The sequence below is a fragment of the Pelecanus crispus genome, chromosome 1 (genome assembly GCF_030463565.1).
Source record: "Pelecanus crispus isolate bPelCri1 chromosome 1, bPelCri1.pri, whole genome shotgun sequence".
Classification (NCBI taxonomy): domain Eukaryota; kingdom Metazoa; phylum Chordata; class Aves; order Pelecaniformes; family Pelecanidae; genus Pelecanus; species Pelecanus crispus.
Window position 1 is genome coordinate 34466777 of NC_134643.1, and position 129801 is coordinate 34596577.

The 129801-nt window shown below is 38.2% G+C and overlaps 1 protein-coding gene across 1 annotated transcript; it reads right to left on the reverse strand.

Annotated features, from left to right (window-relative positions):
* Positions 1–8043: 8043 nt before the first annotated feature.
* ADAMTS20 (ADAM metallopeptidase with thrombospondin type 1 motif 20) lies at positions 8044–111742 on the reverse strand. Its single transcript, XM_075704757.1, has 39 exons — positions 111652–111742; positions 111061–111407; positions 98128–98287; positions 94029–94288; positions 80085–80168; positions 79144–79268; positions 78195–78235; positions 77774–77879; positions 76506–76652; positions 75723–75864; positions 74267–74371; positions 62416–62561; positions 60840–61021; positions 60607–60743; positions 59350–59467; positions 56334–56429; positions 54901–55067; positions 54661–54790; positions 53443–53569; positions 52578–52788; positions 51877–52041; positions 51004–51168; positions 48679–48801; positions 47224–47331; positions 45867–46031; positions 45359–45649; positions 44870–45031; positions 43237–43413; positions 19936–20103; positions 18480–18653; positions 15355–15525; positions 14516–14716; positions 14245–14374; positions 13993–14087; positions 13800–13894; positions 13268–13401; positions 12333–12424; positions 8795–8899; positions 8044–8133 (listed from the first exon to the last, which is right to left on the reverse strand). The coding sequence occupies exons 1-39, from the start codon at positions 111740–111742 to the stop codon at positions 8044–8046; spliced, it is 5733 nt and encodes a 1910-aa protein (XP_075560872.1).
* Between the last annotated feature and the right edge of the window lie 18059 nt (positions 111743–129801).

Sequence of the window (129801 nt, forward strand, 5' to 3'; positions counted from 1 at the left end):
CATCTTTCATATTTGATTTGTCTTACTATTTCCAATAGGCTGAAATACAGGTGGGACATGAGCAGCGAGGGAGGAGTGCTACGGCAGCTCTGTGAATGGGGCCTGTTGTGACAGGACAAGGAATAATGGATTTAAACTAAAGAAGAATACATTTAGACTAGACATAAGAAAGAATTTTTTTACAATGAGGGTGGTGAAGCACTGGAACAGGTTGCCCAGAGAGGTGGTGGAGGCCCCATCCCTGGCAACATTCCAGGTCAGGTTGGACAGGGCTCTGAGCAACCTGATCTGGTTAAAGCTGTCCCTGCTCACTGCAAGGACCTAGGCTCCTTGATGGCACCTGCGGAAAAAAAAGGGCTCGGTATGAGATTGACAGAAGGCATTTCTGGGGAACCAGCTACCCTCATTGCCTCCAGGAGATGCTAAGGCATGAGCTCTACGCTGACCACTGAAGTCCAAGCTGGAGGGAAGCAGGTCCCTCCATCGCGGCTCACGAATGAGCCCTTTCCTGATGACAAAGGATCGGCACACTATCACTGGAGCAAGGACTGGGTCAGCCAGGTGAGTGAGGAAAATTAAATCACTCCCCAGATGAACAAGCAGGGGTTTTATATATGCAAGGGAGATTCTTTGACATGCTCTGTAATTCAGCAATTAGGAGCATGCTCTTTCTAGGAAGACTGTCTAGGTTTCAGACTATCATCTGCTAATTGCTGCTATGTAGGGATGATAACCTGTCTCCTGCATGCCAAGAGATAATTTTAATGTCCTCATATCTAATATTCTGATATTTTTAGCTCATACTTGGCATGGCACTGATCACATCCTTTAGCTTTGGCTCTTATGGTAAAGACAGTGTGAATTAGCAGCGCAGTATACAACTAGACAGACCTTTAAAGCAAAATATGCCCCCAGATTTGCATGAAATTTCTGCTTTCAGAGTAGTGGTTCTTGTGTAGCTATGGGGAATTTAACTGGAAACATTTCTAATAGGACAGCGATTTTGAATAGCAACTCCTGATTAAAAAAAAAATAAACAAAACAGAAGAGTTACTGTGTTACACCATTTCTCCTGTATTCCTACTAGTAATAGTGTATTTTGAAAAACAACCACATGCTTTGTCCTGGACAAAATGCTACAGGAAGACACATGGCCAGGAACAAATGTCCAAAAAACCCCACAGCCTGCGGTCTCAAGCATGGGGAACTGGATCCCCACTCTAGATCCGTGCACCGGCGCAGAATTACATGCGCATCATTGGGATTCAGTGAAGGGCAAGAAATACACCCTGGTATGGTGACTTGTGGGATCAGAGCCAGAAGTCTTTCATTGTACTGAACACTGGTCACACCAATTCACAAAAATTTTTTTTGTAATGTACCACATTACAAAAAAAACAAAAAAAAAGTTGCCAAGTTGCTTCTTATGCTTGTGTCAACTTTGGCCTTCTGCCATGGAAAATGCCACTGGCTTGACGAGGAGTGTGTATGTGGGGGGCGGGTAGAAATATTTAAATACATGCTTGTTTGAATGTGTGTTTCTAGGGAAATAACATTAAAATATGATACCTCATTCACTCAGTGAATGAAGCAGAAAGAAAAAAATTTTGAAGAACTAATTTCTCCAGAAGAAGGTTGTTTTCGTTAGAAAAGTAAGGCTCATCCAAAAGATATGAAACAATGTTTGTGGTGCATGGAACAAAACACACAGAGGAAAAAGACACTGCACAGCACAGAATCACCTGTAGATACATTTTTTATTAAAATTTTATGATTCTTAGAGCTTATATATAATTTATTATGGCAGTAACAACATAGTGCTGATAATAATGGTGGGCTTTTGTTTGGTTATGGGCTAGGTAAGCTTTTCAGGTAGCCAGAAGCTTGTTTCCATTTTAGACATAAAGCCCTTCCTGTCCTTCTGCTTAGACAGGGGTGTGAGTTACTGCTGGAAACAGTGCTCCAGAGTTCACTTCCTTCGCTGCTTTGAAAATATTCTGAACATTGAATTTCACATGAAGCAATGCTGTCGACAGCTGGCCAGGCAAACACATTGCAGGATGGTGTACTTCCAGTCCAAAGAAAATCTCCCTCTTTTATGCTTGCCTATCTGCATCCTCCATAAATCCATCTCTGAGTAAATGTTTGGCAGCATAATACCAAAAATACACCCAGCCACATAAGGAAGAGCAGCAATGAATCTCTAGTCTCGGCATGGAAGAGACAACTCTAGAGGTAACAAAATTTTTTTTACTGTGCACTTTCTAGTACTGCCTTTATGTTAGCACACAGGTTGTGTGTTTTCCGTTTGAGGTAACAACTGCAAATTTACTCCTGTCTTTCCTTCCTCTCTCAGATGTTGGAAGCAGGAATTTAGTTAAGGAACTGAGGACAGTGTTACTTTTCTGGCAAAGGTAGTAATAAACCTGAGACAGAAAACAATAAGTGCAGGGGAAAAGAATTTTTAGCTAAATACCTTGTAAACCCTGATGAAAGGGGCTACTGGTGGCAGCTTTCTTCACCCTGACTTGCAGATCTTCCAGGAACACAAATACTAGCAGGGCTGCTGTTTTCTTTACTGAGGTGTTAAATAAATGTTTTTACAACAAGCCTTTCTGCAAGACATTTAAAATACAAAGCACTAAAAAGAAACTTTCTGCCCCCTGATTTTACAAGCACAAATTTCAATTTGTTTTCTGTGCAACCACATTTTTAATTATTCTAGCTTCCAGAGGAACATCGAAAAACTCATGGAGAATGATGAACTGACCATGAATGTCATTACCATGATCAGTGAATGACTTCCAGAGACAACTAAAGTGCTAAAAAGGATTTCATCCCACCAGGCGTAAATATATGCTGCTGCTATGAATCACTCCAGCCTTTTGCATATAGGAAATTCATGAGCTCTCCTTGAATGTTCCTTGCTTCTGTAAATCAGACTGTAAAATAAGACCATACAGTGATTTCAAAAAGAGTCTTTCAGTATTCATAAATGCAGGGTTTTGCTTTCCAAAACAAAATAGTAATGGTGGGCAAGACAGAAATAGCTTGTTTTATTTCAGCTACTCTGACAGAATAGTTCTCTACTCACTTACAGCGCAGGTTATCCCTGTTGCATGCTTTGTTTAATTATACAAATAAGATTTGAAAAACACATGTGGACAAGAAAATTGTGTTGCAGGAACAGAGATAAAACACACACACAGATTAAAGAAGGAAACATTTGTTTATTAAAAAGGAAAAGGTTCTGGATGGCAGCACTGAGTCAGACATGAGACAGATGAATGTATGCACAGCTGTTCATGTTTAAAGGCAGAATATAGACATAAATACAGTTAGATCTTTGCTCTGCTCTGCTGCTACAGTATTTTTATACAGTCAATTCAAAGGAATATCTGTCATAACTGAACACAAGGAGAAATTTATCAGAAACAGAGCACAGATTGCTTCTCTAAAGCCAGGATAAACAAAGCCCAGAAACGCCTCTCAAGTTATGGTATTGCAAAATAAACTTAATTGTGCAAAAGAAAACCACCTTCTGTGGATGAGAAGATTAAATGTCAGATTCAACTCCAAGTCAGATAGCTTGTTCTTCTGTTTGAAAAAAATGCAGGTAATTTTCCCCTGTTATCATCACTGTTACTGCTCCGTCTGAAGGAAAGCCAGTGTTATGAAGCAGGAATGCACTTTTAAAGCAATACCTCACTTTTATTATGATCTATTCAGCCTATTTCCAAAGCACACCAGAGAGAGAGAGGGATGGAGGAAGGGAGGGAGGGAGGGAGGGAGGGAGGCTGATGAGGTCCCCCTCCAAGTTTTTAATGCATAGATATAGATTCCACCTTGGAATCTATAGATTCCACCTTGGAAAATCAGAAAGGCTCAGGAAAAGGTGGCCAAGTACTGCAGGAGAGCAAAGCAGGCCTTACAAGAGAGGCCATGAGCTGGTCCATAGGATACGAACGCTTCCCCAGCGTCGCCACTCTCTAGCCTGGAGGACATTATCTCCTATTGGTTCTGCCAAGCTGACCACCAGTCCTACTTCTACCTGCATTAAGTGAGTGAGATACCATGTAACTGTTCAATACATGAGTGAGTGAAAAGGCATTTAAGTGCAGCCTTTGGCATTTACAAAAGTAGAAATATGGAAGTCTATTGTGTCATGAAAGTTAATTTTTGGAAAAAGGTTCTGGTGGGCTTCTTTGGAGTGCAATTGGAAATTGTTTAAATTTTTCAGTAATGCCAACATAGATTTACTGCCAACATGGATTACTATGAAATCTCAACTGCAATGTTTATATATAAATGCTCGTTTTAATATTAATTTCCTATTTAAATATTCAATTATCTTACTTCAAAACTATTTTTGTACATATTTTTTTCCTGTTCTTTATTTTTTTAAGTTAAGGTTAACATATTACAGCATATTTCTGTTCCACTTCTAATTCAAATTCAGTTTTGATAGCCACAGAACACCAATTTTCAGGAATCATAGAATCATAGCATCATAAATCATTTAGGCTGGAAAAGACCTTTAAGATGCAACCATTAACCTAACATTACCAAGTCCACCACTAAACCAGTTAAGGGTAGAGTCATAATTCCGTGTTTCCCGGCTTGGTGGCTGGATTATTTTTAACAAAAGTAAAACTAGGAATCATTAAGATTGGAAAGGATCTCTAAGATCATCAGTCCAACCATCAACCCAACACCACCATGTCCACTAAACCATGTCCCAAGTGCCACGTCTACCCGTTTTTTGAACACTTCCAGGCTGTGTGGCACAACAGACCACACCAGGATGAATTCAGCCAGGATGGAAACCTGTTAGTGGACCCACAGCCAGGGTTTCCAGCTCCTCTGCTACCTCCCCAGTACCACCTTAGGGGAAATGCAGGTAAAAGACACCTAGATGATGCCTTCATCAAGAGATGTCACAGGCACTGCCACATGGCAGTACAGCATTTCATAGCATGCTGAGTGACATTTTGTTAGATAAATGTGAGCAACAAGGTTTTCTACATCTAGTCCATCTTCGGCATTCAATATTCAGATGAGCACTATATGTGTGTGTGCATACACACAAGCAAGTAAGTGCAGTTGCGTCACCTAATATTTGATGCTATCATTGATGGCATTGAAAGTGTCCCAGAAGACATCTGACAGACTATTGTTACAATCAACTTCAACTATTACCATTCCTTAATTATTATTTTTTTCTGTATGGAATAGTGACAGGACAGTTGAGAGCCTCATTTCCTAACCGTTGACCAAAGCTGGAGAGCTGTGTGACTGTGACCAGCCGTGGGCAGCTTAGCACGTGCAGACCCATGAGGTGAAGCTCACAGCACTCTCATGAAGCACCCCGCTATCTGGCATGCATCTCAGCTGCCCAGTGCGATGGAAATCCACAGCGATGCCAATTAAAGGAGATGGAAACATAATACTGCAAGTTCAACCCATGATTCTCATTTTATTGCGTGGACATTCTAACATGTCAGCATCATCTGTCAGCATCATCACATCTCCAAAGTCCTCAGAGCCAATCATCAGGCTCAGGTTTTCCTTAAATTGCCCTCAGGATGAAAAGTTAGTAAGTTGAAATGGGGTGATTGATTAAGCCCTTCTTCTCAACAAAATTAAAACCCTAACACAAGGAATTCACAGAATGCCGGAACACACGAGTATTTTCTCCCTACACCAGGGCTGAAACTCCTAAGCAAGGATAAAAGAAAGAAAAGAAGCAAAAAGCTACAATGCAATATAGTGCTGTTTTGCTGTTTGAAAAGTTGACGTTGGGCCACAGGGTTTGCTCTAATTATAGAAAATACATTTTTACTCAAAAATCACTACTATTAGCCAATAAAAACATTCTGTGTTGGGTTAAAAGTCATTTTGTTGGGTAGTGGATTTTCAGATTGATTCTGTGACAGCAGAGCTGAGTGCTTCCTAGCCCTTAACTGGAGTTTCATCCTCCTGGGGATGGAGGCAGACTGCCGTTCCCCTTCTGCCAAAGCAGTCATTTAGGGACCGTGTTATAAATGAATTGATCCAACTTTAGCACAAGGAGGAGGAAGATTATTTTAGATTTGTACACTATTTCACTGAATGATTTAGAAGGCAACCCCCCAAGAAAGGCATAGGTGAACACAGGGGGACGACTGCAAAGAGCACACAGACACGGTGTTTGTACCTCTGAAGCAGGATTTGCTTCCATGGGAAATATTCCTATGACTATAACTGCTTGTGTTGCAGTTATTCCAGTATAAGTCTATGTATATTCTTGTGAAGAGGTATTAAGAATGTAGTTATTCTGTGCATAAGCAAGTTGAAATGTTTTTGGAACATTTTGTACTAAGTGTTCAATACCAAAAACCAAAAAACCAAAAGAACTCTGGTACCATTCACACAAGCATATTTATTATATAAATATTTTATATATTACAAGATTTTAATTATAAATGTAAACATTTCTAGGAAAATAATGTTTCATATTCTTATTAATGTTTACAACTAATATAAGGCACATAGTGCAAAAATACATTTCTGATGCAGAGATCACAAAATAATTACCTACATGTGTTACCTAAAAAGTAGCTGCTTACACTTCTGTGGTACAGTATTGTTTTTAATTAATACATACTACTAATTCATGGCTAACTCTTTGTGGGTAAAAATATGACATATAGCTGCCATTTGATCTACCAATTGTACTGGCATGCAAAACATATTTGGTTTACAGAACGCATATCGTTAGAAAAAGCATGTATAGTTATCTGGTACATAATGTATGCTATTACGCATGTAGAAATTTTTCTTCTGAATACCTGAGAGTTGGCCCTGAAACACATCATCTTTATATGCATATATTTCTACAGTTCTGGACTGTAAAGTAATACAAACCAACAAATCAAAGAGCTAGATTGTTTTTTAAATCTTGTAATTCTTTCATACACTTACTTTTCTGAAAGAGATAATTTTAACTAGCAGATGTTAGAACTGTATTTACAAACACTGAAAAATTAAACTGAGTCAAAGATGGACACCAAAACCATTGTGGGGCTTCATGCTACCTCTGCCCAGGGTTTTCACTAAGGTTATTGAAAATTATGTTGAATTGGAATATGAGGGACACACACTACAGCCTTTACTAATATGCCATTGGCCAGTATCAAGAAGTAAGGTGTATATGGAAAGTGTTTAAGTAAATACATATTCATACAATCACATACAAGATGCTATGGTAAACAGAATACACTGCTTTTACAGTATACTTGGATGAAAGGCAAGGATTTAAAATCAGATTTCCAAGCAATTTGTTTTCTTATTTTCTTTTCCTGTAACCACAGTAAAACTAAGCCTAGATGTTTAACATGTGCTATAGAGACTACAGAGGTTAAACCACACTTCTCAGGATTACTGCTAGTATTTGAGCACCACAAAGAATATAATGAAAGGGATGGGGAAAAATGCTTTTACTGACAGAGGAACACACAGATCTATAGAAACTATCTCAAGTATGTTGGTTATATACTTTTCTGCTGTAAGTTGTTGACAGATAATTCCTAAAAGGTTTCACAAAATTGCAAGTATTTGAAATTATTACCTGTCTTCTCTATACAGCAATAACTCTTTCCTTTCTATATTTTAATACAGTTGATCAAGAAAACCAGTAGAGTATAAAATGTACTGAATACTGCATAAAGAGTTGCACTGATTAGTTGCAGGAAAAATATTACAGTTATGGTATAATTTAGAGTGTTACCCATGGTAGTAACCTCAGTGCAATTTACTTGCTAATATATACTGTACATTGAATTAATGCCTCTCCATTAAAACCTGAAGGTTTATGATTGGGATTTATGCACTTGCTAGCCCACAAACAGATAATACATCCCTGAATAAACACTGAAGAAAACAGGAGCTCTTAGTAGTGAGCATTACAGAGATGAAAGAATTAAAATATATATACACAGCACCTACAATTTGCACCTAAATGGCAGATGTCCCTGCTTTGATGCTCTTACCACATCAGAGTTCTCACTGTATTTGAAGTTGGAGACCAATAATTGCGTTAGGAATACATTTTCCACAAAATCCTCCGCATCTTCCATATATTTTAGTACCATCCTGGGAATTAGAGAAAGAGAACAGTCAGTCAAGAAAAGGGATTGAAATCACAGTTATACAAAAAGCTCCTTGAGGTTTGCACACAGTAGACTTTTTAACAAATCATACCTACAAATACTAAATCAAGAGACAACATCAATTTAGCAAAACGGGCACAGAGTTCCTTTATCAGAATCACTGTATACCTTCTTTCCTGGTTTACCATCCAATGTTGTCTTAAACTGTGCATGCTCACTATTCTTGTGCAACTGGTCTTCTGGTTTCTCAAACAAATCAAGTTAGAGGCAAGCAATCTGTAAGGATCCTCTGTAGCAGGGTATCTTTAATAAAATGGGGTTTTGGGGTGTTGTGTTGGTTTTTTTTTTTTTAAAGTATTATTATGTATCTTCAAAACTTTTAATAAACCTGATTAATATAACAATAGGCTCTTAAAATTAGTAAGAGAAGGGTAGGCAGGCAGTGTTGATCTGGATTAAATTCTGGGTGGCGTGATTAAACATAGTTTTTGCATTACATCTGGAAGAAGACTTAGATGAGTCAGAGACCTTGAGCAGTATTTTTGATTCACAACTAGCTTTCACTAGAGAGTCATCACTTGCACTTCTGGGGGCATAATATTTCAAGCCGTAAGAGCAGGTAAAGGAAAACAACATTGACTTACGTGGGATTTGTGTATATCAGCAGTTGCATAGTTGCCCTGAGCAATCCACCTAACTGTACTGGACAATCTCAGACCTGTACCAGCCAAATTAATGCTGAACTGTCCCTAACAAAAAACAAAACGGAACAAAACAAAGGTAAAATACAGAGCGGATAAACAGAGTTTGAAACACTAAAACACTTGGCATTGGCATATCTGCACATATCACTTAGGGTATATCTAGACATCAAGTACTTAAAAGCGTGTACTTAACCCAGGTTAGTTACACTGCATTATACACTTTTTTTGGACACTCAGGACATAGACACATGAGCAAGTTATTCTGCAGTAAGTAGCACCTTGCATCAGCTGATCTGTAGCATCTGTCTGCAGAGCCTGAATACACAGCTAGCATCAGACAATTCAAATTATTTTAGCCTCCTTGCTACATATTAAATTTTAATTTACAAAAAGTATGGACTTGTAACATGCAAGAATGAGGCTGGATTTCTTGAAAGACTTTTTTTCTTAAAGTGCCTGAACTTTTTGGAAATAACATGGACCTACTGCTATCTGGAAATTACAGACTAATCACTTCTTAGCTATCTAATTCTCAAATATTTGCAAGCACACTGTTCAAGCATCATCATCTTATCTTCCATTTCTTTTTCAGTACACCAAACAACATAATTGAACATGAACATAAGTGGAGGTTAAAATAATTACATTTATGGCTAAGTGGAATGTTTTGCAATACAAACCATTCAAAACAGCTTATTGATTCTAAAATATTTGCCTATGCAAATAAATACTCTGAAAACTAGCTTTAAAACACAGTCAGTTCATATGAGAATAAGAAATATATTAAAAGCAACAAACTCCACCGCTTTGGTAAACAAACTGGGGTACGTAAAATTATTAAATTGCATTCACACAGAAGTGCAATATGTTGGAAGGAAGTACTACCTCCACAAAGAGCCTAATGGCAGTTTAGGCAGCATTACAATCAGAAAACTCCTGCACACCTCCATACAATTCACTGAAGGCCTGAATTTCTGTATTCAGACCTAGTTAAAATTCCCTAAGTCCTGAGATCAAAGCTTTAGGAAAGATAACATTTCTATTACATATGGTAGCTTCTGTATCTTATTGCTTAATATTGTCATAGTCAGATATATTTTTTATGTGTATATATAAATATTTGCGTGGACATATGTATGTGTGCATGTATAAAAATACAGCATTCAGCCTTTATTCTTGCGATTCACTGAAATTCCTTCATAGAAATTTGGTCTTATATTTTTTAGTATGGCGGATTTTTTTTGAGAGCACTGCTATGTAAAGTTGCTGTGTTGATAGCACTCATATACTCAGGATGAGCTAACATGGATAGGGTAGGTTGTTCTTCAAGTGCCCAAAAAGTGGAAGATTTCTATTTAATGAATAGAGCATCTGGAGGAAATTCATACAAATGGTGTGGAACGCATTCCAAAACTAGCAGGCCCAAAGTAACTTTACTCAGAGTGATATCATTTTGCAAAAATAAATGAGAAGTGCTATGTGCAATTGTAATGACAGCTTAACAGCTGTCTGTCATGTCATGCAGCATACTTAGGGTCAGAAACAGATTTCAAGGACTGAGAGCACAGGAACTGAGGCATTCTTACTGCATTAAAAATGTGAGTTTCAGTGCAGATCTTATAGACGGAAATGCATCAGTATAAAACCACATAAGCAGAATGACTTCCCAACAGAAGTTACAGATGGCAAATAGATGTGTATTGTACTAAGCCCAGAGAGCTTGCAGGTTGAACATACCCAGTTCTGTAATGAACTCCAACTGTATTCTTGTCAGGGGTTAAGTCTGCCTAACTCAGGTACTTCATTTGTACCTATATGGTACATAAATTGTCTCTAGCTGCCCTTGAATGCGTCCGCCCACATAGCCTGCCTTAAGTTTAAGCACCTAGGTTAGATGGACAACAGGGATTCACCTCCGTGCAAGTCTGAGCTAGTCGATCTTAACTCCCTTTATAATCAGTGAAAAGAAATACACACTTCCAGAGGATGGTTGACTTCATCCTAATGCGTCTAATAGGGTACAATTAGCTGAACCATTTTCTAGCAAATCTCATTTCTGCCAATGAACTCCAAACGCAGCCTAGGTTGACTAGTTCAGACTAGGGCTACGTCTGCATTAGCAAGAAGGACACTGCAGTATGAGCAGATCTGTAGAGTGAAAATGTTGGGCCCAAGAGCCCAATGTCTGTTTACAGTACACAGACTGGGGTTTTACTTTGGACTAACTCTCACCTAGTCCCATAGACTAGATCCTCATTAACAGTTGGAGTGCATTAAGACCCTTCTGGATCTCATTGTTTGATTTAGTTTTATCCAGAAGGCATCCTGTTCATGTCTTCCAAGATTGCTCTGTGATGTGAACCAACAAACAGTAAACTGTGACAATACAGAGATTCACTTAAAAAGCACCATCCAATTCAAATTAAAACACTAATGTAGACACACCAATGGATGTATAAATTTTAAATTATACTGCTAAACAGGATTGATTTCCTCTGGTAGTCTTCAAAGATATGAAGAGTCAGCAGAGAAAAGATAAAAATTCTGCAGGATTATGGAAAAAGAAAGTCACTAGAGGAGAACAAAGACTGAGAAGGGACTGGGAAAACAAAGGATACATTACATCCAGAGGGAGGGAGAGCAATACATGAAACACGTTGAAAGCTGACTATACATACATGGAGCCTAGAGGGAAAGTGTGGAGTAAACAATTTGAGGGAGAAACAGGAAAAAAATAATGGTGGAACAGGAGAGAAAGGAGTAAGAAGAAAGCTACTTATTAATTTCATAGTCTGGTGGCAGAACAGGAGATTGTTTTAGAACCTTACAGTTCTAAACTGGTGTCCTGGTTTCGGCTGGGATAGAGTTAATTTTCTTCCTAGTAGCAGGCATAGTGCTGTGTTTTGGGTTTAGTAGGAGAAGAATGCTGATAACACACTGATGTTTTAGCTGTTGCTAAGTACTGCTTATGCTAGTCAAGGACTTTTCAGCTTCCCATGCTCTGCCAGGTGCACAAGAAACTGGGAGGGGCACAGCCAGAATAGTTGATCCAAACTGACCAAAGGGCTATTCCATACCATATGACGTCATGCTCAGTATAGAAACTGGAGGGGGTTGGCCAGGGAGCAGCGATCGCTGCTCGGGAACTGTCTGGGTATCGGTCGGCGGGTGGTGAGCAATAGCATTGTGCATCATTTGCTTTGTATATTATTATTATTACCATCATTATTATATTGTTATTATTATCATTACTATTTTACTTTATTTCAATTATTAAACTGTTCTTATCTCAACCCAGGCGTGTTTCTCACTCTTACTCCTCCAATTCTCTCCCCCATCCCATCGGGGTAGGGGGAGCAAGCAAGTGGCTGCATGGTGCTTAGTTGCTGGCTGGGGCTAAACCACGATAACCAGTCACACAGATTTTTTTTTTTTTCTCTTACATGCACATTTCAAGGGGATAAGAAATCATAAATACCTGTGGACATCTGGCAGCACTGTAGCAATCTCCAGCTGTAGCAAATGGAACCGCCCTCCCAAGTATAGTCTGAGCAAAAAGAAAATCTGTGGCTAGAAAACAGAAAATTACTCAACACTGAAACTGCTGCATTAGGTCAGATGAAAACAGCGTGAAAAGGCATTACCATGGGAGTTTCTTGGTTCGTTTTGGGCGGGGTTTTTTTTGTTTGTTGTTTATTTGGGGGGGTTGGGGGGGGTGGTAGTCCATTTTGGTTAATGTGATATCAAACCAACCTATAAGCCCAGTTTCCTTTCTGAGATAGGAGGGGGTTAAGAAGAGAATAGATGTGCACTTGGATGTAGCTCCAAGCGAGCTGGTTATGGGCCACCTTGCCACCTTCAGGCAGGGGATTGAATGTGCTGCAAGATTCCCCATCCATTTAGTATGTCTATCAAGGTCTGAGACGGGACTATCTACAGCATAGAATCATAGAATTGTAGAATGCTTTGGGTTGGAAGGGACCTTTAGAGGTCATCTAGCCCAACCCCCCTGCAGCGAGCAGGGACAGCTTTAACCAGATCAGGTTGCTCAGAGCCCCGTCCAACCTGACCTTGAATAGGAAGACTTCATCTAGAAAAATATGCCAGGGACTAAAAGGAAACGGAATAATGGGAACAAAACCTTAGACACTGATGCTAGTTCACATGTAAAATACAAATCTGCAAGATTCGTGCCACTTGACCACTTGGGACAAGCTAACAACGGAAGTAGTGGTGGTTTCTCCATTTTTTTTTTCTTTAAATTCCCACTGAATTCCCAAAGGAAATAAGAATTTTGTTTGTCCAAAAATGGCATAATTGGATCTATAATTAGGTCAAATGATAATTTCATAACCACGACCAGTGCAATTTCAACAGAATGTTCACATTGGCTAAAACTACCAAAATGCTTACTTTTGACTTGCATGGAGGCTACATCAAATCTTATTTTGCTAAAAACCGTGAAACCAGCTGCAAGGTAATCATTTCGACAGGCACAGTCTTGCCTTCTGCTTCCATTAAAAGGACATTCATATGGATTCTGCAGCCTAGAGAATAGCAAAGGTTTAGTTTTCCTTTTGGCATTTTTCCATAACAGCATCATAATGAAAAATAATTGCATTGCACTTTGCTGCACAAAAAATATTCAATACTGAACAAGAAGCTCAGCTATTTATCTTGGCTCAACTGAAACACTAATTTATACACCATATCTACTAAATTCAAGATAGAAAATTTTTATAATCATTTAGTGCAATTAACACAATTTCAGCCTGGAAGTATCCATATTTCTGCATTTCTGTGTTCATGTACCTGTATATTCAAAACAGAAAATCAATGAGAAAAAATTTCTACTCATCTGTTCTCACAACAGTAAGTATTATTTTATTCTTTTATTTTGGAAGAAATAAGTGCACTTCATAAAGTTACAAACCCACTTTTGTACCTGAATCCATATACTTCAGAAAAGTTGTCTGTTTCACCTTTTACCAATGTCAAATATTCTTTGGGATTGTCTAAGTGCATGCCTGAGCAATAAATCTGCAAGAGAAAAGACAACCCTTTAGCAAAATCTTTATTAGAGAAATATTATTTCATAAAAATATGTGCTCATAAAAACTCATAAATATTAAGAGTACCTTTATCATCCTTCCCTTAATGTTAAGTAGGTATTCACCATCCTTTCTAATCCCTTTTTTAATCTGGATATCTTTGCAGGTGGTAAAAATTTCACCTTCAAAATGAATGATTAAATCATATTAATATTTCACAAATACAGCTTAGTTTTAGGACTTACTTTTGCATAATTGTGCTCCAAATAAATTTATAGCTTTTATATAAATAACCTGGGAAAACATGAAGTTTAGCTGAAAATTGCAGCTATCACTTACATTCTTCCTCATGGCAGATCTTTCTGGCATCTGGTTTTAAACGTGGCAGGCACAAGTCACTGGATAAGCCATTTTCAGTCATACATTCTACAGCTCTCTCCTTTACCCCCGCTCCGCAAGACACTGAGCACTAGACATGGAGAGCCATCAAGAGTTAGTTTAGAAGGTAGTAAATAATTAATAATTAATTAAATAATGTCAGCAAATTAGTCTTGGTACTCATTTGCGTTTGAGGCAGCTATCAAAAATGAGTTTGCGCATCTGTACTCGCCTTGGTCCACTTTCCCACTCTCCAGGTAGCTGCTTGTGAACATCCTTTGATATTACATTTATAAATGTATGGGGATGGCTCTACTGGGCATTCTCGGTACGCTACAGTTCGAAGGCCATCGGCGTGCTGATTTTGAACAGAATGGACTCCAACACAGTACGCGATCCTCTGCCGGTAACCAAACCCACAACTGGCTGAGCACTGAAATGAAATCCCCAAGCACAGGCATTATTTCTATGAAACTGAACCTTTCCGCAGCATTGTAATTACAGATAAGCCAGCTCTGATCCTCGCTTTGGCAAAAGCCTGCAATCCCATGCGTGCCACCTCGGGGCTGGTACATCAGTGTGCAGAAGCGAAGGTCTACGATAGCTACGCATGCTGCCCTTTTCTCAGAGCTCACAGAGGTTCCAGAGCAGCTCCCTTTCAGCTGCGGTGCACACGCAGACATGCACCGGTAGGTAGTGCAGGTGTGCAAGGGAAACAAGGCACTGATCCATCACTTCACTGAAATCAAGGAAAAGATTTTTGTTTACTTCAGTGAGATCAGCTTGCAAGAGAGTTTCCTGGGAACCAGCAAAGGAATCCTGTGGTAGGGGCAGCTGCGCTCTAGCTGGTGTTCATAGGTCCTGGGGGGTGGGGGCTACCAGAAGACTGATAACAGTCACTACAATAAATCATGGCTGATTGGAAGGTTCAATGTGGAGAAAGTTTAGTCACCCATGTTCAGATGAAAATATACCTTTTTTGTTTTTTTTTTTTCTCCGCACACTACAGCAATATAACATTCTTAAATGTAAAGTTATAGAAAACATGTGTGAGCAGTAGGATTAGCTGACCTGTGATAGTTCTCCTGTAAGCACAACGTATTTAGAGGGAGCTATCCTGCAGTTTTTGGTTGATGGAGGCTTTGTGGCAGGATCACAAAAGCTTTCATCTACTTGGAGCTGGTTTTCATCCACACACTTAACCTTCCGGTATATCTCCTTTCTTCTGTATGATGTCGAGCACTGAGTGTGAGGAAAAATATCACAGTTTTTGTACTTAAACTAGCCGTTTACAGAACAAAGTCATTTGCCAATTGCCACACACCAGTAAAATCCAGACAGCAACAACTTTTATGGCATCTGTTATCAGTGTCAGACTGAATTACTCACTGAATCAAAACCCTTTACTTTGTTTTCAAAGTTTGGGTACCTCCACTCAGCTTAAAAGCCTATTGTGTATAATGACATGACACCCGAACTGCTGGGTGAGACTGAGGAGAAAATGAAAATGTCAGGCCAAGATGATAGGTTGGGTGAAAAAGCTCTTCTGTATGAAAAGGAACAAGCCAAAAAAGGATTTAAGTGAAATACGAAAGAATTAAGTTGGTCTTCAAAACAAAACAAAAAGAATGCCTGGAAGTATGTATGTGATATTATACTGATAAAACAAAAGAAAACAAAACTGCTTATTAAAGAAGCCAGTGGCAGCTTTGGGCAGCAGTGTCTGTTGAACCTGTGCCTTTGCCCTCGGTGTCCTCAGACCTCCCCTCGTGGCAAGTTGGTGGGATGGAAAGTCATCGCAGTTCTGCCAGGACAGGGTAAGACACTTGCTGCTACCAGAATCCAGAAAAGTGGAGGTACAGGCTAAGTAATATACGTCAACAGCACGTCCCCAGCTACGGGTACTTAAACTAACTTGTTTGAATTTGCTGTGCTGAAGGAGGAAGGCTCAAATACACAAACTCCAGTCTCAGCAGAGGCAATAATCAATAACACCACCCACTACAGTCAGACTTGAACCTGACTTAATACTAATTTGGACCCAACAACAGTCAATTAGAAGACTCATCAAGGTCTGATATGCAGATCAAGACTATTGTTCAAATTTTATGATTATTGACTCAAAGAGGCAACTTGAAGTGCAAAAACCAGATGCTGTATGATAAAACAGCTCTGCTAGAGGAAACCTATAACTTCATCAAGTCAGGTCTTGAAAATCTCAAAAGGATGGAGACTGTACAAATTCCCCGGGCAGCCCATTCAACTGCCTGAATTGTCCTCATGGAGAAACAGTTTTTCATAATATCCAGATTGAACCTCTCTGGCTTCACCTTACTCCCATAGCCTCTTGCCTTCCCACCATGCAACACTGTGGAGAGCCTGGCTCCGTTCTCTTGGTAACTTCCTTGCTATGGACTTGTATCAGGGGACAGAGTATGGATACAGTTGGCTTACAGAAACACCTGATCTTTTAATGGCATGGAGCAGCTCAGAATATTAGGCACATAAGGAATAACCAGTCGTGAGATAACGGGGACAGGCAGAAGAATCCTTTTCGTTATGCTTTATACATTACTCTTGTAGACATTCTTCTCTTTAGTATGAAAATGCGTATTTGGTAGGAGAATGTTGCTATCAGCCAGCCTCCCAGCTGGAGCAATGGTAGATCTGGACATTTTTCTGCTGTGCTGTGACTCGTGAGGTGAAGAAATGACACATGAGCACTCAGAGCTGAGACAGCTGGGCAAAACATTGTGAGTTTGGTGGAGAACGTACTGCACCAGGAGTGGAATACAGATGGATAAACGCTTGAACTACTATTAATACTAGATGTACAAGGCTATATATCAATCTGGTGAGAGAAGGGAACTGAACACAGGAATTTCAAGCAAACAGCAATATCCGTGTGGAAGAAGTTATAAACTAGCCGGAAGATGTAGTGAAACACAATGCATTTGCGGTGGAGAGCTCCAAGTATGCAGCTGGAATATACAAATGTTTGATGGGAAAGGAAAATTCACACTTATTCTCTGAAAGTGTATATTTGTGCTAAAAGGATATTCTGAGCCAATTCCTCTAATTCCTGTTTTTAACAGCTTCATATGAGGAGAGAACACTTGGAAGAAACATACACTGCCAGCTTTCCCTCAATATAGCTTAACAGAGGAATATATATGTTCAAACTGCATGAATATAATCCAGGTTTTGCAAAGCACCAAAAAATGATTTAGATACTAACAGTAGTCACTTCTACAGCATTGTGTCCCTGAGAATTTTGAGTCTTTGTATTCAAAGTTTCAGGGGGTTTGCCTCAGGAATTTTAACAGTGCAGATTATTAAGATGCCACAACCGCACAAACGGGGTTTTTGTTTAATGTTACAGTAGGAGATAGGCTCTTCTGTACACCATTTCAGGTCTTCTACATAATTTTTGGTTTTCTCTCTCCCTCTCTTTATATATGTTGTATGTTTGCATACATGGATACAAAAGTTATTAAATTTTTAGCATGTAGAAAATAGTCATCACATCTTTTAAAATGACAGCTCTCTCCTGAAGGTATCTTTAGATTTTCTTAAATATGAAAATGCATGTTTGGTAGGTCAATGTTGAGTTTTATTTTCTTATCTTGCTTCATATTTGGTAGGAGAATGCTGAGTTTTATTTTGCTTCTTAACTTTACTCATAAGTCTTCCATACAGATCTTCTTGAAAACACTGTTATCCAAAGGTTTTACCTCCGAGATTTTTGCTTCCAGCTGACATTTCATTTGTATTTCTGTTCTTAAAAAGTGGTTTTTTTAAATGATATTTCATAATGAGGTTTTATTAAACATTTTATACACTACATAAAGAACCTTATATTCAAATGACACAGTTCTATCAACAGGGACCTACTCAGAGCTCCACCAGAGCTTTTGTCTACAACAGTAGACAAGCAAATCCTGTGTAAGAGAGTAAGCAAAGCGTTTGACATTTTTTGTCACTCTTTTTAGTTTTACAAGCTTGACTTTCAAAATATCCAGTATGGTCATTTGTTATTCTGCAACATAACAACTATTACAAATGTATCCAAATATGTGGGGGGAAAAAAAAGAAAAATATGTGGGGGGAAAAAAAAGAAAAATATGTGGGGGAAAAAAAAAAGAAAACTTATGACATCGCTCCATTAATTCATACAAGTTGAAAGCCTTACTTACATCTTCCCATTCATCTGCCAACCACTGGTACTGCACGCAGGCAGGCAGCCAGCAATGCCTCTTGCTAGCAGGCCGAGTATCACGATTACACATTGCTTCACTCCCTTGAGCCTGGCCTTTCAGCTGGCAGGAGATATCCCTTTGCTGAATCCCCACTCCACAGGATACAGAACACTAAAATTGATCAAAATTAGTTATGTCAGTGTCAAATGAGACAGTCCCCAGAAGGGGGTACAGTTGCCATTATTACAAGTTCTTTGGATACGATTTAAAATATACTTCACAGCCCCCACCATACTACTGTTTCATTGTATCTGAAGAAATTTATGTTGAAAATGTAAAACTACAATTAAAATCAAAATTTGTAAGAAATAAGGAAAAATGCATGCATCCGAGTTACCTAGACTGATCTTTCTATTTATCTTAATTCACAGTAGGAACAATCACTACAGACATACACAAAGCAAAAGTTTACATTTTTGCAAGATCAAACAGTTTAAGTTCTGAGTTTACATAATTCCTTTTTTAGAGACTGACAGTCTTGTCTGTTGGTTTAAAATGCAAATATTAAAATGAAAGAAAAATAATTTCAGTATTTCAGGTTAGAAAAATTTTGCAAATGGTGCAGTATTTTGAGGCTATTTCTCTTTCTTTTGCATGTAGTGCTAAGGATTTTAAATCCTGGGGAGCTTAAGAAGGTTCAAATCCTTCCTGCCACATACCTCTTTTCCTCCTTCCTGGCCAAAGGTATTTCACTACAACACTAAGGCTTACTTCCTTCCACCTCAGTCAGAAGCATGATTAGGTCCCCAAAGCCTACCTAAAGACTCAAGCCTGATCATAAAGTAGATATTGCTCTATCAAGTGTGGCCAAATTGTGGAGAGTGGTAACGTATCTTTATCACTGTGAGGAATTATATTTTGAAAGAGTGAGTGAAATGTAAAATACTGCCATGTGCTCAGTTACACACAATTTCACAACAAGGTGAGAGATCTTTTACAAGACCAAACCAGGGAAAATGCTGGTATTTGTGCCCACCAGCTCTTTTTCTTGTCCTTCCCCCACAAACCTGGCTTCACTTCAATATTCAGACTGTGATAGCAATTACAGTTGTACTATGTAATTCATCACTGAAGGTAAGAAGTAAACTTTAAAAATTTACTAAATTTACTGTTATTTTTAATTTAAAAGGTAAGTTGAGGAAAGTCCTAAGTACCTAGCCAGTCCAAGGTTCAGATTACCAAATATCTGTGAAAACTGAAAGTATTTACTTTCTCTTTCTTTTAAAAGTAATTAAAAGAAAATGTAATGAACTACTTGCTAATTTGTAGATTTCATTGCAATGTGCATACAAAAAAACCTTCCTGACAATTATTTCCATTGAAGCAGTGTGTCATGAATACAATCTTGTCTTGTACTCTCATAGAGAACATAATTATAGCAGATTTTACATACCTCTTTCCATCTGCTGGCCTTCCAAGCAGGACATCTTCCAGCTCTACATATTTTGTATGTCCGTGGTTTTTTCAAATGTCTGCAGTTTCCTTCTTCTATTTTAGCTTGGAAGCTATTAAAACAATGCACATCACGAAACTTCAAACCTTTTCCACAGGAAACAGAACACTGAAAAGAGAAGTGTATTTCATTACTAAAAATCTCAAAGTAATAAGAAAACCAGAAGAAGCTGTGGCCTCACCCAAAATGGACTCTATGATTATTGGAATAAGTTTCTGTATTATGACACAACATCTACTCTACACATCTGAAATTTCCATGTAAGCGCTCTCTTACTGAGTGTTACTGATCAGATGCCAAACATCTCTCAGGTCTTGTTCATTCATTGATGTCGTCATTGACAAATACCTGAGCTCAGCCATCTGTATCCATGCAGGAGACAGCTTGATATTACGATCTCACGAGAACATGCTCTAGCAGCCTTCTCTTTCCACTACATACATTGCTATTTTCATGTAAGCATGATGGTTAGCATAAGCGTTAAAGAAAGGAAAATGCAAAATCGTGGGTATGCATCTTTCCAGCTATTAGGCTACGAAGTCATGTTTGCTCTGGCACCTCCCTTCCATGAGCTTTGGGTACCTTGCCATATGTGACAAAGAGGCAAGAGAAGAGGTATAACGTAGACACTATAGGTTTACGGTGCAGTCCTTGCAGGCATGGCCTTGCCCTGCTGCCCTGGTATTCTGTGTCTTCCAGAAAGCTGCTACAATTTACCGAATGGATCTAGGGCCTCCCTCCTTCCAGTGTAAAACCAAGGGGGCTGCAGGCACATTTTGTGAAACCCACCCTGGCAGTACACCCTAGCTATGGTTAGAGCATGGCTGACAGATTGGTCTCTTCTGGAGAAAGGGCCATTCCTCTGCCAAATTGCTGGACTGCTGTGAGACTTTAATGAGGTTTGAATTTAATTCTTCAAGTCAGGCCTGTCCTATTGACCCGTAGAGCAGAGCTGCAGGTCCTAGGGAACTTTCAGTCAAACAAGGAACATCTGAAGCGCTTCCAAATTAGGTGGCTACTCAGCTGACTTATCTTGGACCATGAGCATTGTGAATGTAAGGACTTAAGACTTTTTTTTAAAAAAAAATCTTGTAATTAATCTTCCTATTTTACATCATCCTATCAAAAAGTTTTGATCAGTGGAGACAATTCCTTTTCTGTCTGGAAAGAGAACATGCTTAATTTGTTCTAGGATTTCGTCCATACTGTATTTTACACTTGGACAAACCTTTCCTATAGAGTCAGGTAGAAAAGTAATATTCTAACAAAAATTTAATTTTTGTGTGGATGTGGAAAAAAGAATTTAAATATAGACTTTCTTCAAAAGCACCAAAGATATTTCTCTTCCTTTTATGTTACATTGTCATCTATGTCACTAGACTTACATGCTAACTTAACCAAGTACTTTTAAATAAATATATCTTCTATTTTCAGGAAATGAAGTTCAGATCATACAGCTTTCAGTACAAAAACTAGCAAATATTTGCTTGAGAAAAACAGCTGGAGAAAAGTTTTGAAAATATAGAACAAGCGACTATAATAAATTAACCTGCTAGGTAAGAAACATTTTTCACAATAACAGTAACTATACTTCGTTAAACAGAATCTCAGCTGATTCTCTTGTCCTCAATACCACAGGGATTCCTATGTGTCCTTAAACATTTATATGTGTAATCTTAAAGGTTTAACTGAAACTGCCAATGTGTTTAAAATTTATCACACAATACAAGGGATAGCATGTTTCTCTTATGCAACTATAATTATATTTGCAAAAAGATAAGACTACTGATTTGGCCACAACTTGCCTTTTACATGTCTGCTGTACAATTCCAGTAAATAAGAATGTTTGTTTCTAAATTAAATCATTTTGCTTCTCAGCAAAAGCTTTCAGTTTATCATTTTAAAATACTGTTCATGCAGTTTTAGAACTTACATTTCATTAATTTAGAAACTACTTTAAGATAAGAAGATAACAAAAATTACCTGAAACTTTTATCTATGAATAATGTAGGTCAGAAAACTTAAAACTCTACAAACCATATCATTATAAAATCCTTTCAGAAAACTCAGCTCTGAATTCAGAGGATTTAATTATCAAAGCAGGCAAGATAACATGTATGCATGAAAACTAAAGTACTGATATTATCTTGATAATTTATTCTACTCTCCCTTAAAGCTTTTTTCCAGGAATTTCAATCATAAAATGTAGACATAAAGGACCCCTAAACTCTGAAGATTCTTCCTTTTTATTCTTCAGTAGTATGTAAGTGAAGTGCAGCACAGAGTTACTTAACCTCTTCCTACGATGTGTTAGGAAGAACACCACACGCCCCTCCTTCCTCAGTGACCTTCCCCTGTGAAGCACAAATTAGGCTCTGGAGAGCCATCAGACAGAGCCCTTCTAGTCCTTGTGGGGACGGCATTCCAGACCAAGAACTGCAACCAAAGAAGGTGTCCTAAGAAGTCTCTACTTGAGGAGGTGAGGCTACCACAGCATAGAATATTCTCATTCTTTAATTTCTCATTGTCCTCAACATTAAGTATTAAGACAACACTTTTCAGCATATGTCATATTTGTTTATACAGCTCATGCAGATATCTTTTATTCAAAAAAAATGAGATTTATTGTACAGGGCTAATGGTTGATAACAGCAATAGAAGATTCAAAGAAATCTCTTATCCTGCATCTCAGTTTTCTGAAGACCTTCCAATAATATCTCTACCCACTAGATACAACATTATATGTTTACTTCTACAGAGGTTAGAATTGGGTTTGGGGGTGTTTTTGTTATTTGGGTCTTTTTTTTCCCTCTTCATTGGTCCAAACTCAACTGAGTTACATCTCTCATATTTAAATGGCCTAATTTAGTCTTTATAATTTGTGCTATTCTTTCTTCTAAAGAAAGAAATGGAAGATTTGTCTGTTAAGCTAGCTTATTATAAGATATTTTTAGTCATTACAGAGCACTGCTTGTATAACGAGATTATTTGCAGTTCTCTTTCATAAAGATGTTCTACTGAGTTTTGTAATTGGAGTACAATTACACAAGAATTAAGAGAATCCACATTTGTTTTCAATCATATTAGATGGGAAGCTGAAAAGGGAGTTCAGAAAGCAAAATACCAGTTTGGATGTTAAGAATAACAGAGGCTTTATGAACACTTATTTCAAATATCACTTAAACTTTCTTTCACTCAAATACTGGTTTTGATGATTCTAGCTAGCTGGAACTTATTGTTATCTTAATGTTAAATATAGAAACATGAATGAAAGATACTTAAAATCTGTAGGTAGAAATTATTTTCAATTATTTAAAAAATATTTTTGTATTTTAAAAAATTCATTTAATTATAAGGAATATAATTTAACTTTCCAGTAATGTAACTTTGGATAAGTCATCTGGCTGGGGTGTTTGGTTTTTTTTTTTTTTCCTTGCTGTAAGAGACAATGAGTTACAGAATGTTGCCAACTCATACCAAGAAAATATCCACATTTAAATAACTTTTTCCACAGAGTTTTTTCACTCCATGTTCATTTAATGTTATCATTAACAACTTAAAAAGACACGTTCAACAGGTTGGGATTATGTTGAAAACTCTTAAATGCATTAAAACCTTACAAAGTCTAAGTTTTCCAGAAATACAGAGACAGCATTTTTGTATGTAGATTTGCTATCTTATTCTTTCACATATTCATCAAGTTATAGATCTGATCCTGTGTTTCCATGCATCCAAACCTCTGTTGAATAGATCTTACACTGAAAAAAGAAACTTCATTGTGCAAGAGGTAATTCACTTGTACCCTAATATTACATGTTTGAACATATGAGCTTTTAAAGTTGTTGGGGGTTTTTTTGTTGTTGTTCTTCTGTGGGCTTTTTTTTTTTTTTTACTTAAGTCACGAAAGAACACTGACGTTTAATTCATTAGGTTAACATGTGTTTGTTGTTTCACTGAAGGAATGAAAGATCCTGATACTTTTAAAAGCTAAAAAGACCCCGGACATTAAGCTGCTGTAAACCTCTGCTTAAATATGATTGCCCAAACTTAAAAACAAGTCAATTGCTAAACTAAGAAGTGCTTCCAAGCAGCTTTGCTTGAATCTGGTGCCTGGAGTACTGCGTCTCCTGGAATTGCGTGGAGCAGCTCCTGCCCGCTTCAGTGCTGTTGCACAGGGCCAGATTCTTATATCTGCTGGAGTGAGCATCTCCCACTAACATCAGCGTGAGGAAGAGAAACTTAAATATCTCTAAGGATCGGACCCTTTACAATTTCAGTAGGATCTTGATAAAATTGAGGCAACTAATTCCAGGATTGTTATTCTTAAAGTCTTGCACACATATCAGTTACAGAAGCACCTAGGCCGCCCTGAGCCACAGTCAAAGACCTTAAAAAGTTCCTTTGGTGCTGAACAGTCTAATTCTACAAATGTGCACAATCCTTTTAACAAGCTGACCAGCTCAGCGCTTTACGTGACCATAAGGACGATCAGCATCCTGAAAACAGATTTTCCTCTATTTCCACTAACAAGTTAAAAAAAGAAAGCAAATGCTCTGAGAGTACACTGAGTGCACAGCAGGCGAATGAGGCACATTACAGAACACAGTGCTAGATGATATTTATAGTGCAACCAAAGAAAGAGAAATGGTCCTAATTTTTCTTTTTTTTTTTTTTTCTTTAATGCATGAAAAAGCTCACGCACTCACCCTGGATGTAGATGACCCAGGATCATCAACAGAAAGTTCAAGAGGGCATATTATGCTGTAGGTACAGTATTCTCCTGAAACTGGACATATTCTGGCTTCACTCCTTAGATAATCTATAAAAGTAGTTCTTAAAGGGACCATTTCCTTCCAAAATGCCTTTGCATCAGATGCAGGCAGGCTCAGCTGTGTGCTTTACTGGATAGTGACCCACCTTCAGCAAGAGAAATGAAGACTACTCCTGTCCAATACGGCTTTTCATTGTTGACTCCTGACAAGTAGGTGACGGTTGCCTGTCCTCCAGCACAGAGAATGAATACCAAAGAAAGGAAACCAGGTCTCTCAGATGTTGAATAAAAAGCTTTAATCAATATAAAGTGGGGATGCCTCTTTTAACTTTTCTGTAAGGGCAGAGCATAGCTCCTGCTTGGTTCTTTGAATGTAAAATATAGGTTCCACAGAAGATCCTTGAGTGGGACTCCCAAGTGGCTAAAGGCATCTAAATACAGCTTACTGGAGGCATCTTGCATTGAGCTCCATCCTCACCATCAGTGTTTTCTTTAGAGGGCTGCATATTGCACACACTGACCTAAGACACTGCCTGACTAGCTTACTTTCAGCTTTGTATCATCAGTAAGAAGCGTCAAATTCTCACTGGTACAGGAGCGGGGCCGTGTTCTGTGCTCTGGAAGTCACTCGTGTCCTTTTAGTGCATCTAGCTTATAGCGCATTTCTTACAAGGCTGAATTTTGCCCTTCATAAGGCTGTGTTCCTTCTTGGAGCTCCCAATGCATTATTACACACTGTCTGTGGAATATGGTCCTCTCACTGCTTGGTGCCCAATCTGTTCTGTGAGATGCTCTGGTAGTGATCTTCCTAAGGCTTAACTCTCCTGACTGGGGAAAGTACAGCTGCACTTAACTCTCTCGCTGCTTGACCTCCTTCCACTCAAACTTGAACATGGTCAAGAACAATGTAGTCCTTATTGCTCAACACATCTGTAATGTGGCTTCACTTGTATGACATTCCACACAATTGAAGGCTTACAGAGAGTACATTTTTTCCATACGTTCTCTGCAGATTGCATGTGTAGAAAAAAAAAAAAAAAATCTGTAAGAACTTTAAATCTCAGAAGAAATGTGAACATTTCTTAAAAAAAATGGAAGTTGAAAAAAACATCCTGTAACCATTTTACACAGAAATTCTAGCACTTGTCTCAACATTGGCTAAAGTAATATTTCCCATATGTCAGGTTCTTTTAAAAACATGAAACTACAGTAAAAAGCTGGACTTGATTACTATTGTTCAAAGTCATTCCATAATGCTGGTAACTAGGATTCATCTGTTTGGGTTTTTTTCATAGTAATAAAGTTCTGTGAGGATCAGCCTGACAGAACTCCTGGTGCTTTCTGTGGCACAGATGGACTCTCAGACAGGCATGCTATCATCAGTTCCTACCAAATTAAGGCTCTTTCTGCAGCTGACATGCAGAGTTTTGCTAAAAGCTCTTTGATTCTTTTGCTATTATTTCATTGAAAAGTTGAAGACCTTGGATTATTTGGTGGATTTTGTTCTGAATTTTCTTAACCTTTTCTTTCAAGGGAGCATTTTGTGGTAGCTCAGTGGACTTCTGGATCTGAAAAACAGACCAGTAAATGCAAAGCATATAGCAGTTTCTCTCTGTATTCATATTAGCTATAAAGAGACTTAAAGTATAAATGACTGTCACTAGAAGTAGTACTGTAAGTGTACTTGTTTTGGCTGGGATAGTTAATTTTCTTCAGAGTAGCTAGTATGGTGCAAGGTTTTGGATCTGTGACTAAACCAGTGTTGATAACGTGGATATTTTATTCACTTTTGAACAGTGCTTATACAGAGTCAAGACGTTTTCTGCTTCTCATGCTGCCACGCCAGCGAGTAGGCTGGGGGTGCACAAGAGGTTTGGAAGTGACACAGTTGGGACAGCTGACCCCAGCCGATCAAGGGATATCCCAGACTATATGACAGCGTGTTCAGCAATAAAAGCTGTGGGGAAGGAGGAGGAAGGGGGACATTCAGAGCGATGGCGTTTGTCTTCCCAAGTTACCGTCATGTGTGATGGAGCCCTGCGTTCCTAGAGATGGCTGAACACCTGCTGGCCAATAGGAAGCAGTGAATGAACTCTTTATTTTGCTTTGCTTGTTGGTGCAGCTTTTGCTTTACTTATTAAAATTACTTTATCTTAACCCATGAGTTTTCTCACTTTTACCCTTCTGACCAGGGGGCAGTGAACGAGCGGCTGTGTGGGGCTTTACTGCCTACTTGGGTTAAGCCACAACAGTTGCACTGAAAAAGGATAAAACATTTGTATCTCTCGCTTTTTTTTTTTTTCTTTTTTTTTTTGTCAGGCACTTCTGTGACTGGACAGGAAGATCAGTTTAGAAAAATGACAAATTTATATAATGGATCAGAATAATTAAAAACCTACAGGATTAAAACACAGTAGTTGCTTGAGTTGCCTGACAAACTGCATTTTCATGATCTCTGGTTGGCCCAAAAGTATGTTTGGGCTCTTTTAAAACTATGCTAGAAGTAGACTGGGACCACTACTACATAAGACACTAGTAAAACATTACTTTGAGCATTACTTAGTTGAGAGTTACTTCAACTTTTCATTTGCCATATTAGAACTAGGTCTTCTTGCGCCCACCTCCTCCTTCTTAGCTGCACCTCCCCAGGGGTCCTTGCGATGCTTGAGCACGAAATAGGCATTTTTCAGCTAAAAGTTCTTTAAGTACATAGACTATTGTCAAGAAGCAATACAGACTCTGTAATTAGATCCTACTGAATTCATTGATTCAGAGTCAATAATTCTTCACTAAAACAAGTACAAACACTTGTACCATTAGCTCAAGCACTCAGAAAAGACCATGGTTACAAAAGATCAAACATTCCATCATTCCTGAGAAAGAGTGGATTGAACTCCAGGAGGTATGTGTATGATTTACTGTTACATCTGTTACACCTATGTTAACTACAGAAGTTACACTGAATATATTTTTAAGTCACTTCATTGAGTACAGCTTCATTTCAAAAGTTCAGTGTTATATCACATTCCTCTGGTGTTCAGAAAATGTCTTTATTTGATGAAGTCCTCCTTGCAGCTGCAGTCTGTAAGTCTGCTTTGCCACATTTCTAAATGTGCTTTTGCAGCTACAGCAATGGAAGGGAGGAAAGCTAGACTAAGAAGGGCCCAAAGACTTCATCCAATCTATCCTGCTGCTCCGAGTTTGGATCAGCTATACCTGTGCCATTCCTGACAGCAGTTTGTCATTTTGTCTTCAATGACAGGGATGCTACAGCCTCCCTTGCATGCATTTTTCCACTGTACAGCCATCCTCATAGTTAGAAAAAGTATCTTAGGATTTAATGACAGTCTCTCTTACTGTTAAATAAGATGGTTTCTTCTCATTCTACCCTTAGCAGACTCAGAAACACTCACCTCTTTATAACCACTGATTATGTGTTGGAAGAATACCTCATTCAGTCCATTCTTCTACAGACTTGGTCTTGAAAAACACAGCTACCCCAGCCTTTCCTCATTCGTCACTTTGTGACATCACCATTCATGTTGCTGTCCTCGGAACGCTCCAACTGTCTGCATGTTTTTTACAAGGAGGTATCTAAGACTGCATGCTGTGTATCAACTGAAGCACTAGAGTCAAAATATGCCACAACAAAAAGCATATACCCAACAAGCATATACCCAGTATTATTATTCTTTGTTCAAGTTCTTTGTGGTCTTCCCACTTTTCAGAGTTCTAGATGACATTTGGAAGATAAAATCTAGAGCGAAAACTACTTTCTGTAGTAATATTTGCAATCATACTGCAAAGGTCACAGGATCTTTGATGTAAATTAATAATAAATGCACTTCCCTCCCACAAGTGTGAACCGTATTCCCACTAGGGCTGCAATGCTACCCTCTGATCCAAACACTACCTAGATGACATTCCTACCACACAATTTGACTGGATCTCTAAGCTCAGTAACTTTTTTTTTTTTTTTAAATTAAGCAACACTGTATTTCTAATGACCAAATGTATAGCCAGCTGAGCCCAGTGAGTTCTAACAGGTCCCTTTCTCTCAAGCTGATGAATTACTGCTGAGTGATGTCTACCTGCAGAATACTCCAAATAGCCTCCACAATTATTGCAAATTCCTCCCCATCTGTTGCCTTTGCATGAGGAAATATAGCACCCCTTGAACCTGTTTGACCTCTTGTGCATCAAAAGGTGAAAGGTGAGAAACTAGCACTCCCCATGTTTCAGTAAGATGCAACACAAGCATTATCCCAGAAATGCTTTGCAAAGTTCAGCCCACAGCACAGCTTTAGTTCCCATGGCACTGACAGATGGTCCCCCAAGGTTGGTGACACAGGGCAAATCTCCATATTCCTAATGCTGGACTTGTCAAAGTAATCTGCAAAGTGTGCCACGAGGTACTGTAGCACATCTGAAAACCAGACCAGGTATAGACAACCCAGCAATGCATGCTCCAATCACACCTCTATAAGCCAAACAGGTAATCGTGATGTTTAACTGTTCCTTCCCAGGATTTAGGCAGCGAGAGGTCAAAAATACATATACTCTTCTGTTCAAGCTCTACAGTGAGACTTCACAGTGCAGGTTGCCAGTTCTATGCCACAAAAAAAGCCACAATTTTTAGTTACTGCAACTACTACCCCCTACAAAAACACAAATTTGGATTAGCTGTCCAAGACTGGATCCTCCATGAACTTGTTAGAGCTGCCTGAAGTCCTTTCTGATTCCTTGCTAAGGCTGGATGGCCCACAATTCCACAACAACCTTCCCTGACCTAAATTATTGAAAGAATTTATTACAGCCTCTGAAATGCAGTTTTATCCCCCAATCCTTCTTCATCCAATACACACAACAATACTGCTGTGACTTGTAGGGATATGAGTAGACATTTAGGTAGGCTCAAGAGTCTCAGAGCCTCTTTATTCTAACACCTGAAGAAAGCCATCCTCCTTCCTCTGTGACTGGATCCTCAAAAACACCCTAGTATTTCAATCGCAGTATTCATTCATTGAGCTAAACTTCATCCAGAAAGTATAATTTGATATTATTTTTATACATAAATCAGTTTTCATCAAAATTACAGTGCTTATGAGAACACCTCTTCTGTGTTCCGATAGCTTTCAAGTAAAAGTACTGTTCTGAGTTAAACTTATTTACAGCGTTACTTCAAGATCTTCAATTTGAAGACCATTTTTCCTCCCCAACAATTTCACCTCAATTACTTGTAATTAATAAAAAAATGGTAAATTTGAAGTAGAATAGATGCTAGATTTTTATAAAGAAAACTAGTGTTAAAGGTCAGTTCCCTCATTATTTTTCGTGAGAGTAAATTTACCTTTCAGAAGCCGTTCTCTTCAACACAGAAGCTCAGGAAGGATGACCCTCACGTAAAGCAACTGCCATCACCTACTGCTCTCAGCGGATTGGAAACCAGAGAACAATTTGCTCCAGGTATCATCTGCAGGCTCTACCATCACCTAACATTGGAATTTCTTAACTTCACTCCTCTCAACAACAAAATCATTGTCTCTGTGGTCAGCCCAAGAAGCACTTCCACATTTTTGGTCTGGCTATGTACTCTGGCTGCATAACAGGGTGTGAACCAGGCACCCACCAAGCTTCCACCATTCATATGTCGGTTTCCAGGGCTTCCGGGTATGTATCACAGACGTGAACACCAATGCTCTCCAGACCAATCCCAGTGTGGGTGTAGGAGGCTCTGGAGTCCACCGCAGCACGACCTAACAGCTAGTCTGCATGTGGCAGCTGAGAACAGTGAGGGACAGCAGTGACTCTTTTGAGGTCATTTAACCTGTCCACTGTCCATAGCCATGCTTTTTCTGACAGGACTGAGTACTCTACGCTCCATAAAAAGGCAGCCTTTGTTGGATTTTTTTTAAGATAACTTTGGTTCAACTTTCATCTGAAGGATAACAGAGAACTCCTGAGTAATTATTTTCCAAGCATGCTGAAACATATCTACTTAATAGGTAGACATAAATGAGAAACTACGTACATATACATATATACATAGAAAAAGTAGGAATGAAGAAGCAATAAAGATTAAAGACAGATTTTAGGATTGATGTGGGTAACAGGAAGGTAAAACTGCTACAAGAGGATATATATGGCATCTACTAGGAACATGTCAAGGTATTCCTCTTAAAAATAAAGACATCCCAATTAAAACAAACACAACCCAAACAAACCCTTCCATTTCATTAAAGTCAGAACCATCAGGACAGATCTTGAAGGCAAGATGACTTCATGTCTGTGGAAGTCAAACTCTACTGATGATGCTACAGAGGAATTTTAGACAATATTTGAAGTTGCCACCACATGGTCTGAATTTTTTTTATCCTGTGCAGTTGGCAGTAGCCTTAATGAGGGAGACCTCTCAGCAAAACAGCAATCTGCCTGGATGGCAGATGAACAACCATACTCTTTGCAGCTGTTGGAAAAAATCAAAAACAGAACTCTTGAAAATCCACTTAACGATCATCCACAGAATTTCATTTATTCATTCTAGTTAGATTTGTGATTAAGTCTTTTAATTTGGCCTATTTCTCTGACATCTCAAAGCACTATCCATTACCTCAAGCTTAGCACAACTAAACCAGATGACCAAGTCCTCCCTTGAAAGCCCTGTCATGTCTTTCCCCCTCATCATGAACACCACCATTCTCCTCATCACTGCGTAAAGTCTGGCATCCTTTTTGATGCCAGAGCATTTGAAAAACAGGCTGCTACCATGCTCAGCTCCCCACCTACCGTGATACTCAGCCAGGCTTCACTGTACTGTGTATTCCCAACCTGTCTACATATATCTCATAATGACACTGTAAGCTTTTCCAGTCAGCAATCTTCTCTTCGTTTTACCTACATAGCACAATTAGATCTTAAAACAAGCTTTTAGCTATTACAATAACATAAGAACAACAGAACTGGCAAAACAGCTGCAACCTTATTTTAGCAACTGTAGGATTTGGCTTTTACACTACCTATATCTTTAGATCCTGGTGGATATTCAGTTATATCCAAGTCCTTTTCAAGGGCATGCTCAGATAATAATTCAGTGCCCAGAGACCTGTAATTCACAGGTGCTACTTCAGGTGTCCTCATTAAAGAAAAAGAAACTTTCAGAAACTTTTTTCTGTAAATGACCGATCATACTTTACATATTATATAACTACTCTTCCTGCATTTTCTATTTCTTTCCTAAAAATTTAAATGTCTTATTACTCCTCATTTTAAGAAATAAATTTACAACTTACAAGAGACAAGATTTTGTTTCTAGACAGTTCTATCCTTTTTCTTTCAAAAGAAAAGTGTTGTCTGACTTGTTTGGAGGTGACTCCAGTACTCTGCTGCTATAAAGAATGAAAATTCCTGATGCCAGGTAAAAATCTCAGGCTTTAGGGGGACTGAGAACTGATAAATAAAACAAAAGCCTTTCATAAAAGTTCACTGTAAAGCCTAAAAAATACTAATCACATAATTCAGAAAGGAAAATCTGGGCTCAAGCAATATTCAAGTCTAAGTTTCATAACAAGGAACCAAATTTGACTCAAATTTTGGACAAGAATAAGTCAACATGGCATACAGGGAAACTACCACCTTCCTATTTCCCTAAGAGTATAATCCAAGGCATCAGAGAACAATTATGTTGTATCCCATGTTATGACAAAGCCATTTCACATGGATTATGGAGATATTAGTGGGGGTGTTGATGGAAGGTTGTGTGGCACAGAAGAGAGGAGGAAAATAAAACAAGACGAACAGAACAGTGGCAAAAATACAAGAAAGGCTAGAAAAAGAGGGAAATTCTTCACAGAAAATAAATATCATACTTTATTGGACTTGAACATGAATAGTTGAGTCAAAGTCCAAAATCAGACTCAGTTGTCATGACCTGTCCCACAGATATTACCTTCTTTCAGGTTTCAGCTTCCCTGGAAGAAGAGCTCGCTATTAGACACAACAGTAACCTAACAGAGAACCATCTACCAGTGGCAGGCATGTTAACACTGCTACATGACAACATTAGTGAGATGCAAAACCAAGCCTCGTGCTAATTGAAGATATTTTGTGTTTCTGTTTATGTCTGCTTGGTATTTTTGAAAATTTAAAAATAATAATCACAATTTCATGAGTTGATGATTAGTACGTTCTCCTTCAACAGTAATGACATATCATATTTGGTATCTCATTTAACACTTCCCTAATAGGTTCCATTTCATCTCTCAATTACAGTAAAAATTGAATTGTATCGTTATTCTTCCTGCCTTACTCATTCTTAATTTGAATCCGTTGCATCTGGTTACCACCTGAGAATCAGAAAAACAATAGGTATTTCTGCCTCCTTTCAGCAGCCATTTGGCAGGCTCTGCTACCTCATGTGCAGGTCTTAAGTGTCAGTGAAGGGTCTGCATGTACCTCTGCTAAGAACTTCACCATCAGCCCTCATTCAAGCAACCATAATCACTGTAATTAATGACAGTATATATTAAAACAATGAGTATGTTCAGCTTAGTAATTGCTGGGAGGGAGGGAACAGATAAACTACGTTGCTCAGCCAGCATTCCTGCAATGACATATCTAGTATGTGTACTTAACTTTTAGCATCTTTCAGTTGAATGATCTATACAACAGACAGATGGCTGAAGCGAGTCACAATCAAAAATACAAGTACAGTGGTAAACTTAAAAAAAAAACCAAAAAAACCAAACCACCAACCCCCCTCCCCCCCCCAAACCCCCACAAAACCCTAACAGACAATTCTGCTTTACCTCTCTTTCTGAAATCAGTGACAAACAGGAACAGAGCTAGACCCTCACTAGGTCTTTCTGAAAAGCTTAATCTACAAGTATAAATTTGTGTCAAATTTGTAAGACTGAACAGCAATCCTGCTCTTTGCCTTCAGTACCTCCTAGAAAGTGTTTGGTACAGGCACTTTTACCATTACACCATTGCAGATGTCAAACTGCTGACTTGGTCAGACTTCAGCAAGTCTCATCTTTATTCCACAGTCATGTAACAGTAGTAACACCTTTAAACAACCACATGAACGCAGCAGCACTGGAGACAGTGAGTAAAGTGCAAGCATCAAGAAAGAAAGGCAGCAGAAATGGAGATAGGAGACCTCAGGGAAATCCAGTGTGAGCAAAAGAAATGCTGAGGTTTTTTCTGTTTCAAATAAATGGATAAACTTCCAGACACATTTGCCAACTGGAGAGCAGCAGATGTATCTGTGTCCATCCAGCAGTTGCGTTCACAAACCTCCACGAAAAACAAACAGCAAGCCAAAGTGAATCCATTGCTGCTTCCAACAACCAGACACAACTTAACAGACTGCACCACAGGGAAGATAGCCTCCCGCCTCTTGTGAAGCTTGGGAAAACTGAACAAATGCATGGGAATGCCATAATCTGCATTCTCAAGTAATGTCCACCCCTTGAGAGTGCCATTTTATTCACAGGTTTCACAATAAAAGTTAGACCATATTTTTAACATGCTGAAGGATCTCTGGTGTGGAAGCTACATCTGCACAATCAAAGGGCTTGCACAGCAAAAAGGATTTATTGATATCCTTTTCACAATTTAAAACTCCGTTTTAGGGATTCTTCTTTTTTTGTATTTGAACTTTAAAGAAAACTGGAAATACAAAGCAATATATACTGGAACAACACTGTATTGCCAGAAATCTTTCAAACTTCTTAGAAGCATACAAAAATATAACTCTTTCTATAGCACTTAACTAAATATCAGCTAAAGAATTAAGAAAAATAACACAAATTATTTTAAATATTAATTGGGCACAAAAATATGTTTATATTTTGGATAATAAGAAATATAACATTTTACCTACCTTCACATGTTGAATTCCAATTTGTTTTCAACCTAAGCCGCTCTTCTGTGTATTTTCAATTTACTTACAGATCAATCTTTCCAACATTACAGCCATGTGCATAAACGTGAGCATGCATGCAAGCTTCTGAAGGACTGATTCAGCAGGAAATCTAAGTGCCCGATCCTGTTCTCACTGAAGTGAAAGAGCTATATATATAGATGCATGCTAAAACATACGCTGATCAATATAGCGGCCTGTCTTAGTGGATTTGCCAGTCTCCCACGATTACCAGTTTTCAAAGAAAGGACTAGGAATTCCCATACTAGAGAACTATGGAACATTTTGTTCATTTCCTAACCCATGCCAGGTAACCAAAAATATTTGTGTATTAACCTTCATAAATATTAGGAAATGCTAACACTTCAATATGTGTTTAATAACTTTTAAATTTGCATCTCAAAACCACTTTGAAACAATATTTAGGAGTTGTGACTGGGGTTTTCAAAACTGTCACATATATACAGGCAGCTCAGAATGATTTTCACATGGATCTGACCACCCAGAACCCTTCAGCTTTTCTGAAAGTTCTAACTCTGCAAAAAAGAAATACATCAGTAGCTTCACATTCCTTTCATTCTCATTAAATGGCTATATGTATTTAGGAATGGTATTAAGGATCACCTGGTTTTTTCCCTTCCATGATATTCTGAGGGCTTGTTTTGTTTTGTTTTGTTTGTTTGTTTGTTTTTACTTTGACTATGTTCCTCTCTTACTTGTCCTCTATCTAAATGGAGAGTCTGAAAGTTCTGAAAATCTCCTCATGCAAAAGTGGTTTAGGAATGTAAAAAATCATGTTATGTCTTTGAAATTAAAGAGTTGAGCATTATGTTATGATCATAAGTTTTCTATGTCTTTTGTCACTGACTAAGTGGGAGCAGAACTGGGCCACAAAGTTACAGCTCCAGCAAAAGGTTCAACAGCTAGTATCTTTAAGCTTTAACATCAAAGATCATGTGCCTACTACCTTTTCCAGTCCAGTTGCCCAATGGCATCAATTGCTGCTTTTGCCAGTAACAATGTTTATATTTTTTTTTCTGTTCAAGTATAAGAGCTTCCCCCATGAAAACAATATCACTAAAATATCATATGAAGTTCATTGCAACACAGAGATTACTCAATGGTGAAAAAACCTCACTTTCAGCAAAAGTGGTTAGTTCCCATCCCCCCTCCCTTTTTTTTTATTTTTTTGAGGACTTTAAACATTAGCATTCCTTAATAAAGGACACATTAAATGTAAACACAAAGCCACACAACATGCATACAAAAGAAGGGTTAAAATGCAACTGTATTTCACAGACACAAGTCACAGTCATTAAATTAAATTATCACACATACGTTATAACTTATTTATTATTTCAAGCTATACAGGCAACATAGCACCAAAACGGAGAAATTTCCTCTAAATTTGATGAACAGTACACAAATATTTGGTTTTGAATTTTGGAAACAAGTATTTTCTTTCATTTTTATCAGAATTACCCTAAATGAAATCCACTATCCCAAGTCTGTTTTATGACATTATTTGGGTAGTGACATATGTTATCAGTTATCTCTGAAAAGGCACCCCCATTTCCAAAGTTTTAAAAAATGAATAGCATATGCTAACATTAAGATTTCAGCCAGTGGGATATTAAATAAATGTGCTGTATTGGTAATGAGGTATTCTGAAGTTTGACATTAGGCAGCAGCAGAAGTAGAGGTAAAAGACTGAAGCTGGTTTTGAAAACCAAGTTCACTGATTCTGAATTCCCTTTTAATATAAAAGATTATCTTTAAAGATATAAATACTTTTTACACATTAGAAAAAGTGAATGAAGGCACTTATCATACACAGCAAGATTTTTTGCATTAAAATGAAAACAAATAAATATTTTACTTAGGCGCTGCTTCTGCTCTTGCAGAAGTCAATGGGATGCCTGGCAGTAACAACACTGGAAGGGGACTGGGATGTGAATTCTTAAAAAAAACCAATTTATATTATTAAAGGTAATAATAGATTTCTTCCACTAGTGCAAAGACAGAATTACACTGAACTTATTCTGGAGCAACTAAGAAGAAAGCTGAAGAACTAGAAAAACAGCCACTTTAAAGAGTATTACATTACGTGTCTGAGGAGCAGTAAGTAATAGCAGTAAGATATTTCTGACACTTAAACATAACTTAGAAGATAAGCTGATCCACTCTTTTTATGCCTATTTTCTCTGAAATCACAAGTAATACTTATGAAATTACATAAAAATCCTAAGAGTGAGGAAAAGAAAAAAAAATCTTTATTTTATCAACATTTCAGACAAACAAATTATAATCATCTTCTGTAAGGGTCAAATTTTGCCTGTATCACTGACCATAAAGACAGCTCAGCACAGTCAGATTTAGACTGTTCCCAAATAACTAGAAAAACTAATATTCTTAAACTGTAGTTTTGTGGGACTTCTTTTTTAATATAATTTGAACACTTAGTGAAACACTTCTCTGTGATACTCAATTTCTTGACTAATAACAAAGTACAATTGACATGAGTAGTTTGTTGTCAGTGTTTTGTTCTTTTAATACTGTTAGAACAGCATAAAAGCACTCCGCACAAGTACTGTTCTTGGGAAAGTCGTGTCTGTCCACTTTTAATCTAAGGTCCCTTTAATTACAGAAAGTATCTTTAAAAACTTCCAAGTAATTAAGAAAAGAATTCTACAGTTATCTGACTTCACAACTGGTATATGGTAAAGTTTTAGGACAAACTCTTCTTAAGTCTTAACTTTGAAAAGAACTGGATCTGTCATATCTCAACTCACAATATAAATGTGAAGTAAAGGAGCATGAAGCTCAACATGCTAAGAAAACAAATGTAAGAAAACGAAGTGCTAATGACTGCACTCCAACTAACTCATATTAGAGAGTATAAATCCTCTTCCATTAGTATTCAAATAAAATTCCAAATGTAGATGCTTTCAAGAAAATCTAACAGAAAATAAAAAACTGAAGATGGACCTTAACTTTGCTATGCTCTGAACTCTAACCGGTAGTGCTCAGCAACAAAGCTGTACAATGACTAGATGTGAAACTGTTCAGATGAGGAAACTAAAACACCTCAAAAAGACTGACTGTTTGAGGTAAAACTGAGGATGGTACAGAGCAAAGGCGTAACTGCTTGCTTTTGTGGCAATACTTGTTACCTTCAAGTTAGAGCAGCTTCCTGTGCTGCATCTGCTCAGATAAGACATGCACACAGCAAGCTATCTGGTTTCAAATATGCTGTGAAGATTTACTGATAGTAGACTACCACAACCATACATACTTCCAGCTATGTATTCTTTCTAAAGGAATGAGAAAGGATGAGAAGCAAACGTGTATTTCAAGTTGTGAGATGCCTGGTTAAGATGTCTCTGATAAAATTTAGGTTGCTATCCACACCCACAGAAGAATGAAAGCCCTAATGAAATATAAAGCTTCCAAGGTAACATCAACTGCTATCACCAACTGCTTAAGCAGTTTGGCTGTTTGGCTACCTGGCTCTCCAAGGGTTTTGGTAAGTACTGAAAAACTATGGGGGACCAAAAAGAAAATCAAACTCCTAAATACATCAAAATTCTTGTCATCCAAAAACGCAAACAAACTTTCCTCACTATGTGAAGCTGTTTGTCTTCCCATCTATGAATAGCCTATTTTATTCCTCCAGTGTAATTCCTCCTCACATTCCATAAAGCCCTTAAGAAAATATATAAAATTAAAGGTACACAGCACAGTAAAAGCATGTATGTATCAGGAATTTTGAGAAATTTACACTCGTTTTCTATTGTGCTGCAACAACGTAGGAGGCATAGAAAAAGAGACTAGGAAAGAAGATATTACCATTTAACCATGAAATAAATACAAAAATCTTAAAACAAACTGAGATAAAAAGGGGAAGCTTCAGTTAGTAGTCAAGTACAATCCTTGAAGTGAAGGCACCACAAAAAAACTCCATTAAGAAAAGTATATTATATGAGTAGAAGAGTTATCACCTGTTGAACAGCAAAAGGAAGAGTAAAACAAAACCTACGTTCACATTACATGTTTTGCCCAGGTACCAGGCCAGGACTTTGGCACTGGAAATCTCCTAGCTTGCTACTCTGTGTCAAATTATTTCCCAGCCAAGTACTGCTAAAAATAGTATTTTATTCTCTAGTATAGCTACTTTACATTGGTGCTATACATGAAAGCTTTGCAAGATTGTACATGTATCTGCACTATGTATCTGACGATTTGTTGTATCTAAACATAACCACTGATCCAACTAACAGTTGATTTGATTATATTCCCACATAACTTTTTGTCAGGTAACAGATTGTTTGGCCAAGAATACTAAAGCATGTGGATATGGAAAATGCCGTCTGAAGGAAAAAAAGCTTAGTATTGAAAGTAACAAAGCAGCATTCTTGAACTCAAGAGATTATTCTACAACTCTTCTAGCACAAAATTGTTAAATCTAGTCATTATGGTTCAGTTTTTAAAACCTTTTTTTAAAACCTTATGGTAACTTTGCGAATTTGTAATTCTCTTTTCATGCTTTAAGTAAAAAACAACTTCTTGTCATTAGGGTCAGAAAAGCTGAACCACTCTGATGAAAATTAATACAATAAACCAGAAGTCTTACTGCATGGACTACACACAAAAAACCAATAATGCACTGTGGAAAAACGGGATACAATAAAAATCTATACTAGAACAAAGTACTCTTAGCCAGCTGTCAGAATGCTATGGAATTTTTCCTGACATTATATAATGTGACATATGGTTTCCATACTTTTTAGCTTGTAATTTATTCATCCTTTCATGAAGTTTTGGATCATTGCCTCAATCCCTTCACCAATGAATCTAGAGTAGTCTAAAAGAAAAATATCCAAGGTATACAGGCCAAATTTACTGGTGGTGCAACTCCATTAAAATAAGCACCTATATTTACCTCAAGTATTATTTAACCGATAAATACATTATAAATCTGTATATATCAAAATATATACATCTGTATTGTAATCTTTGTATATCAAAAAAGAGGCATGTACTTACATACATGCCAACTAGGCAATGAAATCTTGAAATCAAATGTTTCAAATTTTGAAACACTTGAAACACTTGAATTTAGGAATGTTTGTATAATATTTATCAACCTCATTTACATTAAGAATTGACACCAATATTCTTCGAAAACAAAGCAGAGTCCCTCAAGATGCATGGACTTGGTGTAAACCCACTCCATTTCCTTTGGATTTTGATACAAATGCAAGGGGGGCAAGGGGGGAGCATGATACACTTCTTACTAAAAAAAATTCCCTTAGAAACTTGCACAAAACTATGCCGGCAGAAGACTTCAGCCACATTCTAAAAAGATCACTGTCAGAGTCTCTCAATGACCTTGAGATCAAAAGAATTCAAGTTACAGGCAAAAGGATGTGTTTCCTAGCTATCCTCCCTGTAAAACTTCAGAGTGTCTTTCTGGCTTGGATATCATGATATGAAAATTCTGGACTGAATTAAAGTTTCAAAGATTCAAAGAATCAAAGTTTCTGAATACACATATATTACCAAGAAAGCGTGCTGGAGTGGTACAAGCCTTTAGAATTTGAGATTTATTTGCCTTACATCCCTTTGGACAACTGCAGAAACTGGCAACAGAGGAGTACATAGCTTTTAAGCTTTGTAATGGTCAGCTCCGGTAGCTGCAGACAGACACTATAAAATGTAAATGCCCATAGCTGCTAAACTGCAGAAAGCATCAACCAGAATTCTGGCTTCAAATCATAAACAGAGCCTTCCTTGCAACTGCCCTATTGTGCATTTACAAGATACTTTTTATTTCAATTACGTTGTGTGAAATGAATCAAAAACTAAAAGAACTGTACTTACAAGGCATATTGTTACAAGTCTTCTATCCTCAAATAGTGGTATATAGTGATAGCTAGTGGAAGAAGTTAGAATGCTCCAATATATGGAAGAGAGCATAAAAGACACTGACAACTGATAAACTACAACAATCCTTCTACATGGTGGATCAGGTTCTTGACTGAGGATTCTGTATTAGTCTTAGCTAGTTTGACTTTTTCTGAATCTATTTCTGCTGGAATCTGAAATCCAAGAGGAAACTATCTGGGTATGTAAAAGTTGGAATAATCTTTGAGTGAAGCTTTTAGTTCAGACATGGTTTAGACAAAGCTACATCAGAATGCGGAAAAGGTTTTTTAAGCAATTTTGATACCCGTTTCTGAACTGGCTCGGCCAGAGACAAGGCCAATATTCAAGGACGTCAAGGAGTTGTTCCAGGTAAAGCAATTGCTCAGAAATTTCCTTCCTTCTACTCACCCTCTCCATGTATTACATCTGCGCCATGCATGCCAGAAGTAAAAGACAGCAGAATCAATTATGGCAAATTACACTGCATGTGGGAAGTCTCATATTTCAGTTTCTACTTAAGTTTTGACATTGGAATCTCACTAGTAGATATAAAAGTGTAATGCATTGCTGTCCAGACAGATAAATATTAGTCAGTACTTCTATCAAAAATATAAATAGTGTTTTATCTGGTTCTTGCTGTCTTTATACAGAAGGAAGTAAGTGTAGATGTGACATGCTTGATGACTCCAGCCTCCAGAGAGTGTCCAGTCATTAAGAGTCCCCTATATTAGAGCATATTGTATGCTAGAAAGGCATAAGATAGGCAGAGCCATGATCTGTTGCCAAACTGTCACATCACTAGTCAACTACCCATAGGTGAAGGCTAAACAAAGCTGTTTGTGCTAGGCTACAACAGTGTTTCTGTGACTAGAGCTTTTACTGCTCTTTCGTAACAGTCATCCTCAATGAATAAATTTTGCTCTGTTTAAACAGCAACAAAAATTAACTGAAGTTTGTGTGTTGGCGGTGTTCAAACTAACTAAATTACTAAGAAGTGACAGCATATTTAATATGTGAGCCTGCTTTTATTTCCTGAATCTGCTACGTTTGTTTCTGCACAACACCATGTGACAGCGTGATGAAATTAAAACTATTACTGAATAACCATAGAGCTTGGAATCTCATAAAACAGAGGCTGCAAACTCTCTCTCTGAGAACTAGATTCCATGCTAAGCTTAGTTTTTGCAGGATTAAAATGGCTTTTTATGTCAATTAAGATATAAACCAACATGAAAATCTTTGCAAAACTAAGCCATATGTAACATTTACGATACATTACAATAGCTTACAGGTAACCTACTAATGCAGAACAAACTGCATCACTCAGGGAATGAACAGGCTGCGAATAACTTTCAACCTAAAAGGAAAACAAACATTGAGTTTGAAGGCAACTGTGTGCTGAACACCCTGTTGTCTTCTCAGCACCTAAAATACCTACATTAATTAAGTATTAGCAAGTCACCACTAATTATTTGGCTAATGGCTAAATAAGATACTCTGGTGTCTGTTAAACACAAACCCAAAACTCTGTTTTGCACAGTGGAAGAAAGAGATAACTGTGGTAAATTATTAATTAAAACTCATTTTAAAGTCTATTTGCAATAAATTAGAATAGATCATATAAACACCAATAAATTATTTAAAGTTGAAATGGGATAATATTTTTAAAAATGTTTCCACATTAATTCAAAGAACCAAATTACATAATTTTATTAATTAAAAAAAAAAAAAAAAGAACTGTTGTCCTAGCCCATCTGCCAGGGATGTTAATGACAGGTTTTTAACTGATTTTGATGGAACCAGAACTGGATCCAACCTCCTTTGATTGCCATTATTCTCCTTAGAATTGAGCACAATAATAAATATTGTTGTCAAATTCACAGCTTGGGAAATATAATGTACTCTATATTGTAGAGCTTGCTATGATTACTTCAGTATGTTAATAATCTGCTAGTGGCAATTTTAAAGATTAATGGTGATTACTGAAGGCATTTTTACACATGAATAGACAGTGACATGTAGACAATAACATATTATAGTTACATACATAATTATACATAGACAGCTTTAATTAGTCACTGTTTTAAAACCACAAATATAAACTTTTATACACAAATGTACATGTAATATGGAGTAAAATGTTTGATGACAGAGTGTAATACACATGTGTGTGAGTTATTTTATACTTAAATATACTATTAGAAAAAAGTTATGCACTAAAAAGCTTTTTTTTTTTACAAATATAAATATGTAGATAATACTACAGTATAAATTACAGCATATACTTTTAAATTTAAACACAAATCAAATCATAATCCTTCAAAATAGAACAACCTATTAGGTATTGCTATCAGCTACGATGACTCCTGGTAATTTTCAAAATATTCCCTATCACATTTTACAGACCATGGTACTGTTCCCATTGAAGTAAATGGCTGTTTCCTATTTAACTCAATGACTGCAGGAACAATTGCTTAATAAAACTACATAGACTATATTCCACATGCATTATGATTTCACTGGTATCAAATAAAGTAATAATAAAATTTTTTAAAGGCAAGGGGAAATAGAGTAACAGAAAGAACAAGAAAGCGAGAAATATTAGTGAATGCTATCGTACCGATTTCCACGGTCCCCGATGCCATGAAACATCACCAGGGCAAGAATGCACATTACATTGTGCCATATTAGGTGGCTTGTCTAGAATTTCACAGTTTTGATCACCCAACATTTGGCCAGTAGGAAGCTGACAAATCACCAGTCTTGTCTTTATTCCATCTCCACAGGTTTGAGTACACTGAAATACAGAATTATATATGCAATGTTGAGAGTCATCACATACCATTAAACCAAAAAGATACAGCAATAATCAGTACATGTTATTATTTATTACGTCTGTTTTCATATTCCCTGGACACCCAATTCAAGAATAAGGACTTACAGGCTAATCTCATATAATGAAAAAACAATTCTCTCGCCAAAATGTTTACCAAACTACATTTTTATAGTTTATCAAGTGATTTTCTACAAAAAGTCTCAGTTACAGAGAATCTACTCTATCAAGGAGAAGTAACCATTTGTGAGAATAAATGTACATATATATCTCTCTTTAATAGGAAGAAAAGATGGAAGTTGATCCTAAAACTAGTTTTCCCTATCAGAAAAGAGAAAACTCAGACACAGGGCACACTTTCTCATAGTCTAACTTATATAGACTAAGTGCAAAACACTTATAGGATGTGTTTTCTGGGTTTCAGTTTTCCTGTAATTCTGCAATTCCAGACCAAAATACTCATTTCTAATGAGGTATTAAAAACAATCTGATCAAAAGTGAGCATGTTCCAATAGTTTATAGCTTTTTACTGTATTTGAGAGAATTCTAACTTAGACAAAAATGGCAGCATCTGCATTAACTGGATCCCAAGTCTGCAGAAAAAACATGACACTCAGACTGGCTTTGAGAACTACATGGCTAGATCTGGCCAAAATGAGGGGAAAAAAAGAAAAATAAAAAAGTCACTCAATTTTTCTTCTTTTCCCAACTCTAGATATTGATGTATCAAGAATGAGAAAAAAAGGGCTGGAATCACAAGAGGTTAGATTAGAATGAATGCCAAACTAACCAACTTTAACTCTTTTTGTAGTGTTTGAGCAAGAATGAGCAAGAATGTGTGGTCAAGATGCGGCACTACTTGGCATAGAGAAACTGTTCTTTACCCAATAATGTATAATGTTTCATCAAAACATTCTAACCCAGGCACACCTTTTAGATGCATGAACCTATCTTCATACTTCTAATTTGTAACTACAACCCAGTAAATGCTACTACTTGCAGTTATTCTAGTCAGTACCTATGAAATTTGATGTAATAAAGTTTCTTTATAGCTTCTTGTGCTCATTTGATTCTTACAGTAGCTACTACACTGAGTTTTTTCTGCATACAAATCTTTTTGAACAGAAAATAATTTTGTATGTCTCAAGATTCAAGACGCTACTACAACACTCAATTATATGTTGTACATTCTTAGCCTCGCACAACACTTACTTCTTTTGGATGTATATTTACACTACTCATTTACACTACAGTTCTGGATTTGATCAAAGAACAAAGTTTAGATAAACAGGTCGAAACTCATTCTTTTTAAATAAGTAAAAAAATGGTGTTTAGTTCCATTCACAGTCAAATAATTATGTTACTATTTCTAAGCTTATGTGGTAAATAATGTTTGCCTTTGAAAGTGAATAGATCTTACTTCTCCCCAGTTCCCATAGTTCCATCGTGGGCAGGGTCCAGAATCACAGTGTCTTGACTCTGGAGGTTTTGTTGCCTCATCACAATAACTAGCACTTCTTCCTTCCTCATCTTGACATACTACAGCTCGACGGTGAAATCCACCTGCACAAGTACTAGAGCACTACCAAAACATGTAAACATATATATCACCATTGCATAATCAGAAAAATGTAAAATATGTTGGTTAAAACAACTTAAAATTATTATTTTTGAACATTAACTTTCAAACCTGAAATTTGCAAATAAAAATTACTACTACGTAAAAGTATTCTGAAGTTGAAGTCACAGAAAAATTACATTTTGAATTTAATATATTCTTAATAATAATAATAGTTTTAAAAAGAAATGTGCTTCTCTTTTGACCAAATCTGTACTGCAATAACATTTCTAGAAATGTTAACACAGGTGTGAGAGAACAAATTAATATATTAAAAAAAAAAATTCTTACAGCTCCCCAGGGTCCAGTTCTCCATTGATATCCTCCCACAGAGGGATGGTTCCATTGGTTTATATTGTCTTGTGGATGGTGTATTGGAAGGTAACCTATTTCTGGAAAATGACTTGGATGGTCATGTATTTTCGGAATATGATGATAAACTGGTGGACATGGTGGCATGTTACATACTTGTTGTTTGGAAGGTCGGCCTTCAGGATCACAGTAATTCTCGTTGATTTGTTGATGATAGTTGACACAGATAACTTGTCTCGTTACTATTCCACTATCACACGTAACTGTGCACTGACCAAAAATTAACCCAACATTTGTGACAGAACATTAGTAATTAATAACCAAAGACTTTTATATTTACTTTTGACAATAAGAAACATATACTTTGTTTTTTCAAGAGATGCAATTTCAATCACACTTGCACAGAATATGAAGTCCCAGTTTCTAACCAGAGACTTTGTCCAATAATCTAGACACATTAAAAAAGAAAAATACAGTTAATACTTACAGGGGACCAATTTCCAACTTGCCACTCTCCACATGGGCTAAAGCAGCTTGAAATTTCAGCTGGTCTTGGTAAATGAGCACAGAAAGATTCATCTGCTATTCCTCCATGAGCATCTCTACAACTCACATAGCGAGCACGATCACCCTTCCCACAGGATGCAGAGCACTGTCAGAGAACAATCCAAGCTCATCGTACTTTAGGAGACCAAAACAAGATCATGCAAGCATCTAAAATACTAACATAGCTTAGTATCAGCTTGACTTTAGAATTAAACACTGAGAACCGGGTTGCCATCTCACACTGATAGAGCCATGCATTCAGGAAGGAAAATTAAATATTGCTGGATGGTTTAGCCCTTAAGAATTCCCGTTGGCTTGGAACTAAATTACATGGCCTTAATTCTTATGAAGCAATTCAGCATATCTGAACAGGTAGCCTTTCAACTGTAACATGGAATCATTATATAGTTGCAAAGGCAATTTTTTATTTATTAACAATAGAAATGTTAGAGAGTAACTTACAGAACATTTTAGTTACTACACAGTAATGCAATATGTACATCAACTGATATAATAAAAACTGATATCCACAATACATTTGCCATTCTAGTTTATATTAGCATATTCCATTGAGCCCCTTCTGATGCCTTTATAGCTGAGAAGTTCAAGGTGGATTTAGCGAAGTTTCTGAGCAGTCTCAGTCTATGCACTCTTTACTGCTGTTTAGTTAAAATAGTTGTGCAAAGATATAATTGTGTTATATGCTTTGTTAAGAAACTCGAAGTATTAACAGACACACATTTTTATATATAATTTATATATAATTTCAAATTTTCACATTGCTGTCAAGTAAAACTAATTTTCAACACTATCAAAATCAAAAACTCTTCCTTTAAACCAAGTTTGTGTAGAAACCAGTTTTTATAATGTTTATTTTACAAATTATGTAAAATTAGACCTTTAAAGACCCAAACTGTTTAATATTGCTATTCACATAAAAGATTTAAATCATATTTTAGAATGAAAGATGTTCTCCATACTCAGAAACTGATCAATTGTTTTAGAAAACCACTTCTTTGCACACTGTCAATCATATGAAAGCTATTTTGCTCAGGACCCTATCTCCTAGAATCCTGGGGTTTTTTCCCTCCTTATTTTGCCTGGCTAGATTTGAAGCACACAGAATTTGCTGAGAGTGTCTATCTCCTCCTTAAGAAACAGGTTCTATTTAGAATTCCTTTAAAATCTATCCCAAGCAGATTTCAGTCTGAAAAATAGATTAATGAGAGCTTTATGGAAAAATGGGTAAAGGAATGGAGGACTGCTCTGCAAGATGTGACCGCTATTACGTTACATACTGGAGTCCATGATCCGTATCTCCATTGGGTCACCTTCCCCACATGAACTTGAGGAAGCGATGTAGTCCATAATTTTGTATTTTCTGGACAAGAGGGCAATTCACATTCCTGTGGGGGTGAGGAAAAAACCAAAGCTTTCAAAATATACATTTTGCAAGAACCAAATGCAAAACAAATGGCTCCCACAGAGATAGATCCTACCATTACAATAAGCCAGCATTAATTAACAAGTAAATACTATCTTCTAACTTTTCCCTGGTGTTCTTCAAAGGTTTTTCATTGAATGTTTTGTTGTGTTTCAAATCAAGAGGCAAAGAAAATTGTTTTTTATCTTAAAACCATATTAGTAATAGCTAATAATGTTTGCACTTTGAGAAAGAACTGTGTTGGGCAACTTGCTGGAGACAAGGGGTATAGACATGACCATGTCCTGTTTCAGAACCACATGCAGTACAGAAGAACTGAGTGAAAATAGTCGCTGTGCCGTCCTGTCCCTTATACCTTCAGCTACTGAGAGCACAACATTGCTCAGTTTCAGTCAACAGCTGAACAGGTACCACAATTCAAAATACAAAGCGTACTCAAACCCCGTGTTTTTACATGTAAGTGGAAATAAATTTATACCAATTATTTGGCTTTTATATTTTTAAATCCTATTCAAGAAGCCATCAGAGAGGTGGTAATTTGTGACTGGTTTACTCTGGACCATGGAATCCTTTTTTTTTCCTGTTCTTGAGACACAAAGCAGAGTATGCCCTCAAGGAGGTATGTGGTTACCAACTTAGCTGGATATAAATGAGATGTATCAATCTGGTGGCCAGATCAACGTATTAATACATAGCACCTAAGACACCAATTGCTTTAAGTTAAGGGTAAATCCACTGACTGTATTAAAAACATTTCTTCTGAAAAATGATAGATTTAAATTAAGGGAAGTGATGAAGTAAGTAAACTGAGACAAGAAGAAAAGGTAAAGAACTATATTAATACCATATTGAATCATAATTCATGTCTACAAAGCTTTGAATTACTATTATTCCAACAACTGAAGCTTTCTTCAAGTAACCATGTCACTCTTAAGAACTATATACAAGCAGAATTTTAGAGAATACCAAGCCAATTAGGTGCTATTATTAAGCATCACAGCAAGCAGTCTCCTTATAATATTCTACGTGTTGGAGCTTCCCCCCAACCCCCACCCAAATAATCAAAGAGTTTTGGACCCCTTCACTCATATACCCAATTTTCAAACATCCAATCTCCAAATTACTCTTCTTTTACTTAATTCCCTAGGCCAAATTTGAAGTTCAGGAAAAAAGCAGATAGTTTCAGTATTTTTTTCTCACTTTAGAACTCATTTCCTGCAAGTTTCTTCAAAGAGTCCATAGACAACACTTGTTTTTAGATGCTTCTAACTAAAAAGTACAATCAACTGAAAGATGTTTTTTAACTTACTTGGTTATCTCTAGGACGAGTAGCAGCATTACATTCCCTGTCATCATCCAAAATAACTCCGTAAGTCCCAGTAACACATTTGACTGCACGCATCTGGTATCCGTGTCCACATGTTACAGCGCACTGTTAAAGTCAATTTCAGACACTTGAAATAGAATCATAGAATAGAATCATAGAATCATAGAATCGTTTAGGTTGGAAAAGACCTTTAAGATCATCCAGTTCAACCATTAACCTAACATCACCAAGTCCACCACTAAACCAATTAAGGGTAGAGTCATAATTTCATGTTTCCTGGCTTGGTGGTTGGATTATTTTTTAATGAAAGTAAAAACTAGGAATCATGAAGGTTGGAAAGGACCTCTAAGATCATCAGTCCAACCATCAACCCAACACTACCATGTCCACTAAACCACATCCCAAAGTGCCACGTCTACCTGTTTTTTGAACACCTCCAGGGATGGTGACTCCACCACCTCTCTGGGCAGCCTGTTCCAATGCTTGACTACCCTTTCCGTGAAGAAATTTTTCCTAATATCCAATCTAAACCTCCCCTGGCACAGCTTGAGCCCATTTCCTCTCGTCCTATCACTTGTTACTTGGGAGAAGAGACTGACACCCACCTCACTCCTTTCAGGTAGCTGTAGAGAACAATAAGGTCTCCCAGCACTATTTATAATAAAATTTAATTTTAAATTACACTTTCTATTTTAAAGCTCTTTCTAGAATGAATAGGAATGACTACTGGGATGGTGTTAACTTTCTTCATGGCAGACCATATGTCCTTAAACAGTGTCCACAACACACCAGTATCTTGGCTATTGCTGAACAGTGCCTGTGCAGCATAAAGACTTTCTCTTTTTCCCCCTTCTGCCCCCTGCAGAGACTAGGCTGGAGGTGGGCAGAAGATTGGGAGGGAACACAGGCAGGACAGCTGACCCAAACTGATCAAAGGGGCAATCCATATAATGTCATGCTCAGCACTAAAAACAGGGGTAGAGGAAAGGTGGGGGGAGGGAGGAAGGGGTGGCTTCCAAACAAATCACTAGCTGCAGCTGTTAAATGCCTTTTCCTTTACTATAGAGTTTGACAAGACACACTCGAAGAAGGCACCTAAAATGTTAGATGCCTGAAAATATTATGATATAAATCCCATCCTAGAAATGTTGTGGTTCAAGCACAAATACTGGTAAAAACCCAGGTTGTGAAAAGCTATTACCAGATGGTACAGTGGAAAAACTGCAATGGAAAGCTCTGCTCCAGTGACATGGATTGGTAAATTGCTTGTACAAACTATTCCAGCAAGGCAATACACAGTTATTTTTTTATTCAGAAGAACTGTATCATGGGACTGAATTAATCTTTTATTTCATTTTTGCATTTAGCTTCTAGGAATGGAAAGCACCCTGTGATCAAAAGACTGCTCAAAAGGAACTCAACATTATGTTAGACAACAGTGTGGTTATCTCTGAACGTGAAAAAATATTACATGAGAAAAGTTCTATACAAAAGAAATGTTTAAGTTAAAAATATGCTTAATTTCCAAAGGTGTATTTATTCTGTATTTTACTACAGGTTGTATGTAAAAAAATTAATAATCAGCTGCTATTCAGTTATGAATTCTCACTAACATCCAAGAAACACTGAATAATCCAACACTTCTCTTGGTTTGAGTAACCTGATCTTATGAAAGCTCCACAAGATTGAATACCTTATTATTTTTTAATTAATTCTCATCTATTTGGTGACAAAAGTTGCTTTCACAAATTAATTCACTTTTTTCCAGAATTTTGAAGCCACTCTGATATATATTAGATGAGCATCATTATACACAGAAACATTTTTTCAACAGCACTTTCACATAAAGAGATAGCAGATCTTTTATCACTGAAGGTCAAAACAAAACATAACAACAAAATACTAAGTCTTTTTGCCTGCTGTTATTAGCATATACACTTCTATTATCTTAATGAAAGCTACCACTTAAATATGCCCACACAACTATAAATACTTCGTCTTTTACCTGTCTCATTCATCTGAACAGTTTGCTGTCTACATTTGCATTATTCTGGAGATGTAATACATTCATGTGTAAAAGCATCTTTGATATTAAGGCTTGGGTCAATGACTGTTTTAGGCATCAAACTCATATGTGTGTGTTCCTAAATTACAGGTTAGATAGCCAATAGGGAGCAAACAAACATGTGAATCAATTCAACTAAAGTAACTGCTTAAGATCCAATTAAAATGTTTAAAAGGTATTGCTCCGTGATTGCTCAGAGTCTGAACTAGAAAACAAGAAGCCAGGAATCCTTACATACTTACCGATCCCCAAGGCCCTACTTGCCAAGATGCACATTCATGAAGCTCACACGGTGTTATTGATTCTGGTCTATCATTTGGATTACAGAAATCATCTCTCAGTTGTTCACCATTAAGTTGGCACCCTACTTGACGATGCTTCATTCCTTTGCCACATGTCACAGGACACTGTAAAATTATTAGTCATCAGTTTGTAAAGACACGAATCTGCACTAATGGCTTCACTTTCTTTTAGTAATCTGTTGGATTTTAAAGATCACATAAATAACTGTAAGTTACATGACTGTAAGTAGTCCAACAAAAGTAGTTCTTTTATGAACTCTCCATTTCCTGTAAACATCAACCTAAATGCTAATACAAAGGAATCACTATTAAGTTTCTAAAGCTACAAAAATATGAGAACAATGTACAGATCATTTATTTCCATTAGAATAAAGAATACTTGTTTAAAATATGAGTGCACATATCACAGCTTTCACAGGAAAAATGTTTAAACTATCCATGATTCTTTTATACCCATATAATCTATAATAAACCGGATATTATTCTGTACTTCACTTGGGTGGATGGTTCTCAATGCTTCATAAAAAAGGGAGGTATGCATATTACTGTAGATAGATTTACTTTAAGTAGCTTCACTACCTCATTTTAATGTAATAAAATTTCAGAAAAAAATAAATTCTAGGTGTGTTTTTCAGAGGTTCTCACGCCATTTGTACATCTGTGATGTATACAAGCCAAATCCTAGGACTTCAGAATTTTTATTATGGTGTGCCCCAGAATAGCCAGAACAAAAAACCCAAACACTTAAAGCAGCTCATTTTAATATCGATGACCAGGACCAAAGGCATCTTTAAGTTTTACATGGTTTATTACCTCGCTCCATTCACTAACAGACCAGCTTGGACATAAGAATTCATTGCAACTCTGTGTTACAACTCTTGGAAGTTCCTGGCATTCTCTGTCAGGAAGATGACGACCCAAATTGTTCATACAAAAAGCTTCTCTGGTTCTGACACCTCTTTCACAGCTCCTGGAACACTGCGGTATATACACAATATTATGAAACAGGAAGCACAACATGATAAAACCAGTCAAAATACATTATCAGTCCTAAAGGTGAAAGATATTAATGATTGTGTTAGATAAACGTATCCAACATTTAATCCACAGACTGCTAATATGTTCACATGAAATAAATTTGGCACTTTGTTTAGTAGTTCCAAGATAAAACTCTTTAATGAAGATTAAAGGTGAAATTGTACTTATTCCTTTTCTCCAATATACTCTCAGAACTAAATTATTAAGACTGTAAATAAAATATACACCTTCAACCACCAGATCTTCTCTGCTGACTTCCAAAACCAAGCTGCAAACAATTTAGCTACAGTTACAAAAATATGAGGAAGTTGCTGAAATATAAAGATTGGTATTAGCTCCTCCTCCAACTCCGCATTTGTCAAACATTATTTTCTTTTAGTTGCTTAAACTAAAAAAAAGTTGATATAGAAATAAAAGTTTGATACGAATGCTAACCAGAACTATAATGGTACAATCATATGGTTTTGAATTTGTACCTCTGACCATTCTGTGTAGTGCCAACTTGTTAACATACAGTCACCATGGCAGGGCTCTCTGGTTGGCGGTTTCTGCTGATCAGCGCAGTACTTATCATCCACTGGAGCACTGAGTCCTTTTGAAATAGAGTACTTCATGCAGTGGATTTCTATAGACCGATACCCTGGGCCACACTTTGATGTGCAGTCACTTTTGCCAACATTGTGCCACCTACAAGGATAAACTGTAGGTGAATAAAGCACCCAGAGAATGTGCCAGAAATTGCCATGTAAATATAGATATGCACTTTAGGGAACAGATAAAACTGTAAAATCTATCTCAAGACTGGAGTTTTCAAAGGAATATAAAAGAATTTGACTCATAGACTTAAAACCATCTTTTTAAATTTAAAGGATCTTTTGTCTTAATCTCCTAGGTGACTTTGAAAAATGTAAGCTATAATTCTAACTGTTCATCCTCTGAACACTTCAGCATGGGCTTTCTTGGAGTGCAAAAACACAAGTCTGTTTCAAATGAGTTCCAGTTGTGGGTACAATTCTCATTAAATATGTATTCTGCCCAGCAATACAAGTTTTTGTGCCAGGATATATAGAATAAATTCACAATCCTAACAAAAGACTTTGTACTTTACCAATAAAAATTAGACAAGTACACTAGTTCTACTTAGATTCAGAGGTGTAAACCTAATGTATAAACCCATTATACCAATAGATTTGAGGAAAGGAGGGAGAGACAGCAGGGATGAGGCAGGTAGATGGGGCGGAGAGACAGAGGATAAAGCAATCTGAATTATTTTGTTTCAGTATCTATCAACAACAATATGTAAGACCACAATAGCTCCATCAGTTAGGAACCTCTTTTTACCTTAATTCACACTCTGTGTTACACTCCTCAAAGACATCTGGTACAGTGGGTATAAATTCACATCTTTGATCAGACACTACCACATGATCACTTTTACGTATGCATGTCATTCTTCTTCTTCGAATACCTTGAAAAAGAACCAAACAAGTGAATAAAGGTCTAAAATAAGAGTGCCTTTTTACACTGATGGATTCCATTCATCATTTAGGAATTTAACTGAGATACCCCATTAACACTAATCTTTGTATACAGCAGATTCTGTACAAACATGCTGCTTTGTGCAGCTGACTACATTCCAGGTGGCGAACAACCTTGTTCCAGTCACCCCTGCCATCTCCCAGCTGTACTACAGTGATCTCATGATCATGAAGTTCCAGAAAACTGCAGAAGTGCAACAGTCCATTTAGTCATCAGGCTAAGTATTCCAAATGCATCACATCTGTCCTTTGCTAATTACCAAATTACCAAACCACCATGTCAACTTAGAGGTTGTGATCTTTTTCTTTAAGGAAGCAGAAAATTTGATCACAAAGTACTTAAAAGATCTGGAGTGAGGGGAAAAGTATCACAGTTGACAGACGCTTTACTTCTCTAGCACATGAGCATGTCTGCAGCCTGACTCAAAACCAGAAGAAACTCAATCACCTACCTCAGGTACAGACATTTCTAGCACCTGCTAACAGGAGTATCTATCAAAATTCTGTGTACATACACTTTATGTATACACTTCATACATATTGTGGGTTTATTTTTACACTGGAATGGCCTATAGAATAACGAAATTGTAAAAAATTGTAAAAAATATCTTCAAATGGCTTCACCCCAAGTAGCAGAACACCAAAAACAACATACTAGACAAATTGGTCGGTGACCATCTGGAAATATGGTACTAGAAGCCTAATACATATTAGTAGATATACAATACTGCTTTCTAAGGATGCATTAGACTTGATTCAACTTTTCTTTTTTATAAACCACTCCTATGGCTACAAAAGAAAGGAACACAAATGTAGTTTTGAATATAGAATTGCATTGCAGAAATACTGAAAATAGCAAAACAAAATCAGAAGTCATTCTGCCCTCAAAGGCTCTGTGCAGCTATAGTTTACTGAGAGTGCTGAGTTTCTTCCCTACAAGTAGGGGTGAAAAATCTGAGTACTTAAGACTTCCTAAATGCCATCAGGTCTGTAGTTCTGGTGACAAATGAATTCATGATACCTTGGCACATCCTGCTGCAGTCTTGCCAGGGTCCGTAAGGATCCCACGTAAACAGATCACTTCTGTCTTCTATTGGGATATTGAATGAATAACGCACATCAGGGTTGTATAAATTCCCTACACACAAAACCTTAATTGAGATAAAATGATAGCTGTTTTTCAGTGATTTTGAACATATAATTATGAACATAATGATCATGTAGCAAATTTTCAAACTTATGAAAAAAAGTAAACATGCACCTGTAAGGTTAGCTCTTCTTCGATTCTATCAGTGCTGTTAATTCGTTCTATCGTATTGTTTGAACCACTGTACTCAAAAATGGCTCCTTGTACATTGATTTCTCTTTTTGACATGCTTACAACAAAATTTCCATTCAAGATAAAATTTCCATGAATATCAGATAAAGCTATAAGTAAAATAAAATATTGGAAATAAAACATCTATTAAAAGGTTCTATCAATACAAATTCTTAATAATATATCTTCTCATCAACACTTATCTTTATTTTAGTCTATGTGTAATACTTTAAATTTTTATTAGTTTCTAATGCATGAATACAATCCTAACCACTAGTAACTTTCACCTGAGCAGCTGTCATGGATTTTCGCTGCATTAACAACACAACTTTAATAATATTCGTTTTGCTGAAAGGTTGACTGCAGTCATCGCTTTTAAATTTGGTTAGGTTCTGCTACTGTAAAAGGAAACAATTATTACCTATATTTCTGGCCTGTTCTACAGCCCACATTCTTGCATTTGCTAGAGCTACTTCTAGTGAAGTGGCTTTTAAAAGTAAATTTTAAACTAAAAATAAATTATTAAGCATTTATAATAATAACAACTGATTTATTATAGCTATAAAGATGAATAACAAGTTAAAAATTAAATTGAAAAATAAAGTAAAATTTTTAGTAAAAGCATGCTATTCAGGCATTACTACATTTGAAATGGTAGCTAGTGTGAGGGGGTGTGGGTTGTTTCTGTGTCCTGTGAGATGCATGTGCAACAACAGGGCAACAGGTGGCAAGGAAAACATTCTGAATGCTCTTAAGTTTGTTGAGTAGGATGGTAATGGAAGAAGAGACAGAAGGAAAATATGCATCAATATTCTCTCAGGCACTTCAGATACAATAGAAGTACTGTAAAATAGAACCACCAAGATTTTTGGTACAATGTGGTCGTGAATTCTTTGTTCCTCTCACACACTTGCAAATCTATCAACATGTGATCTTTATGCTCAGACATGACAGAAAGAGAGAAATGTGAGACAACTGATAAGTTTGCTGAATGTCAGACTGCTTTGTTTATAAACAAAGTGTATGCTTCCAAGATTTAAAAGAACAAATACCTGCATTATTCCCGAGTTCACTTGCGGAGTTTTAATTAACATTGCCACAACAAAGTCAAAAATTGACAAAATGATGCAATTCTTATTGATGCAGTTCTTATTCTGACAAATGAACACACACGTTTAAGAATTAGAAACCTAACAGCATCTCACTCATTTTTCCTAAAACTAACATCTACAGAGAGACTCAGGCAAATGATGATACAATGTAATTAGACATTTGCTCTAAAGCCTTTATCAGACTTCTGACAATGTAAGTCTAGAGCAGACCTCTGGCAAGAGCACAAAAACTCTCCATCAATGTTACACACAGGAGGCTTTTACCAAGGTAGTTGTCATCTTCTGGTTTCCCTGAGTAGCTGTGCTGCTGAATATCAATGTTTGTTGCTCCTTTGGGAATATTTACTACAACATTGTAACCTGCAATGTAATTATACACAAATTTATTACATACAAAAATAGTCAAATATTAGTAAAGGTGAACATACATTTAACTAGTTTTATTCACAAAACCCTACAGTGCGCCAGTGACAACCACTGCTGAATGCCCTCATGTTTTAGGAAGGAAATGTGACTACCTTCATGCATATTAAATTTCTTTATTGATGTTTTTTGGTTTGTTTTTTAATCAGTTGAACTGAAGTTTTGTTTTCATAACTTACTAAAATTCTGTTTTAAAAAGCTGTTTCTCACAGATGCTAATCACAAACTCAAAAGGATCCTTACGTCTAAGAAAAACTCAATATGGCAAGCATTGGAAACAAATAAACACAAATGTGCAATCTGAAGCATTAATATAATCTTCGCTAACTTTTCCACTTATTTTTCTGTGTTTAACAGTCTTGCTGGGATTTAACTTTAGTTAGTTGACCCACCTCTGTGGCTAAAAATTTAAATGGCAATATCCTTTTCAATTTCATAATTCATTAACTTCCCGCTGCTTTTAATCTATTCAAACTATGCCATGCATTTAAATCAACATTTAAACTAATCACAGGTCCATCACATTTACCAGCTGGGGGCAGCACTGCAATTGCAAATTGACACGCTGCATGAGCTGGATAAACGCACAGCATTTGGTCACACTTCCAACATAGAATCATAGAATCGTTTAGGTTGGAAAAGACCTTTAAGATCATCCAGTCCAACCATTAACCTACACTACCAAGTCCACACTAAACCAATCAAGGGTAGACTAGACTAAACCATATTGGGAAGAAAACCAAAACACACTCAGAAAAGCCCCTCATCTCACATGCTGAAGACCTTGTGGTAATAGAATGAAAGAAGACAAAATATGGGAGGACTATAGGCAAAACTGCATAGCATGTTGTCAAGAATACACAGGGGACTAGATCACATATGTAAGGCACTGAGAATGACCATTTGCCAGGAAATCCTCAGGTACTCTAGTCTGATGCAATAATAATAGCCAACATAATAATTACATGTACATAATTAGATTACCATTTCCTAAATTGGGAGCCAAGGAAGTTAGTATTCCATTGTAATGAATTTCTGACAATTGTTTCACTACTGTTTAAACACTTAATGACAACATTATAACTGTATGAATACCAGCATGCACCACAGGCTGCTATTGCATAATTCCAAATTCTTCCTTAGTAACATGGCTCGTGTCAGTATGGAAGGGGACCAGGTGAAGTTAAAAGACAACCACCAAGTGCACAGACTTTGGCATACCTATCTTGTGATGTATAACTCATAACTCTTCGGAAAATAATGTTTCCTTAGACAGTGTTTTCAGTCAGTAGCTTAGGAATTCCATAGGCCTCCCACAGACACTGAAGTTTTAGTGGTCAGCGAGTTACACCCTCTTGTTTGCACTGCTGCACTCCTACCTGAGCACAGCTGAGTGATAATCCCAAATGTTTAGCATACGGTCCAGTAGTACAATTCAGTATCATCTTTTATACGTTGTAATTCCAAGAATTCTAACATAATTTAAATCATTCAACTAAGTCTAAAACCAAAAAATAAATTAAAATTTTCCTCATCCCCAAAAGTTGGGGTTTTTTTCCCCCAACTTCAGTTAGGAGCAAATAAGTCTATGATGATACAGAACTGATAAGCAGCAGAGTGACAGTCTCAACCATATTTGTATAAATGGCAGTTTCAGTGTAATGGTCACTTGTATCACATGTATTTGTGATATAATTCATGTGCTACCTATAAGCAAGAAGAGCTTTCATAGTGGTAGAAAACAAGAACGCTGACAGTCCTTTACCCAGAATTATCAAAATAATACATTCTTTTCCTTCAGTGTTTTGATCACATGTTCAGAAATCCAATCTCTAATAAGAATAGTTGACTATGTCTTCTTCCAACATCTCAGGACAAACACATACAAGAAAAGTTACGTCTAATTTATATGGGAAGGGTAGCTGTATCCCACCTTTAAGTTTTTTGGTACTTTTTGCTTGGCACAAGCCCTCTGCTAGGGGAAAAAAATCCAGCAGGATACTGGGCATACTTTCCTCTTTGACTAGCAATTCCTCTGTTCTGTGAAGATCCTATTTGGCAGCTCTCCAGGTATAATTTTCACTTCGCCTGTGGTCTCTTTCAACCAGTGAAGCAGCATGAAGGAGCCTCTGGGAATCTGATATTAGCCTGGAGGCTTCTGTCTTTATGTTCTATACTCTAACGACTGAATTGCATTGCTACATGCATACAATAGCCTCTCCATACTTCCCAGAAAGGGCTACATATAGAATTATCAGCAGCTCTATTAGAGAAACTAAATCAAAGAAAAAGAAGTTACCAGAGTTATTCAGAAGAGTTTCTCATTCACTACATGCCAATGAAGAGGAAAGAACATAAATGTTGCTGCCCACGTTCTCTGGAAAGAGAAGGCTCACATTTCACAGGCTATCTTTTTCACTATAGGAAAAAAGAAACCTCATCAGCTGCTCACACCACAGACTTCTCACTATCTCTTTACACAACGAAAAGGACATGTTGGAATAAGTAAGTCCTTCAGCTGCATAGTTTCAGACGAGAGAATGCAAAGTGCAAAGAAGGAAGCATTCTTCCTTTTAAAGTAATCTTACCCTCATCGTATTCGTGCCTTTTGTTTTGACATTAGAGCAGATTGATTTTTTTTTCCCCCCCTTGAATGGGTCAGTGTGTCACAGTGTTTGCCTCTGCATCCTTGAGAGGGCACATGTGGCTGAAAATCAGAGACTTTTTTTGTTGGCAGAGGCCCTAAGGAACATACACTGAAATCCCACTTCCTCAGATGTAAACCAATTTCTAAGCCATACTGAAATGTACATTAAGATTTTAAAAAAAAAAAAAAAAATCCAAAAACCAAACATACCATAATGAGCACTGTTGAAAGTACCTGCAAGAGTCTTACATGAAGAATTATCACCACCACAGATTCCACATTTGTCTCTCCTCACCTTGGAATTCAAAATGTGATCACAGCCTGCTTGCTACAAAAAAATACAATAGCCCTGTGTCATTCAGCCCAATGGAAAACAATGAAAACAAACAATATAAGCTTCCCACTCCCCAAAAATATTCTTGTTCACTGTATCTGGTCTTCCTTGGCAATTCATGAAAAGCCTTTTATGGTTTTGGGTGCTGTGATATAAGGGCAAAACACAATAGTGCTGTTGTACTAACAATGTACAATCCAAATTCACTTAATATGTCAAGAACAGTATAAGATTACATTAACAGTATGTAAAGATTTTGTATAAAAATAGCAACATAGCGTATAAATTTTAAGTTATATTTACATTAAAAAGTCTTGGAATCTTAAAAGCAGTATTATGTATACATGGTCATCAATTCTTTTAAAGTCTGTCATTACTGCAAAATAAGCAAAGGAATACACATAGACTATGCTGGTTAATAAGTACAATTTTTGTTTATGTATCTTTACTTAAACTTCCTTTTTTTTTTAAATTATGATAAACAGGACAATTTTCTGGAATTTCCTCTTTCCTTTTGATTCAACATTATAAAAAAGGCTACATTTTCTCTTTGTCCTGAATTTACTCAGTTTCACTGCAATCAGCAGAACAACCTGGGCTTGACAAAAGTTTTGAGTTATTATAATGTATCAGCTTGCTTCTGCCAACAAAATCTTATGGCACTTCCATAATTGGTACTAACCAAAGAATGCTGAAATGATCCCTTTCAAGGGTCAGTTCCTCCTGATTTTGCAATGGAATAATAAATACATAATCTAGCTACCCTTAGATTTTCTACATTTTACTTCTTTGATAGCAGAAATATGATGGTAATAAACACACAGCATGCTTCTTTCCTCCCTTTATGCCAATTTTGGATCAGTTTCTCTCTGCTCACTTGGACAATATTAACTCTCTCACATATCAGGCTTAATGAGGAAAGACTGCAGGTCTTCAGACTGAACTGTATGTTCATCACTTAATTGCCTCCATTTCCAGATCTTTAATTTGGTAGGGATTAAAATTAACTTAAGTAAATTCAAAACATCTTGCTTTACATATTTTCAGTAATGGTTATTTGGATGAATATTTAATATCTATTTTACCATCTGTTAAAATTGATTTTAATAATTAATAAGTTTAGATTTAAATACCCTGCATAAGCCTTGAACACAAAGGTCATTGGTTTCTGCTCCACAGGGAGTACCATCAGCAACTCTGTCCTTCAGCTGATAGTAGGAAGTTGTTCCAGAAACTCGGCAAAAAAGTTTACAGCGATCTTTCATAGAAACTGGAAAGAAAATCCAACAGGTTTCTTGTCTGTTTTAAAACTTAAATTGAAGTAACATTTCTATTTCATTGATTGAAAAAAGTTATAATTACTTACTACCACTGTATTTCGGAAGCCAACGAACAGCAGACGTAAGACCGTTGATGTTAAAGTGTTTGCCATCAAATTCAGAGCACTGTTGCTCCCGGAAATCTTTTTTGCCTTTTGGACATGAATCAGTATTACATGATCGAAATTTCATCCTACGGCCAACACAGTACTTTCCTCCATTTCTTGGTCTAACAAAAACAGGTAAATGTAAAACATTTTCAGTTTCTAAAATTGCTGTTTTCCATGAAAAGTGGCTTGAGCCGATGATGTAAAGGTGAAAACCTCACACAGCATTCTGCCATCTTTTACCGACTTTCCCACGCACACTCTTTGTCTTCTATCGCACTGTGCATACATTTATACTCATGTGAAGAAAATAAAAAGTCCATGTAAAATATTACTGCTAAGGAAGGTGGTAATCAAGCTACTGATGTTTATTAATGTCTATCACATTTTTACTACTCTTACACTCATAATTATTTTGCCTAGGAAAAAGCATTATTAACTTTAATGCTTTCATCAACTTATCTGGGATTACAGCCCTATTTTTAGAGAAGCAGCACCTCCCCCAGTAATTTGAAATTATTATTTTACAGAGTGACAAAGAAAGGAGACAGAGTTAGGAGCTGACACACTATTTTCTGTGGTCCTAATATGAGTTTTTGCTTGGGGATCAAAAGAACTAAGAAGGGAAAATTGTGGAAAACAGCCCATTTACTGTAAAGTCTAAAATACATTTCCTAACTGTTATAACCCCTGCTACACAATACTTCAGTATTAGCAGGTTCTTGGGGAGGAAAAAAAAGAATAAATCAATGGCATATTGATACTATCAGTTACTACAGACTCACAGAGGCATATCTAATGGGAATCTAGTGTACCACCTCTTACTCATCAGAGAAAATAAAATAACCTGAGACTGTTTGATTGAGGTTCATTTATCCCGCTGATAATATCAAGATGACATGACTTCCTAGGAAAAACCTGAAACTACCCAGGCTGGAGCTATGGTTTTGCTTCTGGGAAAGTTAAGGCTAAAGTTCTCATTGACTTTTATTACAGAGAATGAAATCCACATTGAATTATTCAGTCAAGGGAAGTTTCTCATTATAAAGGTAAGTTGTAAATGACTCTGCTGTAACCAGTGTTCCTTGTGGGCATTACTGGGGGTGATGTTGTGAAAAAGCCTTAAATAAAAGCAAATCAAGTGTTTCAGTAAAAAGATAACCAGGGAATCAATTTACTGTTCTTTGCAGCTTTTACTCCAAAGAAAGCATCTCAATGTTTAAAGAAACCATCAGCATTTAGAGTAAAGCTAGAAAAAAAGACCCTACCAAAATAAGTGTTTAGAAGTATCTATAAATATGAATGATACAGTGGAGACGAGTAATCTAAAAGTTCTCTGTATATTAGAGTCTGTAGACTTATCTCCCTTTTCAAACATGGCCGAAACAAGCATTTTTTTAATTGGTGCTTTAAACTAATTTGCCCAACCCACAATACCTTCATTTTGTTTTGAACCAATCCGTTATGTCGTAATATCTTCATTATGCACTAATGTAAACCACAATAAAAAACATACTCTGGTCTATTACACAGCCTGGTGGTGCTCTTGATTCCACCTCCACAAGTTCTTGAACATGAACTATAAGGTCCCCATGGTCCCCATTCTCCATCTACAGGACGCATCTCCATTTCTCTGCTCACACAAATTCCATGGCGGCAGTGCTGCACAGTTGACAAACAAAATAAAATTTCTAAGTCAAGCAAAAGGTTATTGTATATTTTAGGCACAGAAAGAACAAAATTTAAGACCTCACTGCTCTTAATCTGGGTCTGGACATTTTCTAAAATGTTCAAATTCCTTTAAGATAGCTTACCCAGTAGTCATATTTTCAAAAATGCTGTCTAGAGTTCTTCACTCCCTATGAAAACTACTGGATGCTGAATATATCTTTAGGTCTTGTCACTTTATTCAAACGCCTATATAAGAATCTCAAAATTCTGATCTTGAATTCCTGATATGTTTTCATGCACAAACTTCAAAATATATTTATAGTTTTCTTGCATGTATGAGATTCTTCCAGTTTAATTTGGAAATCCACGCTGATACAATAAGTGAAAAGGTATGATAGCAAATCGCCACCAAGAAATTCAGGGTATTTTGAGCATCCTGAAAGCTAAAAGAGCTAGTGGGATTGTTTGGGAAAAGCACACAAATTTTTAAGCATTATTTATAGAAAGTTGTAATTACCACCTATTTTTTCAGAAAAATCAAGTGATCAGTCTCTTGATTCTAAGTATTTAGTATCTAAGTCCCTGACTCTGCAAGTATTTATCCACTTCAGTGGTTACTCAAAAAGTACATGACTAAAAAGTCTAAATGATAATCTTATGATTGGTGCATGTGTGACTTTTTCCAAAGAACCTGCAGGAATTACCAGCACTAATCCTATTGATGACTTACAGCAGTTGGAATTCTAATTCACTTGTATGCTTTAGAAAATCCCAAGTGGGATAGTTGATCACAACATTGTGGCAGTTTACATACTAAAATAGAATATTTACAAGATACTATAATGTCAGCACTATGTCTCCTGCTGACTTCTATGTGGATAATGTGTCCTCAACTTTGTCCTTGACTCCGAACACCCTCTGCAGCATCAAAGACTGCCCACATCTGGAGACAAGACACTGGGCAGGATGGACTACCCGGGGTCAGTGCTTATACACAATAGAGAGAATTCTTTATTTTAGATGACTGACTGCAGACTCAGGATTAGACTGATCATTAGGTTTGTTGCAGGAGGGATTCTCCTAGTCGTATTGACAGGGAATGGCTTATTCCATCTTTCCCTGCAGTACATACATGGATCAGTCACTAGAATCATCAGAACAGATTGTATCAACTCAACTGCTTGTTACTTCTGAAGCTTAGGCTTTGCCTCTCTGCTCTGTGTGACACAAACCAGCTTCGAATTATCTTAAAGTCTAGAAGGGTTTTGGTAACTAAAGTCTCTGGCACATAAAACAATTTAAGAACCTCTGATACACAGAAGATAAAATAATTCAAGGATTCCACCCCTTTTTACAACTAATTTCAATGTTACGTAAAATTTCTCAAGAGTTATGATGATGTTCAAATTTATTGCAGGAACTATCAATTAACATAAATTTTGCTGAACACACAGAAATGATGTGTGCAGTCTTTCTGAATATAACTGAATGGCACAAAACTCAAATGTTGTTCTGTGGTTTTATCATGGCATAAAATAATTCCTAGAATCGTTTTTTTCCAAATTAGTATATGCTTTTGTTATATTGATACTTATGCTCATATGCTAACAATCATTTTGCAATCAGAATAGGAATTGGTCACAGAATCAGATTCTCCTTTGAGTTCTGCCCGAGTTCCTAATCCAACCTGCCAATAAAATTGCCTGTCTGTATAATTCTTCGTCACACTGACTCTGGCACATGGGTTGTATCTTTCAAGCCCTGAATGCCTTCCTCTAAGAATATGACCAAAGTGATTTTCAAGCCCAAGAGAAAGAGAGAACAAAAGTTAGATCTATCTTGTCATATAATCATTTAAATGATCCAGCAAATTTGACCGATCATCACTCGCTTGATGTGAAGACTAATGCTTTAACTTAACACCAAAAAGACACCTCTATTCCACTGCATATCTGCCTATGATTTCTCACTGCAGTACTTACTGTTAGTTTTTATTACTTTTTTTGAATTTCAAAATAAATTACTTTTTACCCTTACAAAGGTACCCAAACCTTCTAGTACCTAGCACCTAGTACCTAGCAATAAACGATAGACTTGTATACAGTGCAGCCATAAGGTAAATATGAGGAAACATTAAGACCTTGCCTTTCCAAGAACTGTTATTAACATGTTAGGAAATAATTTTTTACTACTATAGGCTGAAGATTCTAAATCCCCCTTCACAAAATCAATACTGTATCCAAATATAGGACATTGACCTAGAGTTTATGTTCTTCTTCCATCTGTAAAAACATTTACAATAACTTGAAGGGAGATTTCAGGAAAAGACAGAGTTGTAAAATGAAATTTTATACCCACAACAGCATTATTTTGATCCATAAAAATGCAAAGCACATGTTCACATCTGGGATTTTAATAGCTTATTCAACAAACTTGTCTCAGCTATTATTCTGCTGCATTCCTACAGAAGCAACATGATGAAGTCACAGTAAAGAACTCCAGCACCAGACGCATTCCAGATGTTCCTCTGTGCTTGCCTGAATCATTGATTCACTGAGAATACAATGATATACAGAACTTTCATAAACTTAAATCTAATTGCTAAGAATTTTTTTCCTACGCTTGTTATGGCAAATATAATGCATGCATCATGTAAAGTGGGTATCACTCATAATTCCAAACACACTGATTGCAGCAAGTAGCAACTCTGCTCTAGCCAAGGTCAACAGTTGGTTTTCTGTCAAAAAGGCAGAAATTCTGACCCAAATCCACATGTAATTATTATATCTTCAGAGATAAGAGGGAGGGTTAATGGTTAAAATTTGGGATCAATGAACCTACAAGTATTCAGATTTGCCTTTATTAATCATCTGCTTATAATAAGAAGTTTGACTCTTGCCTATGGATTAAACTATAATTTGATAAACTGACTTCAGGCACTTATCTCATAGCTTATTGAACTTGCTAAATTTCCAGGAAAGCCATTTTTGCCATTTTTTTGGCAACTCAAGAAGAGTACAGGGATCTCGTTAGGTCATGCAGAGAGGAAATCAGAAAGGCAAAAGCCCAGCTAGAACTCAATCTGGCCACTGCTGTAAGAGATAATAAAAAATGTTTCTACAAATACATTAACAACAAGGAGAATCTCCATCTTTTGCTGGATGCAGGGGGAAACACTGCCACCAAGGATGAGGAAAAGGCTGAGGTACTTAATGCCTTCTTTGCCTCAGCCTTTAATAGCCAGAGCAGTTATCCTCAGGGTATTCAGCCCCCTGAGGTAGAAGACAGGGACAGAAAGCAGAATGAAGCCCCCATAACCCAGGAGGAAGCAGTTAACGACCTGCTACGCCACCTGGATGCTCACAAGTCTATGGGGCCAGATGGGATCCACCCGAGAGTACTGAGGAAGCTGGCGGAGGAGCTTGCCAAGTCACTCTCCATCATCTATCAGCAGTCCTGGTTAACAGGGGAGGTCCCTGATGACTGGAGGCTTGCCAATGTGACGCCCATCTACAAGAAGGGCTGGAAGGAGGATCCGGGGAACTGCAGGCCTGTCAGCCTGACCTCGGTGCCAGGGAAGATTATGGAGCAGTTCATCCTGAGGCGAACTGTATGAGGTTTAACAAGGCCAAGTACCGGGTCTTGCACTTCGGTCACAACAACCCCATGCAGCACTACAGGCTTGGGGAAGAGTGGCTGGAAAGCTGCCTGGCTGAAAAGGACCTGGGGGTGCTGGTTGACAGCCGGCTGAACACGAGCCAGCAGTATGCCCAGGTGGCCAAGAAGGCCAACAGCATCCTGGCTTGTATCAGGAATAGTGTGGCCAGCAGGAGCAGGGAGGTGATTGTCCCTCTCTACTCAGCACTGGTGAGGCTGCACCTGGAATGCTGTGTCCAGTTTTGGGCCCCTCAATACAAGAAAGACATTGAGGTGCTGGAGCGTGTCCAGAGAAGGGCACCAAGGCTGGTGAAGGGTCTGGAGCACAGGCCTTATGAGGAGCGGCTGAGGGAACTGGGGTTGTTTAGCCTGGAGAAGAGGAGGCTGAGGGGAGACCTTATCGCTCTCTACAACTACCTGAAAGGAGGTTGTAGTGAGGTGGGTGTTGGTCTCTTCTCCCATGTAGTTAGCAATAGGACGAGAGGAAATGGGCTTAAACTGCGCCAGGGGAGGTTTAGATTGGATATTAGGAAAAATTTCTTCAATGAAAGAGTGGTCAAGCATTAGAACAGGCTGCCCAGAGAGTCACCATACCTGGAGGTGTTCAAAAAAACCAGGTAGACGTGGCACTTTGGGACGTGGTTTAATAGGCATGGTGGTGTTGGGTTGATGGTGATCGTAGAGGTCCTTTCCAACCTTAATGATTCCTAGTTTTACTTTCATTAAAAAATAATCCAGCCACCAAACCAGGAAACATGAAATTAATTATTACTTTACCCTTAACTTGTTTAGTGGTGTTCTTGGTAGCGTTAGGTTAACGGTTGGACTGGATGATCTTAAAGGTCTTTCCAACCTAAACAATTCTATGATTCTATGCAAGAAATTATTAAAGCATTAATTGCCAGGCTATGCTCGATTTTGACTGAATCAAGGAGAGTGATAGGTGCACGCAGAACAGGACTAGAGCTCTTCTGAAATCAAGTACTTCATACACAGCCTGGTATAACTCACAGCAGGAAAAGAACTCCAAGTTCATTCTTACTGCCTGTATTTTCCAGGCTACTCTTAGAGATACACATGATTTTTGAAGATCTTGGGGCAAAGATTGAAACACTGATGCTCAATGTATGAGGAAATAGTTTCATGCGTTGGAGTCCCATGTAGCCTTGCAGATGAGGAGGCTCAGGAAAAGCTATTCATCTATTTCCAGACACCAACATGTTGCCATGGATGCTGCTGGTAGCTGCGGGTGCTTCTAAAAGGAAAGATGATGACTGAACACCGAAGACAAGTATGAGGAGAAAATGAAAAGGACAAAGCATTGCAGAAATGGACATGATGGTCTGTATTTTGCCTTCCAAATATCCAAGTTTATTGTTCTGATTTCTTTTTGCCTTATAAAAATACAGTTTTTTCATTCCTGATATCCAGACAGGGCCCTGAGAATGACTATGAGCCAGTGAATAGCACAGGAAGACAAAGTTGTAGCTGATTCAATGTGGGGAAGGAAAATGGGCGTAGCTAGTGCCACAAATCAGATAAACACAAAACACAGTGCTGCAGTATAAGACCAGTTCACTGTAAAGCATCTGGCCTGTAGCTGAGGTCTGAGCATAAACCGTCTCAAAGTAGATTCCAATCACATATTGCTGGGAAAGGAGTATGAATCTTAGAAGTTACATAGATTCACTACATAACACCATGAGCAGAGAATGAAGATAAGAATACCCACTCAGATGAATGCCAAAGCCCACAGATCTCAGAACTGTTGTTTCTGGCCATATTTATGTCTATGGGGTGTTCCCATTCATTCCCTTGAATGAATGTACTGCTACAGACTTCTCTCTGCCTCGTCTGCTGCAGGTGGATGTAAGGAAACATTTTGCTGCACATTAGCCCTATGCCTGCTCTCTGTTTTCTTCCTGTAATATACATAGTCAAGAAAGCACATTGCTCAAAGAACCAAGATGAGAAGTGGGGCCTAGAGCATATAATAACAGTGAAAATAGAGTTGTTAGGAAAACAAGTATACAAGACAGACAAAATGGAGCTTGAAGAAATGTCTAACTGAAGTTGTAACTACGAGCCCTCAGGACTCTTATCTCCGTAGCGTGGATTCTCAGACAAGCCTACATTTATTACTCAGATTACATTAATTATCTACAAACCCCACAATATTTTAATAATTTTTTTTCAACATTTTCAATTTTACTTCTTGCAAAGAATCTACATACTTTATTTCTCCCTTGATATATCTCCACAGAAAACTTTTAATTTTTCTGAAATCACATCTCATCAGAAAATTAATTTACAAAAATCCCAGTTTATAGCAAAAATTCTTAGTTTGAGCGCTTAAATAGTTTACTCTGTTTGTCCATTCAAAAGATCAGACCTGCTGCTGCTTCCCAGATGGTTAACACATCCCCCATCACTCAACTCTGTTAAAAAAACTCTGTTAAAAGCCATCTGAATTTGTTATACTTACTTTACAGATATATATGTATAATATATAATATATAATATATGTATAATATATAATATAATTCTTTCAGATTAACTATCTTTATGTATTATATTCCTGAGGGATTCAAGCAATGCAATGATTTTTAAAAGAAATCAATACATGGCTAGTAACCTACAACTGAAGAGCAGCAAGCATACCTCAGAATCAGAGACTGCTACTTCTTTTACTGATCAAAGCAATCATTTGTTGGTCTGCATCCACATTCTCAATTATCCCTGTATCCCTCTCCTTATGTGGCTATAAAGGGACTAGGATGAAACCTTAATTCACTCGATAGCTATTCTAGATATTTTTTAGAGATACTAGCTCAATATACAATATGTCTACAGTGAATAGAAGTAATAAACATTTCTCTCGCATGCACACAAGGCGCATGCTTTCCAATCAAACTGTTATTTGTATCATGTGGATTCCTTCTTACTGTTAAACAGCTTTTTCCAGACTTCTCTGACATCTGTTTTTTCAGTGGTGCTTAAGTAGCAAATTGCCATTATGTAGAACACTGGGACAGCTCCAGGACATGGAAAACTTTGGGTCAGAATCACATAGCTACCTCCTACCTCTTCCTTCTAATGTCCAAAGAATCAATGGAATATGGGCATATTTGTATACTGCTCAGGAATCCAGAGTGCAACCCTTCTGAGTGTCTCAAAAAATAATAATAAAAAAAAAGACGACACTTTACTGGCTATTTTTGCTGTTACTTTCATAGCAAAAAAAGACTTGTTCTGAGAATGCCACTTCTAGAAGATAGATGGTTTCACCATTTTCTTTGATTCTTCTTTGGAGGTGGCGTTTTTTGGCTCAGATGTGCATCACCAACTCCAACAGATGAGTTGCCATTACTGGAATATCATGTAAACTACACTGCTGAAAACCGAATCACTTCATTATACAGAAGCGATGATTCTGAGCCAGGCGTAAGTTGGAGATGGATACGTGTAAGGAGAGTTTGTACATCAGTTGGCTTGTAACCAATTTGATTACACATAATAGTGCAAATATTTCTTTTTCATAATACTACTAGCTTACTACTCCTTTTAATGAGGTCCTCCATAAAATGGGATTAAGTCTTTTCTGTGAATGACATCAACCACACTGTGAAAACTGGTACCCTGTAGATTTAGAAGTATGAACAAATCCAGTGAATCTAGGGATTCTACCCACTAATATTATTTTATGTTTTAGTTGTTTTGTTTTAAATATGAACAAAGATATTCAACATGCCAAAATCTGAATCACTCTCCAAACTCACTTATTTTTTGGAATTTCAAAAAGAAAGGAAAAACACCCCAAAACTTCCTGTGTTCAAGGTGAGGAGAAATCTTTTGTACTATCCCAGAGTACAAATGCAAGTAAATTCCTCACTACAGAAACCCTTGAATAGTCACCCCAAAAATAAAAGAAATTGATAGTAAAAGAAAAGAAAGTAATTGAAAACACAATTCAAACAGATAATACCAAGACCTGCTGGTCTGCAGATATTTCCAAGCACAAAGAAATTTCCAACTAGAATGCAACAAGAAAACCTAAGAGGAAGCAGGGCAAAAAGATCTACCCTAAGTTGATCACATTTCCTAAACATCCACCAAAATAGGTCCTACCTGGAAGATGATGGCAAGAAGAATTATGACAGTTAAGAGAAAGAAAACCAGGCCAATTAAAGCATTCCAGTTTCTGTCCTAATAGAAAATAACTCATACATCTTGTAATACACAGGGGCCTCCTCTGGCATCTTGGTCCTCAATGCAGCATATAAATACTGTCCTTACTGTGATTTATTATGTTTTTAATTTGTACATATAGTTTATACCATAGCAACAAAAATCACAACTGCATACATGAAATTCATCGTGGCATCCACTCAGCAGGCTACCTCTGCCTAACCATATGGCATAGTTCTTAATTCTGAAGATAATGCCATGGTAACTTTGATTCCAGAGACAAGACATAAAAAAGCACTAACCATTTAATATTTTTCATGCCATTGTGTCTCATTACACAATAAAAATAACACAATAAAAATAACACTTTAATAAAGACTTTATATTCTGGTTATATCATGTAATTGTATTTAGGAAGACAATCCAGGAATGCATACCTTTGTATTTAATAATACCTCTCACAAAAAACCACCAGAAACACTGTCAAGCCACAACTAATATAGTCCTATGGTGTGTAGAAATTCACCGCTGCAAAACTAGTAAATGTTTACATACGCCATGTCTAGGTATATTTACTATCATTTTGTCTCTGAAGCACCAATCAGGCCAAAGAATTTAAAGGCTGCATCCTCTGCTTCAGGGAAGGTCTGTGTGATGTTAGAAGAGCTGGCAGAAGCTTAGGTTTTCTCTGGATCTTTGTGAAGCGAAATAGGCAAACAAGAAGTAACCAGAGTGATGAGACACAACATGAATATCAATGGAGTGAGAAACTGCTCTCAGACACAGCAGAATCACTACCTATAGGCTACTGTCAGACTTAAGCACTCAGAATATATAAAAAGAAGAGGTGAAGACAAATTTTCAGATACTTCAGCAGAAGCCCAATAAGCAAATCTAATTCATTTTTGCAGGTAAATCTAGGATGAACAAAGTACAGTTTGATCAGCTCAAAGAAATCTGACAAGACAGCAAACTGAAGTAAAAGTTAAAGTTTTCTTTTAAATATTTTAGTAATATTAGTTCTAAATAATTAATAATATTAAATCTATAGAATTAATACAGGAAATGTTCAAATTCCCAAGAAAATATTTTCTTTATTCTCTGTAAGACACTGAAATGTTAGGCTGCATTTTCCCTTTAATAAGAAAATGCCACCCGTGCCTACTACTAGCATTACATATATTAAGAAGTCACTGAGCTCTACAGGTATGCGCAACATGAGACATATAAAACACGGTTCTCTTTCAAAATGCGTGCATGCTCATAGATTGCATACGGCAAGAAGATATTCCAAGGAAGCGCAGGCACTCAGGAAAAGCTGTTTGCTCATTCACTTGAGAGTCTGATATTACTAGATTTCTCTCTTCCTGTATTTTGTGGAAGGAAAGACACAAGGACTGTTAAAGCAATCCATAATCAGTCCACTAATCAGACACACAAGCTGAAGAAAAACTAAAAATTACTGTGAAAATAAACTCATTTGTCAAATCTAAGCTTAAAAAGTTGATACTAAAATTACAAATGCCTTAAACAGATCTTTTCTGTATTCATCACAGCAATAACGCTGCAAATGCCAAATATAAATCTATTTAGCTTGCCAGCAAATATAAATTACAATAACTAGTCACCATGTCTTATTCCCATTAACATCAACAGAAACTTGCTGACTGAGCTTGAAAGGAGCTGTCCCTTAGACAGAAACAGATGACAATTTGTCAGATTAATTGCTGTTCTTCCTTACATCTTTCAGAGATAATGACTGTAATTAGCTCTTCACTTCCTAGAGAAAACTGGTTTCACTGCAGTAATTGCATAAAATACGGTTTTGTATTCTTATATAAAAGAAGTCCACTGATGTTGGCAAATTAGAGTCACATCAATTGAACTAAAGATTACACATGAAGTTTTATATAAAGATGAACTTCCTTTCTGATCAGTGACAGACTGAAAATGGGTTAAACATTGTAACACCAGCTGCATTCATAGGATTTAATCAAGCAAAGCTTCCACTGTAACCTTCAAATAACTTTTCCTAATCTTGCAAGAGAGGAAGAAACTGACTGAGACAGTTTACCAACTAAATTGTTACCCATTAAGACAGTATTTTCAAATTCCTCACTACTACTGTCTTACCAAATACAGAGAAATAAAAAAACACCCCATAAAGACTGAAAGTTACTGGGGGAAATTTAGTAATAACTGAGTGAAATGTAGCAGCCTATTATACATAGAAATTAGACCAGATATTTTTTAATAATCTTTGAACCTATAAAACTATCAAAACAAACAAATTAACATTGCTCCCACAGCCCCTGAAGCTACCAAAGCACACTATTAAAAGCAGCTCAACATAATAAACCAGCCATACTTAAGATAATCACTGGCATATCTGAGCATGTCAAAAATCTCTGAAATATTTCTTCTCAGAATCCCCTGACAGGTAATAAAATACTTCTATTTGCTGGTGGTGAACTGAGACACAGAGAAGCCAAAGACTAGATCAGCAAAGAACTCAAGCACCTAATTTCTGTTCGCTTCCCAAACTACATACAAATCCAAAACTAAACCCTCAAATCTTCACTGATAACTCTGGATTCAATGAGCCTCCACCACTACTTCTGTTTCTATCAAGGTTGTGTAAGTGCCTTGACTATATCTACTAATTAGATATTCATTACCCTTATGGACAGCCCAAGAAAGGTTATATTGTCAGAGGCTACAGATCAAGATCTGCACTCAAAACCAACCTGCTGGATTAGGAAGTAGTGAGCTGACCTCTCATCACCCAAATACTCTTTACCAAATAAACCAATGAGCAGGGTGTAGGAAGTCCAGCTTCCATTTCTTCTTTTTTATGTGTCAAAGCAACCAATTCATACCTCATACAGCCAGGCAGAGTCCTACGTATTAGGGTATAAGTGAGAAGAGAGCTCCTAGTTTTTAGCACTGAACAGATCCAAGTATCCTGAATTATGTTAAAATAGACAAAACACAATATCAGTGTGAGTTATGTGTGGCTAAGGCACTTACTGGAGTAGAGAAGAGGTACTGACAGATGCTTTCAGAGAATCACAGAACATGTCAAACAGGAAGCTCGAAGGGACCCATAAGGATCATCAAGTCCAGCTCCCTGTTCCTTGCAGGACTACCTAAAACTAAACCATACGGCTAAGAGCATCATCCAGACAATCCTTGAACTCTGACAGGGTTGGTGCCATGACCACTTCCCTGAGGAGCCTGTTCCAGGGACCAACCAGCCTCTCAGTGAAGAACCTTTTCCTAACACCAATCTGGATTTCCCCTGATGCAATTTCATACTGTTCATACTTTGTCTGAAACAGAAGCAACACACAAATATCTACTGGAACCAGGATACTAATCCAAAGACTCTCTCTTTCCAAAGAAGTGTACTCCTGTATCTAAGTCACTCATACTTAATTCATTTTGGTTCAGTGAAACAGCCTCAGCAAGACAAACTGGGGGAAACACTGTCTCATTTCCAGGAAATTCATCTTTGGAGCACTACCAATGAGGAAAAAACCAAACTTGTTATGAACGATCTCAAGTTTTTGAAACAGAAGGGAAGATGGCAACTTTCCCCTGAGGCTTTCCACCTATTTTTAACCAGTGCTGCATCTGTAAACTTTTATCATTATTCTGAACAGACAACCTATATTATTTATGTCACAAGATTACAGGACTAAGAGAAACTGCAGGTAAAATCAGGTAGATAGCATGTACATGATCAGTATGCTACAGGTGCAGTATTGCCACGCAGCAAGCACTGATCTTTCTTATCTACATCAACAATTTTGCCATATACAAGTACCAAGAAATATATGAAGGCTTACCATTCCCACACCACAAACTGTTCCATCAGCCAAAGGCATGTGCTGAGTACGACAACCCTTGTGAACACCTTCTGTGCTTGTGCACCATAAGCGTTTGCATTGTTTCTAAAAAGCAAACAAGATTATTTTTGTTGTACCTGTAATACCGTTCTAGACAGTAGTTGGTATATTTATATTGGTTTCTCATACTATGCGCGTTTAGTGCTTGCTATTAGTACTATGATTTTTCACAGGTAAAACCCGGCCAAAACAAAAAAAAATTCAAAAAATGGATTTTGCATAAGGCCAGGAAGGAATATGGAGCATTTGCAACTGATCTCATTAGAAGTAATAGATAACTTGATTTTCTAATTCAGTAGATAATTTAATAAAAAAACATTTAAGAGCTTACGGCTGATACTATGCAGCACAATTTGAGTATAATCCCCAGATAAAGATGCTAACTGGAATTATTTTTAAAAATACGCTGACTAGAAAATTAAGAAGAAAGCCTCCTTTTCAAATTTCAAGACTCCTAACGGACAAATAACCTTTACGGATTACAAAATCTACAAAGCAGTCGTCAGTAACACCATCTTCAGGTCTTTGAATCCCCCTTTACTTTTCTGTAATATTCCCATAAAGCCTGACTTCTCCTAAACAACACTTTACCTCACCAACAGCTCCTCTTAATCCAGTCTGAATCTGATCTTAAATTCTCTCCTTTAAGCAGCTCCAGCAAGCTGTGCAATACTTGTAGCGGTATTTGACAAGTTGGTCCAAAATCTAACTGTGTGACATCTCAACAGTAACAAAGTCATAATGTTATATTTCTATTTATTTTATATTGCACTGGCCATATTAAGTTTTCAAAATACAACTTAAGTTCATTAATCTACTCAAGCTTTCTTCCAAGATCCCACTTTTGCTTTAATGACATTTTGGTTAAGTATAGAAAATGTACACTCTAACAGCCTTGAAAATATTTTCTAACACTTTGAGAAAACAGAGGGAATCTACACTTTAGACAAAACATTGGGAACAAATATTTGAATTTAATATATTGATTTTAAAGTTAAAAGTTTGTAAAAAACACTAAAAGAAGCAGTTAAGAAAGACCTGCTAATGTAAGATAGGGGCTATAATGTGGAAAACATTTGTAAAAAGTGTTGAAATAATTCCCTTTCAGTAGTTCCAGGAAGCCTTAATTTATGCAGCTTTAGATCTTTTAAAGGAATTACAATCACATTCACAGATGTGCAAATTAAAATGAATTAATCCTACTTTTTAATTCTATATATTTCTAGCATATGGAACTGCAATGCTCTCCACTGAACTCTTCCCCCTTTAACAAAATAGAACCTGAACTTTGACATACTTCAGGATAAAATTCTTCCAAAACCAGAAGTTTCATTTCTAAACCTACCTTTCAGTAATTTTTTAGTACAGATTGAGCATGATTCTGTTGTTCACTCACCAGATATGGGCACACCTGTGACCCAAGACCAAACATAAGTTCACACTGCTTGTTGACATCATACATTGACCCAGGCAGCTGAGAGGAAAGATCGTATATTCTCCCGCTTGGTTTGTCTAGGAGACATTCACCATAACCAGTACTGTTGTAAAAACAGAAACAAAACATGAACAAATTACTCCTAATTAATTCAATGGGAGCTTACTCACACAACACTTACACCCACATTTCTCAGTGGAGTTATGGGTTTGCATGCCTACATCCCTATATAACAACTTTAATTAAAATTAATAAAATAAACCAGGTCACTTGATTTTCTTTTATTGGCTTTTCCATTATATCCACCAAACAAAGCTTAAGGGTTTTTTTGCTTTATGCCTGTCATTACTCATTTTCACGTTCTGACAGGAAAAAAATATGGTACTGCCTAAATTATACCTACCACTTATTTTTTAAATAAAAATTTCCTAAAATAAAGTTTGTCTGTTCTGACCTACTAAAATCATACTAAAGAGTTTATCAATAACCAACACCACTATAGTAAAAAAAAAAAAAAAAAAGAAAAAAAAATTTCTTAGCTTTATGTGTGGAGTGCAACTTTAACAAAGCCATGAATCATCCAAAGATGATTTTTCTGGAAATCTGAGGCTCTACAAATCAGTGGTTAAACTTAACACCACCACAAAATCAGTATTTAAGCAACACTTTTAAAATACTTCTCAGAAAGACACGAAATCAAAAAAAAAACCACCACAAAAACCATAGCATTATATTGATACTTACTCAAGAAATTCAGTGATGTATTTTTGACTGCATTTTGACCAGGTCCATGGACTTGTATGGTAATTTAAAGTTGGAGCCATCACATGGTATTGATGTTTAATTCCAGCTTCTTTACATTTAAAGCTGTCATCATGAGGCACATTAAATCTAAGAAGCAAAACAGACAAACTCCAAAACAAATTCAGCAGTAATTAATTGAAACTCTTCTTGTTGTAGCAGCAAAATGCTTGAGTTTTGAGTTTGAAAATGCCTTAAAATTTAATGGGACTCACTTAATATGAGTGTCTGACATTATGGCAATAGATATCTTAAGAATGCCTTCCAAAATTCTCTCCTTTTCTAAAATGGTCCTATTTATATAATTACACTGGGCACAGTAAGAATTTTACAATTACATAGTTCTTTAGCCGACCAGAAAAATTCCAGTGTTTTGGGAGTATGCCACTTTATTTAAACAACCCATCTCCTCAACTGAATATACAGGCCTTCACTAGACTGTCCATAACATTTTACCCCGATATGCACATTGTAACTCTTACTATTCAGTAACAAAAGCAAACTACAGAGCACATCAGCATCATATTTATGCAACTAACACATCATCTTATTTCATATCTCAGTTTAAATACCATGACAAATGGCATGTATCTAAATGAACTTCCAGGCACATGAAAATCAACAAGCTAGCTACTGAGCTCTGTAACGTCGTCGTTACCTACACTGTGGCATGCCTCATGGAGCTAGAGTATAGCACCTTTCTGCCATCACTGATGAGGTATGCTTCATAAAATAAAATGCTGTCATCTCCTCTTATTTTTCTGTGTAAAGTATTTCTCTTTGTGTTAATCTATTGTATTCTGAAAGGATCAAACACAAGGAAGAATATTTCTGTGTTATATTAACAATTGTCTTTTCTTAAGGATAAATTCCTATCAGGGCTAGAATGCAGTTGGAGTTAACAGGACTGTGTTGCACATCTCAGATATCTGTCCCAGTGTCCCAAGCAGTTCATATGAAAAAAAGGACAGAACAGAGCTGTATGGCCCATATTTCCCATAATCCAGGACACCAGCCAGGTTATAAAATTAACAATTTCTCTACCTCTAGGTCATGGGCAGAGCTGGCTCACTGCAAGGGGCAATAATACTGACTCTTCTAAAAGGACATAGCAGTCTGCACCCTCTTAGAAACGTAGAGCCCACCACTGGAAATTGGTCATATGCAAAAGTAAATTAAAAAAATTTACCTGCTGGGAAATAGGTACTTACACATGTCCAAGCTCATGCGCTATAGTAAAAGCGGCACTCAATCCATTTTCTTCGCTTATAGAACAGCTGCGTAGGGGGTCACACATTGTACCTAGCTCTGCTAAACCTGCAAAATTAAATCCTTATATAAAAGCTTAACAGAATGAATTCTCATGTAGGAGTCACTCTATAAACAAATACTATGGCACCCGAGTTGAAAGTCATGCCTCAACTATGCAGCAAATTTACAAAAAATGAACAACCACCTGGCACCAAAGTACATGCCAAGGCAGAACAGCATTGCGAAGTTGATTTTTTTGTCTGTGTGACTTAAATTCTGCATCTATTTTCTGATTTATCCCTAACTGATTTTTCTCCCTACAGTGAAATTCTCTTACATATTTTGTTATAAAGTCATACTGATTAAAAAAGAATAACTCACCAAGAGTATCACACTTCTCTCTAGCTCTGCAGATATCTTCCCTTGAAGGAAAAGATTTATTTAAAATTATTACAGCAAGTAAAAGAACATTTTTAAAGTATTTCACTGTTGCTATATTAGTTACAGCAACTGCAGATCTGATTCTCAATTTTTAATCTTACAGTCCATTCAAACAATTTGCATTCTAGCAAAAGAAGTAATTTAAATTCACCAGACTAAGCTCACAGTATTGCTTCCTATCTAGCTTGCAAAGACTAAAAATTCAAATACTATGTTATTTCTCTACAATGCAGAAGGTAGATCAAGCATGAAATGCTGCTGAAAAACGTGCAGATTGCAGTATACTTGAAACTACCTTATGTAGTGGACCATCTGCCAAAATAACAACGTAAAATTCAGGACAAATATCAAACAGTTTAAAGTGCTGGAGCGTGTCCAACTTGAATACTGGGGAAAAAAAAAAATGACAGAGAACAGCAAAAGAGGATATATTTCAGTGAATGAACATCAGAACCTTTACTGAAGTGATCAGTGTACAGGAAGAATATTGTTTTCTATTTGTAAGCTTTTGCTAGTTCTAATTATGCCCAGGCTATCAGGAGCTCACAGCCACCACCACTGCATCCTTCAGCTGATTCCATTATGTACCACACTTCAGCCCTATCACATATATGTACAACGGTTAAAGAGTACATTTCCTTGTAACAATTTAAGGTCTAAGTAATTTTCATTATCTTCGTCAGATGGTTAGCTACCAACATAGCACTCTCAGAGCTCATGTAGCTCATGTACTGATAATCAGTGGTTTGGGAAGTGCAAGATGGTCTTTATTCACTTCAATTATCTATGAACAGTATCAGTGGAATGATTAAAAAATGATGTCATAGGAAAGAAACTGAAGCATTTGTCTCACCTAGCTGAGTAATTATGGCTATTTCAGATACTGTACCTAGTGATAAGAACAGCAGTATCATGATGAGAAGGGTGAGCATCATCCAAAGTGTTTTGTGCTTGCTGCCATAAGCAAAAATTACGAAGAGTGGTAGCTGCATTAAAAGTGATAGCTGGTCCTTCCTAAGCAAGAAATGGCAAAAAATCCCAAATAAGGGTGTTAATATTCATGCATTTGCACTTAATACTTTGTCATTTGTGCCCCTAATCTGCAAAACGACGACTGTGTGTGGAAAGTAAGTCGGCAGGACTCCACATAAGTTCACCCACATAGATTTGTTTGTCAGATCAGGTCTTAATTTAGCTACAAGTTATCAGTCATGAGAACCCATTATTCTAATCAATGTATGTGAGCATGCACTATGTGTTAAATATTAAAAAAAAAAATGAGTGACATTTATGATAAATAAATATAAATACATGTATTTTAAAAGTGCATACTTCTTACAATCTTAAAATATTAAAGTTGTTAGGGCTGAAAACTGTCCATCAAAACCTTCTATAAAAGCTGTCATTTCCCTGTCACGTTTCCATGTGTATAACCACACTTTAGGTAGTTATGCCATAAGCTTTCATATAGTATCTGACTGATGTCCTTTTAGGTCCACAGGAGGTGCTAACAACGAGATGGGGAAATACAGGCATTAAATAAAAAAATTTCCATTTGTAAGCTTTTGCTTACATTACAGGCATTAAATAAAGGTTCTGCAGTTAACCTCACTGGTTGGACTGGATGATCTTAAAGGTCTTTTCCAACCTAAACAATTCTATGATTCTATGATTTGACACTTAGTCTCTCCTTTTAAAAAAAAAATTTATAGTTAAAGAAAATGTTTCGTATTTAAACTAAAAAAATTTAAACTTTGGAATTACAATGCAAATTCGTGTATTTTGTTTCTTCTGTTAGAAAGAAATCTTTTTAATATTTATTTTTCCTACCTGTTCATTGTGAATTACAATTAATTTTACAATAACTATATTTATAAGATTTCCAATACTTGAATCTTTATAGATTGCTGCAACCTAAAGAGAAAAAAGTCAGAAGATTAGAACATTAAACTTGTCTCATAAACCATTATCTGTTTTTGTCATGCAAACAAGTTATCAAAGAGAAAAAGGTTGCTACACAACAGACATCTCATGCATCCATCTGTACCTTTCTACCCAAGAATATGGTGACAAACCCAAAATAGTTGCCAGTTTTTAACATCCAAATAGCTATAATTTTATAGTAATTTCCAAACAAATACCTTGTTGAAATGCTAGTGTAAAAATTATACTTATTATATACTGCAAAACCCATAGTTTATTGATAAAATGTCAAAGAAAGAACAAAAGTAATGTCACTGTGACTGTCATAGACATAAGCTGGTTTATGCGGATGATTTGTAGAATCAATATTTAAAATACTAGAGGGTTTTAGAAAGCAACTTTGAACCAATAAGTTTTTGACCTTGCTTTTAATGGAAGCTGGACTGAGTTGTAAACCTGTATTAAAAATATACCTAACACATACAAAAGCTTCTTTCCCCATCCATAAAATGCATATTTACATACCCAACAAGCATTTTTATATATAAACTTGCAGCCAGACAGTAAAAATCATGAGTCAATTCCATACACCTAAGTGAACCACTTTGAAAGTTATTCTTCATAAAAGCAGTAAAAAAAAATTTATTCATTCTCAATAATAGCTTCAGACATCCCATCTATATGGTTTCTACAATTTGGCTTAAAGCAGTTGCCTTATCTAAACAAGAGTTGCCACCAAATACAGAAGTACTGGCTTTCCTCCCTTCTGGCTTGTGCTAAGGCTGCAAGGTTACAAAAGTAACAGGATCAAGGAACCGATCCAGCTGCAGTATTTTTTTTTTTCTTTCTTTTTTTTTTATCATGTAATGTTGATCAACACAATCTCATTCCTGCTGCAGACCCTTCAACACAGGTGCTGACAGTGGGAAAGGTATAGAAGAACAGACTTCTTTCAAAAGCAACCTACACTTGAACTGGCTCAAATTGCTTGTGAAACCACAGCCTTGCTATGTTTGAATCCTATGTACCTGAGACTGAGTAATTCTGCTAAAAGTTGGAACTGACAGCACTGGCCCTCACTGACTCAATACGCTCTCTTTCTCCAAACTGGAGAGAGCACAACACGCAGAGTTGTCCTTCTTTTTTTGTTGATACACAAGCTGGAAATATAGGATTCAATAAGGACAGGGAAGGAGCCTGAGTTTTGGAATCCATGTGAAGAACACATTTCAGAGCAGCACAGCTATTGTCTGCTTCCTTCCATATGGACTCCATTCTTGGTTACTAACCAGCAAGCTGCCAATTACTCTGAGGTGGGAATAAGGAGCATCTCTCAAGCGCTCACTGAAGAGTTCAGTCAGGCAGAGACACATTCAGAATACCTTTATCAAGGAAAAGATGCCTGTAAAGGCTCAAGTACTATTTAGGCAAAAGGGCTTATATGAATTTGAATGGAATAAACTACCATTTTTCTACTATCAAAACTACTTTCAAACTACCATGAACTATCAAGCTCTTAATGTGTTCTTATAGTTTTGAGATCCACTTCGATAAACCTAGAGAGGATATTTCTGGATATTGATTCTCCCCATGAAATACCACAGTCAAGGTATGTTCCTGAATTAATTGTCATCTTAGAATAATATAACACAACTATCACATTTATTTCAACTCATGTAACTAATAGTAAGCAAGCCGTCTAAATTCCTTCAACAGTCAATGGAGAAGTTGAAAGGATGAACTGTAGTGTAGACGTGCCTATCTGAAGATACATACTTAGATATGTTTTTTCATACAAGACAGTAAGATATTTCATTTCTTCATCCCTTTACTATGGAGGGAGACAAGATGTCTAATATTCAGATGTATGAGGCTAGGGGAGATTAATTCCAGCCCAACTATTTCAAGTTTTATTTCTCTTTAGCAAAGAAGAAACAGAAGATGGGTTTATATGGCACCCTAAAATCATGTCAGAGAGGAATCTGAAACGAGATCTGTAAGGATCTTTGGCATATAGTGTGAAGATACTTGTCCCAAGGATTGACTCTCCTACCACTTAAGCTGATATGAGAGCCACTTACAACAGAGAATTTCATAGAATCATCGAATCATCGAATCGTTTAGGTTGGAAAAGACCTTTAAGATCATCCAGTCCAACCATTAACCTAACATTACCAAGTCCACACTAAACCAATCAAGGGTAGACTAGACTAAACCATGTCCCCAAGTGCCACATCTACCCGTTTTTTGAACACCTCCAGGGATGGTGACTCCACCACCTCTCTGGGCAGCCTGTTCCAATGCTTGACCACCCTTTCCATGAAGAAATTTCTCCTAATTTCCAACCTAAACCTCCCCTGGCACAGCTTGAGGCCATTTCCTCTCGTCCTATCGCTAACTACTTGGGAGAAGAGACCAACACCCACCTCACCACAACCTCCTTTCAGGTAGTGTAGAGAGCGATAAGGTCTCCCCTCAGCCTCCTCTTCTCCAGGCTAAACAACCCCAGTTCCCTCAGCCGCTCCTCATAAGGCCTGTGCTCCAGACCCTTCACCAGCCTTGTTGCCCTTCTCTGGACACGCTCCAGCACCTCAATATCTTTCTTGTAGTGAGGGGCCCAAAACTGGACACAGTATTCCAGGTGCGGCCTCACCAGTGCCGAGTACAGGAGGACAATCACCTCCCTGCTCCTGCTGGCCACACTATTCCTGATACAAGCCAGGATGCTGTTGGCCTTCTTGGCCACCTGGGCACACTGCTGGCTCATGTTCAGCCAGCTGTTGACCAACACCCCCAGGTCCTTTTCAGCCAGGCAGCTTTCCAGCCACTCTTCCCCAAGCCTGTAGCGTTGCATGGGGTTGTTGTGACCCAAGTGCAGGACCCGGCACTTGGCCTTGTTAAACCTCATACAGTTGGCCTCGGCCCATCGGTCCAGCCTGTCCAGGTCCCTCTGCAGGGCCATCCTACCCTCCAGCAGATCAACACTCCCACCCAACTTGGTGTCATCTGCAAACTTACTGAGGGTGCACTCAATCCCCTCATCCAGATCATTGATAAAGATATTGAACAAGGCTGGCCCCAAAACAGAGTCCTGGGGAACACCGCTTGTGACCAGCTGCCAACTGGACTTAACTCCATTCACCACTACTCTCTGGGCTCGGCCACCCAACCAGTTTTTTACCCAGCGAAGACTACGCCTGTCCAAGCCATGCGCTGCCAGCTTCCCAAGGAGAATATTGTGGGAGACGGTGTCAAAAGCTTTGCTAAAGTCCAGGTAAATGACATCCACAGCCTTTCCATCATCTACCAGGCGGATCACCAGGTCATAAAAGGAGATCAATTTGTTACAGCATAAACCTATACAAGCAGATTTCATGCATATAGTGTTAACCGAAAGATCTTTTATGGAACTAGTAACAAAGCCAGACTGTTTCATGTCTAGATTATAATGTTGAAAGAGGTACTGCTATAGAAATACACTAAACAGAATACCAGAATGATCTTGGTTGGAAGGGACCCTTAAAGATGATCTAGTCCAACCCCCCAGCCACGGGCAGGGACATCTTTCACTAGATCAGGTTGCTCAGAGCCCTGTCCAACATGACTTTCAACTCTTCTAAGGATGGGGCACATCCCTGACTTCTCTGTACAACCTGTTCCAGTGTATCACTACCCTCATCATAAAAAAAAAGTCTTCCTTATATCCAATCTAAACCTACCCTCTTCCAGTTTAAAACCTTAAAACCCCTTATCCTGTCAACTACATGCCTTAGTAAAAAGTCTCTCTCGATCTTATAAGTCCCCTTTATACATTGAAAGGCTGCAATAAGGTCTCCCCGGAGCCTTCTCTTCTCCAGGCTGAACAACCCTAATTCTCTCAGCCTGTTCTCACAGGAGAGGTATTCCAGACCTCTGATCATTTTTGTGGCCCTGCTCCAACAGGTCCATGTCTTTCCGGTACTGGGGGCTCCAGGGCTGGACGCAGTGCTCCAGGTGGGGCCTCATGAGAGCGGAGCAGAAGGGCAGAATCACCTCCCTCAACCTGCTAGCTATGCTTCTTTTTATGCAGCCCAGGATACCATTGGCTCTCTGGGCTGCAAGTGCACATTGCCAGCTCATGTCCAGTTTTTCATCCACCAGTATCCCCAAGTCCTTCTCCACAGGGCTGCTCTCAATCCATTCATCTCCGTCTGTATTGATACTTGGGACTGCCCTGACCCATCTGCAAGACCTTGCACATGGCCCTGTTGATCTTCATGAGGTTCACATGGGCCCACTCCTCAAGCCTGTCAAGGTCCCTCTGGGTGGCATCCCTTCCCTCAAGCAAATCAACTGAATCATTCAGCTTGGTGTCATCTACAAACTTGCTGTGGGTGCAACTCAATCCCACTGTCTATGTCATTGATGAAGTTATTAAATAGTACTGGTCCCAATACAGACCCCTTCAGGGACACCACTTGAACATTGAGCCATTGACTATAACTCTTTGGACGTGGCCAGCCAGCCAATTCCTTATGCATCTAACAGTCCATCCGTCAAACCCACATCTCTCCAATCTAGCAGCCAGAACTTTGTGGAAGACCATGTCAAAAGTCTTACAGAAGTCCAGGTAGATGACATCCATAGCTCTTCCCTTGTCCACTGATGCAGTCACTCCATCATAGAAGGCCACTAGATTAGTCAGAAGCATCTTTCTATTAACTTGTAAATCAGTCTAGTTCGTGTCTTGTTTTGGAACAGGAAGTTCTGAAATTCAGGGAACAGCTGCATTTCACTGGCTGTCAAGCAAAGAGCATCCAGGTCATCTGAGGTAGTGACACTTGACACAGTGGACAAAAAACAATACAGGATTTGTCCAGTTCTACAAGGGTCTGGATATATATATCTAGATATATATATCTACCTGATATATATATCAGGTAGAATAGGCAAAGGAATTGAGAACTGGATGGGGGAGTTAACTAGATTCAGCTAACACCAGATAATACCATGAGTGCCTAAACTGCAACTATCAACCTTCAGTGCAACATTACCCCTCAGTTTCTTAAAGGCCTCCTGTACCATAGTATGTGAGAGGAAGACTCATTTCTGATCCTGGGTGATTAGAATGATCTGGGAAAAGAGTCCAAGCTGGGACCTTCTTGGGATTAAAATTTAACCATAAACAAGAGCAAGAAATGCTATTACTGTAGCTGATTGATGTTCCCTCGTGTACATTAATATCCCTTGAAAAAAACCTGTTACTGTTGTGCAAGTGCTGTCTATTGAGGTATCTGCTAACAAAATCTGAAAACATAGAGGCAGCAAAGAAACCAACACAAAACCCAGAGTCAGGTGTCCTCCTTCCTGCCTGTTGACACAATGTGTATTTAAAATATTTGGGTTTTGAAGAAATACTTTTGCTCAATACAAGTCACTTATAGCTCAGAGGAGATGCATTTGACTAAGTATAAGACAACAGAGAAATATTTCATCACACATCTGAAGAGAATCTGTTGCAGGACCTTCAACACCATATCCATGCATCATCTGAATTATCTACTAGCTACCTCTGTCTGGAGAATGTCATTTAGATGTTCAAGGCCAGCAGTTCTTGCCAGAATCTGAAGCATGCTTTCTCTCATACTGGGGATAGGTAAGCTCCTGCTAAACGTAAAAGTAACACTGCTCTCATTAACCCTACATTTGAGTCAAAGTATGAATCCTTTGTCTCATGGGCACTTTCATGACCTCCAAACATTTAGTTATTACCACTGCTTTCAAAAGATCAAAGCACAAGACTCTGTGCTGATAAATGAGATGCCCTTACCAGTGAAGTAAGGTATATTCTGCTGGGTGGCTGAACACATGTGTGAAGAGAAAAGTCCTGAGAGTTGAATAACACAAACCAAACTTGAAGATTTATGTAGGGAACTGTACAGGCTAAAAATCATCAAGTGAAAGTTGAAATGGTAGATCAATGTAGGGAAGTATCAAAGCTCTGGAATATGAGATTCTTATTTTTAGTGAGAAAAATATAGGGATAAGTACTCCCTGCTCTTGTATTCTAAGGATACCTCTTCCAATGCTCTCTTATTGGAAGCGTTCATGAAAAAGGATGATGAAATGGGACAGGAATTTGATAGAATACACCATTTCTTTACAATTTCCAGATCTACTTGCTTTACAGTGATCTAAATCCAGGCTTCACAGAAGTAGGAGGTAATAGGCAAGACAAAGGGAGATTAGTTTCAAGAGATTTTTCAGACTCTTAAAACCAGTATGTGCACCACAGAACAGTTCAGACTGCACAGCAACAAAGGGAAAAAAAAATATATAAATGAAGCTAGTTACCCTTCAGTGGAAGGATCACAGCTTTCACTTTCATGAAATTCTCAAAGATTAAGTTAGATCTTGTCACCATGGCAGCTGTGGCTGCCAGGTGACTGGAAGCACCTTGGTCACAACAAAGTTTAGTTTCTCTTGATATCCCTGTTGTAGCAGTCCATTAAACTGGGACTATGAGTTGTGGCAAAATGCCCTGTTTAGAAAAAGGGTAGTAAACAAGCAAGCACAGCCAGAGACTGGAAGACAAGTAAATGATATATCCAAATTGAATTGGACTTCTTCAGCTCTTTTTTCCTAAGTGTTGTATCACAACACCTCTTTCCTCTTGTCTGTTACACATAACCATGGTACCAGAAGAATACAAACATCATATCCCTTGAAAGAAACACGGTATCACTTCTTAGCTGACATGTCTTTTGCAGAGTCCAACAACCTCTTATTTATCACTGCAGTGCTGAAAGGATGCAAGATATCCAGGATCTGGGAGATTTCTCCTTTACCTCTTCCACTGTCATATCCTGATTCTGTCATATGTTTCCTAAGACCCCAGAATTGTCTGAAGTCATGAGATAAAGAAGTCATCACAGCATTTATTGCTTCACTGAGAGAATGAGAAAGAGTTTTGTTATTTCTGGTGTTCCATCCATATTTCTGTACAAACCTCTGCTTTCACCAGTGGAGCCTAATGCCAGCAGAGGCTTCTTATGCAAACTTGCCAAGTATACCCACACACCTCAGAGTTACCATTTTTCCCCGCTATGACTTTTAGATCATCTCCTATCCCCTCATCCCATTCAATCTACCATCCCCTGAGTTAACCAAGTAGAGGTTCCAGAAGATTCCCTATTGTGCTCTAGTAGAGGCAAAAAGAAAGAATACATGCCTTTTAAAGGCTGAGTCACCCTGCCAGGAATGGCTGTGCTCTGTCTTATCTCTAACTTGGGACTGAGATGGTTGCAAAGGTATCCCTTTAATATTGCAATAACTCAGTAAATGGTGACTTAGTCATCATCATCTACAGCCTTTTGATGAAAATATGCACCAAGGCTATAATCAGATAAACACCATCATGTTTAGGTCAAAGCATCCTTCCTTTCCATATCCAAAAGAAACTCCCTGAAAAGATCATTTCACAAGGTACAACCCCAGCCAGGCTTCTCTAGCCACTAGAAGCTACTCAGAGAAAGACATATCAGTGTTGCTTGGCAAAATGTCTCCTTCTTATACTCAAGATGAGTCCCAGGTAGCTTAGAGCAAGGCTTCACCATAGGGACAGACCTTGACCCCTGTACTGCTGAGGAGAAAGTCATAGAGACAAGTGCTAGTCTAATCATTAAATATCTAATTAACAACAACCGCTACCACCTAGATAACAATAGTAGTAAATACCACTAACAGCAGTGAAGGGTAAAGATAGGCAAGTAAGTGCCTGCCTACTGCAGAATTCCATAGAATCGGAGAATCGTTTAGGTTGGAAAGACCTTTAAGATCCAAGTCCAACCGCAAACCTAGCACTACCAAATCCACCATTAAAACATGTCCCTAAGTGCCACATCTACACATCTTTGACATACCTCCAGAGATGGTGACTCCACCACCTCTCTGGGCAGCCTGTTCCAATGCTTGACAACCCTTTCTGTGAAGAAATTTCTCCTAATATCCAATGTAAACCTTCCCTGGTGCGACTTGAGGCCACTTCCTCTCATTCTATCTATCACCTGTTACTTGGGAAAAGATCACCTCTCTATCACCTCCTTTCAGTAGTTGTAGAGAACAATAAGGTCTCCCTTCAGCCTCCTCTTCTCCAGACTAAACAACCCCAGTTCCCTCAGCTGCTCCTCATAAGGCCTGTGCTCCAGACCCTTCACCAGCTTCGTTACCCTTCTCTGGACACGCTCCACCACCTCAATGTCTTTCTTATGGTGAGGGGCCCAAACCTGAACACAGTATTTGCGGTGCAGCCTCACCAGTGCCGAGTAGAGGAAGACGATCACTTCCCTGGTTCTGCTGGCCACACTATTCCTGATACAAGCCAGGATGCTCTTGGCCTTCTTGGCCACACTGCTGGCTCTAATACCTCTGTATTAGCTGGTGGACCTGTCCTGGTTTCGGCTGGAATAGAGTTAATTTTCTTCCTAGTAGCAGGCATAGTGCTGTGTTTTAGATTTAGTAGGAGAAGAATGTTGATAACACACTGATGTTTTTAGTTGTTGCTAAGTACTGCTTATGCTAGTCAAGGACTTTTCAGCTTCCCATGCTCTGCCAGGTGCACAAGAAACTGGGAGGGGGCACAGCCAGAATAGTTGATCCAAACTGACCAAAGGGCTATTCCATACCATATGACATCATGCTCAGTATAGAAACTGGGGGGGTTGGCCGGGGAGCAGCAATCGCTGCTCAGGAACTGTCTGGGTATCGGTCGGCTGGTGGTGAGCAATTGCATTGTGCATCACTTGCTTTGTATATTATTAGTTATTATCATTATTATATTGTTATTATTATCATTACTCTTTTACTTTATTTCAATTATTAAACTGTTCTTATCTCAACCCAGGAGTGTTTCTCACTCTTACTCCTCCGATTCTCTCCCCCATCCCATGTGGGCAGGGGGAGTGAGCGAGCAGCTGCGTGGTGCTTAGTTGCTGGTTGGGGCTAAACCACGACAGGACCTCAAGATGTAGTGAGGTGTGAGGCGTTGTGACATTTAATATAAAGGCACCCTGGAGCTGGAATACAAGGACAGTCACAATTTAATTAAATAGTAGGGTTTTTTTAATACCCATATAGGTATCCACATGTCAAGGTAAGCAACAAGCCTAGCTCAGAATTTTGTATGAATGATACTTCAAAAATAATTGTTTCCAATTATTCATTGGTACATTCATTGGTGTATACTCAAATACCCATTTTCATTTTAACCATGTCAAAGTGCACAAGATCATGTGGTTCTATATATACAGAGGAAGAAACATGACAAGGTATAGAGCAAGAAACAAATGGCTTTGTGCTGGCTCTCTAGATTTCACTGAATGAGAGATAAACAGCACTGAACATTCCTGCAGCATTAATAGTAATACACTGATCTGAGTGAAAAAGGGGTAAAATACAAGCTTAGTAGTCTAAGGAGTAGATGCAAGGAGCAATATACTCATCACTAAATTTTGATTTTAAAAATATTTATTGCCTTTCAGATACTAGTCATACAAATGAAATGATTAACCTACAAATTATTCAAGTCTATTGCCAATTTTTAAATTATTACTATATGTCAGAATCAGTAATGTCAAATATTCTTAAAAGCTAGTATGCATCTATGTTTTCCCAGAGTGTTATGGAAAGATGAACTGTTAACAGTTGTTTTTATACTTTTTGCAGTTCATCCCATACATTCTTAAATTCATCCCATATATACTAGGACAGAATAATCTGGCTGGTTTTTAACAATGGATGCAGTACACTGGATCTTTCCACATAGAAAATATTTCACAATCAATGCTGATGATTAGCTGTCAGAATGGCCAAAAAATGTATAAACAAGACTACAACTAGAAAAATTTTTTGCTGTTAAGACCTGTTACTGCCTTACATTTTACATATCAGTAAATTACAGTAGCCACAAAACATTACTAAAACAACAGTAACTATTTCAAGGTACTTCAATGGCAGCTTGATTTGCACAGATCTGAAAGACTACACGAAGAAGAAAACAATGGAGAGTCAAAGCCATTTATGTGCAGTCCAAGTTAGGAACCTGTCTTGATGAAAGTTAAAAATACCAGCTTTAACACCATTTTATAATTGTACTATTTTACCATTATATAATGCCATTTTATGATTCCACAGTCTCACTGCAAGTTAAATGTTCTAAATTGATGCTGTCTCAGTCCTCTCCTTGAATGTATGGCTGCCCCCTTCCCATGCTCCAACTCTAGCACTTACATGACCAGGCAGTCAGCCAAGTTCATGATCTGAGCTGGCCAACATAGCCCTACCACAGGTGGTTTTACATGTCAAATTTTCTTTTCAGAAAGGCATAACTACAAAGTTCTTGCTGCAAGCAGACTAAGAACAGACCAAGAAGATTTTTAGTACCAAACTAACTGTATAAGCAGTCCATTTCTTAAAATGATATCAGGTACCTGATTCAGAAAGCAAGGACAGTACCTCAGAATGTATCATGGAACTGGATTTGATGAGGTTTTGGTGCTTTTACAGTAGACTGTAGTGTCTTAATGAATTTTTTCAGTTGCTAAGATCAAGCCTTCATGTTAGGGACTTTGAACTGTCACAACATAATGTGCCTAACAGAGTCCTCCAGCTACTAAATCTATTAAGGCAGTACCTACTGCGTGCTCTGCTGATGCAACACTTGGAGGAACAAGAAAGAACATTGCAAGTTAAGCAATCACAGATTTCTTTATTATTTTATTTATCATTTCACATTAAATAAAGCCACTCTTAAAAGTTTTGATAAAGTCCTATGGCAAAGGTATTCCTTGTACTTTTAAATACATATTTCAATCAGAGCTAGTATTTCCAAGACATAGTGTAAATACTGTGAATACTCATCTTGCCAAGATTTAGGCAATTTTAAAGAAATGAGAAAATGCATTCCAGTTCCAGTTCAACGGGATTACTTGCATGCTGAGAGTTAAGCCTTTTCAGGCTGATTTGGATGAGTGACAAGACACTTAAAACCCTAAAAATATTTAGCAGTATACTTCAGTTCTTATTTTCCACCCATAAAACAGTACCCTATAGCAGCAAGTTTACTTTGGTGGCTTTGTTGATGCTAAAAAAAAACAGGCCAGGATTTCAAAGGTTCATCTGGGAGCTAGATGTCTAAGTTTCATTAAAATTTAATGGGATTTATATGCTTAAGCTTTGCTTTTTAGGTTTCTTTAAAATCCGAGCCAAAACTGAATATCCTTAAAAGTTTAAGAATGGTTTTAAGAGTAGAATATAATACTTGATTCATTTAAAATGTCAGCAATCTGACAATTTCCTGTAATAGGAGAAGTTGCTTGACCAGACACAAGTACCAGTTAAATTTAATAATCAAGGCTATCTGTATAATGGCAGAAAGGATAAAAACTTAACAGTAGTTGCGTTTCTTCCCTTTATGGGTAATGAAATAAGACTAATAATGGTTTTATTTCAAACACTAATAGGCTGTGGGTCAGGAAATAACCCACCTGCATACTGATGAATTCTAATACAGATTACATAGCAAAGAGTGGTAGTCATTTGTTTTCCTATTCTTCACATTTATGACTAGCTTACTAAAAAATAACTATCATGGGGAAGGAGAAGGAAGAGAAGAGACTGAAGAGTGTATCTTCATATGCATTATTTGATTTGTTTGACAAAGCAATATATATGTGAGTAGGGGGACCAGATAACTTCCAAAGGTCCTTTACAACTTAAATTACTCTGTGATTCTATGACATTGCTGAAATGCTTCAAGAAGGGATATGAGCTGGGATATGTATTCTTGGGGGGTGGGGATGAAATTAACTGGACTGTGAAGAAAATCTTTCAGAATTACGATCTCATTTTATATTAAAAAATCTGCATTTATAAAAGCTAACATCTCTAGAAATAAAGTCTTAAACCTTTGTTTCAAGATTACCTTCAGAAGTAGCAGATGTACATGTGGAATAAGAACTGCCAGAAGATGCCAGCTATACATCTTAATATCTTTGAATACCACAGTAGATAGTAAATACACATTAAAGACATAGTGTTTTATTGTATGCCGTTACCTCAAAGCCAGCAATAACTGCCCTAAGCCCTAGTTTTACAGTATAGATAGGTAAGCACAAGAATGAAATCACAAGCTTTTTAGCAAAGAACTGGTATTCTTTCGCTCATATGTGTATATGTTAAATGCTAAATCTTAGAAACAGTTCATATAGACTCTTTAGCAGCAATTATACAATGCATATCCTATTTACCTAGTAGAAGTCCAATTATGTAAGTAAAAAGACACAAGAAACATTGCATTGTAAGTGGTTGAATGTACAGATGCAGGAACAGAATTTGTTCTTAAAAAAGAAAATCAGGAATTACATTTGCTATAATCACAACAGCGCCTCATGAAAATTATACAATAAATGTTCCATTTCATCTTATTGTAAAGCTTTGTAAAAAAAAATAGCTTCCATTTTAAAATAATGTTTTGACCGCTTCATTTTGGCTCTTAGTACAGCTCTTAATAGACTTCTGTATTTAAAAAGTAACTTTATAAAGAATGGTAACTTTATAAAGAATGGCACCTTTGGGATCAGTTGTTTCTAAAAGAATTCCAAATTGAGTCTGTACTATAAGTTAAAGAAAAAATCCACCTTTCAACACTGTTTTTTTTTTTGTAATACATGAACTTTCAGGCCTTCACACCACTGCCAGTAGAAAAATTTAGAAGACTATAAAATTAAAGTATGCTAATCTCATTAAAATTTCATTATTTTTCTTATAAACCAATTCAAGAAAATTCCATGTTCTAAATTTAGGTGCCTACATCTATGTAATAGGTGACAGCACCTCTACTGCCATCAGCTGGAGATCTAGACATTAAAGTGAGCAGAACTCGGTTCACTTGCCTAACTACATATTATCTAATGTCGTTTCAGATGCCAGAGGTTATCAGACACCTAGACAGAACTGGCAGATACCACATGTAATCTACAGGAGACTTGCGCACCTTTGTGAAGCAGCAGCTGAGGCCAGGTCAGATGTCCTATGGCATCTTAAATGGTACTGGACACTTCTATGAAGCAAATTAATTGATCCCAGTGGAAACTAGAGAGCTATTCTATTATCCAAAAGTAGATGTCTAACTGGTCAAGTGAATAGCTCTCTTAAAGCAGGTATCTCCATAGATGCCTATATGTCGGTGTCTTAATTTGCAAGCCCAAAGTTAGATGCAGTTTCATATAAATTAAGCTTCTTGAATAGATAGAAGGACAGAAGTCTAGAAATAATTGATATGCAGAATATTTTAGCACGCCTTTTCCTAAAAACTGATTCAACAGATGTCATGGTAAACCTCTCGGTTTTACAGAGCTTATTGTACTAGATCCTGAACCAATACAAGAAGTGACTTTTAGTTCAAGAAAATTTACTAAAGAAAGAGCTCAACTAAATGATGCCAACTCAAAGTCTGACCCATATTAATTTGAAATTACTTGAAAACTAGGATTACTATAACCAAGCATTTTTTCACAATGCCTTTTAACCTCTGTCTTCTGTAATTAATCCATATGTTTAACTCACTGAAGCTTAAGAATTCTTCTAATGCAACAGCAAATCAGGAAGTAGGTCACAGCATTTCACCTACACACGTTACTGCATTAAAATGAGAAGATCCATAATCTGAAGTTTTGGGCCTACTTTTTTATGTTTATGGAATCTCTTTCTTTTAATACAGAATTCAGCCAAACCAGGATACAGGCAAGTTGCAGAAGAGAAAACAGAACAGAAATAACTGAAATTGCTAATACTTATGAACTTAAGTTTACTTACTATTGACATCAGTGTTAGTACATAGTGCTGTAAATTCTGCCCATGGTGACGAACCATTTTGGTGTCAGCTGTAACCATCACTTCTACATATCTTGGATAGGAAAGAAAACGTTTTTTCCTGGAATGCGGATTGCCACCATCCTCTATAGATAGGTTATTTAAAGCATACTGTAAACTGAGAGAATTCTGTAAAACATTGCTCTCTTCATTTAAACTGCTGAAGGTTGGATGTAGTAAAGTGCTCTTCTTCAACTCTTTCTCTGTAAAGTAAAAAAAAGATTTACTGTTGAATGCAGTTTCTAAGTTTAAAAAGATAAATGGGAACAAGGCTGCCCAAAATAGACTAAGCAAACTTATACTTATGCTCTTATTTCCAAGAGAACCAGTGCAAGAAATTAAAAAATATGTTAAACATGGAAAGCTGTAATAGGAACATCAAATTAGAAGTCTTGTACATTATCGTATAGTTCTATCATATATGGATTCATTGTTAAAAATAAGTTAAGAGATAGCAGTATTATACAGTTCCCAGAATGCAGTATAATCCAAAAGGGCAGGCTGGAAGGAGATAAGCACTAAAGCTTAAGTAGTGCAACAAAGGAAGCAAGTTAATTAAACAAAATATGTATTTTTACATACAAATCTTTGACACCAACAGAACCAATCAAAACAAACCATACAAAGACTAGGCCTCAGTCCTGAATTCAAGTCCCTATTGTCTTTTTCCTTTATGTAACATTATACTTATATAGAGTTTACTTCTTAAGCAAATACACATCAAAAGCCTTCAGTGACTTCCTTGACAGCTTTGTTAATATTCATTATGTAGGATCAGGTTATAATGGAAACATAGAACCTACTCAGATACTTCCAAATTAAGTGCTATAATACTTCCAATTATGCTGCATAGTCCAGCTACCAGAGGCTTCTGATGCCGATACATAAAATCCATGCATTAATCAGGGAGTCACCTTAGCAATAGCCCACATAAAAATACTTAACTGAGAAGCACATCTGAATTCTCACTACTCTCCAGAACTTAAGCACCTAACTAGACACTTCAGCCTCCTCAGAACAAGCCTCCACTGTCTTTCTGGAAGCTAGATTTCATCTTAAAAAGTAGCTGCCAAAGGATAGTCTCCTAATCCTTTTATTCTAGTGACAGTGACTACAGCACTGACTCAAGAATTCAGAGATCCCAACTCTGTTACCCTCAACTTGAGAAGATTTAAATCTATGCATTCCATATTTCAAGGGAAGAACCCTCACCCATAAACTTTAAGCTACTTTTGACAGGTCAACAGTCTGTCCTCTTTAAAGTTAGGGCACAATACAGCCAGAAAACAGCAGAGGGACAACAGCAAGCACTTTAAAGTTTACTGAGTAATTGTCTAAAAGTCAATGACAGAATACAGGTATAATAATTACAAAAACTATTAGCACTAACAATAATGAGCGGAGAATCTGGGGACTGGCTTTGAAAAGGAACTTGTTTATGAGTACCTACATATATTAGATGTGTTCAGAATGACTGAGTTGGATGCACTGAAGAGAACTGTCTGAAGTAATTTCATATGCACATTAACTTTACTAGGCCACAGAAGGTATCTGAGACTTCAGAGTACTGGCAAAATGGGAAACAGCATCTACATTTAAAGTGGGAGTTTAAAGACAACCTAAATTTATGGACCAGCCAAGACAAATTCAATACCAGAACAAATCAAATTAATTTTGCTTATAAACACCAGAAATCAGCAAGTAGATGAGTAACCAGCTATCATATTTATCAAAAACATATTATGGCAAACTCAGGTGAGCTTCCCTGTATTAAGGAAACAGGATTTATGGATAGAGGAAATGCAGCAGATGTCCTGTCTTGACTCAAGTAAGGTTTGTACTAGGGTTTCCAATTAATTTTTCATCAGGAAGTTAGTTTAGAAGAAACCAGTACAAAGTCAGGAAAAAATTAGTTAGACAATTTGAGAAGTAATTATCATGGTTCAATTTCAAACTAAAAAGATTTACTGAATGCTGTGCCTCTCCATATCCTCTGTCAAGGTTCCCTCACTAGAGAAAGAGAAACTCTCACGATCACAAGTATTGCTAGATACACTATTCCTCCTTGAAGGGAGGATGTGAATAATCAGGCAAGACTAGCATTAAAGGAGACAAACCTCTTCTCTAGAAAGACAGAAATACAACACCACAAGGTTTTCTCCATGAACATTTCTGCAACTTCACTCCCCCAAAAATGACAGTAATCTCTGGATTGCAACCTTTTGTAGTTGTTCTAATAAATGAAAAGGGGGAAAATGACCATATTCTTCATGCTTGGAGCCTTCTTCTCACACTAGGTTGCTTATATTAAGAGAATTCTCATACACATCATAGGAAAAAAAAGCCACACAAACTGAAAGACCTCTACTTTGGTTCAGTACATATTATTCATCACTAAAAAAAGAATCAGGAACAACAACACTTGCTTGATTTTCAAACAAAGTACTAACTCCTTGTTCTGCAATGACAATTAATGAATAGATAGCATCAGCTTCCTAAAATAGAGCTAAAGAAAAGAAATACCTGTCACTACAATTTGTTGAATGCAAGATGATCATAATTGTTGCCTTCTGGCATTACTATCTACAGAAAAGCAGAATTCTCAACATATTGTTTCCGAGTATAAAATATACTTTAAGAATTTTCCAAAATTCAGAACACTAGCCACCCAAACTACACCCATTATTTTTGCAATTTCTATTTTCAGACATCTGGATAGATATTCCTTAAGAAAATAAAGTTGGAATTTTATTATTTTGCTTCTCTTCAGATAGTCATATTTATGCACTCAGCCCTGCTTAAACATTTCTGAAGTGCAAGTACATTCAAAATGCATAAATGTAGATTTCAATCTCATGAAAGGTATACCATTTTATTTAGACAGGATGTTTCTAAATGCCAAGCTGAACCAAATATAAGCTGCTTTCCTCTATGGTGAATCTCTACCCATTTGTGTTATCATTGAAGCCCAATAAATGAAGCCCATATGCTTCTACCAAAAGCAAAAGAAGAGCATTTATGTCACTAGGCTTAAAAAAAAAAGTTTCCAACACAACGAAAAAGATTTTTAAAATGGCACTAGTATAATAGTAAAGGCTAAGTACATAGCTCAGGCGGGATCTTCAAAGGCTTCTACATCATTATATCCCAAAGCAGATGGTATCTCAGTGTTTAGAACGAGTCAATGGACACCTACAATTTCAAATAAATCCTTTCTAATCGTGCTCTTTTGTCTGGTTTTTGTACTTTGATGGTAGCTGCAGGTGCCTTTCTCGCATCATACTATTTTCCAACTACGAAGATATATGCATATAACTATTAAAAAAACCTACTGAAAGTTTTCTGCCCCACTAACAAACATATTAGTTTAAAGCACAGTGCTTTCTACTCACTGCTTCATGGTATTAATAAAGCTTTTTTGTCTTTCATAGTCACTTTCACTGCATACATTCTTGCTCTTAAGTTATTTTGCTTAACGATTAACCTATATACTGTGAAGCTATGAAAGAACAACCATTCACTTGTCACATATCCTAATAGCATGCTTGTAAGTTATTCCACTTGACTTAAAATAAAAATATTATGAATACGTAGTATGAATAAATTATTAAAATACTCATAAGGACAAAAATCTACATTAATGGGTAATATTAGATACTTCCATTATTAAGACAGACAGATGTCCTGTGTTATCTGTTAGACTTGCAATAAATTAATTATCATTTGTGAGTGTAAGCAACAACTCCTGTGGATCTACTTGTTTACATATTTATTTACATATTGGGCAACATAGGTGTAAAAGTAAACCCACAGAGAAGTTCTTGCAATATCATGATTTTTTTTTAACATGCAACTTGTCCTGCATTTGAATTAGCCACTGGCAGAAAAAAAAGAAATGGCTGCCAAGCCTACATGAAAGAAATATGTAGGTTTAATAGAACAATCTGGACGTAAATATTATTTATGAAAATTAAATCTTTTTTTTTTAAAAAAAGACATCTGACATTTGAAAGTCACATTGAAATTTGAAGTATGACTATACCTGAAACTTCACAAGGTTTATGGGATTTCTGATACTTTTTAAGTTCTTCATGCCTGTATATAAGATGTGGTTTGTTATGCTCATCTTCATGTTCACCTCCATCCGCTTTCATCAGAGGTTCTAAAAAATATTCACCATCATGTGCCTTAAAGGTGCCCATCTGAAAGTAAGAGAAGTAATTGATTTATTTTCCACTAAAAATACTGATATAAAAATACTTTTAATTGAAATGATAAACTATTTGTGATAATATTTTGAAATTAATGGAAGTAAATTTACATGAGACAGAGGAAACTTCAGTGGAAGCTGGAGACGTAAGCTTGAAGGTAAGGCAAAAAGAAGTTTGCTTTCAGAGACTTGTCCCACCAGAATAACTCATAACAGACTACCTTGCATATTAACAATACATCACAGGTAATCACTATACAGAGTTAATGAAACAAAGGAGATCACAAAAGTAAGAGAATCTAGGTATAACCAAGCAGGACCAGCTGGGAACTGTGCAAAGGGAAGAAGAGGCCATCACGAAATTCAGGATTTGAGCATTGTCCAAATTCTAGACTGATTTGTTGTCTTCTGTCCTTTACATAATTTATGTAATATTTTTTTCTTCTAAAATTGCATTTTGCCCATAGATTAGAAGCAGTGTTAACCTGATAATCTTTCTTTAAAGACTTTGAAATGAGTTCCAGGAATTCAAAGTTGACAGTTTCATTAATGCGTTTTTCTCCTTGATTCCCCCCCACCATAGCAGGCACGCATGGGTAACTATGTAATGGGAGCCAAAGGAACTTGATTATTAACAAACGCACTAGCACATATACAAAGAAAAAGAACATAAACCAAGCTCCTTTCCCGCACCCCCTGCCCCATAATCCATTCAATTATGAAATCCTGAAACAGAATCTCTTCTTTCTCTCTGCACTTCTAACCAAATTAATAGGTTCCTATGGCTTAAGTACCTTATTTCAGGAGACTTCGAGGAAGAAAAAACATGTAAGAATTTCATCACATTTTCAGACTTTTCGGCAAATTCCTCACTTCAGCCAATTAAGCACCTAGGGTGAGCAGGTGCACTGCATCCTGTTAGCCATTTTGCCATATTAGTGAGGCATGTCGACCAATAAGGGAATAGTGATAATCTCTTAAACCATATTATGTAGATTAATTGTTCATGTCAACCTTGAAACTCAGGGTTAGAGAGAGTGGCAGAGCAAGACACATGAGAATAGAAGTGAAAATAAGTTTTTTTTTTCAGGCAACCTACAAACAGTCTTTTAAGATCTGCTGCAGACTACCTTAGTGTCCAGGGTATTGTACTGGAATTATAATATCCCCTTGAATTTGGGATCCTTCTAGCAGCTAACAGTTTTGTATGTTTAAAAGTCGGTTAGGCTTCAGGCATGTGTCAGACTATCTGTAATCTTGCCTGATACAGATAGCATATGTATCATCCAAAATTAGTTATTGTAAACCCACTGTGGTTGGATCCTCTGCATCACCTTTGTTGCAGAATGAAGAGACCCAGCTGAAGAGTATTTTCCTTTCAAGACTGTTTAAATCTAACTTGCAGAAACACTTTTTCCCCTCAGTTTCATTTAAATTCTTTGCAAGTAGTCTTCAGGCTGGATCCTTTATATGTTCAGTTCAGCCTTCTCACACCAGTGTTTCCAGGGCGTGTGATTTGTATGGGATGGCAGATGGAGCGTACCAAGTACTATGTGCCTCCCTGGAAAGGGCCTCATGAAAACAGATATGCCACAGCTTGTCAGTTAGTCCTAAGTAGGTGCAACCTTCTGGGCAAAATGACAGGGACAGACAAGAAGAGCCTGTCACTCAGGGCCAAAGCAGCAAGAACGGATGCTAAGATTCATGTTGATGTCTTATCTGAATTACTAAAGTCCCAATTACCAAAACATGATAAATTTGACCCCAAACTATTTGTGAACACTAACATGCTAATTAATTCTTTTCTCCTGACATACCATAAACCCTATTTCTAGATAAGAGACATTTAAAATACGCTATTTTAGATTTAAGAAAAAAAACTTTGTGCTACTGCTTTATTCCACTCATACATTTTACTTCCCTCCTATTCTTTCTAATAGCTAGAGCAGGTATTCTGTATGTTTCTTCCATGGCTTTTCCAACTAACAGGCCTTCAGGTTTTACAAAGAAATGGTTTCAGCTACAACAAAACATACCAATTATTAGTTCTGTGCTATTATTCTCATAAGGGAAGAGTTTGTGCCACATTTTAAACCCAACTCAATTTCTGGAATATTAGACTTTCACTGGTAAAGATGAACTGCAAGAACAAGGCTACCATTTCATACTCAAAAAAAATCACCAAGACATATGTTTCTGAGTGCATCTGATCCTGATCACTTTGAACACTCCTATCAGACTCCTGACCCCATACTCGGACAACCAAGTGCTACCAGAGGAAAAAAACCTATCTAGAAATTCAAAACCGTATTTATACACCATTATCCTGTCCAGTGGATTGGAAAGAGTCAATATGAGGCATCATAACTGATCTAAGTCAATCTAGGATTGCTGATACTCCAAAGGAGGTATTCCTGCCTTGCCCCTCCTCCAGATGTGCACACCCACACTTCTTTGTTTAAGTACTACCAATGGAAATCATGTACACTGTATACCAGCTCCTCTGTGCAGTTAAAAATCTATGCCTCGTACCAAAGAGATATTTTAAAGATATTTTTCAACTGAAATAGCAAGGCTCGCCTGGAATGGAGAATTATTTTTCCTGACAAAAAAGCAGCTTCATAGCAGCAAGAGCTTACTGTAAAACCAGACCCTCAAGCAACTCAGAACGGTGCTCCAAAGCCTGCACATCAAGCTGAGCTTAACAATGAATACCAATATAAAATGCCTGGCAACATCTGTGGCTCAGCTTTCATTACTCTATGGTCTACATATCTCAATCAGAACTGATACTTGTCTCTTAACTGAAATCCAGAATGCTGTGCTAAAGACACACTGAAGTCATCTATGGAAGGAAAGAAAAAAAAGCAGGCAATTCTCCCTCTTTTAAAAGATGCTCAGAAGTAGCAGTAACTGTGCTCATCTTCACAGTAAATGATTAGAGAAATTGCCTAGAAAGCAAAAAAATGAAATTATCTTCATTATACCCAAGAAAATACAAAACACATGACAAACTTACAGTCCAAAAACTTAGGACAGACAGTTGGAAGGAAAGAATCCCATATTACATTTCATGATCTCAGAATTATTCTTAGCTTTCTGTTTTAAATTAAAATATTAATACAAGAAGGCACAATAGTATCCTTGAGACTGGAGATTCCACCTTTCCAGATACTTGGGCTATTTTAGAAAAATGGAGGTAGTCTTCCTCTCGCTTGCTCACTCTCTGGCCCACTGATTCTTGCACAGTATCCCAGGATCCACAGTTTGTTTAGATCTGGAAAAAAATAGCTGATCAAAAATCTATAATGCAACAAACTTTCATTCTTTCCTCAATGAATTCTCTCTTCTTCAACGATGTATAGATAAACAAGTAATTACTACCACTGACTAGTTAGGAAGCCCTCCCCCCAGTAGTCTACAATAAATTTTTTGCACATCCCCTATTCCAGTTGAGAAGAATTCATTATATTGTATGTGAAAAAGAACAAAGGATAAGAGATGTAAACAGTTCTCTATCTTAAGAAGGGTATATGATATTTGTCATTCAAAACCCAGGCAGACATTGAGCTTGAAGCCACCAATTCCAATCCTTTAAATTCTCTATGAAGACTAAAGCTGGATTTTCATTAGCTACACATGGTTACCCCCTCATTTTCCTAACACACAGGCCTACAAAATTCAGGCACCAGGTACACTGTCTGTTTTACAGTCCTTCATTCATGAAAGTGATACTTAATCTGGTGACAAACTCTGCTGATACAAATAGAGCTATTACCATGAATTAGGCGTACAAGGAAAAGAGCTGTGAGATCCAAATGAAAAATACTTCTGTTTATTTGTTTTTACCAAAAGTCACTTAGATGTACAGAGGCAGGTTGCTGAAACAGGAGCCCAAGCATTTGCAGGAAATGAAATCAGAAATGAACTGGATTTACTTATCATCTACAGATGCCTCTCAAATCATGTAACAAGAAATCTGCCTGAAACATTCTATTTCTGTTCTCAGATAAAGAGGTAAAAGTGCATTTAAAAGATCTCTTCAGTAGAAGTGGAGTAAAAAATTGAAAACAGTCCCTTGCACATCATAAATAAGTGGTCCAAAGAGGAAGTGCTACCCAGGACTATGGATATACATAGATTTGAGGAACTTTATGAGAAAACCCACATGAGAAAGATAATTTATTTCTTGGATTTAAAATACTCTGGATGAGTTAGACACTTTATATTAAATCAAGGTTCAATGGATCAACACAGCTACTTACTATATATGGTATGTCTTAGTGGTTCAAAGTAGCTTAAAACTGTACAGTCTTAATCAATGTATTTACTCTATTCTGACAGTAGTAGAAATAAATACTGCAGAATTTATTGTTAAAGTATGTACCATGCCCATATACAAATTACATCCTTGTGTATAATGGCAACTTCATAAAACACATGGAAAACATAAGGGATATATAGCAGGTTTCAGAAACGTGGAATTAATCTTAGTATGTCCAACAGCAAAATTGGAAAGGTTTCATAAAAATGCTAAAAGAACATCTGAAGTTCTGGAAAACATGACTCTAAACTGGCATACTCCCTCCCAGGTAAGCTCCACTCCTGCACTCAAGTATTTTTCATGCCCTCATGGTATGGCTTCTTAACTCAAACTCAAAAACCTGCAAGTAGTTTACAGCACGAGTACTTTCATGGTCAAAGTAAATTACGAAATCCCTTCCTTTTATATTATTCTCTTCCCTCCCTCCCCCTTGTGTTAATTCAAAGCTCTTCTGAATCATGTGAGAAGCCCTTCACCCCTTTCTTCCTGCTCCACTGTTACAATGTTTTCTAATGAAAGACTTAAGCACAGCTTAATTAGTTCACTGAAGAAAAAAGTATTAGAGGTTATCTGATCATGGTACACTGCCAACATCTGGAAAAAATATTTCTACTAGAAGATAATTCAGATAGAAACAACAAGAGGTAGTGGTTGCAAGCTAATGTATTAATTAAAACTAGAGTTAATATAATATTATAAGAACATAGTAATAAAATAATAAATAATACACCAGCTAAGCAGCACGGAAGAAATATCTAGCAATGAATAACTGTCTTCTGGTGGAGCACCTTTTTAGAAGTGACTAAAGCAACATATTTGAAGTTCAAGAGAAATAGAATAAAATGCTAAAAACTTACTGTACTGAAAAAAAATCTTTCATTGTAAGTTTAACTATGATCTAACTACATGTCCTTACAAATTCTGTGATGTTAAGATTTCATGCGCAGATAGTAATCACACCTTAAATCACACCTTGAACTGAACTAATGAGGCGCCCACCCATGCTCACAAGTGTCCCAGTCTGGAAAGGCACCTAATCACTGGTTAAATAGAATTACATAATTCTAGATAGGAATTTAGATTCCATGTAAACTCCTAAAGGGATCTTACCTGTTTCTATGTTTAGATCACACCTGATCTAACCATGCTGATAACCGTAGCACTGAATCTAGTGTCTAACTGCCAAGTTACTTTCACTCAGGATCACCAAAAAAACAACCTGCATTTCCATTTTGCATAATGCATAGGGGAAAGAATATTCTTGCAGGAAGTGTAAATCCTAGCTCTAGGTACCCTGAACATCACTTTGTAAGGCTATTCTAGGCAAGAAAGTCTGGCTGAAGCCTGGTAAAAGTGGTGTTCCACGAGTTTCTAAATACAATTTGTAACAACAGACCAGCTAAATAGCATAGAATGTAACAATAACAGTCTCAAAGACAGCTGGAAAGAGCAGGGATCGTGGCAATTAACAAGATTCATCAGAGTGGAAGGAAGAGACAGGCAATTTATTTAGTTTTACCTTTATATACAATTCACACAGTCAACAAGCTAGACAAGTCAAAAGTTATGCATAACAGCTTTAGTCATATATATATGGAGATTTCATTATGGAAAAGCAGCTATTCTTTAATACCTGTTGAAACTGGTGAAACAAAATGTATATATATACATGAAGGGGGGTTTTGGTTTGACTGGATTTCTTCGGGAGGTGGGAAATGTTGTCTTTGATTTTTGTTTTTTAGGGGTTTTGTTTTAAAACACATAAATAATCATCAAGCTAATTATTCCCATAGAACACAGACCTAGGAGATCCATACGCTTAATATTGGCAGAAACTCCATCATATAATCTTGTCTGTTCCAGTAAATGTCAAGCAAATATACATTTGCAAGTTACCTCTGTTTAAAAGAGAACTTCCTAGCTTTGATGTTTTTAAGTAAATGCAGAACCACCTTTTTCTCTCACTAAGAGATGAATAGCTCCAAAAAGTCCTTTCAACCTCACATGCACCATAAGGCAGCTATCACTCAAGTACACGCAAGGTATGGCTAGATTTTCACCTGTTTTAGTCAACCACACAGTAAGTTACCTGCGTGCTTTTGTCAATATCTATATGCCCAGAAGGTATGATGACTTGTTCTCGCAGTATCTGACCTTGCTACCATAATCTTGCCATTTTCTACACAAGGGTACATCTAAAACAGAATGACAACTGAGACTATTGCAGATACGTTATCTCATGTGGGAAGCCTGTCTATTCCCCAAGAGTACAAAGTTTCCTGAGATCCATGACAGCTAACTGTTGACTGCCACCTGGGGCTGGAAACATTAAGACAAAAAAAAAAAAGCCCTTTTACATACCATTTCAGTAATTTAACTCACCTAGTGACAGCAAGGGCTATATGTTATGTCTTCTCCCCTCCTCTGACACCCTTATCACTTATGTTCATGCACAGTACCTTCTGTGAACTTCCTGGAAGTTTAATGAACATATGCATATTTATATATACATAAGCAAATCCAACCTCCTGTGGCTGCCCACAGCTTTCCAGCAAACTCACCTGTGTCACATAAACCCAAAGTGATGAAAAAAAAAAAAAAGAGATTATGGATCTCATAAAGGCAGCAGTTAAGAACAGGATGCAGCCATCAGGATAATTTACCTGGCAAACAGAATGCGCTCAAGCAGCTGCCAGGGAAGAAGGGTACCAGACACAGGATGCAGGCAAAAGGCAGACCAGCAATGGCTGAGCACCCTTGACAAAGTGTTAAACAGACTGGGACATGCCTATTTAAAGGACAATTCGTGCAGAATTGGTGGTGAAAAGGTAGATACATACTCAGATCCTACTGCTTCTGACGGACATTTTCTGTGAAAGCCCTTCAGCTGCACAGTTCACAACCCCATGTATTTTCTCATTTTACAATTGCAATTACCACCTGTATTTGCTGATCTGTGCTGGTCCATGTGCAAAAGCATAGTATCTATGGAAATATTTTCAGGAAAAGGTGAGATGTGGAGAGCTTGGGGAAAATGTGCTGGGGATGTTTCAGGTTTTTTTTGCAAGAGCCTCAGGGGGGACCTAAGCTGTCTTGCTATTTCATAACAAATTGTATGATGAATAGAGATTTTGCCAAGGCAGGCAAACAGAAATTGTCTCTGGGACACAGGATCATACTCAAATAAATTCAAGTGTTATGGTCCACACTCAGATGTATGTGAAAGACATGAGTGTCTACAAAGCCAAAAAGAGATGAGATAGTAATAGTAAAAGATATGCGCCATTCATCCTGTAGCCAGCAGAGCAAGACCGGGAAGACTTCAGGCAACTGCAGTCATTAAAATAGACTGTTGTTGAAAAATGATAGTTCAAGTGTCACTGAAGTGCAAATACTTAAAAATTGGTCCTGCTGGTGAGAATACATATTAGGGAAAAGATAATAGGAAAACAAACCAAAGTAAATGAGATACAAAATTGTAAATGAAATGAAGTCAAGAGCAAAAGAGTAAATAATCAGAGAAGAAAGCAGGAAAAAAAAAATCAAAGGAAAAATTCAATGAAGCAATCAAGTACAAAAATCTTTATCTAGATCTTTTCAATGTAGAGAAGGTAGGGTTTGGTCTACTTCCTGGTCCTTTTTGGTTCTCTTTAGCTACAAAAACAATGACCAAAAAGAACATTTTCTCTTTTACTTGCAAAATCAACCTTTGTATTTGAAACCATTTTGTACTGGTGAGAGAGAGAACAAATACACAGGGTGATAATGGAAGCACTGAAGTTTGACTGTTGTGTTGCCAAGATTCAGGGCCAGAGACTCACCTTGTGTACCTATATGACAAGTGAAACTAAAACTATTAGATGGAAGTCATCACATCAGCCAGTCAGCAGCAATAAGACTTAGTTTGTCCAAGCAAGAATTGATTGTCTTGAGTTGACATTTTAATGATTTTCCCTAGCTTATGATACAATCTCTACATTAAGATAAAAATCCACAAAAAACAGTATGTGGCTTATGGATGCTCGTAAGTTTATAAAGGTGACCTGAATGCTGAAAACTAATCCGCCTTTCAGATTTAGAAGGTAACTTTTTTGAAGCGACTGCCCATAAGTTAAAACATTAAGTTATGTCAAGGAAAGCCTATCTTCCAGTTGCAAGTGTTAAACTACATTGGTTTTCCAAAGAAAGCTTTAACTCACTGAAGTTATTAGTACTAAGCAGCACAAAACTGGAAAGCAAATACATGGAGTCTGTTACCTGCACTAGATCTCCACAAGAAACTACACGCTGGCTATGCTAGCACTAGCTTCTAGAAAGTTTTTGGGTTTGTGGGGGTTTGGGATTTTTTTATTATTATTATTTTTGTTTGGGGTTTGTTTTTTTAAACCAAACAATTAAAAATTACATTTCACTGCCTATTACTTTTTCTGAAAAGGAACTACTGCACTCACCCATAGTAGCAGACAGAATTGTTTTCAAATCCTAGAAAGGTGATCTGCTGACCCGTATTAGTAAAAAAATAAATACAACCTCTTGTACTGAGAAAATTCTGAAGATACACCCTTAGGTTCGTATTTCTGCCATTCTCCAGACAAAAGTAAGCTTGATGTGCTGTCAAAGAGTGTTACCAAGGGGCTTCCTTGAGCTCCCAAGGAAGGAATTTGTCACACAGACCTTGTTACGCTGCAGAAGCTACATTAAAACAAAGCAGTCCTGCCTTTCTAGACTGAAGAAAGCTGATAGCTAGCCAATCCATGCAAGATGAGATTCACGTGTACTTCCCTACTCCTAACTTTTGCCAGTCAGTAAGCATGTGAAATCGCTCTATACACCAGAGACTGTACACTCAAAGAGATGTATGTTTCTTCCTTCCTCACCCTTCCCTCTCTACAGTAGTCACATAAACTGCCTTTGGCGCTTAGGCATTCTCCCAGCTCATGAAAACTGTGTAACTATCCTCAGCATCAGTCAACACATTCCTGACCTCCATGAAAGAATACCAGGCTTCTCAAAGGACCAAAACTGTTTTTGTAGCATTCATTCAGGATTAAAACAAATAAAAATAAAGCCCCTTTCTTCAGACAGGAGCCTGCCAGGAATTGAAGGCTTGTTCTAGTTATAAATGGTGATAGCTCCCTCATTTTAAGATACCTTATTCACTGGTATTTGCTCATATTTATCAATAAACTTGTAAGCCATATGTTCTCAAAAGTTACATGATTTTTTTTTAGTATTTTTTTTTAACCTCTTTGATTTTGCTGTCTGGATAATATTTGAGAGGACTCTTTAGGCTACATGCATCCAGGGGCATCCTCAGCAAATCTCATTTCCCACATTTGTAGGAAGCTATAATTGACCAATGCAGTAAAAGTAAAAAAAAAGATACAGAATTTAGGAAAATATAGTGAAATTAAGTGTGAAATTTCAAAAATTACTCTACAAGAAATATGCCTCTGTGATCAGATGTTCAACTAGGCACCCAGGCCATCACTCCAAATGACCTTCTGCCTTTGACAGCATCCTAAACTTCCCTAATTACACACTCCCTCCTTGCAATTACTACTGACTCCCCGCTGACCTTCTAACCTCCCTTTGCCATTTGCATCCCTGAACCCAGGGCATGCTCTGAAATGTAACACAGCAAAACTGCATACAGGGTGTCAGGAGCTGTTAAGCAATGCTCCATGGGTACTCTGGGTTGCACATGCTCTTGGTACACTCAGAAAAAGGCTTAACTGAGGGTGAAAGGGGAAAGCAGAGATTGAGGGGGAGAGTACACTCAACCTGAGAATGCAAAAAAGAAAAGGAACGCAGGAAGCAGGAGTGAAGCTGTGAATGAAGGCAGTGCAGAGCGTGGGGATAGATGCCTACAGGATAAAGTGAACTCAAGTACGTGGTTTAAATTCAGATCACTCAGGCACACCTTCAGAGCAATTTTTAGAATTCCGTTGTTAAATTTCCTGTACCTTTTTAGCTAAGTCTACATGCTTTTTTCCTCCCTAGCTTTAACAGCATTGGTCTACAGAATTTGTCTTATATATGCAAAGCTGGAAGATAAAACTATACCAAACAGTTCAAAGCAATCTCTTCTACTTTAGTTTCCATACACCAAGCTCAAGTTCAGCACTGAAGAAAAAGGATCCTACAAAGAGAAGGGATTTTACTTAAAATAAAAGTAATACAGGGCTACTGAGTCACTGGTCTAGTTTCTACTGTCTCACAATAAATAGTATCTTACCTTGGCAGCAGTCCCACTTAAATCTTTGCATGTATTCATGAAGCATGGTACTGTTCAATGAAAGAGCAATAACTGACTAGCTAATTTTTGTAGGTTCATTTGCTGAATGCACAAAGCTATAAAATTTTAAAAACCTTGAGAAGAGTTTGTTTTCACTAACTTTTGAAGGTAGCCCCACCTGGGAGTGGGCAATGCACTCAGAGAGGACAAGATCTCACAGGAAAATTCCACCTGGCCTCTATCTCCCTCTTTTCACATCCATTCTTCTCTCGACTCCAAAAAAGTTGTCTCCCCTGGCAGTCACATGAAGAGTGTAACATTTACTTTGAATCCATGAGGATGAGGAAGAACATTAGGCTGAAGGCTCCAACTCAGGCTGGAGGATAGTCTGTGCAGATACAAGCTACCAGCTGGTTATGACCGCCTCTTTGTCGCCACACAATCCCTCCCTGGGGAACTACAGGCATGTCTCACAAGAAGTGCACCAGCACCCATACAAGGCCCTGCTTCCTCTTCTGAAAGCCTCACCAGCTTCATTAGTGAGGGGAAACCAGCCATTATGCTGGGTATGCTACATACCCTCCGCAAGGCTGTGTCTGCCTGGACAGAAAGTGCAATGAGCAGTGGGAAAAGGTCCTGAGAGCACCGGGACAGCAAGGACTCTGCTGGTGGCTCATCTGAGGCACCCCCGTCAGCCAGGCAATGACTGAAGACATGAAGCCCAGCTGGGAGCTGCAGTGAAAGTTCACAAGGCTCATCTAGAAGAGGCAAAGGCTCAGTTTAAGGCACTCAAGGATTTCCAAGTGGAAGCATACATGATGCAGACTGTAACGCATCAGCCAAGTAGGGAGAGAGAAACAAGAGAAGCGAGACATTCAAATTATTACAGAGAAGAGGGTCTTGTGCTGAAGAGTTCAACAGCTGCTAAATAATAGGTGGTTGAGACAACTTTAAAATGTAGCAGGTACACGTTTTCCAGAAAAATTATTTCAGCATGCGTGGTCCCTTCAAGTAGTGAAAAATGATGGTTTGCAGGGACAGAATTAAAACAGGCAACAGAAGTTATGAAAAGAGAAGGTTTTAAAACTTCTTGTATAGACTAGGACACTATTCTCAATGCCATGGTATATGAGCATCTACTAGAACATGAAACAACAGTGTGGGGAGGATATTTGTGATTCATCCTTTCCTATTCCCTCTGTGAGTTAGGAGTGCAACACTGTCAGTGGGGTATAGGTTTGAATTGTGGTTTGTATAATGCAGACAAGAATGAATGACAGCTGTTTGTAAAGCAAGATATACAGACAAAACTTTCATGAATACAGAATTACTGTTTTCAAATGCTTCCTTCTCCAGTATTTCCAAGGACTAGCCCAAGCCCACAGGCCTCAACCCAAAGACAAGGTGGCATATATCCAAGAACACACACTAGACAGAGGTGTCTCTCTCAAGTACCAGTTATTTCTGATCCTCTATCGTGTGTATCACCCTCTTTTGATACGCATTACACCCTCCTGTACATATCCAGCCAACTCCATTCTATTTTCTATAGACTACTCAAAAGATCAAGAGATAAGTAAAGAACGTATATCAATGGAGTTTTGATTCATTTGCTCCATTCAGTTCTTAAGAAGCATTTTATAGACACACTCCCACTGAAGTTAGCGGGAAGATTCCCATTCACTTTTAACAGAAACGTGATTAGAGAGCACTGCTGCACACCTATTAGAACATGACACACCCCTACAGCATTGCTGAAAGCAGAGGGACAGAAATACCGACACCAGTTCTCTCATCATCTCAAGTACCATTATTCCTCACTCATAGCCACACAGTATCTATCTATAAAGCTACTAACGTGTAACTGATGCCAACTAACAGCATCATTTCATCAAAACAATAGCTTACTGTGTTTCTGAGGCATGTTTTTTCCTCTGTTATAATGCTCTTGGTGTCAGGAGTTACATCAACCAATTCTATAACAGGCCAGCAATAGATCCTTTGAAAGCGGCATGTGTATATCCCGCCAAAAAAGTATCATCAAGACTGCAAACTGCCAACGCCAAGACATTTCACGACCAGCTACTTGGAATGACGGCTGAGAATTTCCAGCTCAGGTCTGCAGCAAAGGCATCCCGCTACATTTCTTTCAGGGAGGAGAAGAATATGAATGGAGACAGGAGGCAGTAACCAACATGCTTACCAAGCCACCACAGATGCTGAAGACAGCCATGTGAGTCTCCTGCGCATTGACATGCCCACGGTAGAAACAGTGGCGCAAGTCAGGGGAGGACTGCTTCTGCGGGGCCCCTACGTGCACCACAGTGTACTGAGCAGCAAGGAAGCCTGCATCAGCACTCAGGTTGAGCTGGAAGACCTGCCCGTATGCACTGAGCTGGTAATGTGTCCGGAAAGCAGTGGGCTCCAGCGGTGCCTCCAAGCTCCTTTTCCTCCTGCTGAAGTGACGCGTGTGAGGGAAAACTTCTCCAAACTCATTCACTCGGACAGGTGTGATGATTTCGTAGGAGGAGAGCTGCTTCACGAAGGTCTCTGCAAGAGAACGCAAGGGACTCAGCCTGACCCAGCCGCTCGGCAGCACCCTTCGCTCGCACCCAGCCGGCTCCCGGCACGGCACCAGGGCTCCGGTGACAGGAGGGGGGCGGCGGGGCAGCCCCCGCCCCGCCCGCCCGGCCCCCGCTCCGGCCCCGCGCCCCCGCCGCCCCCTCCCCGCCCGCGGCCAGGGGAGCGGCGGCCGCCCCGCGGGTCCCGGCCGGCTTTGTGGCCGCTTGTTTACCTTGTCCCGGGTGGAAGCGGAGCGGCCGCGACGCGGTGACGAGCAGGGAGAGGGGGCAGAGCAGAGCCGCCAGCCACCTCGCCACCCGCATGGCTCGCTCGGCGGCGGGCGTGCCCGCGGCGCCCCCGGGCCGCTGCCTCAGCAGCCGCCGGCCGCCTGGGCCGACCCGGCGCGGCGCGGCTCCCCCATGCCCCCCGCGCCCCTCCTCGCTGCCCCGCCGCCTCCGCGCCCCCCTCCACCCCCGCAACGCCCCGCGACGGCGCTCCCTCCCCGCCCAGCCCCTCGCCTCCGCTCCCCCAGCTCGCTCTCTGCCGGGGTGGGCGAGGGCGGCCCTTCCTTCCGCGGTCCCTTCCTCCGCCTCCCGCGCCCCTGCCCCTGCCGCCGCCGCCGGCGGGGAGGCGAGGAGCTGCCCCGCTGCCGTCAGGCGCTGGCCATCCCCGCACCCGCACTTCAAAGCGGGCCCCGGCGCCCGGCCCGCCCCCGGGGCGGGAGCCGCCCAATGGCGGAGGTCAGCCCCCGCGCGCGCCCGCCGCGCGCCACCGCCCCCTCCCGCGCCGCCCGCGCGGGCCGGGCCCTCAGCGGCCCCCGCGGTGGGCAGGAGGGGCCCGGGGTTTGGGGGCGGGGGGGACCCGGCGGCCCCCGTCCCGCCGCCTGCCACCCCCTCTCCCCTCGCCGCCTGGTGCAGCTGGCCTTGGGGGCCGAGGGAGGTCTCGTTTAGGAGGGGAAAAAGGGCGTTTGGGAAGCCCGGCAGTGCCGACTGCACCCCGGGAAGGGCAGAGGCGGCGCTGTGAAGTTCGGGGGTGTCCCCCCAGGTTCGGTGTCGCCCGCACGCACCCCACCGATCACCTTCCCCTTCACGTCAGCTCCAGGGGGACGACGTTTCCACAGGCAGCTTCGAAGGACGGAGATCGCAAGGCAGTGTCTGACGCCACAGCGTCGACAGACTGCACTTGTTTTCCTTTTAACGCCGGGTCCCCGGCTTAGATTATTCGGTCTGGGCAAAGTCTTCATAAAACTGCTTGTACCGGCATTCAGGGAGCCCTGCGTCCCTGGCGTGGAGCCTGTGGATTATCAACCTTACTGAAAACAGGTTGTTCGGAGGCCGTACTCCGGCAATCGCTGAACGAGTGCAATGGTTTCCTTTTCAGGAAAAGTAGGCAGTTCTGGAAATTGTTTTAATGAAATGTAATTTTCAGCTCTTTGGTCCTCAGATCTAGTGCTTATGGCTGTGATTAAACCTACATCTTCGGGCAGGGGAGGGCGGGAATCCAGCCTTGAACTAAAAATTCCCCAGGTTGGAGAACCCCTGTAGTTGATGACTAGTCGCTGTTAAAGATGGGGGAATCATCTTCAGCGTCATCCATCTAAATGAAAATATCTGCAATGCAGATGCCTATCGTGAGCCAGGTTTCTAAGCTGGATGGGGTCTAGTCAACACAGGCAGTGAGATCTGTCTATTTAGCCATCAATGCTCTCCAGAAAACGGGCAATATACGTACAACTTCTTTTCAAAGATTCCTTTTGTCTTCTCTTTATTAAGCTCTTTGTCTCAATCTTTTCTTGTCTGCCTCAGCAAAAAGTAAGTCAGATAAAGGGTTTAAACAGAGCTCTTCATAATCTCGGCAAGTACTATGTTCCGTGCGTTTGTTCATCGGTACGCTGGTGGCCAAGATAGCGTGAACGACTTCAGAAGTGATAACCTGCCGATTGTATGGCTGGAGGTGTCAGTGCACAGGTGGAACTGAGCTCATCCAGCCCTTCCTCTGTTCTTACTGGGGTACAAGAGGAGTCGATGACCGCTCTGTCAAAGGCAAAATGTCTTCAAGGATGGCCTTCGAGCTTGAAGTGTTGTTTATGTCTTCAGGTTGTTTTGTGGTCTGATTCACTTGTTATTTTAGGAATCTTGTAAGGTAGAAATGGAGTTGGAGGACAGGTTTTCTTCTCCTGAAATGAGGGAATGAGCTGATCAGGCTTTGAATGAAGTTGAGTAGTACTGGAGGAACCTTTAGGGCTAAAGTCAGATTTCCCTGTCAGAGTCCAGGATTGTAGAAGGGATGTCTGGATTGTTCCAAAGTATATTGGTATCCAGCATAATCTTGAGAATATTGAGTCTTGTTGGGAGGACTGAGTTGTCTTCCTGAATAATCTGAAGATGGAAGCTCTCAGATGCATATCAAACTGTTTTCTCTATGTGGATCACTGATAAGCACTGTCATATGACAAGGAACAAATATTTGAAATCTGAAGACTTCTGCAGTGAGAACAAACAGAAAGCCTATGTGTCCAAATAACACAAATATCAAAGTAATCCAACAACAAAGCAAGACTTCCAAACTATTTCTTTTAAACGCTTACACTGGAGAAGACTGATCATGAAATATAAACAAAACTCCAGTTCTGAACATTGGGTGGTGAGAAAGAATAGGAGGTGGGTGGAGAGAGCTCCATCCTCACCGTCACAGAAGCACGAAGATACAAGTCTTATTTCATGTCCCGAGATGTTCCATTGCAGAAAACTAACGCATGGGGTGCTCACATAGTAGTAGAAGAAAGTTAAAGGATGAATGCTTCGATTTTACTGACTGTTGTGAAATGCATGAATAGTGGGAAAGAATTAAATTCAGAGGAGCAATTGTTGCACGTGCCTTTGCACATCTCCAGCAAATGAGAATTTGCCACATTTTTGAATCTCACTCATTGAAATAGTAGTCAGAGCACAGCAAGTTATCTCCTTCCCTGGTCAGCTTACACAGTCGTCAGTGATGAAGTAAATGGGCGTTATTTCATTAAGTGTAATCAAAATACCCACTGATTAAGGTGTCATGTTTCACTTGTTTATGATTCGCAAAATTATTTTTTATAAAAGTGAACAGAAACATTAAGCATCAGGGAAGTCAAAGTTCAATGTTCTCACTTCAAGCACGAAGATTTGTTGTAGCACACTTCAAAGCAAATATAAGTGAATGACTCAATTTTTTAACAATTTATGCATGCATTTATGTATGTATTTCCAATATTTTAGAAAAGGCAACGTTTACTTCAAAGTGTGAATAGCTTAAAAATAATAAGATTACTTTTCTTAAATCTCATTTTAATGTGCTTAACTTTCGCTGTATTCTCCATTAGAATGGAACACCAGCTCTTCCATAGTAAACATTGAAGGTCCACCTCTGTCTAAAGATTGACTGTTTAGAGCAATTTAAAATTGGCAACATGTATTTAGGTTACCAGTGTTGTTCCAGTAGCTCTTGGCAGTGCCATGGGACTACTGGTCAAAATCCAGTGCCAACAGAGCCAATTTTTTCAACTTTTTTTTTCAAATTTTCATCCTAAACGAAAAGTAAACTTCCAAATGTTAATCCAGTGATTCAGGCACTGTCAGGCATTCAGATTGAACACCTTTTTATACTTAGCAGCCACTACTCTTTCAGAAACCACTGAAGCTCTACAGGTATTAGGCACAAGTCTGATTTTCGCATGCAAGATGGGTTAGCTGTGCAGGAGCAAAGGAGAATAAGAAGGGGTTTTTTTAGGCAGTTCTAGTAGTATCCATGTTAGCTGAATGGCTTCGGGCAATAAGCTGCGGTCATTCAACCTGACCTCTACCCATATGGCATCAGTTTGAATCTTGTGAGGAGTAAATATAACCCTGTATATCAAAGGAAGGGGTGTATTTCTAGTGTAAAGAAATATAAATACATCAGAAAATTCAGAAAGCATGGGAATAGTGTGTTTGCTACAACTTTAAGAGGTAGAAGTGTAGAGACAGGCACGAGGATGAAACAAAGTTGGAGAAGTTTGAAGCTGTTTAAAGGAGCAGAACTGCAAAAATACATAATGAAATATTAAAAATAAAAATTCAGATGAGGAGTTGAGCACCGGAACAAGGACACAGAGAGGCTGTGCAGTCTCCATCCTTGTAGATGCTCAAAACTCAACTGGACAAGGAAGCCCAGAGCAACCTGAGCTAACTTTGAAATTAGCCCTGCTTTGAGCACGAGGTCGGCCTAGCTGACTTCCAGAGGTTCCTTCCAGCCCAGATTATTCTATCCTTCTATGAAACAAAGAAAGAAAGGTTTCTGGAGAAAGCTTTCCTGTGGAGAGGAAGAAGAGAATCATTAGACCTACTAAAAGAACAGAGATGCAGGGGAAAAAATCAGGAGAAAATAGTCTTAGGCTACAAAGAAACAGAAGAGGAAAAAAGGAGAAGCAACTGAGAATATTTGATAAGATTTTTCAAGGCTCTAAGTTACAGACTGGTAAAGCTCCAGCTAAAGCAGTGGAATTGCGCTGGTTTACATCTGCAAATGCAGTCCTCAGCGATGTAATGTATTCTGACTTCATTAAATCTGCATTGACATTAAAGCTTGCTATTGAACAGTTGCCTATAAATGCCTCCTACATTAGTGAAATAAATCCATCTATTTACACTGTTTACTCTTTTCACTTATCTCTTTCAGCGGCTATGTTTGGAATTAAGTATGTTGTGCCAATTACTTTGCAAGTGAATGAAATACAAGGATATTCTGTGCTCACTGAAACCACTTGCCTTCCTCAGGGTTTCACTAGGATTGCGTGGACAAACTGAATTGCAATTATGTCACAATTATTCAAATAATTGTATTAGCATGCTGCAGTAGATAAGGCTTTGTAAAAATGCACATTGAGTAGTTAATGAATTTCTTCCTTAGGTCCAGTACAACCTACCACAGATTAGCTATTAAATCCTTTAACTTGTTTTTGCCTCCATTTTTGTAAAGTGGTCTTGTGTAAGTGGTTTTCACTGAAAATCACAAAAGTAGAAAATAGTAGCGGTATAAAAGTCAGTTGTTCAGAAAAGGCAAAGGCCTTCAGCCTCTTTACTTACTGTTCTTGTCAGGACACTAAACCCGTTGCACAAATCTGCCCAGTTTGCAGTCACTTCTGTTATTCGTCACCTTTACTGATGCTTATCCTGAGAAGTCCCAGAGGTTAGATTTATACCATATATATATATATACACCATGGATCTACCTGACCCCTGGCACCAGGTCAAGAGTGGCTTGAGTCCCCGTTGATCAAGGCTAGCATTGTCTGGAGTGGGTTGGCCTTGCCCAGATGCTTAGCCTTGAAGCGAGCCTGGCTCGATGCCCATCCCATGGCCCTTCCCCTCTGTGCCCCGCCGTGCCTCCTGCACAACTCTGTCTGTGGTCAGCAGCTGAAGCTGCGGCTGTTGGAGGGAGACGTCTGGCAGGATTGCTGCGTGCAGGTGAATCAGTACTCCATGTGCAGTGGCAGCTGGGCTGTTCCTGCATGCCCAGCCACTGCCACTGCAGGCAGCTTTGGCTTTTCTCGTGAGACTCAGGGCCAGCAGCAGCATCCATCAAAACACTGTCAGAGACTGCCATTCATCGAGGACTCTGGGCATACTCCAAATAACTTAAAGCCCACATCAGTCCGATGCTGTTCCCCCCCATCCTCCACCCTGCTCTCTCCTCAGCTTTATCCCGCACCATCCTGCCCGGTCCTCAGCTTCCCTCCCAGAGTGCCTGTCCACCCGCCAGCCCAGCTGCAGCTCCAGGGACTGGTTGGGGAGGGGAAGATCTAGCCATGAGACCCCCACAGTACACAAGGACAGCATATATGTTGCAGTGAAACGTAAAGGTATTATCACCAACACAAGTAAAATACAGGCTAAATGACCGTAAGGTCCAAATAAAGGGCATTTAAAATAAAATTATCACTGGTCAAGTATGAAGTAAAAAAACCACACCTACCCTGGACAGCACAGTTCTAAGGTCTTCTCTAGTCTTGAGAGCAGGATGGGAAGGTCTGTGAGCATTGGAGTGGTGTATAAGGGTGGCTGAACGTGTGAGGACAGCAGGGATGCTGCTGGAGATGTTCTTGGGTGAGCCGGGAAGCTAACCCTGGCATGGTCTCATCCACCCTCGCTGGGTGGAACTGGAGCAGACTGTCCCTTCAACCAGCCTGGTCACCCCAGAGGGAGCCCAGGAGCACATTAGTGTGCATGCAGTGTGGAAGCCGAGGAGACCAGGGCACAGGGGAGCAACTCAGAGTGACCCTGTAGGTCAACCCGCAAACCCACAGAATTTAAAGGCAGTGAAGTCAATGAAATTTTATAGAAGCCAGTAGAAATCTACAGGTGTTTTGAACCATATTATAAATGGATTCAACAGTTTGATATAATAATCTTTTTCATTCTTAGGCTGTTTCAAAAGCTCTTCTGAAAAAGTGTGGTGGGCTTTTTTCCTACAGTATGTATACATTTGCACTATAACAATTTTTGATCAATGGTGACTTACTCTAAGGTTAATGTCTGCACATTTACTCTTCCCTTAATCAAAGGTAGCTGAAAGTTCATTACTTTTACATTATTTAACATGAAGCCTTGTGCCAAGTTTTATCCTGTGAAATATAGGCTTACATAGAGAGTGAAAGGTACTGCATACCATACCATGTAATTGGAACTTGCTTCCCTTAGAGTTTATTGAGATCCTGCATTATTTTTGATTTGAAAAATTTTGCAGTATTGTCTATGAAATACTAACTTACTGGCAAAAAGTATTATTTGCAAACAAATAAATAAATGCCAGGCAGTCATAGCTACTACTTCAAGAAGCTTACGATTGATTCAAATGGTTTCTTTGTATTACAAGTGAAGACGGGCACTTTGATATCATTACAAATAGGGAAGGGAAGCAAAGAGGCATATGCCAGCTACAAGGTATTCCACCCAGCACTGTGCAAGCACCATGGACGTAGCAGGGCTCAGTGTCCCAGGGCAGAAGCTGGCAGACTGCTCTGTGCTTTCTGCTAACCCTGGGGCGGGAATCCCGCTCTGAACTTCACCCCGTCTTTGCGCTCCATCAGCACAGTGCACCTGTTGTGTCAGCCAGGGGAATTTTGCCTTTAAAAAGGAGGCAAGCGTAGGACACCACATACTCTTAGAGAAGAGTGCATAAGGAAAAAGCCCTCTAACCTGAGATGTACAAGTGACTTCATACAAATCATTCAGAAAAATAAGAGTTACTGTACTGTGAAGACAAAGGCATGTGCACTCACTCTGCCAAAAAAGCAAGCTTTTTTTTTTTAAGTCACAAGCACACTGCAGCTGTTACTTTGGCTCAAGAGAAAGTATTTCCTACAGTAAAGAGACATAGGGCCCAATTCATCTCTCATATCAACCCTGTTAGTTATGCCAGGGATAATTTGGCTCACATAGCACTCTCCTAGCTACCAGCCTTTTCTAGAGTCCCACTCTGGGTAGTACCCTAAAATTACTCCACAAGAGAATATAAATTTAACATTGCAAGACACAAACAACAGTCATAAAATGTGAGCATCACATTGTTAATAGCAAGTGAAATGGCTCCCAATTGTGCTAACTCAAATCTGTGTTTACCCAGTGGTATCCTGTCCTGTTTAGAAATGCTAGCTTTAGCAGGAATGAAACACCTTAAGACCAGAAACTTGTATTAAAGTATATATCCATACAAGTAAGCTGCATGAAGACTAGAAGGATCCAGAAGCATCCAAACTTCATTCGCTTTGCTACGTGTGGCCGCATAGAGTGATAAAAAAGATTACTGAGCACAATAGTAGCATCACAGACATCCTCATATCACAGTGTTGTGTTTCAGAGGAGGTGTGAGTTTGTTTTGCACTAATTTCCCTGTTCTGATAATATAGTCATATTGTACGAATGCAGGAACATCACAAATTCCTGGATCTTTGTAGTATCTCACTGGGCAAGATATTCTCATTCATTATTAGAATACCATTCATATATTAGAATTCATAACTCTGACTGTCCAATTGCTGAAGGCAAAAGGAGAGTGAAATCATGTATAGCATTAGCAGGCTATTCCTGGAGAGAGTATATGCTTCGTGTCTTGCAAGAAACTTCTAGAAAAAGAGTTGTCAGCTCTCTGCCAGTTGATAGTCACTGAATTAACACACCAGAAGTTACCACCTTCATTCTGTTCTTTCAAATACTTGATTTTTTTAATCTTCCTTCATACACTACTTTTCCCAGATGGGAGACTCACAAGAAAAATACCAAACTGACCACCAAGACAAAGGATGGATGAGGGCTTCCATGGCAAAGCAATACAGAGCTGTATGTAAAGAACTATGTTTATTGTACCAGGCCTGTTTAAGCTTAACATTCAAAGTTATGGGTGGAAGAACCTTGAGCTTCTTTTTTTCAGTGGATTTTTCTTTGAGAAATCATATATTATCTTGACACTTTTTTGGATCCAGTTTATATAATTCCAAATAACTTACCAAAATTAATTAATTTCAGTTATATTTTCAAGCTGCTTTGGAATCCATTATTCTGTAAGGCTTGGAAATGTAATACCTCTGTCTTTATTAAATCTCAAAGATTATCTCCTGATAGCCGGGTTGTACATGCTGACTTTACAGAAAGTAGCGATGCCCTAACTGGGCTACATCTTCAATGGGATTATGGCAAAAGTTTTATTTTGATAAATAAATCCAAATTCACTAGATTGTGTTGGCTGAATTTAGTTTTAGATTTACAAAATTAATGAAGGAAGAGAACTCATTTATCCCAGCCCGCAGTTACAGAATCCATCCAGGAGAAAACCCGTTTAATCTTATTTCTTCCAAAACAGATTTGATCTTGTTTCCATTAGCTCTTCAGTAGAGTAAGTTGGGCATGCTTGTAACCCATTTTCTTGATGATATTCCACTATGTATTACATACTTTCCATTTCCCTAGCGGAAAATCTGTTACACTATAGCAGTTAGATCAGTTTTCTGTTGCATGGTTTCATATCTCATTCAGGCAGCAACAGAAAATAAACTCAAGGATCCCTCGTCATTCTTGTTGAGGTCTCTAAGCCGGGGTTACTGGGCAGAACCTCCTTCCTTATCACTGGAGTAATCTCCTCTGCTTTACTTCTGGCAGCTTGAAAGAAATGGTGTCAAAGTAGAAGCTTTTCCAGTTTTCCCTTTTACATTCTCTGGTCAAGAATTTGGGGGAAAAATTATTTAGATTAGGTCTGAACAAAGGAAATAAAATAAAAATTTATTTCAGCCACTGACCAAAAAGGTAATAACTTTATATAGTGCCAAGCAGGACCCAAAATATATGCCTTGAATATTTACGGTTCTGAACAGATTTGAAGATAAGACTGCTGAATGGACATGTCACCAAGTGTACTAAATTTGTAAGTTGTGGGAGTTTGGTATAGAAGTACAAGGACACTTCCCTCAGTGCTTCAGAAACTGATTGAATAAAAGCTTACAATATTTGCCTGAGCTGCCACTGTTCCACTTCATATAGGACTTAGAAAGTCACTTCCAGCAAGTGAGAGGTACAAACCGGAGGTATTTGGCTAAAACCAGTATTCAGAGAGAGTTTGTGCATTCTGTAACCTAGGACACAAACTTTAATGTTACTAGCAAAATCCAAATAATTATTGGCAACAACTGTAAGACTTGCCTGCCAAGCAAAGGGTGTTGTGTTGTAGACCCTGTTTGCTGAGCCCTGAAGCAAAATCATCAAGTCATTTGATTTAAGGTCTTGGAGAGTCACAAAGTGGACAATATTTGAGTAACAGTACTTTGAATAAAAGTACTTTGAATTTGAGCCAATAAGACACTTTCATTCCCTCTTTTTTCTTCCTAAGACTAGTTCCATCTTCTTTTAAACATTTTCATTTTTAAAACCAGAGAAATATTAAGCTTCTGTACTCAATAATGCATTTGTTACTAAAGAATGAGAAACCCTTAGTTCCACTGTAATTTTAACATTACTCTCCCACACATGCATAACGATAAGCTCTTTCATTACACTTTGAGACAATAATGAGCACTTTTATTCAATACTTAATAAAATTCTAAGACTGTTCCCTGCTCACAGAATTACCTAGGCCTGAAAGGAACTTCAGTGGCATGCAGTCTGCTTACGGAGAAATGTACTTTGCTCACATGTACGCTTCCTCCTGAAAACTGCTGCTACAAAGCATGGAAGTACTGATAAGTGTATATAGTGAGTTACCTGGAAATTAGCCATTCTTTAAGACTGGCCACATCAAATCAGTGTTCACAGGGAGAAATTACACATGGTTCTGTCATGTTTGCATTCCTGTGAAACTGTTCAGGTGAAAAGAACTCTTGTGGCTATTTCTGAATGGCTGCCTGTTTCTGTTTCTAGAATACATGGACAGTCCACATCCTGATTTATATATAATGAGATTTTATTATTACAGATATTATTAAGCCATCCTCCATGGCTTGGCATCTTGTAGCCAATTAACCCTATACAAAACAAGTACAAACTGAGTAAAAAAAGTAAAAGATCTAAAGTAAATTCAGTATTAGAATTTGGTAGGGAACCAAAGTAAATTATGAGTAAGGAAAGCATAACTCTTAAAACCTGAGTCATCATATTCTGATTTTTTATTCATTCATAATTGCAAGATTTTGAACTAGCTAAAATTAGCAGATTATTCCCAGGGAAACCCCTAGATTAAAATACATGTTACAGAAACAGTTACAATCTTGTCACCAGTATGTAAAAACATCAGCTGAATTCCAGCTCTATTCCATACAGCAGATGGTAGGAGGAAATAGTTCCTTATCTGATACAATGATCCCAAGTCAGCAGGCGGGGGCATCAGTCAGGCTTTTCATAAAAAGCAAATCAGCCTCATCAGAAAAATTAACACTAAATAGAGAAAAACACCATTCCTCCTTAACATGCATTTTAGTGAGTCATTTCACAAATAATTTAACTAGTTTTGGTGACTCAAAAATATAGAAGTGAGGGAACCATCTTAATTCATAGGGTTAAGTCACTACACATATCAGTGTTGTTTGCTTACTTTCCTTAGGATTTTTTTAAAATACTTAATCTATAATTTGCTCTTTTAAATGAATGTGAAATGTCCATTACTCTGTGGTCCTTCTGTTACTAGTCTTAGTGGATCTGTCTGTACACACTGTCTGTGCCTGCAGATTTCTCTGCTCTCAGATTGCTGCAAATGACCATGCTGGTTACTCTCCTCTTCCTACATGCATTGCCCTCCATGCCAGCAATAAGAAAATGTTACTTTAAAATATGCAGTCATATTTCTTTGATGAAGTAATATCATGTGCTTTGTTATTCCCCTTTTCTAAACAATATTTTAATTTATAGAGTTTATGATTTTTTTTCTCCTTTCTTGCAGTTCATTTGCTAAGGCACATATTCAGTATATATTCCTACAAACGGACAGATTACCATACGTGCCTAGTGAGCTCAGCCAGCTTGTCTGGTATCTCCTTATTGTCATTTACAGGCAGACACCTAACACCTTGCAGAGGGACACTTAAATATAATTATCTGTAACTTTACTACAGTGTCTTAGGGATGAAAACTCTGAGCTGCAAAGACTGACTCTGATGGACTGTTTGACAATCAGAAGTCTACCTTACTCAGGTCATTCCTTCGGATAAGTGATAAAACAGCTAGAACTTGATCTCCATAACCACAGGAAAAAGCCTACAGGGCAACAGATACATTCCTTGCTTGATGTACTAAATCTGAATATATTAGGAAGACCTCTTATTGTCTAATAATTTACAATAAGAACTGTTCGTAACACGTATAGAAGACAGTACTATCAGTATAGTATGATGGATCCTATTGCTTCAGCTTTGCTCAACTTATTCCCCCTACTTTTCCATTTTCTGTTATAAAATCTTCCAGTTTCTAAAAATGCTTCTGCTTGTACACTTGCAAGTTAACATTCACCACAGAGAGTATATCCATTTTTGTGTCATAATGTTTTTAGATTCATGTAATACATCACAATATATAATAAACCACAAAACTTTTATGAAAAAAAGTTAAATTATGTTGGATTTCTTTTTAAACTAGAGTCAGTAGACGGACATTAAGAGTATCTGCTAGGTAGTATTATTGCGTTAAATACTCTGGACTTCGGTTTATATACTTGTCATATAAGTGGTTGTCATACAAATGGAGGCAGCACTAGAAAGCTTCAAATTTAAATGAACCAGAAAGGCCCTAACGTTAGAGAATTAGAAAATGGTGTCCTCTTACAAGAGGTTTAAAAGCAAAAGTGGGCCAAAGGTCATGTATGCACTGCAGGTTCTTGCCAAGAAATAGCCTGGCAGGAGATTAGAGGGAAGCTCACCTTCTGACAGCGGTTTCCCCAGTGCCCTGACAGAAGCCCGGAAAGGTGGATTGGCATCAGGGTGGAGGTGACAAACAGGCACAGAGCCATGGCCACCCACTTCAGAGACAAGAAGGCAGGAGACCAGGCAGGACCACGGGGTATTTTCCTTGCCACTATTAGAAAGCAGAGCAGGCTAAATGCAGCAAACATTTTTTTCCAAATTCTCAGGTACATGAAACCAATACATGCTCTTTCCTCTTATTTGGAACTTACTTGATTTGCTGCTGGAAAATATGCAGAAAGGTAAATGTCTCCTGGTGAAATCCTTTGTGCAAGGTAAAGGAGCCATGAGCACTCATGTAAGAAAATACTCGGAAGTATTTTTGCCCTGAAAAACTTCTGCTGGCATTTTGAAAGCAGCAACCAGAACGAACGCCATATGGCATCTTGCTCTCTCAGTGGAGGGAAAGGCACGACCGACATTAAGCTGTAGGGCCAACTAAAAGGAGTGACAGTGAGCAACAGCTTCAGGACCCAGCCAGAAGGGGATACGTTGTTTAATTGAGTCTGGTTTAGGTGGCACATAAGAGTCATGACTCACAGCACGATTAAAGAACATGCCTTACATTTCCCTCAGATACTCTGCAGGACTCGTACAGCAATGACAACAGACTGTCCTCAGCATCCTGGAGTAGAAATATTAACTAGATGATCTTCACATGATGTGAATAAATATATTCTCCTATATCACTGCTTGTTTTTTTAAATTGGAAACTCTCAATCCCTGAAGAGAGCTACATCATATAAAACAGAAATGCAGAGAAAACAGCTCGTTCTGTCTGAATGTTGACATTAAACATCTGCTCTATTAATATCTGCTTTTATTTTTATGCCGTTTTTAGTGCAGGGAGGGAGATTATCTTAATTGCTATAGCTTTCGTAGTGGCTTGGCTGTATCAAAATCTGACCTGCAGGTCAAGTCTGCTCCTCTTAGGATATCCCAAAAAGCACTTGAATAAGAGAAGATGAATGATGAAAGTTACAAATTAAACTTTTCAGCAAAAACTGCCATACACTAAACAGTACAAAAGCAAGAATGATTAAATGTGAAACTGCAAGTAACTCTGAGGAGAGTGGGCAGTATGGGAGGACTGCAAGGAGGTCCCACCTCTTTTTGGGTGGCCTGCTAGATACCCAGGCAATACTGTGTCCCTCCCTCAAGAGCCCAGGCAGTGCTCGCTTTTCACCTCCTCTGAGGGTTCCTGATCACCTAACTGGACAGGTGTACCCCATGTCACTCTCTGCTTGTGCTTCCCAGAGCAAGCAGGAACTAGAAATAGGTGTGTCATGGTTTAGCCCCAGCCAGCAACTCAGCACCACGCAGCCGCTCGCTCACTCCCCCTACCCCGATGGGATGGGGGAGAGAATCGGAGGAGTAAGAGTGAGAAACACTCCTGGGTTGAGATAAGAACAGTTTAATAATTGAAATAAAGTAAAATAATAATAATAACAATATAGTAATAATAATAGTAATAATAATATACAAAGCAAGTGATGCACAATGCAATTGCTCACCACCCGCCGACCGATACCCAGCCAGTTCCCGAGCAGCGATCGCTGCTCCCCGGCCAACCCCCCCCAGTTTACATACTGAGCATGACGTCATATGGTATGGAATAGCCCTTTGGTCAGTTTGGATCAACTCTTCTGGCTGTGCCCCCTCCCAGTTTCTTGTGCACCTGGCAGAGCATGGGAAGCTGAAAAGTCCTTGACTAGCATAAGCAGTACTTAGCAACAGCTAAACCATCAGTGTGTTATCAACATTCTTCTCCTACTAAATCCAAAACACAGCACTATGCCTGCTACTAGGAAGAAAATTAACTCTATCCCAGCCGAAACCAGGACAAGGTGTTACTGCAAGCCTCACCCCTTGCTCTGGACTTTGGGTGGTGGGACAGGTCCAGCCACACAAGACAAAACTTTACGGGCTCAGTGCCGCTCCTGGTGACATGGATGGAAGTTCTGCAACTAACAACAGTGACAACGGGATTGAATTAAGTGTGAAATAATCCTAAAAGCACTCACATGTTTTTCAGAGTAATAATGGATTTTTGCTTGAACACAAATATTATCAAAATTACCAGTTAACATTAATAGGTATAGTTTCACCAAAGCAGTAAATTTCAATCATTGTGTAAAAATTAACTCTATCCTTGCAAGCTACCTTACATTTACTTGTACTATAAATTTTAAAAATAGAAGTGTTTCAGGCTCTTACAAAGATGTTACATTGGTTATTAGGAAGTAAATGTAATTACTAAAAAATGTACATCAAGAACTATCTAAAGACATTCTACTGGCTTAAATATTAAATACAAAGGACAAATTTTGTTACTTGGAGTTTTTTTTTGAAGGAATGGAAGTTGATACCAATTTCCTAAAATTGGTATTTTAAAAGGAATATATTTTAATAAATTTTGAACTACTTTGAAATAGATAGGGCTTCCTTAAATGTCATTAAACTGACTACAAAGTTAAAAAAATTACTGATTAATATGATTAATTTTAGTCTCATTTAGTTATCTGTGTTGAATGAAATGTAAATTACTTGGTATACATGACAATATATAAGCATAACAATATATTTCAGCTGTGATGTTGTGTATGATGTTCTCAGTAACACAGTTTAGGTCTTTTAATTAAAAATACCTCCTGAAGAGGGGTATCTGTGATGTAGTGCATGTTGGGGTAATGGAGAATGTGTGTTTGGGAACAAGGACCTACACAATTTGGGGTTTCTATTTTCTTGATCTCTAATATCATCGAAGTATCAGCTAAGTATTTGAGCACTGTGACTCAAAATTCCTAGTGCACCAAAGCACATGAGAGATTTGCCACAGAATTCAGAGTTCCCAGATATTCCCAGTTCAACAAAGCACTGACCATGTCTTCCATGACACTGCACACCTTGAAACCCACCAATCTCAGCAGGATTTGGGGATGCAACATTTTTCCATGAAAGCCATAACACGTTGCAGCACCAGGTTCAAAGTGTGAACATTTGTGATGGTGTCCATACATGTCAAAGTCATATAAGAGCTTAAGCCACTTTTCAAAACTAATTAAACTTTTGGGGAGGGAGAGCTACCACTATAGCTATTTGTTAAACCAGCATACAGATGTTGCATAGGGCTTGTACAAACCTGTGCTCATGAACAAATTAAAAGCTTTTAAGATCACAGAGAAGTTTTTGAAGTCAAAAATTAGCCATGATTACATACACAATAACCTGTCACTTCTTTTACACTTCTGTAAAATAAAACACTGTCAAGAAGAAATAAAGTGTCCTAAAGAAATGCCAGAACATACCCTTACACTTGCTTAAAACATGCTTCCAAAGCTGCTAAAAGTTGATTATTAAAGTGCATCTGTTATTTAAAAAGAGCTATTTGTTGTCATTTTGACTGACAATAAAAGGTTATGTAAGACACAAAATTACTTGCAGCACTGCTTTTTTTTTTTGCTTATGACCCCCAAATATACTAAAGCTAGTTTTCATGAACATCTAGTAGTGTTAAAATATATTAAGATAAATACACAACATCATTCATTACGAGTATTCTGCTTTTTTAAGTGTGACTAAATATTTAATTAGTGGAATGTGCTTTATTCTGATCTGCTTGCTTTACTTATTTATTTTCCTGGTTCTCCTGGAGTGAAGTCAAAGACAGCTCAAAGCTCTTTAGCATTGCAAAGCAAAATTGAATTTTGCTCCCTGAAAAGTCAGGAGGAAGCTCATTTGTGTCTCAGGAGAGGGCAAAGGAGAGAAAGGAGAGGAGGAAGACTTTCAGTGGAGAGCCAGAGGAAGAGCTCCAGAGAGGCAGGGTTCCAGCATCACGTGCTGCCAGTGGCAAATAGGGAACCACACTGCCATTGGGGACAGCTCCTTTGCCGCCTCATAGCTGCTGTCTCCCATGCTCCGATGCTGGATTTCAGACTCCTTAACATAAGCAGGGTGTATATGGTTGCTTTTGTCATCCCCGGCAGTGTGTGGCCTTAGGCACCTTTGTCAGTATCTTTGACTGAAGCTGTGGGAGGTCTGTGCTGGATGCTGAAGTTTATGAATGGCTGTAAAAGACTGCTGTTGACTTGTAAGGCTTTTGAATCATAAGAGAGAGATGGTGGAAACAGGGATTAATCAGCATTCCCCATCCATGTGCTCATGGAAGAGGCCTATATGCTAGAGAGAGGCTGCTGATCTCTGTGACAGAGGATATAAGTATTTAACTTGATTGAATCCAGTTTGCTGGGTAAATACTGAGCCAGCCGCTGCTTGCTGCAAGGAGCAGACCCAAATGATGTCACCCCACATCAGCCTGCCTGGGGTTTGCACAGCTGAGTAGAGTAGAAACCAGGACTGGGAAAAAATCTCCACATGGTGAGGAGAGAATTCCTTACAGACGTTCCAATTTAAATTGATAATTCCTAACAGATCTGATTTTTTTTCTGTTTAAAAAAAAAAGTAAACTTTTTCCAACTTATTTCTTATTTTGCACTGTAATAAACCAAGTTCCAGAAGGAGTCATCTGGTACCCTTTTAGGAAAAGTGAGGATGGTGTATATGCAATCTGATCAGCACAGAAGCTGCAAGGCAATAAAGCAAATTCCATTTGGAGAAAACCTGTAGAGGATCTAGCTCATAAATTGTGGAAGTCTCTAGTGCAGTCTGAATTTTCAGAGGTTTATAATTTGCCAAAATTTGGGAGAGTGCAAAGGCCAATCCACTATCATATATACCATGTCTTTGCTCCAAGAAACTTCCTTTTAGATGGGTAGCATTTTTTCAGCAAGGACAAAACAACTTACTTTTTGTATAATCTAATTATCAGAGATGGCTACAATGTTTTATCTGAAATTTTTCAAATATAATCAACCCAAAGTCTGGTAAAGTTATGAACAATGACAACAGGATCTTGAAATGGTTGCCTTGTACAATCTCAATTCTATGCAATCATAGAAGTCCTAACTACCATAGCTACTTATGTTGCTGGCAAGTAAGTAAACAAGTATTTGATGCTTTGGAACTTTATACTAACAGATGCTTTAGGAAAAAAAAAAAAAAAGACATGGCTGGCTGCATTATTTTCTTAAACATGTGCTAGCTGGTTCTTTCCCACTTCTTTCTAGAGGACATAAAAGCCAGACCTGTTTCTTTTTTATCTCCACAAACACTGACATGATCTGTCAAGATCAAGACACTGAAAAGCTGCGTACATCAGTGTCAGTACTCAGTCTGACTGCTGAGATTGACCTTCCTCTGCTAAGATGCTAAAACCTTACCAAAGCAACAGAGTAGATGTAGGATGTATGAACAAAAGACCATGCTAGTGAGCAAACTTATGTTGTTATAGCATGTGATGTGGAAACAACTTGTGAATACAAGCAAAAAAAAAAAAAAATTTCATGGTAAAAATAAATACCCCTATTTGAAAATATCCAGCCCTTAAAACAAGCAAGCTACAGGTGCACATTTATCCTTGTCTGTATAACCTTTTATGACCTGGTGACCCACCTGGTAGATGATGGAAAGGCTGTGGATGTCATTTACCTGGACTTTAGCAAAGCCTTTGACACCGTCTCCCACAATATTCTCCTTGGGAAGCTGGCAGCTCATGGCTTGGACGGGCGTAGTCTTCGCTGGGTAAAAAACTGGTTGGGTGGCCGAGCCCAGAGAGTAGTGGTGAATGGAGTTAAGTCCAGTTGGTGGCCAGTCATGAGCGGTGTTCCCCAGGGCTCTGTTTTGGGGCCAGCCTTGTTTAATATCTTTGTCGATGATCTGGATGAGGGGATTGAGTGCACCCTCAGCAAGTTTGCAGATGACACCAAACTGGGTGGGAGTGTTCATCTGCTGGAGGGTAGGATGGCCCTGCAGAGGGACCTGGACAGGCTGGACCGATGGGCCGAGGCCAACTGTATGAGGTTTAACAAGGCCAAG

Bases quoted from the DNA above. Each gene is read 5' to 3' on its own strand.
- ADAMTS20 (XM_075704757.1), bottom strand. From the start codon at position 111,742: ATGCGGGTGGCGAGGTGGCTGGCGGCTCTGCTCTGCCCCCTCTCCCTG. The intron at 74,372-75,722 runs GTGAGTGAACAA...TTTGCTTTTTAG, and splicing joins CACAGGTGTGCCCATATCTG to AAACAATGCAAACGCTTATG. The intron at 60,744-60,839 runs GTAAGTAATTAT...TTTTCTTTCCAG, and splicing joins GCTTCCGAAATACAGTGGTA to TTTCTATGAAAGATCGCTGT.